The sequence below is a fragment of the Melopsittacus undulatus genome, chromosome 13 (genome assembly GCF_012275295.1).
Source record: "Melopsittacus undulatus isolate bMelUnd1 chromosome 13, bMelUnd1.mat.Z, whole genome shotgun sequence".
NCBI classification, from domain to species: Eukaryota; Metazoa; Chordata; class Aves; order Psittaciformes; family Psittaculidae; genus Melopsittacus; species Melopsittacus undulatus.
The window spans coordinates 8,106,089-8,211,681 of NC_047539.1; the positions used below are offsets into that span (position 1 = coordinate 8,106,089).

General features: G+C 41.2%; 5 protein-coding genes across 6 annotated transcripts; 2 read left to right on the forward strand and 3 right to left on the reverse strand.

The window, feature by feature from the left end:
* The first annotated feature begins 2,320 nt into the window (after positions 1–2,320).
* PITPNM3 (PITPNM family member 3) lies at positions 2,321–61,256 on the forward strand. Its single transcript, XM_034068672.1, has 19 exons — positions 2,321–2,411; positions 14,011–14,106; positions 16,809–16,916; positions 22,231–22,307; positions 24,432–24,667; positions 29,436–29,625; positions 31,745–31,864; positions 33,888–34,069; positions 36,501–36,670; positions 42,075–42,245; positions 45,906–46,100; positions 46,894–47,042; positions 48,099–48,215; positions 48,901–49,017; positions 50,910–51,058; positions 52,971–53,120; positions 53,949–54,132; positions 54,525–54,653; positions 55,042–61,256. The coding sequence occupies exons 1-19, from the start codon at positions 2,390–2,392 to the stop codon at positions 55,348–55,350; spliced, it is 2,871 nt and encodes a 956-aa protein (XP_033924563.1). The 5' UTR covers positions 2,321–2,389; the 3' UTR covers positions 55,351–61,256.
* Positions 61,006–68,051, reverse strand: PIMREG (PICALM interacting mitotic regulator). The gene is given in 6 exon segments (XM_005154478.4): positions 61,006–62,962; positions 62,965–63,008; positions 65,172–65,267; positions 66,077–66,402; positions 67,229–67,548; positions 67,937–68,051. Coding segments are annotated over 5 exon segments (849 nt in total). The 5' UTR covers positions 67,520–67,548; positions 67,937–68,051; the 3' UTR covers positions 61,006–62,870.
* On the forward strand, positions 67,606–69,219 carry FBXO39 (F-box protein 39). Its single transcript, XM_034068961.1, is given in 4 exon segments — positions 67,606–67,747; positions 68,341–69,048; positions 69,051–69,176; positions 69,179–69,219. Coding segments are annotated over 4 exon segments (1,017 nt in total).
* Positions 69,220–70,298: 1,079 nt separating this feature from the next.
* TEKT1 (tektin 1) lies at positions 70,299–75,766 on the reverse strand. 2 transcript variants are annotated; one of them, XM_005154393.4, is made up of 8 exons: positions 75,692–75,766; positions 74,689–74,895; positions 74,158–74,323; positions 73,757–73,885; positions 73,180–73,323; positions 71,716–71,938; positions 70,911–71,107; positions 70,299–70,665 (listed from the first exon to the last, which is right to left on the reverse strand). In XM_005154393.4, exons 2-8 carry the CDS (start codon positions 74,876–74,878, stop codon positions 70,506–70,508), a joined length of 1,209 nt encoding a protein of 402 aa, XP_005154450.3. In that variant the 5' UTR covers positions 74,879–74,895; positions 75,692–75,766; the 3' UTR covers positions 70,299–70,505. The 2 variants fall into 2 exon arrangements, with proteins under 2 accessions (XP_005154450.3, XP_030909536.2); XM_031053676.2 differs by lacking the exons at positions 73,180–73,323; positions 75,692–75,766 and having other exon boundaries at positions 74,689–74,993.
* A 2,738-nt stretch (positions 75,767–78,504) lies between these two features.
* Positions 78,505–93,658, reverse strand: LOC101880943 (smoothelin-like protein 2). The gene is made up of 9 exons (XM_031053732.2): positions 93,266–93,658; positions 88,647–88,731; positions 87,677–87,919; positions 86,936–86,989; positions 85,031–85,106; positions 82,849–83,019; positions 82,120–82,237; positions 80,654–80,805; positions 78,505–79,970 (listed from the first exon to the last, which is right to left on the reverse strand). The coding sequence occupies exons 1-9, from the start codon at positions 93,656–93,658 to the stop codon at positions 79,844–79,846; spliced, it is 1,419 nt and encodes a 472-aa protein (XP_030909592.2). The 3' UTR covers positions 78,505–79,843.
* Between the last annotated feature and the right edge of the window lie 11,935 nt (positions 93,659–105,593).

Consider the following 105,593-nt stretch of genomic DNA (forward strand, 5'->3'; position numbering starts at 1 on the left):
TTGTTCTTGGATCCTGGACAGCTTCTTTGGCTCTTTCACTAGCATGAGCAGCCACAAAGCAGGTGTATCTGCTGTCAGAGAATTTCTCAGTCCTTCCAAGTAAAGCAGCACAGTGCAACCCATTTCTGGTGGGTGGCTGACGTAGAACACTTGGCTGTGAGCTGCTCTATTGCTTGCTGTTTTCTCTGATTCAATGTGGTGTCTGCTCCTTAGGGCTGCCTCTCACATTCTGTGATGACTTCAAGGGGGATGTAGGAACTGAGCTTAAAGGGTTCTCCTGACCTTCACTGTACCCTCCTCATCAGCTGCTTTCCCCAAGTCCCACACTGGTGTATCACTGAAGTCCCATAATTGCTAATGGAACTGCATTGAGCATTACCCTTTCTTGAAATAAGCAATTATCTTCTGACTATGGACAAACAGCGTTGGCTCTATAAAACAGATTTCCCATTTCCCTTCCTTCCTCAGCAGTTTCCTGGTTTGTTTCCCAAGGCTGCTTAATCCAGATTGAACCTAGTGTCAGCAGGCATACCTGTATAGAAGCCAGGCCTGAATTCAATCCTGGAAACAGCAAACAACCAACTTTCAGCTTTGCCACCTAGGATCTGAAGTGTACAGCTTTCCCTGCCTGGTTTGAGCAGGGATGGATCATTAGGTAGGCAGATGTTTTCAGGGGGGCAGTAGTGTCAATTGGTAGCATTCTTCTCTGAGCTCCCGTCCTCAGGGGTCTCTGCATTGCCTCCAACACATGGCACTGTCTACTGCATTCATGTTTTTTCTGCATGAATTAGCATGCAAAACACATTTTGTACAATGTGTCATTTCTATAATTGGACATCTTCACCAAAAAACCTTCTAATCATGGGGAGCACCCTTTGACAGAGGCTTTGTCCTGAGTTTCTCTGCTCTGTTGTAAGGGGGACAACTTGGGTCACCAGCAAACCAGGTGTTCAGAATTAAGCATATGGAATGAGATTCTTTTCCCAACAGGTACTTGGATGTATAAATATATTGTAAAGCATTTGAGCTCAGGCCATTGCCTGGCATGCTGTATTTTTCTTACCTTGTCATTTGGCTGTTACCCTTGTAGCAGTTCTACCACTCCTGTGTAATGCATGCGAAAAAAAAAAGGAACCCCAACCCTACGTGCCTTTATGTAACAAAAGAATTTAGTGGCAATCACTGAATCTCTCTCAAGTCTTCAGGAGGAAGAAACTCGTGGAGGTTTATGTTGTCATGGCTGGTAGTTGTCTGCTTTCAGTGTTGAAGTCGATGTAAATGAATCTCTTCCCAGGGAGGGAGGTGGTTCATGCTGCCTTCAGAGGCTGCCATTAACTGCCTGCTCAGGCAGCCCTGCCAAGAGACAGTCACTGCATCTAGCCCAGTGCAAAAGAGTCATTAAGGATGAATGTATTTTGGAATGATTGTGGTGGTGTGTATGGATAACAAAAGAGCTTGTGCCTTTTTACAGCCAGAGCTGTTGTGCAAAGGTCTAAGTTTTTACTATCTCCTGGGGAAGGACAAAGCTGGGGATGGGAGGCAGCACATCTGCACTGACCCCTGGATGATAGAATCTGGAGCAGTGAAAATGAAAAAGCTGCTTTGTAAAGCGTATTATTCCAATACAGTTTGTTGATATGATTTCCTTAGAAACCTGTTGAGCAATAGGTGGGGCACCAGTTCATTTCCAAATTACAAACCAATCATATTAAACTGGTACCAAATGCTAATGCAGCATTTTCCAAGGGTTAGGCCAGAATCTGACCTTAAAGTGTGTTTTTAGAGAGACACTAATGTAACTTTGATTAAAGGCAAAGGTTGCTCTTACATGTTATTCAGGATCTGCTTTCTCTGAGCAAAAGAGAGCAGGGAAGAGACAGCTGAGCAGGCAGCAAAAAGCAGCGCCTGTCAAAACTGATCTGTGTGGTAGTGGTGTCTCCTGACCGAAGTTCAAGCCTTTCCTACCCCCCATTATATAAACACAGTATCCTGGGACGTCTCTTGAGGTGTGCCATTGCTGCCCGGTGTGAACGCTCCGGCGCGGATCCCGGCCGCTGAGGGGAGCTGGGGGCAGACCCGAACCGGGGCCGCTGGCTCCAGGCCGGTTGAGGAGCAGCCACCTGCCCGCCCTGGGCCCTGCCGACCCCCGCTGTCCGCGGAGCCGCTCGCTGCGCCTTTAACGACGGCGGCTGCGCCGCGGCGGGCGGGCTGCGCGGCGGGACCGAGCGGCGCAGCGGCGTCTCCCGCTCGCGTCTTCCAGCGCCGCAGCGAGTGGGTGGTGCGGGGCCTCCGCCGGGAGCAGATGGGGCGGCGGAGCGCGGGGCACCGGCGAGCCGGGAGGGCCCCGCGGGCGAGCACCTGAGGCGGCGGGGAGCGGACGGCCCCGACAATGGCGAAGGCTCCGCGCCCAGGTGAGCGCCGAGGTGAGGGAACGGTGACCGCGGGCTCTGCAGCAGCGGGGCCGCTCTGCCGCGGGCGCCCGCTTCGGCCGGGGCCGGGCTGCGCTGAGGGGGCACAGGCGCTGCTCTCCGGCCTCCTGCGCGCTCCTCGCGGTGTCTCCCGGCTCCGAAGCAGCTCTGCGGCTGCCGCCTTGTGGAGCCGATGCTCGCTGCCGCCTCCTCAGGAGGAACGGCCTGGGACGCCGGAGCCAAGCGCTCCTCTCCACACAGCAGAGGTGTGTTTTCTGGGGGTGAAGCCCCTCCTGCGCCGTGCGGGTTCGCGTGTTTCAGCTCGTGCTTCCCGCAGAGCCGGGGCAGTTCGGAGGCCGGAGGGCCTGGGGCTGTGCCCGGGCAGCGGCCGGCCGGCCCCGGGGGCATGTGCTGTGTGCAGGAACGCTCAGCTCAGCCAACAGAGCTGCCGGGGAACCTCTTGCTGTTGCAGAAGTGGTTTTCTTGTAGATTGCACACAGAGCCCTTTGCCTGTGAAGGTGAAGGCCTGACTGCTGTGACTGTCTGTGGGTCTGTAGGTGAGTTGCCTGGAGGTTGGTGCCACTTCTTGGCACAGATTTACCTCAGCATGGTAATATTAAGACTAAACCCAAAGTCTGCCTAGCAGTGTTTATTCTTGTATTTTTTTTTCCCAAAAATAGGCATGGATTGGTGGCAGCCCAGAGATGTAGCGCTCGGGAACATGAGAGCATCAGTCATTTCAGAAGATGCAAACACAGTATTGAACTAAACAGTTGTTCTCCATCTTTTGGAAGGTGAAGAAATAAATAGGGGAAAAGTCTCATTGTTTTTTTATTTGGCCTTAGCTTGCAGTCCTTTTAACTTTGATAGGAAAATAAGGCAGTATTGCGTTCATTGTCAGTAGTATGTGAGTAATGTAATCTGCATACATAGTTTGCATGTTCAAACCCAACTTTGCACAAGAACTTTAAAGGATGGTACTTCTCTTAATTGTGATTCCACTCACTTCAGTAGACAAAATACAACTTTTGATGCCATCTTTATGATGCCATTACTGTAAATAAAAGCTTAACTTGACCGTTCAAAAAGTTGCTCTAGCAGAGCGTGTCAGGGTTAGGAGCAGGAGAAGTGTCTGCTTTGTTAAATTGAGGCAGCTGAGTTTATCAATGTGAGCTGGAATAGGCACAAATAAAGAGATGTATATATCCTGCCTTGTAGCCCTTGTCAGTGCTGTAACCTTATCACAAATGCAAAGAAACACCATAATTCTAGGAGCCATGAAACATGCTGCTTAATCACTGGAGAATGATGTGCTTGTAAAGGCATGTGTCATTTCTGGAGGCAGTTGACTTATTTCAGTAGCCAGATCCCACCTAGTGACCTCCAGATCTTAAGGCTTGGAATGGTCTCTGCACAGAAATACTTGGACATTTGCGGGATTGTATACTGCAAAACCACATAGCAGCAACTGTAGATCACAACCTGACATGTCTGAGGGGGTGATGTGGTATCTGATCTTCATCTCCTACTTCATTTTTTAACAGACAGCAGTGACTCAAAAATGCCAGATCCTCCTCAGAAAGATAATATCTCTGCACTGTGAAAGTAGTCTTTCAGATGTGATGCAGGCAGTCCACCTACAGTCGTTGCAGGAAAAGGTTAGAGAATATTCATATCTGGTTTTGGGGAGTTAGTTTGGAGGAGGTGATGAAACTGCTGAGATGGGGGTGAAGTTAATTTCTGCTGTGGGGAAGCTGGCATTTGAAGCTTCGAAAAACAGCTCTAAGAGATGTACCACATTTACAGGAAAGCTTGATTTAGGATTTACAGCCTGGACAGCCTTGCTCTTCTCTCCCTCTGTCTTGCCAGTAAGCCCATAAGGGGCAAGACTGCAAATGTTGCTGGTACCTTAAAATAGGGGCTTAAGGGCCTGCATGACTTTGTTACTTGATTTGTTTCCTGTATTCACTAGCAAATATATGCCTGTCCTAACCATCTGCTGTTGAAGGATATACAGAGTAGGTAATCAGGGACTTGTCACTGCTGAATTACTGTGAGAGGAAAGACACTGTGAGAGGAATGGGAGAGAGGAGTTGGTTATATTAGGTACTTCTGACTACAGTGGTAGCTGGGCTGTTCCTTCAGGTAGCACTTCTACTTGACTGTCTTGACAAGAGAACCTGCATTTTGTGTGTACTTTGTTCTGCCTTTAACTATGTCTCTGGCTTTGTCAGCTGTGCTCTTTGCTCTCGTTTTGAATTTTATTTAGGGACTGATGCATCCAAAATGAGAATAAAGGGAGCTCCTGACCCTTTCCTGGTATCTGCTTAGTCTTGTTGACTGCCTTCAAGCTGCTTCCCCTCACCACTTCCTGGCCCAAGATGCTTTCTTTCCAAAACTGACCACTTTATTCTTCCCTAAATGCTTCCCTTCTCCCTTTCAGTTTTTCCTTTATACCTGTCAACCCTTTTTCCATCTCTTAGAAATCCTGTTTTGGTATGCTGCCGCTGTCAGTGCAGGACTGCTCTCAGGGAATATTGTAACATCTCTTCCCTGGGTTGCAGCTTCTCTAGTAAACCTAGTGACTTTGTTCATTCCAGGACCCTGCTTGCTTTATTGCACTTTCAGGATTATCTTCTCCTTTTCTCTCATTTAGAATCATAGAATTGTTTAGACTGGGAAAGACCTTTAAGATGAGACCTCCTGACTTTTTGCATTTCATCTTTTTCTTAAGTACTTGCTACTTAAGGATAAGTACCAGGAACTTTGTCCTAGTAATTGTCCTCAAAGTCCCTTTTGTGCTTTTCTGTACCTTTTAATTCTTCCTCTTCTCTTTCTGAAGTGCTAGCAGTGTTTCCAAGTCTGCAATTCACAAGACTGTAAGCATACAGAGATTTTAGCAGGGCAGGACTCACCCTGTACTTAGAGTACTGCAGATTCATGAATGGAAGGTATGGTTTGATGATCTGATGGCTTGCTGCCAACAGTACTAAAAACTGTGCGTTTCCACCTCTTTCCCATGCCAGCTCCCAAGCTGCCCCAGCTTTTTTGCAGTTGAGTTCTGGGAGCCAAACAGATCGAAAGCTCTTTGTTATCTGAAATTTGTAGAAAGTTTGTTTTTTGCTGCTTTTACAGTCTTTACAGCTCAGCTGCAGGTGGCTGTCCTCCCTGATGGGAAGATTGAAATAGGATCACATCCCTTTTAAGCAGCTACCAGTTAGGCTGGCTAGATGCCTCCTCCATTCTGCTGGCCTCCCACTCCTTGATTTGCCTCCCCTCTCTGGTTTCCTGTTTTCCTCCCCCTCAACCTGCCACTCAATTTCATCTCCCCATCTCCTTCCCTTCTGTGGCTCCCCATCTTCCTCTGGCATTGTGCGCTCTCCCCCTTGGCCTCCTGTTCCCCTCTGCCTCTCTGCCAGCCACCCCTGCCCTGGGGCCCGAGTTTTCACTTTGGAATAATTGGAGAGAGGGTCAGCATCTCCCTCTGTTTTGCCTGAGCTCCTGAGCCTGAGAGTGCCTCCAGTAGTTAAATTCACATCTTTTAAAAGTGCATCTTCTGTTTTACTATTGCTAAAGAAGAAATAAAACATAAACAGAAAATAGCAGTGGGTAATTTTGGCCTGCAGTAAGTCTTAGCTGCGTAGTCACTAGGTAACACTCTGGGTAGCTCAGTTAAATCACTTAATGGGTAGGCAGGAAGCATCAGGAACCTGCAGAACCAGAAAGAAGTATTATTATGCAACACCAATGAGTGGCAATAGCAAAGGTCATTCCTTCTGCCCAGTGTCTCTTTCAGATGGAAAAATGACTTGTGCTTTTTAGTTTTGTATGGAAAACTGTTCCTGAATTCAAAATGGTCACAGTTTTTAAACACATTTTAACAAGTGGAAATGTTTTAATTGTGTAACAGTCTGTTTTTGCTTAGTTTTTTATTGAGATTCAGTCTTCAATACTTTGTTATATAAAAGACTGAGTTTTCAGTAGCTATGAGAACGCTGTGTGTCATTTTGTCTTGGCCAAGTATGTTGGTGTGGTAGTAGTATTCTGGAGTGCTTTTTTTATGATTGCGTGTCTGTGGCATCTGTCTAGGCTTGATTGGCAAATTCTAATTATTACCAGGCAAAAGATGTGGCAAACTGCTGGGGATGCTGCAAAGCTTGAAATCTGTAGTATTGTAACAGGAACATGAATTGTATTGAATTAGTTTTAGAGGAAAGCTCACTGCTGTAAGTGCATCCAATGAAAGCTTCTGTTCTTATCCCAGGCTGCTTGAATGCCTCTTCTTGGAACGTCTGGTACAAGCAAACCTGAGCCTGGATAGTCTGTTGGACTAGTCTGCTACATTGGTGATACTGCCAGTGCACATGAAGGGCTGGTAGGGGCATTTGAATCAGCCTGATTCCTTTTGATTTGTCCTCTGCTTAACAACATAACCATTGATTTGTGCATTGTCAAGGAGTACGTGGCCTTTAGGAGATGCTGGAGTGATTCTTAAACTGAAGCTTGTGGACTGTGCCTACTGTTCTACTCTGCTCTCTCACTAATAAACTTCAGGTATAAATCATTGCTCTTCCATTCCTAAAGTGTTTGTGCTGATCCTGCTGGTGAAGTAAACAGTGATGAATCAAGTCATGGTTTACTTTTTCAGCAGCAGTAAGTGTATGTAAAAGTTGATTCAAGCTGAAGAGAAGGCAGAACCAGCGAAGAAAGGCAGCATGGCTGTGGTTTCACAGCAGGACTAGGTTTATTTCCCAGAGCACTTGTAAAATGAGTTTTCAACTCGTTAGATCTAATGGCAGAGGCCTGTGCCTTGATAAAGAGTGCTGTCCACTAGAGGACATCATTTCCGCAGGCAAACCTTCTGTTTTACAGAAGGTGTTGCTGTGCTCTGCACATCTCCACATGTATTACACCTAAAGACCTGGGCCTACCATGTATAGTATCATTTTATTCCAATTCAGAGGTAATGTTAGTAACTGGAATGGAACAAGTATATGACTTTTCTTTCCCCTGACTTGATGGGCATTTTAAATAAGATCTTTGCGTAGCAAGTAATACTGAAACAGCGTTTTTGATGCTGGTAGCAGAGTGTGTGGAATTACTGAGTGACAGTGGCGAGCTGTTCTGTCTTAGGATGCTTGTGGATGAATGAGTTTTAGACACTAGACCTTTCAGAATTCTATAGAAAAGTGGTTAAATTAAAGTAAGGAATAGCAGCATTTAGCTATTCAATTTTCAGAGGAAGTGCTTTTCAGAATCTGTTAGGCCTTACTTTCACTCTTGTCTGGTTTTCTGCTTCCATTTCCTTAGTTCTGACAATGTTAGCTACAGACCAGCAAGGTCATTTTAACTCCTCTTGGTTTTTGTTTGTTTTCCCCCTCCTTCCCCTTTTAGGAACACCCTTAAATAACATGGAATGAAGTGTGATCATCCATTGCTTGTTACATCATTGCCAGTTTTGGGTTTCTGCCTCCCAGCCAGGAGAAGCTAGATCTGATTCTTCTCTTACATGCACTTTTCAACTACTGTTGATTTCAGCAAGATGATTTGCTTATGCAAGTATGAGAAAATGAGCTCTGCTGGTGTGTGTGTGTGAAAGTGGGATTGGCATTTTCCATGGCTGCTCTGCTCCTTAGGTCTGTTTGTGAGACATATCAGAGATTGCATAATTATAGTGGGGGTTTTATTTCTTTGGATGGATGGCATTAGAAGCTGCTGATTGATACATGAGTGGGAACTATTTCTTCTGCAGTTTTCTGGAACTATAGACAATCACAAAATACCAAGGATGAAATTTGCCATGCATCTACATTTGGATGACGTCTACAGAGGTGCAGTCTGACTTGCCCTCAAACAGAAGTATGAAAGTCACATACAACTATTTCTGTAGCACTTCTTACTCAAGTAAGATCCTGGCTGTTCCTGGGAAGAAAATTTCTCTCTCTTCCTTTTTTTTTCTCTTTTTTTCCCTGGTGAATGAGGCTCAGAGCAGCTGAACATTCTCCAGGGATGAGTTTAGGTGCTCATTCAAATGCGGGGTCAGTCAGCTATTTTACAGCCTATCACAAAAGTATGCAACAGATTTTATCTGTTGTTTTCACCCTTATGGAAGCTACTGCTGTACAAGATATAGGTTTCAGTTGTGACCCTTATTCATACATAAGTCTTAGTGCTAAAGGAAATAAATATCTAACATGGGTGAATTGGCTAATAAGCATACTATAGATCTCACTTTAACTGATTCTTTTTTTGACAATATCCAGAAGTGACTTTGCTTTTAGTTAGCAATTTATATAATGACAGCTGCTGTGAGGTTGGGATGTATTGTGAGATTTGGTGAATCACAGACTGACATCTACTACCGATGTGGGAAATTGTTTTCTGTAGGTCCTGCAAGAGTTGTCTTCATGCAGATGTGTGATCATGTCAGCCAGAGGAAAATTAAAATGTGAAATGATGTAGTGCATGGAAAATCAAGAGAGTGCTTTTAAATGTTTCATTTTACTCACACATCACATCACCTCATCTCATGTCACCAGATCACAGGTGCAGTGAAGTACCAATGGAATTCCAGCTGGTTTTGTTGAAGAAAAAAGCAAGACTTCTTTTTACAGAAGAAAATCACTGATTGTAATCAATTATAGTTAATCTTAATTACAGTAAATTTCAATTAGTGCTAGCCTAGCTAGAGAATTCAGCTTCTGTGCATGGAGCAACAAGATGGCTTTGCTTTAGTCTTCTCCCCCCGCAGTTAATTGTGGCTGTGCACTCAGGGCAAGCCCCTAGTCATCTCCTTCTGTAACAGGTGAGTGTAGCAAGCTGCTTTGCCCCTTGGAAATGCTACCCTTGTACCTACTGTCATTCTGTCTGCCTCAGCAGCCTGTGGGAACTACTGCATGTGCTTCTGGTTCAACTACTGAGTGGCAAATTAGTGATGTAGTTAAAGTTTTTGTTAAAGGCATTGCAATTTTATATGGTTTTCCATTTTTTTAGAAACCGTGATTCTGAGGAGCTGAAATGAAATGTGAGTTGCTATTTTGCTTACAAAAAATTGCTGAAATCTGGCTGTAAGAATCAGTCAACAAACCTGGTAAAGAGAAAATCTGCAGACATAGAAGCATCAAGTGTTATTAGCCTGTATTTTGAAGCAGGGCTGGTCTTTTTGTCTATGAAACAAACTAATACAATAAAATATGCATCAGTTGACACTGTAAATCAAATCAGTGAGTCCAGGCAATGCCGGTGTCTAATGCAATCAGGAAGTATTAATAGAGTCCTGTTAAGGTGGCTAATGCTAATCTGTTGGCACAGAAGGAAGGAGACTCAGTAAGATGGATATATTAGGGTGATGCAATGCAGCACAGCCAGTGAATAAATGTAGATGTAAAGAGCTGCTGCAGTGATCTTATGCACACTTGTGCTGCTGACTGTGGCTATGTTTCAGCCGCTTCTAAATCTAGAAGCATTCCTAGTGCAATATAAAAAAAGCAGATGCTCCCAAGGCTTTTCTTGTAGCCAGAATTTATGCCTGAAAATTTGTGACACTCTTTCCTGCTCTCTATTCACATTCTGCATCAAACCCCAAGGTCCCTGGAAGCATGAGCTTTGTTGGTGGGGCCGTTTACTGATTTCCAGCCCAGCCAGTGACAGCTCTTCTCCAGGGAGCTGCTGTTTTCTTCAAAGTGCTTGTGAAGTCTTTAGAATTTTCTGTGTATACAGCCTTCCCACTCCCTGCCTGCCTGCTGCCTGCCTGCCTGCCTGCCTGCCGCTAGTGGCTGGAACAGAAAGCTTTCTATTCTGGGAAAAAAAACAACAATCCCTGCAAGGCTTCTCCTTCGGTCAGAAATTCGTACAACTCTATGTTATTCATCAGGAGATATTTAATCCCGATTCAGTGACACTAGAATGGTGTTGGTTAGGGAGGGGTCTTTTGAATTCAGGTTGAAAGCGTTAGTGCAACCACTGGCATTCTTTTCCTTGGTGGGAAGTGAATTTGTATTTACTTCTATTTTCCATGGGCAGCATGCCATGCTTGAGGTGAAGACCTTAAAGCTGTTGTGCCAGTATTTGCTCCATGTGCGAGGGAAATGGCAGTTTCCACCTTTGGACAGGGCCTTACTTTCACATATGAAACATTCCTGGAAGCCACTCCATGCAACACTAAAGAAGTACAAACCAGGGAAAGGAACAGCTTATCATGTTCTACTACTACTTGTAAGCATAAACTACCAGTGAAACTTAAAAGTGAATATATTTGAAGAGAAGATTTGAATATCTTGACACCTCCAGCAAATGACCTGACACACCTTACAGCTGTTTTATCTGTGGGTGATGCATCTTGCAGCACTACATTGCTGGCACTGAATTTCAGTACTGCTACATTTGTTTCTTCCCATGTTTTAGTGCTTTTAAATTTCGACCGCCTTTTTTTTTCCTTAAGTCTCTAGTGTGTGCTTTCATGAAAGCCTCTGTAGGCAGGTGTCAGGACCTCCAGGCCTTTGCTGTGCAGATGATAGTTCCCTTAAGACTCAGGAGCTTGACAATGTGTAACCAACAGCATGTGGGTTAACAGCATTGCCTCTACTGCATCTGTAGTAATGTTCTGTGCAAAGTGGTGTTGTGCTCTTTCTAAAGGAGTGTTTTCTTCATTTTCCTTGAGTGTCTCCAGTCATAGTGCCCCTTCATGCCTGTGACTTCCCAGACAACCATGCTGAAAATGCCTTTGTTATTATTGGATACAAATTAGTGAATCATCCAAATGCTAAAACTACCTAACTCTTCAGTGATTTTTGTAGTGGTTTTGATGTTATTTACTGTCTTTATCATAGAAATGTCTCAAAATCTATTAGGTAAGAACAGTAGTAGGCAGGTTCATCCTAGAAGAGCTGGCTGTTTTCAGCAGAGGCAGTGAATCAAAGTTGAGGTGAGGAGGCTTATACCATGAAATAGAAGGAACTGGCCCATGTGTTACAGGTGTAGGATTAATGCTGCAACTTTTAGTGTTTGTTATTTGAAGGTGGATTTTGCAAGGGAACTGGATATCTGGAAAAGCAAAGAAGAAAAAGAAGAATGAGGGGGTCCTTCTGGTCTTAAATCTTAAGCTTTTGCTGGAGAATTATGGAAGCCCAAGACCTCATTGAATGAGACTTCAGTCCATGGGAAATATAGCTGACTGACATAACAATAATTGGAAAATCTCTCAAATCATGATAAGACAAGTCCTGCAAATAACTATTTAAAAAAAAGCAAAATACTTCTTTCTGCTGGTTTGCTTTTGTTTGTTTTTTTCCCAGTGTTGCTGGCTTTGGATCCCTGCATTTGTGCCGGCTGACTAGAGACATGCAGTTATACAGCTTTAAAAAGTGAAGAGAAGCTAAGTTCTAAAAGCCAAGCCCCTAAATATCTCTCCAAAACAAAATTTCTGCTGCCTAAGAGGGTATTTTTTGTTGTGGTATTTTTGTTTCTGCAAATGTAGCCCACTGGCTTCTTGTGCACTGAATGCTCAAAATACAAGAAAATCAGACTCCTCAGTCTTTAGGCTTGGCAGAGCTATCATTAGGACAGGTATCTGGCTGGAAAGTCTGAGCAGAATTTTCTCAGTGTGAAATTTCTGTTCGGTATGGGAGTGTGTGCATCTGCAGAACCCCCAAAAAGCATTAAGTGTGTGTTACCAATGGAGTCTGTATACCTTAGTTTGGATATTCCAGTGGTTTCACAAATATCCATGGCACAGAAATGCAGCATCAGTTTTAAATACTTGTTTGACCAGAGCAGCTGAGTTTCCTTGCAGAGGAAAATCCTGAACACTCTTAAGATATTTGGGGCAGTCCTTTTCCTTCTCCCCATTCCCTGTCTCATTCTTGTTCTCCTATTCTGTGGACCTGTCTCTCATTTATAGGTTCTTCATAAATTTCCTAGTTTACTGCCTTCCTTCTGGGTGCTCATATATCAGAGAACCTGATATTCTGTGTATGGCTGAAAAAGAGTAATTTACTCAAGATTTTTTCTACTAATAGTATTATACTTTGGTTTTAAGATCTCAAAAGATGAGGCAGATTATTTCCTCCTTCCACTCTTTTCTGGTGTATGAGCTCCTATCCAAAGACTGAATTTTGTAAATCTTGCCTTTCCCATCTGTCACTGGCTTTTTTGAGGTACTTTACATTCTCGTTCTTTGAAATTTTGGAATTCTATCTGGTATTTGGAATAGTAGATATTTGAATGGTAGGAGAGCAAGATGATGTTTGGTAAGGAATAATTCGCTTTGCTGTTCTTTGTCGTTAGTAAAATGTTCCAGAAATCTGTAAGAGTGACAGTAATAACCTGTATGCATTCTCTGGCAGCTGCCAAATGTCACTGGACACATTCCCAACACTGTCTCCTTAATAATGTCTCCCAGCACTGACTCCTTGATAACCAATTGAATTGTTTTGGTGGTTGTTGTTTTTTTGTGGATTTGGTTGTTGTTTTTTTAAAAAGCTATTAAAATGCTATTAACTGGTTGTTATTTTTACTCTCATCTTGGCCAGCAAAAATTTGCTTCCTCCTATCATCTTTCTGTTATTTTTCTGATTAGTTCAGCTATAGGTGGAGTAAAAGTAGAGCAGAAGGCTATAACCTACTGGCTTGTTTTCCCCAGAATAGTGTAGAAGGATGTGTCCCCTGCTTGAGTTGCTCTTTTACAATTGAGAGAAGGATAATGCTTTTGGGGACAGGGCCTCAGGATATTGGATTTCAGATCTGACACCATCATTTGGGGAAATAAATAAAAGCAAAGACACTATTCTGGTTGAAAATGAGCGTCCTTTCTACAACAGCTGTAGTATTGTTATGGATATGGTGCATTTGATCCCTGGTTCCCTAGTGATTTGGGGGAGACTTTATTGTTGGTATAAGGAATGTATTTCACTACTACTTTCTAGTGTTGGGTTGCTGTAGATGTAAGAACTGATATAGTTAAGCAGGTCTGGTTTACGAATTACAAAGTAGTTTGAGTATGATAATCCATCGCAACCATCTAAGCTGTCATGACTGTTACTATACCTATTCTAACAAGGTTTTGCATTCAAATGGCAAGCTTCAAATAAAAGCCCCAGGCTCCAGCAAAACAAGCTGTCTGATGAAAACAGTCCAATGAGAATGCAGTAGTTTGCCTGTAAATCTGTGAGCCAAATAGGATGGCACTTCTTTTAGAAATGAAATTGAATTTAAATGGGAGCTAATGCCATGTCCTGGGGAAATGCTGCTTTGTGTCTTAGAAACAACCTCCCCATCTGAATGTTGGAAGCCAACAGCCAGGTGAATTCAACAGGGAAGAATTTCTGTTTTCAAGTCACCACATTGGCTAAAAGTGCTGCAGGTTTATCTTTAGCAAAAACTAATTTTAATCAGTTTTGTTAGGTGGAAGCAGACTTTTTGTGCCATCCTGAGAGCTCTGGCTGACTGTTGAGACTAAAGTACATGCGCTGACGATAGTGATCCTCCTGAGCATCTACACAAGTTGTTTATTAATGTTGGGTTTGGGTTTGATTTGGTTTTTGTCTCTAAGCCTTGAGCAGAGGTCAGCTCTCCCTTGGATTAATGGGACTCTCTGTATTTTCAGCTGCCCCGTGCCGCTTCAGTGGTGCCCAGTGGCACATGCAGAATGTTCTCAAAGACTCAGTGGAGAGCTCCGATGATGAATTCTTCGATGCACGAGGTCAGTGTACATTTTTGTCCTCTCCTCCCCATTATTTCCCCAATTTTGCAGCAAGTAACTAAGCTCCTTTTGGGGTGAACTGACACCATTGTCCTCAGACTGAGATCTGAAAAAGCCCCCATTAGATCTCTCAAAGATTTGTGAATAAGCCTAAGTTTACAGGAGGTGGATGAAATACTGGGGTGAATGAATGAGTGAGCTGCTGTAAGTTGGGTCTGGCATCAAAACCAGCTTCAAGGGGTCTCTTGGGCTCAGTTTTTTTGCAGGTCAGGTAGTACATAATGTTACAGTTGGAGTGCACTTGTCTGCAGTACCTGATGAAGGCCACCGGTGTCTGTGTTGCTGATGGCCAACTTTCAAAACCAATGGCCAGGTTTTCTACTCTGGCAAAACTTTCACTGAAGTGACTTGGACCTTTGCTTATTCAAGAAGTAGCAATATCCATATATTTGTGAATTTAATTAGGTGAATCCAGGATGCAATGCTCCCTACAACACCTGATGAGACCCCGAATCTTGGGATGCTCTTTAACATGCCAGGTTTTGTTCTGAAGCTGGAGTGACGTTTGTGTAGGTTGTGTGCATATACAACCTCTCCCTACAGTGGGAAATGGGGGCTCTGTTTGATTTTGGTTGCAATAAAAATTGGCTGCTGTGTATAGATTATGAATGGCACCTGTTACTGAGCTGTTAGTCCTCTAATAGACTTTTAGTGAGAGATAATAATTTAATGTGATAAACTGCTTATGTGGATCACAATGTGTATTTGAGACATCTAGGCATGAAGAGAATGAGAGATGGAGCTCTGTTCCCATTGCTTGTTCAGTTAGAACAGGATGGCTAAGTTGTTTAAGATGTGTTAAAACCTTAAGATTTATTGAGAGGAAAAGTTCGAAATAGAAAAGAAAAATAGCCTCTTTCCTGTTTGAGATTGTTGAGATTTCAGTTTTTCTGTTCATTATGCTGGGAGCAGGCATTGTCATGGCCTTGCTCTGAAGTTTAAATACATAATGAATTAAAAAAGAAACTAACAGAAGCTCGCTGGGTGATGAGGGAGCATGTGTCTTTGGTAGAGGAAAGCTTATGTGTGGGCTAAAGTAATTGGCATGATCACTGGATTAAACATAGCACCAGAGAAACTGCAGGAGTTTGTGCTGGAGTGAGGATAACCTGTACAGGAGAGAGACTGTAGTTTTCACCTTCTAGAAGTGAAGAAGCTTGATATCCTTATTCTGTAACCAGCATTAAATTTCCTGTAATATTTCTTACCTGTATTTCTGACCTTCTCATCTTCATTGTTGCTTGATATTCTTGCAGCTGAAAGGACTTTCTACACAGTGCAGCTGGAGTTGAGTAGTGTATTTCATAATTGGAGAATTTGGAAGCTATCCCAACCTCTACATCTACACATGTGTAATTTGCACTTCAGAGACAGCCTGAAATGGGAGGCAGAGGGCACATCAATGGGCACAACTAAAACCTAACATTAATGAGCTGCTTTTGTGTTCTGAAAAACATCTGGGATCAAACCCCAGTTCCTCAAACTAAGACATTTCTGGCTGACAGTCTTGTAAACAGAGAATCAAGCACCTGTGTTTGAGATGGAGCAGCTGTACATGTTCTGACTGTTGATTCATCTGCCCAGGCTAGCTACTTAATTTAGTGAAATCCATAGAGAAACAGAGAAGTAATGTTTTACTGTTATCTTTTGCCCAACTTTCATTTGTTTCTTGCTTTCCATGGGGCATACAGTAAGTTAGGTAGAGAATGCTCAGTTCATAGCAGGACTGACTTATGCTTCCATGGTGGAAATTTCAGACAGACTAGATTTTTTTTTGCCTTGGTGCTAGCAGATTTTCCTCACGTAAATGGTGGATCACTGAAAATATTGTATCAAATGTCCCACCAATGTAAACTCCCCTAGGTGTATGCGAACAAGGTAAGAAGCTTTTCTGAGTTTGATCAGGCAAGGGATGGAAGGAAAGATTCAGAGCCATCCCTTTTTTGCTGGCAAGGCACTGGAGGCAAGGAGAAACTGAATGGCTTTTCCAGGTTCAGGCAGGACCCCAGGTTCTGTGACAGCCACAGGGAGAGTCCAGGTCTTTGAGTAAGAGTCAGCTGCCTTTAGATGTGCTAGCACCCTCCCTGGGTGGGATCCCTTCTCTGTGCTGTGCACTTGGTGCCATTCCACTATGTCTCTGGGTCCCTGGATGAAAACTGAACCCTTTGTGTAGCACAGGTGGCTTTGACAAAAGGGGAAAAAGCATGCTTCAAAAGCCTTAAACTGGTGTGTGTGTCCATTTGTGCCTCTCCTTCGCTTTTGAGTGTTCTGAAGTAAAAGTAAAATAAAGAAAGTAAAAAAGGGGGAGAATTCTGACTGATTCTGTTGCTTGATATTCAACACTCCAAGTGATTTATTATCAACTTTATTTTTAAGTGACTGCTCAAAGTAAGAGCAAAAATTCAGGTAGTCTTCTCTTTTGCACGATTTTCCTATACACAATATATGAAACATATAGGTATGCTGTAGGGCATACCAGTAAGCAGGAAACTTTCCTGGAGAGTCCTGCATATGCTGACCTGTTACGTATTCCCTTTAGTAGGCATGATGAGTGTTTATTTCTCTCTCAGCTACTATGTCTCACACTGTCTTTTTTGTCTTGTTCATTACTGCAATTTAATCTGTTCTTTTTCTTCATACAGAAGAGATGGTGGAAGGAAAAAGTGCCATTCTTATAGGCATGAGCCAGTGGAACTCGAATGACCTTGTTGAGCAGATAGAAACAATTGGGAAGCTGGAAGAAAATCAAGGTAGTGTTTAGCTTACCTTACATATAAATTTAAAGTTAACAAGAAAATGTGACTACCAAAGCAATTACTTTTCTCTCACACATGCAAATTAAGTATGAGGGAATCCAGAAACATCTGAAATGGGTGAACAACCACAGGGAAATAAATGCTTGCCGTTGCAGTTGGAGGTTAGCTGTGATTCAGTCTCCATATACACACAGCAGACTTTATTGGTCTTCACCCCTCATTTTCTCACCACCTCCCCCCCACACACACACACACCTATCCCTCTTATTTTTCTGAAAAGTGAATGAAAAATGCAGCTGTCAAGGAGTGGGCAATGCAGTTCAGTGCCAATATATCTTGCTTTGCTAGCTGACCAGCATCACACATCCATGAACATGAACCACCTTTACTTACATTGAACAGAATTCCATCTTTAGTTGACCTTTGTAGTAGTGCAGAAAAATTTCACAATGGCCAAGGTGTTTGCGTATGATAGCACAAGTAGTTGAGCTGATCAATAAGGATATGCATCCTTTTCATGACCACAGTAATGTTCCTTTCACTGCAGGCTGTACTATTGCTGCTCTTTCTTGGTGCAGTGGAATACTCCAGCCAGGACTGACTGCTTGTGGCAGGATGGAAAAGGCAGCTGGGTTGAAATGGAGTGCTCTGTTCAGCATTTCATATTTACTGTTTGTTTTCTCCAAATTTTGTTCTGTTCAGACAGAAAGTTTGTGAAACTGCATCTGCAGTGTATTACAATATTCTTTATCATTTGTTAATAGAAACCATATGTTACAGCCTGCATGTGAACATATTTCTCATGATGGATTTGTCATTATAAATGGCTAGTAATAGCACAGCAGATGGCAAAACCCAGCATAATTTCTCATGGGAGTGTGTTAATGGAAATAACAATTTTCTTTGGGGACTGTCACCACCTTATGCTTTGCACCTAAAGCAAGATCTCTTGGGTTTTTTAACTCTAAATTCCTCCCTAATTAACATGGCAAAATATTAGGAATGTTTGAAATGTTCTGGAAAAAAATTAAAAAGAGGAGGACCTGGCTTGATTCTTAGTACAGGTTTGAACTGTACCTCATGTTCTCTTTTATTTCTCACTACCCTATTCTGATTTGATTGGTAATAAATTAAACTAATTTCCCTAAGTCAAGGCTCATTTACCCGTGGTGGTCATCAGTGAGTGATCTCCTTTTCCTTATCTTGACCCATGAGCCTTTTGTTATATTTTCTCTCCCCATCCAGCTGAGGAGAGGAGTGATAGAGCAACTTTGCTGGGCAAAAGGCATGCAGGTGGGTCAGCCCACCACACTTAGATACCATGAAAAATCATACATTGAAGCAAAAATCTGATCCAAACCTTACATCCTAGTCAGTAGTTTGTTCTTTTCCACTAGTCTGCCCCGAGGCAGGTAAACCCATTTTGTTTCTTTGTATCAGACTGCCTTTATGAGCATGGTAAAGTGCTGTGGCTTAAATCCATCATATGCCAAGCATTTATTTTCTCTCTGTCTTCAGTGGGATTTTGTTGCAAGATGGTTTGTGATTTAGCAAATTTTTTTTCTTTTGTTCTTTTTGGGTTTTTTACTTCTATTTTTTTCTATTGCCATACGATTGTACATTCAACACTTCTCTGGCAGGCAGATAGAGGGGAGTGGGAGGTGTAATATTTTTTGATAGGTGAGTTAGTTCCACATGTCTCATGGTAGCTCTGCAAAAGATGTTCCTGTTTGTGGAGGGGAGTTATTTACCCTTTTAGTGGGAGGTCACTGCACCTTAGAAGCAGAACAACTGGTTGTGACTGTTGCAGTCTCCCATGCTGCTGGGCTGAGAAAGCACCTGGGGAAAAAAGATACTAGGAATTTGCTTTCCGACTTGTAGCCTGAAGGAAACCAATGCAATGAGGCCAAGTTCATGAAATAGCATGAAGAATTTGCTCAGCTCAGTAATACGAGCCAGAGCTGTCTCAGCAGCTGTGTCTAGATTGAGGTTTTCAGTGGTTTGTTCCCAGAAAAGCATTCAAACAAAAGCTGGGTTTGTGAAAGCTCCTAGTGTGTTTGCAAACCTGGTTGCTTTCATAAACTTGCACATGAGAACAGCAGGTGGAACTGGCTGCTACTATCACCTTCCCATTACTGATCAGTTAGTCTGGGTACCTGCAGAGGAGCTGACCTCTAGGACTGAGATTTCAGCATGTTCTCCTATTCCTACGTCTCCTCTCCTTCTGCCAGATTTGGGAAGCCTGGTGGCCTCTGTAGCTGGTGCATCTGCAGGGTAACCAGGAAACAAGATAAAACAAATAAACAGGAAGTTTTTCATCTTATCCCTCCCTGACCTTCCCTGGCCGCATCACTAGCTGTTACAATGTAAATTACTACAACGCATTGGTTTCAGACTGGATGGGATTTGAGTACCTTGTTACTGTAATTTATATAATGATACATTTAGCAAAACTTGATATAATGATGGTATGAATCAGGACAGCTGGAAAAATCTGTAAAATGTTCATAATGTCCTCAGGGAGAGGCTGGGTCCAGCAAAACCATGCTATTACTTACTTCATTAAAACCTTTCCAGTAAATAGGAAACCACATAATTTCTCTGTAATCAGTTTCATTTCGGTGCCTGGTTAAATTTCTGTCATTTTCTCTAGGTCATGCTGTCCATTTCTGTCTCCTACAGAGCTTTAGCTTATCATGGCAGAGAAGACCCCCACTTATTTGACTCTCTGGTATTTAACCTAAACAATAAAGCTGAACCTATGCAGACCCAAAATCCGATTATCTTCCACAGTATACAGTCAGCAAATCTCTTGAAGTGCTGCACATGCCAGACAGCCCCCTGCATCCCCAGTGTGGGACTACTTTGACTTCAGGCAGGTTTTGTCTTTGGTCAGTGCAGTGCTGAAGGTCTCTGCACATCAGCAGAGAGCCATCTGGCCCTGGCTCTCCTTTGCCTCAGTCTTTCTGGTACCTCTGTGCTTCTGGGTGCACACTTTCAAAGCAGAGCAGTGTATACTCTAACATTACTGCAGCCTGGACTTCTGCCAGGGTAACAGGGCTCTGAAGAGAGATGAACTATGCACGTTTTTATGGCTGAAAGGAAAGCAGACCTTGTGTGCTGCCACTGCCTAAGCTGCCTGGCTGCGCTTCTCTCATCTCTAATACTGCAACTTGAGTTGTGTTTTTCTTTCTTTTTCTCAGCCAGAGTGAAAAGCAGTTTTGAAAGAAACCCAGTTTTATGATAGATGGCTACCTTAATAATAGAATAGAGATTGTGATTAAAACAATGCCTGGAATCCTAATGTCCATTAGGATCTACGGCATTTGTGTGTGTGCAAAGCAAGGAACTATCCTGCAACCTAGCATTTGATGCATTAGGGAAAAAGCAAACCACTCTTTCCACTTTCTAAAAGTGTATCTTTAGAACAAGATTTTCAAGGGAATGGTACACAAGTAATCTGATGATAACCAGAGGTATGGGAACACTGGTGAGGAGTTCTGGGTTTCTTGTTTCAGTATTCTATTGAAGAGAATTGTGCCTCACTATGAGGTGGGGTCTCGTGGCCCTGAATAATACTTTTTTGTGGCACAAAACTAATGTTTCTGTGGTACTGGTTCTCTTGTGAGCTTAGGTGTTAAAAAACTTTCACATGATGACTTTCAGAAGAGAGCCTTTCAAGCAGACCTTTGGAAACCGCATGAGAAGTGTGCTAATCAGAAGCAGTTTTAAATTGCAGAGATTTCTAGAAAACAATTACATTTGGTGAAAATTCAGGGTGTGTGTTGTTGATGTTGGGTTTGTTTCCTAGTGTTTTGGGTTTTGTTGTATTGTGTTGTTTTGTTTTATACAAGTATTGCATGACTAATCCTTTAAATCCGTACCTGCCAGAAAGGCAAGAATTACCCTAATTACCTCTCTTTTAAATACAGGGAAATGTAGCCACAGAAGTTAAATATATTTCTAGTGGCTACAAGAAATTATAGTGGTACAATCTGTGCTAGAATTAGCTCTCAATCCTAATGCAGAAGAGTAGAGAATGTCTGAAATGTGTTTTGGACTAAATTCAGTGCTTTTAGAATAACTTGGCCAGACCCTACTTAATCAGTGTTCTTGCTGAGATGAAAATCACAGTCTGCTGTTAGGGCCTGGCAAGCTGCCTATGAACATACGTCAAATGCAGTGGAACCACAAGCACAATGTGAACTCAGAATGCCCCTCTCTTTCCTCCCCCAAAGTAAACTGACTCATCTATAGCATTATGTGGTGCATTTATAGTCTTCTGACATGCTGGAAGAAACAGAGGAAAATGTGTTTAAATCCTGAAAGCTGTCAGTGAACTACTTTGGTATTACTGTTTAGTACAGTCTTCTCTCATTAACCCCTAAAACTTGCATCTGTGATGGAGGGTGGAAGGGCTCCCAGACACCTAACCCCTGTGAGATGAGTAGAATTTTAAGGCTGCAACACTGTAGTCAGCTAAAGTTTTAAATTACAGATTTCTGGTGCTGAGATTCAGAAGGGTTTCAAAGCCTTGAGAAAGAGGAGGAGGAGGTGTTACAGAGATAGAAGGATTTTCATCTTATCTGGAATTTCATCACTGTCTGTAGAGGGGAAGAGCACTTTTGCCCTCTCCGAAGAACTGCCCCCCATGACTTCAGATGAAGTAACTCCCCTTCAGTGGGTTATTGCAATGTTGTATTAGCAAAGCACGGTGTTTCTCAGCAATGTCACTTCCTATTTTTCAGGTCACAAGGTTTTCTGAGGAGAAACCGTCTTTTGCTCTGTGCTTTGTTACTCCTATTTAGCATCCTGATAATGGAGCACTGCAGTTTCCTCTGGAAGTTTTGCAGGTAGTCACAGAGGTTGTGGAAGAACTGGATCCTGAAAGACTTTGGAGAACTTTAAAGGCTTAATTCATTTGCCTGTGTATAGGTGCTTAGTGCCATTTAAGACATACCAGGCTATTTAAGATATCTGAATGGGATGAGCAGAGGTAATGCAGAAACTGAGGTGACTCCTTCTGCTGCTCTCCAGAAAGGTACAGGTGATCAATGGCAACCATACTGCTACTACACACCTCTGTATAGGGACCTGAATCTTGTTCTAAATGTTGCTGTTAAGAATAGAAGAGCCTCTAGTATGCAGGGCTGCAAGAAACCTCGTGTATTGTCCTGTTTATCCTTAGGATTTCCTGTGGAAACAGATCTTTCTGTCTTGAAACTAGAAATGTGCCTTTCCTCTATGATGTCTGCAAAAAGTGAGGCAGCCAAATATTTATGTGATCAATCATTTCTTTTCCTTTCAGGTGATTTATATAGAGCCTCTTTAAGAAAACAAAGGTTCCCAGCACAAGGCAGTATTGAAATACAAGAGGACAATGAGGTGAGGTTGTTTCCCCAAAACAAGCTGTGCTGATTTCCAAGAAATAGATATGCAGAAATATTCTCATATTGTATTACAGAATTATCAACCCATTTGGTGGCTTGGTGTGTCTGCCTCTTTTTCTGTAGGTGCACATGCAATCACTAAAAATCATTGCAAGCTTTTTAGACATTGCATAATTAATTTAGGTGGAAATATGACCCAGTTCTCTGAAGGTTTTATGAAGCAGATTCAGCAGCAGTCATGAACTGATAGTAACAGAATTCCTGTTCTTGTAGTATCAGCAGAGAATCTAAACAAGTTGTATTTCTTCCAGTTAACTGAGTAAGGTCCTCTGTCCATACATAGGACAGGCAACAGAAATGTCTACTTTTCCATTTTTTAGTAATTCCAATCCTAGAGCCCCCCAAAAATGATGCCAGTTTTGATTGACTTCAGATGTCCTTTTGATTAGCCCTTGAGCCCCTTGTCTCAGTCATGGATGAACTACTGCTGAGAGACATGAATTTCATTCCCTCTGAGTCGTCCTGTGAAGGGTACCAGTTAAATCTGTCCAAAAGATGTTTTATGACAGAGACTTGACTTCAGCAATGTAGACTCACATGGATTTTTCCCTCTGTTCCAAAGCTTTCAGTCCCACCAACCCACCAATAGTGCCACTTATTTACAAGCTGGCACTGGCTATGGAAGAAGCTACTGTTAGCTTTTAAAGGGAATTAAATTTCTCTTCTGAATAACTGGAATGGGACCTTGTGGAGAAGGGAACTGTAAACTGGAGCAAAGAAAAGTGGAACCTTAAAATTAACATAAAGATTAATCTTAAGCAGATAAAAGGCAGGTCAGTGAAATGCCTTCACAATAAATACTTCTACTGGATGCTAAAAATCATGGGCTGAACAGAGATAGTGGCTTTATGGAGCAACTTACAATTTTCTCATTTTCAACCATTTCTCTGTCACCATTATACAGGTGTTAAAGTTTCCAATTTCTTTCTTATTCATGCCAACACCATTTCCACCCCTACCTCTCACTTAACTCCAGCCTGAAATGCACGAATGAGTGTGTTTACTACCAGCCTTTCTGATTAATGTTATTCCTGTTAAACTTAGAGCAATTCTACTCCTTTTGTATTTACTGTTCAAGACTGTGGCTTTCGTTCCAGATGTTAAGAATAAAGAGTCTGGGACATTGCCTGATTCTCAGAAAATCACCCAATCCAGCAATTCACAATCCTTAGACAATGACAAGAAATGTTACTGTTATTTTTATATCTGTGTTCACATTTGGTGAGGAAATAAAATGATCCAAAACTAAGAAGAAAATGGCAGTCAAGATTTAAAACCAAAAGAATCTCCTGATCTTTTAATGTATTACTGAGTTCTTCTTTGAGTGCACATAAATTTCAAGGGGTAAAGAAGCAAAAAAAAAAAAGTGGAGTTGTGAGACATTCAAAATGTTTTTCCAGTCTCAAGTAGGTAACATCTTGTTTATTCTATGGAGCACACTGATTATTTTCTGTGTTATGCATATATTCTTATATTCATAAATGTATTTGTGAGCTTTATGGATATCAGCATTTAGACATCTTTTACTCTTTCAGTAAATGTCTGGGTAAGTTAGCCCCATTTTTCCTTTTAATTAGAAGTTGCTAATCTCAAAAGGTTGGGATAACTATATTATCTGCTTTTGCTGGATGTTTTCATTGGCAAAGAAATCTGTCTTTTTAGAATCTGTGATGATTTGAGTTAAAAGCTTTCCAGTAAATGCAGCAGCCTCATTCAGGATATACCTAGAAAGGTGTTTGCTTTGTCTGTGGATGTTGGAATTCTTCTCCAGTCTCAATGTATTTAAAATAGCTTTTGATGTACACAGAGCTGACCTGTAATCTTCATTGAAACCTATGTCTGTGTTGCAAGGTTTTTCTGGCAAAGCACAGTATGCTTTACCTGGTTAAGACATGCTTGAATTAAATGGAGCACAGTGCATACCCCATACACGCACATCCCTAGTGATGGCAAAGATCACAGTGTATGGGGGAAAAAATCACTGCTAATGTTGACACCAAGTATACCAACACTATCCATAAAAATGCTTCTTCCCATCTTATTCCCATTTTTTTCACAGGAAGGAGTCCAGCACCAGAACTGCAAAACCCATGTGCTAATTTTAATCCTACATGGGGGTAACATCTTAGACGCTGGAGGTGGAGACCACAGCAACAAGCTGGCAGACATTAACACCTTCAGTTCTGTGTTTGAGAAAGTGACCCGAGCCCATTTCCCTGCTGCTTTGGGCCACATTTTAATCAGGCTTGTTCCCTGCCCAGCGATCTGTTCAGCAGCTTTCTCTCTTGTTTCCAAGTAAGTTGATTTGCATCTCCTAATGTTTGGCTTTGCAGTATGGTTTTGAATGGCTTTCTGTGATCTGTCATTTTCATAATGAAATGTTGCAAATCCTTAATCCTTTGCTTACTGCAAGACTTGGAATGATCTTTTGTCCTGTTCTAAGTGAATGTATGTGTTTAAAAAAATAGAAAAACTGAAAAAACCAAAACACCAAACTAAACCACCACTTAGAAAAAAACAACTACAAAACCCTACCAAACTCCTTTGTGCACTGCAGACTGGTGTCCATGTGTGTCCAACAGAACAAAAATATCCAGAAGAAATCTGCACAGAAGGAACTGTGATAACTGTTAACTTTCCACACCCTCCCACTCCACCCCCAGCATGACCCCAAAAAATCAGTGGCTAATTTCTCTCTTATTTTAAAATTGAAACATAGCTAGATCTGCCTGTGGATGTGCCAGCTGACGTTTGTCTATCTTATTTCATCTGTTCATTAGTTGGCCATTATAGGGACAGGATGTTATAGAAGACCCTCCTGATAGTTTTAATGCTTTCTGGTTTAGAAACAAAACTGCCGTACTACTAACATTGGTTTAGGAATAAAGTGGAGATTGTGAAGCACTACTGAGAATCTTGGATCAATTTCAACAAATTCTGCTTTGCCCTGGAAACTGAGGACAGAAATAAATGTCTAAAACAAGACTGGTTTAAGGTGTGCTCTTGGTTAAAGAGCATCATACATCTATAAGAATGCCATATACAGAAGTGTCTTACATGTGCTACAAATGATGCATCTCTAGGAAACAAAGCTTTTGGCTAATGAAAGCTTCACAGTACAACTAGGGCTTGGTCACATGCATAGTGAGAGGGTCTGTTCACTTTGATGGAATTTTCTTTCTGAGCAGATCCATTTGATAACTGATGTTAATGGAGATGGCACTCACAAGATTGGCCTTAGTAACACAAGAGATGAGTGGTTTGTTTTAAGCAATTTGGTATTTCACTTACATAAAATTAGATAGATCCCATGTCAGAACTTCTAGGGAGCAACTGGGAAGGACCACTGTACATTACAGTAGATACTGGATCAGCTCTTTATTAATGAAGAGCACTAGGCAAGAATGCCTCAAACATCTTGTCATTGATAAAATGAGTACTTCTCAACTAGCATAACTCTGGAAATTTAAATGACACTGAGCTGTAATAGGGTTATGCTACATGATATTCACATTTACATTTCTAGCTGTCAGGTTCTGTTTCTGTCTGATATCAGATTATGCTAGGAAACACTTTCAGAAGACTGAAAAACAGCCAAGCTGAATGTTTGAATGTCCCATAGAGTAATTTCCAGTACTGACAGAAAATTGGTATTGCCTTGGTATGTTCTTGGGTGGAGCTGCATGTAATGTACCCACTTGGGGCTGACAAAATGAGAGATGATTCTCTTCTCTCACATTTTGGCAGCTTCATGCCAGCAGCTTTCATAGCTAAAACTCCAGGATGCAGTTGTGGAACACAGACCTGTGGTAAGCATTTCCTTTAGCAAACTTTGGGGAGGAAGTGGGGTTTTTATTTCCCATAATGTTTCATTGAGGGTGAGCCAGATGACAAAGCAGCAGTACAAGATTTTTTGCTTGGTTTGAATGTACCCTCTGTTTTCTGAATGTGCAGGCCTAGTGTGTGCCAAGGTTGTGCAGGCTTCTGTTTGAATTCTGCTGTGTTCATGTGCTGAGTTCTTTGCTTCGGAAGGGGACTCCACCAGACTTTTCATCCGAATCCATCTATGCCGTTCTCCTCCCTGCATTGCAAATAGTGGCTTAAAGGAAAGGGATCTTTCAGTGCAAAATCACTCCATCTCATAAATATTTCATATTGTTTAATCCAGTCTGCTCCCGTCTACTCCCATCACTTTCAGTTTCTTGTATCTCTCGTATCAATCAGAAAGACACTGTTCATGCAACCTGTGTAAATTTATAATGCTTGACTGATTTCCCTTCACACTTCTCTGTCTTCGCAGCTAAGGACAGAAAAGGGTTAAAACTGAGGCACATTCTCCTTCCAGCTAGATGACTTGAGAGCCATCTCCTTCCGTTTCAGGGAGAAAATATACCAGAGTGGATCAACTCTTTAGGCTTTTTATAGCTTTCATATAGTCTAAATCTGATTTGATGAGCATACATTGATTTACACCTCAGAGGAGAGCTCTTAAACTACAGTATTTTATTAGCCAAACAGGGAAACAGTAATTGCAAACTGGGGTGAGGGGAGAACAAGAGAGAGAAGGGAAAAAAGGCCAAAACGAAAGTTACATTTAGGAAGCAAGCACTGAAATAGGAAAGTAAGCATACGAATAACCAAATGAGATGAAAGAGTTGCTGGATGAGTTTTGGAATGCTCAGCCCCTGCCTGCTCCTTATGCAGTGGTGGGTCCTGCAATGGAAGCTCTTGGGGTTGCATTTTCCTAACCAATTTTTAAAATACTTCTATAATTTAATTAGAAAGAGCATGGAGAGATTCAGTCATTGTGATCTGTATATTTTCTGTTCCTTGTTTACCTTTTATCCTGAAAGTGGAAGTGGTAAATGCATATTCTGGCATTCAGAAACAGCTATAGTATGTTCCTGGGACTTTCAGTGTGGAATGTAGGTAGCTAAACCATAATGTCAGAAGCAGTTGTACGACAGTTATGCAAACAAATACTACCATAGGTGTTGATTTCCCCTCTGCTTTTTCTTCTCACCTCTGCCATGGTCAGGAACTTCTGGCCTGAGCAAGTTTTGAGGAGAGATCCTTGTTTTGTCTTGATCTGCATCTAGCTAGATTCTTTCTGCATTCAGAATATGCTTTTATTCCCTTGTTTCTCCTTTCCTGCCTCCTCCCCCCTGGATTGAATAACCCCTTCCCCCTCATCTCCATGGTGCGATCTCAGTTATCCCTGCTGGCAGATGCCACTCTTCCATCAATCACTTCTTCCCTGGGAGTCAGGTTTACTCTTACCCAGCGTGGATGACCAGTTCTGTCTTGCAGCTTGGTCATTTGCTGCCTTTTCTCAGGGAGGTGTTAGGTTCTAAAACTGGTGACTTTATCTGTTAGACTTACACTCAGTGATTTCAGCTCCTTCCTTCTGATTTCCCTTTCCATTTCCAGCCTTTCAAGTGTGGGTGTTTCCAAGCGTGTGCTTTAGGATGGGTCTCCCTCAGTGTCCTGCCAATACACCAAAATAAGACAGGCTTCTCAGCTCCAGCACTGGTATTTTACCTATTAGCTTCAGCACTAATCCTTACTATGTCCCCTAATATAAGCAACTTCATCTCTTCCATACAGTCTTTCAGTGGGCTGGAGCTTTCTTCCTTTTGTGTTGTGTCTACAGTAACAGCAGATGTCTATGTGGTTGCAACCTATGCAATAAAATATATTAAATACATTGGAATTGAAAAATGCAGACACTCATTTCTAAGCCAGTTAACCATGATGTATTGTCTAGACAATAATTGCTCATTTTGGTCTGTATTCATTTACCTACAAAAAATAAATAGCTGTTAGTATGGGTTTTTTCCCCATTGACTCTGTTTTGTGTTGTTGTGAATATTGTTTACATTTTACTTTTATTGTGAAAACATATGCATTCACTTAATTTTTTTCCTTTTATGTTTCTCCCTTTCCCTTTCTGAGGTGTTATCTGCCAGTTGTTATAGTAAATGAGGCCTTTTTATGTAGTTTTTTAAGGTTTATTTTTAATTTTTGAGAGCTAGTATTCATAACTACATCTCTGTGCACATCTGATCAGCTGGCAAAATGAAGCTGTGCTTATTGGTACATTGACATAGCTTGGCAGAGCACCTGAGCTCCAAGACATAGAAGCCGTTACATTGCTTTGGATGAAAAATGCCAAATCACTGGAGTGCTTCAGCAGGAGACAAATGTGGAAATGGTCCATGAGGCTCAGGACGTGAACACAGACCAGCTTCCATACATGAGCATTGCAAGTCTTCTGTTCTTCCATTACCCCAGAAATAGTCTCAAGGATGCAGGTTTTAGAAAACACATAGACTAATTCTGTTTCTGGCAGCTTGCTTTTTAATATTGTGATAGCTCACCAAGTTCCCAAAGCAAGTGAATACAAAATAGCATTGAAGTTGCCTGTCTGTACCTTTGGATAAACCTTTGATAAGCTGAATACTTTTTTGATAAGCTGATTTTCCTTTAATCTCTAAAGGACAGTCAACTTACTTTAGGAGATCCCTTTTGCAGAGTGTTACTATGCAAATGTGTACATATGACATACCTATGATATACAAACATGCATATGATTTTTATGCAGCTTTGTTCCATCTTTTTGAAAAGATGAGACACTGAGAAAAATGTTTTTATATGCTTTTGAAAAATAAATCTATTACACTTGTGTTCTAGGAAGCAATATTCCATTGTGATGATTGGATCCTGATCTTTGATGTTGTGAGTTGTTATATGGGGGGGAAAAAAAAGCTGAAATGGAATAATCTCTTTGCTCTTCTAAATTATGTCTACTTGTATGTGAGAAAAAGTGTACCAAGTATTCTTAACTACAGAAATGCCTTCTAGCATGATCTCAGTCACATAAAGCAGTAACTCCTTCATTTTTTTTAAGCAGTTGAATTCTGTGAGAAAATGATTCTTCCTGTATTCACTCATTGTGAACTGCAATAGCCCAACCCATTTCTGTTAATAAGCAATATGTTCATTCTCAAATGCTGTGTGCTGCCTCTTGCATTTTTCCTGATGAGAGCATGTCCTTCTCTAGCCTAAATCCCTACAGCTATGATGAGAGCTGTCTCAGCAGCAGTGAAGACCACATCCCACTGGCTGCCTTGCCATTGCTGGCTGTTTCATCCCCTCAATACCAGGATGCAGTTGCCATGGTGATCAGTAGAGCCAATCAAGTTTACAATGAATTTCTCAAATCTACAGATGGGGCTGGTTTTAATGGACAGGTAGGACTATTTTCTCTCACATCAAAGTAAAATTCCTTCAGAACAAGGCTGGGTTTTTTTAAGCCATTGTATTGAAGTCTTTGAGTTATGAGTATGGGACAATACTGCAAAACATGATGAATGAATGTTAGCATAGGATTATCTATGCAAAATGCCTTCTCTGTGTCCATCATGAGAAAGACACTTCTGGAATCCTGTGCAGTATCTAACCTGGGCTTACTCAGTTGGTAGAAGGTGCTATACCTTCTCCCACAATTAGTTTGACCCCTAAGCTCTTACCAAGTATTGCTATGAATTCTGGTAAATGTGTGAGAGCCTTAGTTGTGCAGTTAAGTGTGATATGCTAAGCAGTGAACAAATATGCCAGCCCAAGGCAAATAATAACCTGTTACAGAGTTTCTCATACATCTGCTGTAGCTATCAGCTAGTTGGACATCTCTGACTAAGAGCACAAGGAATCCAATATTTAGCTATTACTATTTCTTTTTTTGCCTCCACCACAGTAATAATAAAACAATTGACAGTAAAGAAGTTACAAAATAGTCTACTTGGTGTGTTTTACAAACCATGTAAATATTTTAAATGAAAAAGTCTGCACGACCCATGTATGCTCCACAGAATTTTCACCATCAGCAATTACCATCATTGTTAAAATGGAAGTGAATTCCCTGTGCTGTCTCAACTACCTCTGAATAAGTCCTGTACTTTCAAAATACATGCCATATAACCTGACCCTCACCCTGTGTAAATCTTTCCTTTCTTATTTTGGTCTCTTCTGACCATTATATTGCAAGTTCATGAGGTAAGAGATTGCCTTTCTGGTTTTATAATGTATCTGGAACAAGTTAACTGCATTACCTTAATGCCAATAATAATGAGGATTAGAAATGGAATGGCATATTGAAGGATATACTATTAATGCTACACGAAATATGCTGTTAATTTTATTAAGATTACTTGTATCATATAATTTTCAGTTATTTGTGGATGCTGTTATGGGGTGTACAAATCTGAAAATCTGAGAGTAAATCAGTGAGCTATTGAATTGTATGCAACTTTAGAATTGTCTTAGGAGAGAGATGTTACCTTAATCTTACCTTAGTATTTTGATATTTTATTTTTTAATAGATTTATCCCAAGAAAAGTACTCAAAAAATCACAGTATGTGGAGATGCACTAAGAGAACTTTGAGGTTTTTCCCTAAGTGCATCTTGAAGCACTCAGTTTCCTAACATGCATCACTTTGAAGAAATCATGCAAAGAATCCTGTAATCCAAAAATTGTAGTTTAGTGTTGTAGCCAAGCTGAATTAAGACTAGAAGCAAGTTAAGGATTGTAAGAAGAGGTGATGTCTTCTATTAAATTGATTGGACTTGGGAACAGTAGACTAGGCATTTATTTCAGTTTGGGAATAGGAGAGAGGGGGTTGGTGGAACCTTTAACCATGGGGGTTGTTATCAAGAAGAAAAGTAATACAGCTATTACTTATCCTCAGACACTGGCATGGGAACAGGGAGAAGGAATCGTCTTGTTCAGGATGGGGAGGTGTTCAGTGGAATTGGCTTGTGAGGTCATTCTACTGTGCCAGAAAATTACTATATTGAATTCCCAGTTTTACTACTCCATGTATTTTAATTCTCAGGTCCATACTTTGAAGGCAGCTTTTATGTTTATATTAAGTGTGAAGCAAGAGTGAATCTCTCAGCTTAACACCTCATTTAAAAGTTCCATTCCCTTGTCCTGACAGGGGAGTACCAATCTGGTTTTCATCTGCTGAGATTCTCTTCCCTGTATGACTCTGAAGGAAATAAATGTAAGTGGCTTGGAGGCTTTGTGAGACCGGTTGTGTGGTGAGCTGGACTTTTCAAGCTGAGATCTGGCTGCAAGCAGCCACTCCCAGCGGGTCAAAATAGTCCCTGGGACAGATATTCTTGGCATAGGTCTGGAGATAAAAGGAACTGGGGGAAAGTGGCTACGTTTTCAACTGCAGTAGGAACACAGGTGTAAAAAAAACAGCAACAGGGCTGCAAAGACAGCAACTCCTCTGCAGTGCTGTGATGCTTTTTGATTCTTCTAAAATACTTGCTACATGTCCCCAAAAATCTTTTTATTTCCTCAGGTGTGCCTCATTGGTGACTGCATTGGAGGAATTTTAGGCTTTGATGCCATCTGCTACAATTCTAATACAGCTGATGAGAGTCGGAACAATAGCAGGAGAGGAAGCATCAGCAGCATCCAGGTGAAAGTACACCCAGCTGAACCCCTATAGATTCATTCCCTGGAGGAAATCAGCTCCTTATAAACCAGAGAAAATCTAAGGATTTGGTAAATTGTCATGATAGCGTGGGATTTTGCTCATATATCAGAAAATTGCTGTCTGAAATTTAAGTCTGCAGCTTCAGTTTTATGATATACAGAAATCATTAGTGAAGGCTTTATATTTAAATCTTTAAAGTAGGGTTACCAAGTGCCCTTTATTGTATCCCTTCCTGTAGATGCAAACATATCCTCTCAGTAATCTCCAGCAGGTTCCTGGTTTTGCCAGGTTCTTTTATAATTCTTTTTATACATTTGGTTTTAATTTGTTCACAGAGGGTCTGGAATTCTTTATGCTACTGCCTGGGGGTAGTCTAACATTAACGTGTCCCCTGAGGATTTGTGAATAGATCACTGAGCAAACAGTGTCTATGGGAGAGCTACATTTGGAAGGAAGAGAGGATTAGTTCTAACTGTGATCTAGGAAAGACTTTTAATAGTGAAAGTACATTTTTTAAAAAGTAATGCTAGCATGCAAGCTTCAGTACTGTGTTCAACACTTAAAGAAAGTTGAAGTTCAGCTAATCTTACCTACTTAGTGGATATGGAAAGGGGGGATGCTGTGTTAGAGTTGACAATGAATGAGGTGCCCACACTCTGTTCTTATTGGGTATGTGACCCTGGCCAGATTGTTTCATCTCTTGATTCTTTTCTTCGTTTCTCCTCAAAAATGGGCTCAGTGATACAATCACTTGGTTCATTTGAGAGCTATGTGTGTATGAGAGCTATGTGGAGAATATGTGAGTACTGTCAAGCAAAGAGACACCTTCTAAATGTTTCCAGGAAGGAAGGAGAATGACTCACTGTTAATAACATGGCTCTGAGTTCTCAGCAGTCAGCCTTTGATAGCAGTGGCACTGACAACAGTGCATTGCAAGCAAAGTAGATGGAAAAATGGTCTTCCTGAATCCCAGTCCTATGGTGGGGTTGACTCTGTGAGTGCTACTGGTGAAACTGAGAGTGTAGATCTGGCTGGTCTTACAGTTTCCCTATTGAATGGCAGTAGTGTGTGAATGTGTAAAATGAATTTGTTCCCAAGTCAGTCTTCAGGGGACTATCACATGAACAGCTCCAGAACTGGCACTGACTATAGTTCCTGGGTTCCCTGTTCTTGGGAATAAGATTAATTATTCACTTGTCACAGAAGCCAGAAGGTCCTCTTGGTTATGGAAGACTATACAGATGGAACAGTGTGGGGAGGTTCATCTCGTAGATCATATGCTGCTTGTGTCTTACATTTTTCTGCAACTCACAGCATGATTGTGGAGAACAGGTTAGGTTCTTCAACATCTCTTCTTGACATGAAGTCTCACCCCATGTGCACAGGGCTGCTAATGTGCTCCAGTACTGCGTGAGGTTATGGGAAATACATGACCTATGAACTTGTTCTTTCTATAGATTCAAGAAAATAGATTCAATTAGCATGTTTTCCATAGTCTGTATGTGTGACTTTGGCCAAGTCTCTTGATCCATTGTGCCTCAGCCCTCATCTGTTAAGCCTTCCACTCTTTCTCGCATTCTCTGTGTTGTCTAGTTGGATTTTACAGTCTTTGCAAATTGCTTAAAAGTGCTGAGCATGATAAAGTCTGTTTTCACTTGGGCATTTGCTGTTACAAATTGTGAAGAGTGTTCCAAAGACACTTCAGTAGTGTAATACCTGACATAACATTGTGTCTGAGAATACAGATGTAGTGAGCAGTGGTAGAGAAAATGTAAAGGAGTGGGGGGAGAGTTGTACGCAACAAGGGAAAAAACAACTTTGAATCCTACTCTTAACAGGGAAATTTAGTCTTCAACTCTTTCCTTATATTCTGCTGGACTCTAACCCATTCAACCCTTTCTTGGATAAAGTGAGGCCAACTGTGTAAACGGAGCCATTTCATATAAGCTCTGTCATATTTTGGTCACTGTCTAAATCTTCCTTTTGCTCTGTTCATTCTCTGAAGGATAATCCCCTCTTAGCAGAGGACTCCAGTCTGGGTGACAGCAAACGCCTGAGCAAAAGCAATATTGACATCTCGGGAATCATGGAGGATGAGAAGCCAGGGCAGCCATTGCCTCGAAAACAGAGTGATTCATCCACCTATGACTGTGATCCTATAACACAGCATCATGCCTTCCTGTCTAGGTAACTTGTGTTTGACAACTGAGTGAAAGAAACAGGCTTGTCATTGGATGGAGCCTGGCAGCACCAGAGCAACAGAATAATTTTTATTGTTTGTGCTGTTTCTGGAGGTTTCCTTAAAATCCCTGTATACCTCTCAAAGAAAATCATAGATATAGTGGGCCTGGTATGAACTTACGCATGGAGAGATTTTTATTTAATCTTTATTCACTTGTGAGAGTTTTGAATATGCAAAATTATCACAACTGAACGTTGAATGAATGCAAGCACTTCCATTTCTTCAGTGCAACCCACAGAAATCAAGCTGGATGAATGCTTTATAATTCTGATTTTCTGTTGTGGTTTTCTTTCCAGAGATCCCTCAGACTCCACTTACAGGCTTTCTATTATTCTGTAAAGTGTGAGATATTTCCTTTAGGTGTTCCCAATGGTCTATGAGCTATTTGAATCAGCCTTAAAACAAACAGAAAATTTGCCTAGATATTTAGTTTAAATGAGGAGGAAGCTAGGGGAGGAAATCTAACTTAATTAGCTTTCCTGGATCCTTAGTAATGTTTAAAACACAGCTTTGATGGGAACATAAACATTCCCTCTGTCTCATTGTTTTTTTCCTGTACTAAACTATTTGATTTTTTACTTCTCAGAGTTCTTTGTTTTTTTCCCTCTATGCATCATCTTATTTCCTTTATTTCCTTGAGAGTGATGCAAAAGGAGAAGTCCTATTTTGTGATGAAGTTTCAGTTCTGCTACAGTTAAGCATAGTGCAGACTTAGTACTGTGCTTTCTGTCAAGTGTGGCAGTTCTGTTAGTAGCAGTTAAGGTAATTTTATTTTCTTGCTTTGACTGAATGTGCTTTGCTTTTGTTGACTATTCTGCTTTTATTTTCAAACCATTGGGTTTTTGGCATATCAATATGTTGCAGAGTGTCTTCTGTCTGAGGTTAAATGGTTGAGTTTTGCTTGTACATGACTCAACACCTGAAGATTTTTTTGGTCAGTCACTTTTAGGTTCTTGCATAGGGGTACTATTTTTATGTTTCTGTAGGTGTGTGTAAAGCACCTCAGACTTGGGGGATCACAGGATAATTGAAAGTCAAAGATAACAGGATTTTGTGGTTTGGGTTTTGGGTTTTTTTTCCCATTTCATGTGCATCTATAAATTTGAATGGAAAGTTTTACATGCAGCTGTATTTCAGCAAGCAGAAACGTGTTAGCTTCCATCCAAATTCTGGACTCTTAAAACTTTAGGCTGTTGCTAAGTTACTGAAGAATAGTTGAACAAACACAGGCTGTGTCACTGTGAGTAATGAAGTTACAGGAATGTCCTTGTCCTACACAGTGGTTGTGTTTCAGTATGTCAGCTTGTGCTTTTTGTCCAAGTGCTTTTAGCACAGAGAGGTTAACTATTAACTGCTGTGCCGATGATGGATTTGACTCTTGGCTTTCTTCATTTCTACCCTGAAGGGGCCCTAAGTTTTGTCCCCAGAGTTTCAGTTAGTAACATCAGGTTATACGGGAATGCCTCAGATAGGAACCTCAGATAGGATCTTAGATTGAGCCTGGTGTATTGGGACCAGTCTTCAGGATGTCTGGATTCTGATTCATACTTAGCCACTGATGCAGAGCGTAGTGTGCAGATAATTCGTAAGGGCTTCAGTTAGAGCACTGCTTGAAGACAGTATGGTCAGCATCTCTCAGTCAGGCTTTGCATGTACTGGAGGCATGTTATGCTCTGTCTCATAACTGGACAGCATGTGTATATACTATTTTTCTGGTTCTGAATGTAATTATTTCACCTCCAGCAAAACTAAATGAGGGACAAGTCTTTTCTCTGTCAGTGAGGAATAGGTGATCTGTATTTACCTGGTGCACGTATGGCATATAAAGTAAATTAAAGTGTTTACATCACTTAAGAGATTTTAAGATGTCTATAAACATAATTAATTTTAACTTGCAATAAATAGCTGAAAAGTAATGAAATTCTAGTTCAGAGTTCAAGCAATGGATTAGAACAATGCCTTTTAGGTACCCATATTACATACTTAATGACTGTAACCTTTTAATATTAATTGTCCTTATACAACTTGAGTAGGTTAGAATTTGTAGAGGTTTCAGAATCAGTTTACATGTATCTGTACTGCTGAAAAGGAGGGGAGGTAAGCTTCAATCTTCAGAGTCCTCGAGTAACTTACCATTAAGTAATCTGTAGAATAAGTGTAGAAAACTCTTGCATATTGAAGGTGGTAAATTTACTGAATCATGCACTGAAAATGATGGTAAGTGGCTGCTATACTGCAATACCTATCTACAGTTAGAGGTTTATTGCTTGGATCTAGATACAGGTGCTAGGTCTCTATAAGCATCCTGTTTTGGGAATGGAATTTTTCTCTGGATGCCCTCTTAATTATTGTTGAATTTGCATTTTCTTTGCCTAGCATCCACTCAAGTGTGTTGAAAGATGGCTCAGACTTTCCACCTGTGAATTCCGGTCTGTCAGAAGTAAACCTGGGACGATTTGAATTCGAGGTGTCTGATTTCTTCCTCTTTGGATCGCCGCTTGGTTTGGTGCTGGCCATGAGGAGTACTGTTCTGCCTGGCCTGGATGGTAAGGTCTTTCTGGGGTTAGAATACAGGCTGCTTAGTCACCTTAGTAAACAAAGAGAATCACGTGAAAGGAGGTAAATAAAGGAGCCTACTTAAAGACTCGGAGTGAGGTAAGTTTCTTCCTTTAAAATATCAGAATGTTAGTATAGGTAGGTACTGAGGTGGTGAATCTTATTCTGGGGATGTCACTGCTCATCCATTTACAGTAGCGTGTGTTTTGCTCTGCTGTTAATCATATATTCCATGTCATGTAACATGAAGTTTACACCTCACCAAGGGTCAGACCTTGCAAAAGGTACCAAAATAACATTAGTGCTTGTTTCAGCATTGCATCTTGTTCATGTCTGGCTTTGTGGCTAAATTTGGCCCCCAGGTGTGTTGGTTGTGAGACATTATTTCTCTTTCTGGTGACAGAGCCTAGTAATCAGAAACATACAGGATTTGTTTGCTTTATTTCTAAATACATCTAGATTTTTCTCTTTTTTTTTTGTTAAACTAAGAGCTTACTTTACTTTTCAAAATTCAGTGTGTATTTTTTCATTGTATGAGGTTTAGGTAGCCCAGTCTTTACAGTAAATTATAAGTTCACTTATCAGGTGAGGGGGAAAAAACACTTGCAATAGTGAGAAGATACAACAATTCAGGACTCCCAATTTTTTTCTTCTCCATTTATAGGCTTTTGAGTAATGTCATCTGATTGAGTTTTCAAAGTCACCTTTGATTGTGGGAATAAAGTGGAATGTCATATAAACTGAGAGTTATTTTACTTGCCATAATTAAAAACATGACCAAACCCATGTCTTCCCAAGCCTTTACAAATCTGGTAGGATTTTTTTAGCAAGTTGCGTGACTTTACAAGAGAGGATAATTAAACTCCCAGTTTGCATTTCATTCATCATATTTGCAGTCTTGTTCAAATAAACGAAAACCAAAGCTGAGCTAAAGAGAATGGAAATTCAGATATATTTTCCCACAAAGGCTTTTTGCTTCTGTGAAAGAGCTGTCAGAGAAGTAAACAAAAATGACATAGATGATAGCTGGCATTGAAAACTGCACTGCAATTTGCTTTTCTGTCTTGGGGATCTCTTTCCAAGAGATTAGCAACACTTTCCTCTGAAGATGGTGGGGGTTTTGGTGGGGGCTTGGAGCAGGGAGCTCAGTGTTTTTTTCCTAGGACTTCATGTGGAAAAATCTGTCAGTATTAATTTGTGTGCATGGATTCAAATTCCTTGAGCTAGAATTAGTATTTTTGCAAGAAGTTGTGGTTTCCTTTTAATGAATCAGAATGGACACATATACTCTGGAATCTCACATGAAATAGAGCATGCATCTGTTTCATTAGATACCTTTTTAGAGTCCTTAATGACAAATACTGATTAGCAGATGCCAGGTACTGTACAGTAAGTAGAGAGTACTGGCAGTGTTTGGTACAAGAGTACCTCAGTGGCAGACACACGTCTGTTTGAGTAGCCAGTGGTGTGGCTGTCAGCAGTTGACTGTGTTGATAAGCCCTCCCACCAGTCAGTCCTGATGGGCATAGATGAAATTCACATTTCACTTCAAGGGATTATACACATGTATTGAAAATGTGTGAAAAGTTAATGCGATTGTGGTTTTTTTTCGAGAGGGATTGCTCTGAAGTGATACAGGTTTTGTGTGTAATTCTCCAGGGCACTCCTCCCCTTGAATGCTGTGCTGCGTATGAAAGCATTTATGTATTCAAAAGTGTGACAATTACATTTAAAAGTAATTGTTGGCCATGTAAACATGCCTTTTAAAAGTAATGTTGGATTCATGGAGGTGAGTCGTTATGCTAGTAACTAGCTAAAACCAAATCTTCATTTATATTTATTTCTTTGCCAAATGTGTTTTAGTTCTCCTCTGTCAAATATTCTATTGGTCCCTTACTGCTTCCTTGACAGTTCTTCTTGATTACCCTCCAGCACTCTCTTCAGTGGGCCTCCCACTGTCTAGTCTCAGATCTTATTTTCCAAAGTACCGCTCATTTGTGTGTCTCTGCTAAATTCTTCCATTCTGTGTGCTGATTATCCTTGGAAGAGGTTTGGTACCCTATGAAACATCCAATGTTTTTTAGCATTCCAAATATATCATTAGCATTTAGTTACAGCCCAAAAGTGGCATTGTCCTACCTTAGGATGGTTGTAATGGTAGGGTGTTCTGCACTTGCTCTTACTAGGAACTACTACTGTTAAGTGCTGCAGTGGTAGGGAATAATCTCCTTTGGAGCATGATGTGCTATATTCCTTTGCCAATTTGAAGAGGGGTATGAAAACAACCGCTAACTCTGGGGACATGCACTCTTGTTGCCACTAAATATTATAATTTGCCCTATGCTGACAACTTTCATAACCCTGCTTGTTTGCATCCTTGGCTGTGTCTGCCTCCTGTGTGTATGCAGAAGGCAGACGTATACAGAAAAAGTTCCTGTACAAGAAGTATTAGAAGGTGCAATTAGGCAACTGATTTAATTACATTAAGCACTTCCTTTATGTTTGGCTCTGACAGTTAGTATTAGGCATGATGAGAAAGAAAGAATAAACCAATATACTACCCACTAAGGAAGGAAGCTGTGGTTCAGTAGAATAATAACCAGTTTTCTGCTCTACTTTGTAAGCACTAGATCCCTACATACATACATCAAGGGTATGGGCTTGCCAAAATATGATTTCAATTCTGACACAATGCAGTGTTTTCCTCACAGAATATATTCCACATTACTTAGGCTCTGCAAGAAAATTTTACTTTCCTTAAAAAGACCTTAATTTCTGCTGCACTTAAATGCTCTTACACAGGTAATCTGTTTCCATTTTTTTTCTGGCAAATACTAAGAACAAAATAGAGATTGAAGAAAGCAATCGAAAGTAGTCTCAGATCTTTGCAGTCTTGCTGGTGTTTTCCTTCTGCTTCTCTTGTGATGCAGTTAAGTGGAATACATGGGAGAATTTACTCAGTTTTAATAGCTCATTACACTGATGGGTGCACTTTGTACCCTACTTTGAGAATATGTTAAGAAAAAAGGGTACTTGATAATGGTTCCTGGAGAACCATGGAAAGATGCTTCACAGAAGAATCTCACAGGCCATAGTTTTTGCATATGACTGGCTTAATAGTGGGAAAGGGACAAAGGTGGCGTGAAGCTCCTGTTTATTTGGTAGTGGGAAAGGAAGAAGATTCTATGGTGTCCTCAATAAGTAGTCTTATTTCCCACTTTCTTTCCATCTGCTACCAGGTGTGCTGATTGATGCACAGAGTCATCCTTTCTAGAAAGAACAACATACAAGTGACATCAGAAGTAGGTCTTGGTTATCCTGCAGCTGGAAACTTGGTAATTGCCATGGAAAACAATCTTAAAACATTTTACAGAGAGAGCTGGGGGGGAGGGGGGGGGGCGGGAGGGATGACAACAACCCACAAAGCTTCAATAAATGTCCCCCAAAATACCTGCATGGTTCAAGTTGATTGGCAAAAATCCTCACAAATTAAAGAGATATTACACTGTCCTCAGAGTGATGCAGTGAATGCCAAATACAGTATACAGTGCATGTCCAAAGAAGAAAAAAGTTAATGGCTTGTCAGAACTGGATTGTATATAGGTATATCCTTACTGGAAGATTTGTCCCAAAGCCTTTCTTGAGAGGCTATGGGTATTGACATCTTCATGACATGAAGTCTCCCAGACAGTTTAGCACAGAACACATGTGATGAAGTGGTCCTGGTAGATGTGATTCATCATCAAGCATCTTGAGACAGTTTTTGCTATGATCAATAAAAGGTTCATTTCTTACTAGTTTGAGAGGAAACCTGATGTGCTTTTGTAGAACAAACATTCATATAGAAGGCAACAAAACAAAATATTGGTCATACTATTGCTCAGTATGGCAATGCTGCTATTACAACAAAAAATACCAATCTTTTAAGCTTAGAACTTGGTAACACTGACATAATCTATATCAAGATTTGTCTCTATATGCCCTTAATAGCAGCAAGCACCATAACATGAATTTTTAAAAGTAATTCCAGCAACATGGAAAGCACTTGGAAGAAAAACTGTAAGAATGTAGCGTTTTCTGATGTAGCTCTTAGTCTTAGTGACTGTCTGTGACTGCAGCAGAGGAAGATGTACAGCATCAAGTTTGCTCAGTGTAGTTTTGCTTATGTACAAATAGCTTGACTGTAACTCTTAAAAATGGGAAAGAACCTAAGTAGTGTGTTTTGATTTTTTATCATTTTTAAATTCCATGGTGGGTGCTCTGGTGAGAGATGCCACTTAACATAGACTCCATTAGATCTAATATTCCATGACACCTTATATTAAAACTCTAACATCTTTCTTCATGCTTTTTAGGTAAGCATGCGTTTGGCTTCTGCATGGGAACAATGCTGTACCAAACATTCTTTCTACGGAAAAACTTACATGTTACTAGGTTTTTGTTACCACCACAAGGAAAGTGGATTTATTGTAGTGTATAACAGATTTGAAAACATGTCTTGCTTGCATGGAGTTAATGGGGAGCAGACACGATATTCCCAAACATATTTTATAAATACTTTAGTCATTCCTTTATTCTTGTAGTTAATAAACTACCTGTTGTAACATGTAATACACTATTATACAAATGGTACTAAGTTTAATGAGCCTGTAATTAATGGATTTGCTCAAAGTCCACGATTCAGTATATTTGGTCTGTGATGTGGTGACAAGTGACTACACTGACCATTTTACAGACCTTGTCAGTCTCGTGCGATCACACATCTAATAGCAGTTATGCTTCAGTGCTGTGTATTTAGTCAAAAGAATACCTTACTAGCCAAGTAAGTAATGTTCAGATTTGTAGTTACAGTTGCAGCTCAAAAACCTCAGCAGCTGCACACCGTCAGCAAGAATCACGAACATTGCTTTACTATTATAGTATGACCAACCTCATTTCTGTACATTATCTTCCATAAGGTGACTTTCAGAAACTCCAGTGCTTTCTGTCATCTGCTCCTGATGTCACCTAGATTCAAATCCTCTGGATGTAACAGGCCCATCAAACCATTTTGCTTGTAAATACTTGAAGTGCTGAGCATCATAACTGTAATGCTTAATAACATATTCACAAGACTTTTAAACTTCTTTTTCCATCCTTCTGTCTATGTCTCTGGCTGGTCTCCACATCTGCTGTATGCCTGCATCTCAGATCATGATGTGTCTGTAAACTCCTTTACAGTGAAGTGTTCTTTACATATGAAATAGGAAACAATTTGGATAAATTTCCTGTGGCCAGATGTGTGGTAGTCTGTAGTTTGAAGAAGACAATATTAATCACGTTTCTGTATAGACCCTTTGAAAATTGTAGAGGGGCAATATTGAACTCCCTTTCTCTGTCTCATTCTCATCCAAGTATGCCAGGTCCGCCCAGCCTGCAGCCAAGTGTACAGTTTCTTTCATTCTGCTGACCCCTCTGCCTGCAGACTTGAACCATTGCTGGAGAAAAGATTCCATCTCCTGCCTCCATTCAGTATCCCACGGTACCAGAGATACCCTCTAGGGGATGGAAGATCTCACCAGTTAGGTACAGTGCCTATTTTCATAGCTCTCTTTACCTTTTATTCTCTTAAGTATTCTCTCCTCATACAGCTCAAGAGGATTTGAAATATCAATGTTCTAACATACTAAAAACAAGTCATCTGGGGCTGAACAGTACAGGCATTTTTAGTAAGTGTGGGACCAAAGAAGACTACCAAGAAAAATGGTTCTTACATATGAGCTTTGTGATACTAGTTATGTTAAAGAGGGGTTGGAAGGCGATATTGCAGCTTTAGTTGAAGTGTCACTTGCAAAATTCCATGTCTTTGACTATTATTTTAAACAATTTATTTTTGCAATTAGTTGAACTTTATCTCTGATAAAATCATATAGACATGATTCATATAGGCACCCTGCTGGTGCCTCTGTGGAAAAAAAAAACATCCTGATCTGGAAGCTGCATGAAAAAACCTTACTACTAGAAAAGAATTTTACCATATGAGTCATAGGAACAGCTCAGCAATAACACAGGCTATGGAGAACATGACAAAAACTGGGGAATGGGGCAGTACTTCTATAGCTGTTGGTCAGTTCTTGCCAATCAAATGAAGCTATTGGAGCCAGCTGCTCTGTGCATAGGGTTTGTCTGATATACAGACAAGTGAAAGTAAAAGGAAGTGCATTGATGGGACTGCCAGGCATCCAGAGCAGGTGGAGAAAACAGCTTCATAAACCCTTCATCTGTGATGACTGCTGACAGGAGACACAGCAGTAGATAATGGTTCAGACAAAAATGCAATTTATTAGTTGTTTGGTTTGGTTGTTTTTTTACTCTGAGGGCAAGGCACAAAGTTCAGGCAATGTTACAGCCCTGAGAAAGCCATGTTGCCGTGACCTGTTAAACAATAGCTTTCTCAGCTGCTGCCTAGTTGACATTACATAATCAAAGTACTTTTATAGCTATTATAAGTGAGCCTTAGCTTTGTGACAGGTCTCTGACCTACCACCAGTCATGTGTCTTGACACTAACATGTGGGATTTAATTCCTTTTTTTGCTGTGCTACTGATGATGTGATGCATTATATCTACTTCAGGATTAAAAATAGGATTATTCTGCATTAGTTCAAAACACCTGTTTTTTTTAGGAAAAAAACATTATTATATGCATTTTATTTATCTCACAATCAGTCCTCTCTGTTCTTTATGATGTAACAAAGACCTGATCTACAGAGTTACAGGCAGGCTGCCCTGCCTGTTTAAAAATAAAGATAATTTAGGAAACTGCCAATTATTTCTTCCATTTTATTGATTTGATCTTTTCATAAGAAAAGGGTTACTGATCTTAGAATAGCAATACTAAACAATAAACAACAGGTTTCATGGCACCAGACTTACCAAGCTGGTCTGAAGCTAGTCAATATAGAAAACGCAAACAGATATGCTGGCTGACAACATGTTTTCCATTCTATGAAAAATTACTTTTTTTACTCCTCTCCCCATCTCCATTTTAGTGAGAATGAAAAACCAAAACTCTTACAATATTATAATGGGGCAGGAAGGATTAGACTGGGGTAAATTTATGATGGTTTCAGCAAAGCAGCTACAATTCAGGAGCAGGAAATGTATTTTAAAAGCACAACCCAACTCAGTGACTCTTCTGATAGGGGAAGCAGAAAGTATGCGTCAGAACACTGCCAATCATGAGCACTAGATATATACACAAGATATAGCACCTTCTTCTGTGGAATTTCCTATTGGTTGATGTTTGGGCCAGGTTTCTGATTCAGATAGACACCTAATGGGGTGTGATTTGGAAGCTTCCCTGTTTCTTACTGCTTATGTCCATGGATTCTGCTACTCTATTCAGTGAACTGATTTGCTGTGGATTTTAGGCCACAGGATTTGAGATTTGTTGTCAGAAGGACGAGGCACCTCGCTGTTCAATATTTAGTATTTCAGACCATTTACTTCTTTGTGCTGCTTATTTCACTACAAAGAGTATATAATAATTCCTTGTCTTGTGAGGTAAGTAACAGGAAAGCAGTGTTGTGTTTTCAGTTGTCGGTGTTGGAGTCTATATAGTGTGCTTGAGACAAGGGAAGCAATGAATTGTCCTTTCATTCTTTTCACTTCCATAAAGCTTTCCTGTAGCCACATGTAATTTTCCTTCCTGTATAGCATCAACAAGAATGCTTTGAAAGAACAGTATATTGCAGTTTTTCTAATGAAAAGACATATGTTCCCATGGAAACTACAACTGAACATAATCTGTCCAAACGACACACCCACCACGAAGTGTTAGAATTTTAGTGTTTCTCTGATTCAGTTGCAGGGCAGTTCCTTGTGTTATCAGATGCAGTTGAGATAGTCATGCTTATTTGAAACAAGTCAGAATCTTCCTAGCCGTATCTGCTTTTTGGAAGGGAGGAGATTGCTGCTATTTCTTTTCTTTTAGTGGTGACATGTTTTACCAGTTCTGATAATCTATAGGCACTTAGCCTTCCAGTGTGTTATTTAAGAAAGGGTGTGCTTGAAAGCAACAATTTGTTGTGTTCTGTGTGCACCATTGAGGTATTCATTGCACCGAGAGTTGGTAGTACTTGGAAAGTTGACAAGAAACTTATTCCAGGCCTTTGCTACGTAAAGAATTACATGACATAGTGCCCTACCCAAGGCCATGTGAGATAAGCACAGCATGATTACAGTTATTTGTCTGACTGGGGCTGAAATATGCTCAGAAAAAGAGCAATAAGTCACCAAGGGCCGTCTGCTTTCTTCTGTAGGAAGTGCATTGAACTCTCTCCTTTTTCTTTTGTTCACTGTTTTAATCAATTCAGGAGGTTTGTTCTCTGAAAAAAAAAACAACATTGAGGGGTCAGCTGCTTTTGCTATGCACTTTTCTATATGTCCTGTATCTCTCAGTTGAGGTTCTGCTATTCCTAGGTACAGGAAAGTTGTGCAGGCTGCTTCAAGCAAATTTATCAGTAGTGCTTTTATTTAAATGAACATCTGTTCTTACATAGAAACATAGAATGGTTTGTGTTGGAAGGAACCTTAAAGCTCATCCAGTTCCAAACCCCTTCCATGGGCAGGGACACCTCCCACTAGACTAGGTTGCTCAAAGCCCCTGTGTCCAACCTGGTCTTGTTTCAGAACACCTTGGAAGGAAGGCTGTGTTTGGCTTCATTCAGTAGAGGTGTTAGCCATGGCCCATAGTTTGTCAGACTGGAATGAATAAAAAAGAATTCTTTTCCATTTGGGAACACACAAACCAGTAGATAGTCTTGCTAAAGGTTCTCTTTCTAAAATCATTTTGCTTATGTCAGAAAGAGGGCAAGAGAAGTATCACAGACTCCTGGGGCTGTGTAGCTCTTCTCAGAGAATGCTTTTAAAATGGGTAGGGTTGAGTGTGAAGTAAAATAGCCTCCCAGCATCATTACCCAGTTTAGAAAATCTTGGCCAAAAGCACTCAGCCACCACTGCATTTTGATGGCAGTAGAGTGGGCTTTCCCCATGCTGTCCTCCTCTGAGGAAGTTTCATCCAAGGTCATTAAATCTGGTATATATGCTCATTAGCTCTGTATTTAACACCACCACTCTCAGTTTCAAAGCCATGTTCTTAATCCCATTGTATTGTTGTTGTCATTATTATTGTTATTAATATTATTGTTGTTGCCATTGTTATTTTCATTTCTGTAACCTACAGGCGATGCTGTTCACAATCACAGTGCTCTGTTCCTTGAGAACAGCTCTTTGAACATACCTTTCTCTCAGGAGAGTCCTGGATCTCCAAATGCATCTGATCAACTGCAGGGAAAAACAAGAAAGTTGAGCTTGGCCAGCACAAACAGTGAAAACTCAGGGTCAACAGAAAGCTTGCCATCAGCATACCTCACCAACAGTGAGTGAAGCCTGGTGCTATGTGATGTCTGATACAGCAGCAAAGCTTCCTTCCCTTCACATCCTTTCGGTGGAAGTTTATTGCAAAAAGGAAAATTACCTGCTTGGAAATTTGGGGAGAATGAGAACAGCTGAAGTTGCTACCATTTTGTATAATGTATAAGTTTCCTCTTCTGTTTAGAATTAAGTAGATATGGTAATAGAAGTGAAGTGAGTTTAATATTAAGGTGCCACTCATAAATAGTCATTAAGGGTTTCATATAACAGGGGTTTAGAATCATGTTCCAGGCATGAAGAAATATAGATATATCAGATTTGTTACCCATAGATAAAATGGCTATAAATCATTATACAGTATTGTTATGGACTGTTGGAATATTGGAATATGGATATATGACTGGAATGGATATATGACTATCCAATCACATATCGGTATTCCTTTCACTATTTGGGAAGCATTTGCAATTCTTACTCTGTAATGTGATCATAAAAGTGCTGGTCTTTCGCTGCACATTTGCCATGGAAGCAATTGAAATCATTCTGAAGTGATTTCTGCTTCCTAAAAACTTTGACCCAATAGAACTATTTAGATTGCAGACAGATAACTGATGATGCACTCAGTGAAAACAGTTACTTTCGTGTTTTGTAGATACCTTTAACAGACTCTAAATGTCAAGATTAAAAAAGCAGGAGACTTCATTCAATTATCTAGCTTAAATATAATGACAGCAAAGGATTTATTGAGAAGATATCGTATAGAAATATGATGCTAATTTGTTTGTTTTGTTTTGTAGTTACTGCAAAGTGGTGGGGAACAAAACGAATAGATTATGCCTTGTATTGTCCAGATGTGCTGACAGCCTTTCCAACTGTGGCCCTGCCTCATCTCTTCCATGCCAGCTACTGGGAATCAACAGATGTTGTGGCCTTCATTTTAAGACAGGTCATTGATCTTTTTTTTTTGTCTGTGGAATGAATAACCTTGTAATTGTTACTTGCATCTGCCAAGGGTGACTAGTCTTTTAATCTTCAGCTCAGTTAGATGGCTAACTCTGGCTGCATCATATCCAATGAACACATACAATGGGATATAGGAATGACAGAAGTGGATTTACTGGACAGGTGAAAGGGACAGCGAACCCATCGTTAGCACTACTGGCTATGACACTGGGAACAAAGCACTGTCATGCATACGTTACTCACCCCTCCCATGCTCCAGATCAGTATAACATTGTATTATGTATTTATTTCCTCCCATTTTTGAAGGAATAGGCTATCTCCACCCTTATTTATATATTTTGCTAGTACATCTCAAACTGTTAGCATACATTTGATAATAAACCAGAAGTTTGAAAGTACTGCTCCTGTAATAAAGGCAAGTCTCTCATATAACTATACTGGAGTATTTCAAGGCATTGTGTGCATTGTCTCCTCAGAATTTATTTTTGAGTCATATGGTGGATCTCTTATTCCTACTGTGTTAGAAATTAGACAGCAGCTTTCAGTGACTTAGGAATAATACAGTGCTCCAGAGAAAGTGGTGAGACTGAGAAATCTCATCTGGGGTGAAAAGAAAACCAGGAAAAGATGTGAAAGATAGTGAAAGTCAGGAATCTGAGCTCTGCCCCATAAAGGACATTAAAAATACTTCTATGATCTTAAGCCCTTTTACTGACTTTGCAGACTATGAGCAGACAATGTGCCTGTTACTTATACAATCCTAATGTTTTCAGCATTTTCTCTGGAAGAATGTGCAAGCTCTGTTGTGAGTGGAAAAGTTGTTCAATAAGTACTTGAGAGTAAGTGTTGGCCAACAGGGTGAAAGCAGTTTGTCTGTACGATTAATGTGAACATATGACCTGTACCTCTTTCTGCTTTCATTGTGCTTTGGGCTCTGCAGTGTCATTAGCTGGGAAGGCAGTGTACTTTTCCTTTCTTTGCCAAGTAGTATGACTTCCCAGGCCACACACTTTGTATTAAAATATTTATATATTTTCAGGTGATGAGGTATGAAAATGTAATTTTCAAGGAAAATGACAACCTGGATCCAGCAACACTAAGTCTGTCCAATCCACGAGAAAAATGGCTACGCAAAAGGACACATGTCAAATTGAGAGTAAGTGTAAATCTGAATATATATCGCAGGTGTAGAACTTGAGTTTGGCAGCAATTTAAATGGAGTTTGCTCTCCTGAAGCATGAGTTTATGTAACTGAATTACTAAAGAGGTGGAAACTGCTGCTGTAATCCAGAGGCAAAGAAATTAACAGAAAATAGAAACAATTTATTCTTGGTTTATCACTGCATGTTGGGAGAAAGTATATTTCTTTCTATATATAACAGTGGGACCTTAAGTTTCAGTTAAGCGAAGAAGTTGCTTCTTGTGTTTTCTTAAATTCTAGATGAATTCATAAACTCAAGAAAAAATATTTCCTTCATTTTTCATATGCTACTTCAGTTAGAAATGTCAATTAAGATGCATGTGTTTTATACATAATCATGGGAATCTATGGCCCAATTGGAATGGAAGATACTTGGGATTCCCTTAAATGTTCTCTCTTATTTGGTTATCTTGAACACTCTCACTAGAAAGTCTATTCAGGAACCCACCATTACTGGAAATCTGTCTCCAGCTGAAGTAGTAATGTAGTTTAGCCAGGTGCTATACCGTGCACTGCGATATACCTCAGACACACTGTACAGGACTGTGTTTCTGTGTGACTCTTCGTAATAACATAATAGATCCAGTAGCCTCACTACAAAAGCAAACATCACCCTTCCTACCTTCTGCTCTTGTTTCAGAATGTGACTGCTAATCACCGAGCTAATGACGTCATTGCAGCAGAAGATGGTCCTCAGGTACTTGTTGGGCGCTTTATGTACGGCCCTCTGGATATGGTGGCTTTAACAGGAGAAAAGGTAAAGTCTCAGTAATCAATTTCCTTGTTTTTCTGAACCAGCTTTTGTGCAAAACAGTTGCTGAATGTAGCACAGACATGTAGTACCAGAGAAAGCCTTACAGGATGAGATGTCAGTAGCCCCCACCACTTCGGCAAAAATGTTTTCCTCTGTAAATAGATTATTGTGTACTTGAAGTCATATTCCCATTTCAGAAGGATAGAAATGAACAATAAGCTGTGTTTCCACAGTGGGAAAACAGATTCATGTTATGCTTGGGTATTGAATAGAATCCTGTTATTAAAATCTCTTGAAAGAAATTGCTAATTAAAAATGTTAAGATTATTACTAATGACTGCACTGAGGAGAATTCCATACTCAGTAATGAATTACTGATAGTTTTCACTCTAATTTTGGGGGGGTTCAAAACTAATAGAAATACTGTCTGTATTTGTTTTTACACTTCTTTGTTGTCTCTCCAAGGATCTCAAGTAACTTGACATAAAAAGGCTATATTTTGTAATCATAATACGGAGAAGGAAAAGTGAGCCAGAATAGTTCAGTGGCCACAGTCGTCAGAATGCTGTTCTAGTAGCTCTCACATTGCTACTGATAAAAAGAAAATGTTGATCAGAAAGGACCACAGCTGTGTAGCTTTCTCAGAATGCCCTGTACAAATTTAACAGTTGTTTTTCTGAAGCACACATACACACACACCCCCTGCCCCCATCCTTATTGGCTTGACTTAAGGAAATGTATTAAAGAGGAGAAGTAGAAGATCAGAACAGAATGGCTGAATAAAACAAAGTTAGAAGTACAATTCTCAAAAGAAAATATTTCTGTTCCTGGTTAGTTCATATATTCCCTTGTTCGTTGGAAGGAAGTTGGACTTTTCCCTAGCCAATCACGATAATGTTTGCCTTGGCCCTTTCACCGCTAGTGATGCATTTGGAAGATGGAAATTAAGAATCAGGGTACAAAGTAAAGCTTTCTCCTACTTATACCATCCAAAGTGGCAGTTGGTATCCATCTGTATGCAAACTGTGAATTCACTTTGCAGTCAGGAAGAAGAAGAAATTAGTAGACCTGTTGTTTAATCTTGATAACAGCTCTGATTCAACAGTACCTGTCATTTTTCCCCTTGTACTGAATCTTATGCCTTGGAAGAATTCAGTTCTGAATTTCATAAGTTCAGGATAAATTTAGTATTATTCATAGTTATATCCCAATGTTATATAACATCATAATGTCTAAGAAGACAGAGTTTTGTCAAGGAAATCCCCAGCATGATCTTGTAAGCCACTGGTGAATTTTGTAGAGTATTTGGCAGCATGTTGAGCACTGAAGTCCACATAAAACTTGTATGCCTAAGTTCTGTAAAGACTGAGTACAGGAGAGCTTGGCAAATAACTCCCTCATATTTACTGATGTACGTATTGGGAAAAAGTGCCAGTCCAAGTCTGACAAAGTATTAATACAATTTATGTTAATTTTGATTAAATATTTCAGTTAAGAAAATCATATTGATGAAACCTTTTGGAAAAAAAACAATCCCAATAGTTTGCAGGGGTTAGGTTTTGCATTTGTAGGCAAGGTTGTGATTTGAGAAAGATTCCATTTTGCTAATAACAAAATTAAATTTTCTGAGTTCTGTATCTTTGATACCTGCAGTGCTAAGCTGAGTGCTTTAAATGATGAAGGCAATAAACTCTTGTGTGTTAGGAAGCAGTTCTAATTGAGAGAATCTCCTGTGAAGAACTTACTGAGTTTTGAGTTCCTTCAAACTTCCTTGTAAGCTTTTAGTATAAGCCATAGTTGGAGATAATAACATAATCTAGGCTTGGTGAGTCTTGTAAATAGAGGGCATGTGTTCCCTTCTATCACACTAGATGACTGGTTTGTTGGCTTTGCAGGTTGATATCTTCATAATGACGGAGCCGTCTTCGGGTAGGTGGGTGTACTTTGACACAGAGATATCCAACAGCAGTGGCCGGATATCCTACAGCATACCCAAACAGAAGAGACTAAGAGTTGGTGTGTATCCCATCAAAATGGTGGTCAGGTAATGGCTCCAAACTGGAACTACAGCTGTGATGCGTTGTTGTAATCAGGGAGACACTGAGTTATGTAAGACTAAAGGGGATGTGGAGAGAGATTTTGGTCAGTTATCTTTTCTTGGACTTGTCACTGTGTTGTCAGCTGAGATTTGAAACAGTGATCATCTGTTTACTAGCCAGCTTGGAGGCATCCAGACCAATGGGTTTATTCCTATTGCAACACAAATCCTCAGAGCAATTCAATTTAGGAGCACTTGGTCTTGCAAAATATGGGACTGGATGACTGTAATTAGTCTTCTTATGGCAAGAATGTATGACTTGGCATATTTTGCAGCCTGTTCACTGGGGAAAAGACTGCTATAGGGTATTGCTATGTGTTCTTCAGGCTGAAAAGAAGCTTTTTCTACTGAAATAAATAGTAGAGGATATACTGCCTTCTTCTCAGACATCATCTGTTTATCTGTTGATGTCAGGCCTATCAAAAGAGTTACCTTCATTTAAATTGGGAAAAAGAAAAAAAAATTAGTCAAAACAGCACCTGAAAACAGTTCACTGCCTTCCAATGTCAGCTCTCCTCTCTCCAGCATTTCTTAAAATCTCTAGGCTAAGTCAAGCATGAAGAATGAAGACATGTGAAATAAACTTTGTTACCCTAGGTGCAGGACTAGGGTATGTGTGCTTCTAAAAATCCCTCATGGTTAATAAAAGTCCAGTTTCATTTAATCCAGAGTTTTAGCTTAATATTGCACTTAGAATAAAATCTCCTAGCCACTTTGGGAGTAGCTGTACAGTTTCCTTTGAACTTTGGAGGCTAAGTCAGTAGGACGAATTTAGCCAAAACAGAGGGTGTTGTGACCAGCCAGTTAACCAAATCTAAAGTCAACTGAAAATCTTATGCAGAGGTAATTGAGGAGAAATAGATGTTTTACCTCAGTGTAATAAAACAGACAATCAGTTCAAGAAGAAAGACTTACTTAAAAATGAATTAAGGTGTATTCAGAAGCCAGGCTCCCATGGGCTTTTAAGCTGCAGGAGTAAGTTTTAATCAGAAATTGTTCTTTGCTCACTAAGCTGGGCACACATACTGTAAGAATATTCATCACCAGGTATACATTTCTAGATCATGCAATAATCATATTTCTAAAGGAAAGAAGATACTGTCTTGAGGCTACATTTGTTAGGAAACATGAGGTCATGGGATGGTAAGAGCTTTTGAATGCTTTGTGCTTTATTAATGTCTTAATGTCCAGACCTCTTGAGGAAAATACATCATGAGGAGAAGATTGCATTTCACATGTGTTTTCATGAGAAAAGCTATCTCTGATTGCATTTCTCTGGATTGGCATTTCCATTGTAATTTGCAAGAATAGAGGGATGGGTAATGCTAGTACTACTGTTTATTTAATGGAGAAAAGCTGATTTGTGTAAGTACATGCACCCAAAAGGTGCATATCAATTCTTCCTTTAAATTTCTAATAATTCGCCAGTAACTTCAGACTGCCTGAAAAAAAAAATGTAGCCAGTTTCTGTGTGCTGTGTATGTATGGGGGTTTATGTGTGCATATATACAGCATTCATGTCTTATATGTGTACATGTATGGAAATATGTACATAGACAGCATGTTTGAGTAGCAATTTGAGTACTTCAGGCTGTCTGTGGGTGGTTTTCCTAGTTCTTTTAGGAAAATACAAGGGCTATTTATACACATCTGATTTCTTACTAAGGTCAGTTTCCAAATTTCTCTTTGGAAAGCTATTCCTAAAAGTGTAAGTTTTAATTGCCCCCCAGAGGACTGAAATCAGAAGCCCTGTTTGAGAGTGATTTTTGAAGCTGTAGATCCAGACAGATATAATTTCAGGTCTGGAACATGCAGAAAATATGTCCTTGTGTCTATATTTATTGCTTTGACTCTCCAGAGGGGACCAGAGCAGTGCTGCAAGTTACCTGACTGTGCTTCCCCGAGGAATGGAATGTGTTGTGTTCAGCATTGATGGTTCGTTTGCAGCAAGTGTTTCAATAATGGGAAGTGACCCCAAAGTCCGAGCTGGGGCTGTTGATGTTGTCAGGTAAGTGAGGTTTGCACACTTCATGCCTTAAATCTCTGGCTTTCCTCTTAGAACACAATAGGAAGGAAGAGGGCAGAATAAGATTTAAAGGCCAGTATTCTTTGCAGATGTATTCGTATATTTGCTTGGACATCAGATCTGCCTGATTTTCAGAGGAATTTTAGAATACTATGGTTTACTTGGAAATTTGTAGTTTAAGTTGCGTAAAATTGGAAGTTGTCTCTTGGGAATATGGCCTTAATTGCGTGAGTTACTGTGATTAAATGAGAGTGTGCTTTGTGTTTCACTATCTTCAAATAAGGACATACTTCTGCTTCAAAAATAGCAAATACCATGAATGCAAAAGCATTTTTGGGAAGAAAAATAAAAACATCTTTTAATTAATTTCTGCAGGATTGTTAGTGTTGCACTGGATGGGGAAATACAGCTCTCATTCTGGAACTTGCACGAGAATGGAGGCATGTCAGTTTTCAAGGGTTTTCACTCTTTCCAGCTAAAATGGCAGGAATCTTGTTAGAGGTTTCAAAGGCAGCAAGCCTTGATGTGAAGCAAGGCCTATTCTACATGAATTTTAAAATAGTTCTCATAATTTATACATTCATGTATTGAATAAAAATCTCTCTTGCTCCCCTCCCTCTTCTTCAGGATGTAGATATTGTTAATTAATTTGTTGATAGGAGCAGAGACTTAGACATGCTGCTTTCCACTTGTTGAAGGTTAAAGTCTGACTTCTAACGGGGTCTGTGCTAATCAAAGAAATGCTGACCTGACTTAACGGGCATTGTTTCTCTTTCTGCACCTACATCATTCACCTGCTGTTTCTGACAGGCATTGGCAGGACCTGGGATATCTGATTATCTATATTACTGGCCGTCCTGATATGCAAAAACAGCGTGTGGTTTCATGGTTGTCTCAACACAACTTCCCACAAGGAATGATCTTCTTCTCAGATGGACTTGTTCATGACCCACTGCGACAAAAGACCATTTTTCTCCGGAATCTCATGCAAGAGGTACTAGAAACCTGTTTGTAACCTTAAACTCTTTTTTTTCAGATATTCAGTAAAGTTAGAGATCTCCCTTCCTTTTGAACAGTAAGTCTCACTGGTCATAAGAAAGTCTTTTTGCCATTCCTCATTTCTCACTTTTTAAAAAGCAAGGAACACTGATAAAACATCCAAAGGGGCATCCTGGCATGACAAATGAACGAACCGCCTGTTCTTTCCTATGTGCTTATCTATAGCTCTTGATAGCATGCAGGCAGAGACAGATTTAGCTTTCTGTGGTTTACAAAATGAGGTTGTTAACAGTGAACTCACCTGCTACTTCATTACAAAGCAAGTGCCATCCTTGCAGTGCATGGTGTTCAGTACAGTGTTCACTTTGGAAGTAATATTTGTTTCAGTGCCACATCAAAATCTGTGCTGCATATGGTTCCATGAAGGACATTTCTGTGTACAATGTCTTGGCTCTGTCGCCATCCCAGATCTACATAGTTGGACGATCAACAAAGAAATACCAGGCACAGTGTCAAGTAAGTAACTCTTGCTACTCAGTCAGAAAGTCCAAGGGGAACAAGGAAATATATGCATGTGAATGCATGTGCAAACACACACCTACTCAACAAAAAGCAGAGATGGTGTTTCAGAGAATGAAGGGCAGTTTTGCTTTCAGATGAGGCATTTTCTGGCAAGATGGACAGTAAAGAGAATTGAGTGGTCATAGGTTGTATCTGCAAGCATATGTATAGCATATTACTGAATGACAAAATAGAACAGGTCACTGAAAAAAAGAAGCATGGGGAGTATTAGTGCTATGGAGGCATTTAACTGGGATGGCAAACATGGAACTTAATTCCTCATAGAGCTCATAGTTTGAGGCAGTAATAATTTGTCATTTCCTTTCTTTCTTTCCTATTTCAGTTCCTCAGTGAAGGTTATGCAGCCCACTTGGCCTCGCTGGAGTTCAGTCTCCATTCACGATCCAAAAAGAACAACTCTCGGATGATCTTGAGAAAAGGCAGCTTTGGCCTCCACTCTCAACCCGAGTTTTTGCGCAAGAGAAACCATCTCCGCAGGACTATGTCTGTACAGCAACCTGACCCACCTTCTTCAACCCCCAAGCCAGAGCGTGCCCAGAGCCAGCCTGAATCAGACAAAGATCATGACAGGCATTTGCCCTCCATTGCTTGGGTTCGAGGTGGAGTTCATAAATTTGAATCTGTCCCCTAGGAAGCTTGAGTGCACCCCATTAAACCTGTAGACATGCCTCAAAGATTTATTTAGGCAGCTTCAAACTAAAGATGTAAAGGGGAACCTGTACCTCGGAGTCTTCCCTGCTCTGGAATCTGCCTTCTTACACTAACTGGGGAACTTCCAGTCTGTTCCTCTTAACATGTTTATTGGGAAATTTTAAACCAATCTAAAACAATCTCAAGTGCTTATAACATCAAAGGAACAGGAAATATCTGTGGGGTTTTTTTTACAACTGATATAATAAAATGTGCAATAAGAGAAAAGGCTGTAACAGGCTAATTTTACTCAGAAGGACTGTGGTATCAGATTAACTAGCAGCACCCAAAATAGTATAAACAGTAGGTCCATAGGTTACAGAGAAGGTTTACGCTTTCAACATTAAATAGTTTTATGTTTCCACTTCACTTTTGATAAAGTGATATACTTTCAAGGGAAGCAGTAATGGGAGCTACAATAATGGGTGGTCAGGATTTGTATAGAAAGATGCTTTTTGGGTGCCTTAAACCCAAGATTTCCTTTCAACTTACAGTGTGGGTCAACAGACCCCAGTATGGCACTCATGTTCATGTGAGGTGCTGGACATCACATAAATGGGAGGACTGCACTTACGAACCAAACCATAAAATCTTCATGTTAGAAATAAATGTGTCCACCACAGTTTGAAGTGATTAGTGTTGCTGTATACAAAGTAATGCACAAGTGTACAATGATCACATTGTTTTGTGGAAGACAGAAAAAGTGATGGAATTCCCATGGGAAATTGTTTACCTTCTCACTCTTTATATAGCAGCTGTTGTGTTACAACAATCTGTAGCATTCAGATTTACAGCATTTGACCTTCAAGGAATGGACATGCCAAATTACAGATGCCAAATAGATGTTTTCCTACTAATTTAAATTTCTCTCACATCTCTCAATGAACTTACTAGAAGTAAAATGTGTGAAATTTTCCCTGAATGGTAAGATTTCTAAAGTGTTGTTAGTTTAACCTAGCAGCAGTTTGCAGATTCTTCGTGCAGATACTTCCACTGCAGTCATGACTGAAACGTTTTAAAATTTGCAATGAAGTTACAAGTGCACATAAACCAGCTTTTCTTTGGAAGTTAAAACCAGACTGCTGACACTGAGAAAGCTTGAAGTCAGGAGGAGATTTTTTCAGGTTTGTTTCCTTGTTTTTATCAGGGAGTTGGGGCAGAGGGTGTTGTGCCTCCCTCTTGTCTCCTCCTCACCTTACTGTCACGTTTTCCTAGTCCATAGCTAAACCAGAAACAGTCTCATAAAGCCTGTTGGTTAATGATTTTGAATGTTTACATGTAAACCAAACAAGAAATGTGATGGAAAACTATTAAGACAGTGCAGAAGTAAACCTAAGTCTGTACTCCCTATTCACCCAGAGTTTCAGTGTGCTTTTTGAAGGGCATAGTAATGTGGCTTTTGCCTTAATAGGCAACAAAGTAGCTTGTAAATTGAGATCTTTATTTTTTTAGACATTATTTGACAAGATTGTCAGTTACCTATTTTAAATTTCCTGAAAGGCACATCAGTAATTTGCTTTTTATAATGCTTGCTTTAAGCGAAGGGGTAATCTTTGCTGAAGATATAAGAAAGATACCAGAAGTTCAGTAGCTCATGCTAATTGGGAGCAGGTAGCTAATTATGTTACAGGGTTTTTATGCTCTGTTGCCAAGTCAGCCAACTACGAAACCTAAATGAAAGATATCCACAAACTGCATTTGAAATAGTGTTCTGGTTTACAAATGCTTTCCCAGTAGTATTGCAGTTCTTTAACCCATAAACTTGAAATTATTGTGTGTTCTGTCTTGGCCCACTGTGTGTAGTAATTCTAATCACATAGTCCATTTCTTCTCTTGTGCAATGCAGCTAGGAAGAGATTGCACAGGTAGACTCCATCTCCTACCAGTCAGTTCACTGTTAGCATGTTAATTTTAAAACAGCATGGGAATCCAAAGCTTCCAAGAGAGAATTTTAAATGTATGGAGGAGACCTGAAAGCAACATTGGTCACAAAGTTCTTTTTAAGCGTTGTGTAGCGTGACTCTTGACAGTAATCACTGTTCCTGCTGCAAAGTTCAAAGTTAATGTTGCTTTAGCCATCTACCTCTGTCATCCAAGAGATGTCAAAATCTATTTTTCATTTTAAGTTGCTGTAGTAGAAAGGCCTCCTTCCTTTCAAGAAAGGTGTGTGTTACTCTGTGACTGTATTAAAAGAACTAGTATCTGAGCACATGGTTGGAAAAATCTCCTAGGTTGTTAAGGTTTGTCTTTTACTCTTGCAGACACAATGTCGTTTTGCCAGGTAAAACTCTGATTTTGTGTATTTCTATTTACAACTGGTTCACCTTTACAGTAGTCACTGTGCTGGCTTCTCCTAAGAATATTATGAGCTAATAGTAGTAAAACAAATGCTAGTGTGCGTATATGTGTGTGCATGATTTAGAATGGCAGTAACAATTTCAAAGGTTATATACACATGGTATTAAAATCAAGCTGCAAGTATTTTCCTTAACCTCATTTCCTACAATATGTAAGAGCTTATGTGGCCTTTGTATAATTCCAACACTACTTATTGCTCAGGGATAGAATGGTTTCTCTCCTGAACTCATGCCTTCAGCTGAGCACTTTGGCAAACAGTGATACAGGCTTTAGCTTGGAGGTCAAGGCTTCATGTTAATTAGGAGCTGATCTTGTGAAACATCAGATGCCAGATGGAGTTGTTTTGAAAGCACTAACCAGTTGGCAATGGTAAAACTGCTTCTGGTGGAGCTGAGTGTGAACAAGATGGATGTGGCTGTAAGCATCTCGCAACTGGGCTGGCAGCTCAACAGACACTGCGGCAGTAGCTAGACCTTTTGCATGCTGAACCACTACCTTTTTTTGGGTTTTTATCCTCCCAGCTGTCCCTGGGCCGATCTCTGAGGTTTGCCTCGTGAATCACTGATGAAAAACTAGAACTAGTTTTATATATAATTTTTCAGTCATGTTTTCCCTTAAAAAATTTCCTTCTGGTCAGAATTTTAGTTATACGCTCAGTACACATGAAACTGCATGCAGCTGTTTATGGGCATTTAGTTTGCAATTGGATTTGTTTTGCTTCTGTTTTCATGGAAGGATAATCAGTACTCCTAAGCAGGCCATTTCCTGAGGATAAGCTTGGTGCTAGTCATCTTACTCTCTGATTGCAAGTCCTCATTGCTGCAGTCTTTGTGCAGTCAGTACTTACATTAACTTTATACTCTTAACATGTACACAGAAGGGAAAAGGACAGAGAAGTCAGGCAGGAGTGGAGCGTGCCCAAGCAAGACGCATCAATAGTTTCAGCACCTTTAGTGCCTCCAGTCTGCTACAGAAAAGCACATTTTTTTCAACCTGTTGAATGGAAGAAGCATAAGTGAAACTGTAAAACACAACTGTTATTCCAGTGGGTGCAAAGTCAGCAGTACAAGTCTATATAAAATAGGCCACAATTGAATGTGTTTACTTTGTCCTGTTGATATGGATCCAGTTTTAAATTACTGTAAAAAAAATGGCTGTGTTTAATAACAGTGGTAGGTTTATCTGAGATATTGTGAAAATACACCTTCACAACTGTGGTGTTTTGTGTGTGTGTGTGTGTGTGTGTGTGAAGACATCTTAAGTGGAGTTTTGATTCTGCTTTCACAGCAAATTTGTAACCAATATACTTCAAAACCAGAACAATAAAAAATGGCTGTTTATTCAATGTTGTCTAGTTAGGCAAGTTTGAAAAAAAGATGTCATTGTATAAAGAATGCAGAATATTCCACAGACCTGAATAGCGTTGTTGAGCTAAAACTGCTTATTTTCAATAACTTCTCTTTTTAAGTGTTTGCATACACTAGTGCTCTTGGAACAGATTCTTGCTTGACCAAAGTACTCCTATTCAGTTTTGTGGCATGGCTTATATCCAGCATAAAATTTTGTTAGGTGTAAAAATGACATGGCATTGATAAGTCTTCTTATTCATTGGGGTTCATGAGAGCTGCCATTCTGATTTGTTTTCATGAAAATAGTGTTAATTCTTACAGGTTACTTCACCTGCTCCTCTAGTACCTAGGGAATTCACTTCTAAATAGCTAAAACTTTCACTGGTTATGTAGAGGTGACTCTACAGTAAACTATCAGTAGAGGAAAAAATGGCACACCCTAACCTACTAAATTAGTTCATTCGATTGTCTAGTGGATAGTGTCCCTGCTTGTGGCAGGGGTGTTGGAATCAGGTGATATTCAAGGTCTTTTTCAACCTAAACCATTCTATGATACTATTGAAATAAGCAGAACAATTACCCTTTACCTGGAAGTTCCACCATTCTGCAACATAGCTTTTTTTCCCATTATTAGTGCACAGTTGTCCCTTTTATACACTGAAGTCTTTAGGCCAGGGCACTGCTAATGTGTGCATTTAAGCAAATATAAAATACTTAGAACTGTAGTGTTGTCATGTACTTCACAGAATAAATTTAGAAGGATAAAAGAAAATTATTTCCTTCTTATATTGTTTCTTGTCTTAAATCTGTTAAAATATAAGCGTTTTTAACAATACATGAAACCAATAAGTATTTCCATTTTTTTTTAATTTGTAAGTTACTGAACAAATAGGATTTTCCCCAGGTTTTTTATTCCCTCTCTTGCATTTAAGCCACAAAAAGGTGAGTACACTAAAAAAGTACTAGATGCCTGGAGTAAGGACACCTTTTAATAAGCCTAATAACGGAGAGGAGATTGTACACTGCATAATTTTTGTGATTAGAGCTTAAAATGTGGGATCTGAACTCAAGATTTTTGCATTGAATTGTTCATTTCAGGCATGCAGGGGAGAAAGTGGCTCTTTCCATCCTCATCTGGAGCTGGTGCAGGATAGAATTACCATAAACACGTAGCTTTCCAACTTACTTCCTCAGCTTCTCTAAGAGCAATGATTCCTCATGGTCCGTGTCCATAGCTTCAGCAGAAATTGTGGGTTTAACAAGGTAATTTGACTTCCATGATCTTCAATCGCCAAAGTGTAAATATAGGTTCCTACAGATGATCCTGAATTCGGTCCCCCATAAATATGGAGGTAATAACATATTTTTCTGGATGAAAAGAGCTCTTTTTTTCAGAAATAAGAAATGGCCTGGAGCAGCTAGAATCCTGTGCCATGGACTCTGGAATTGAAGTCAGGTGTTGGTATTTCCTCTTTCCCTCATTTTAGTTCAAGCCTAAGGTAAGGGATTACAGTTTACTCTCTATTTGTATTTATCTCAATAAGCTACCTTTAAAACCAGATGTAACTGTGGGAGACGGGAAACATGAAACAAATTTGACAGTTCATTTCGCATTTGTAAGGATGTACAGAATTTACAGTGGGGAAGAGAGAGAGAGGCAGGTTTACTGGAGTGTACTAGATAGTACACTAGAGATTACAATGTTGAAATGTAACTTACAGATTTCAAGCTTTACAGAAAAGGTAATTCTGGAAGGACTGGTGTAGGGCCCATAATGGCAGTCCTCTCACAGAAAGCCAAGCTTCCTGCATAACTTATTTTTCTGTCTGTGGCAAAGGGGCAGTCCATGTACAACTGAATTCATACAAGGAAACTTGAAATTGTATGTGTTCTTTCAGTCTATATAGTTTTATTAGGTGCATACTTTTAAATATTGTTTGTCAGTGAAAAGGTTCTATCTGGTGACAAGTGTCTATATTTCTTACGGCTGCCTTGTAAAGATTCAAAAATGTACAGTAATGAATTTCTTAACATGGAATAAGGAGTAAGATTTCTACAACTGGTAAAGATTTTGATGTGAGCTGGTTTTTAAAATCTTATAACAGATTAGTCACTTAAATAAAACCTTCCTTGTCTTTAAGCAGTGTCACTGATTTTTCTTACCAGTGATGTGAGAAGTATTGTATCATCATTTTACATGTCCTAGTAGCCAAGGGAAACATTATAAATAGAGGCAATTTAATACATCTGCCTATCTGAAATAATAGTTAGATTGGAGCTTGACATTCCAAGAGGAACAAGGGTTGGAGCTTTATGAAGTCACATGAGAAAATATTTCAGTAATGAGACACCATCTCTGTGAAGGCTATGTAGTACTTTCAGTATATGCAAATAACAACTTCATGCTACTATTCCATATAAAAAGGGGTGTAAAAACAACACAACACAAAACACATGCATGAAAATTACCTCAAGAAATACCAGAAACTAAAGCTTTCAGTCACCTGAAAACCTGAAAGTTGGAGTTGGTTCTGTGCTTCTTTAATTGAAATATTCTTTCAATATTTTGAAGTACACTAGTTTGACAATAAAGAAGAAAAATCAGGAGCAAATTTAAAATCAATACTTACTCATAACTCAGAATTGAAAACGACTGCTTCCAATGTTTATACTTAATACACTTTTAGTAGTTCCCGTTAAAACTGTGCAACTCAAATAGTATCAAATAGAGTAGTTTCCAAAATCAATCTTTTTTTTTAAGGTTCATCTAAAGAGTGAATGTAATCTGAGAAACTAAAGCTGCTACCATGGGAAACAGCCCTGGGGAGGAATTTTAGAAGCTTGAGAAATCTTTGCTTTTGTTTGAAAGACTAAACTTTATTAAACTGAATCACCTATGAAAAAAGGCTTGTCCAGTGAATGTTACTTTAAAAAAAAAGCTATTAGAAGCAAAATACAGGTATCAAATGCTTAGTAGACTTCATCACATAAAATACATGCACTCTGATATTAGCCAATAACAGCTGTTGTAAGAGGTTACATTAATTATAGTAATTGATCTCTAAATATAACTAAGACAGATGGTATAGTACAAAAGCAATGGTTAACTGTTTTGATGCTATCTAAAACAGCAGCAAGAAAGTTGCTCTGCTTTGTCTGGAACCCAACCACGTAAAATGGGATTAGTTAGGTTTATCTAATAACAATCCTTAAAGCCATGAATTAAGAGTCCTAATGTGGCTCCTCTCCTGAGGAGTGAGTGACTCCACAGAAACCTGTTGCCTTGGAGTGGGAGTTGTGGTCACAGCTCAAGCCACTATTGTTTCATTTTGGTTTTGGTTTGTTCATATACAGAAAAAAATGTTAGGCTTTCAAAATAACAGACCAATACTTTCAGTATGCAAAGTATTAAAAACTGTAACTCATGGCAGTTGGATACCAGTCTACTACTATTACCTGTGGTCACCCTTCATTAGTTTGTGGCTCTTGCTCTGGCCGTTCCTACTGGTCAGTTCAAAGTAAGTTTGAAAGTATTTACTGCCTTATGAAAGTCACATTCAAGATGGTATCTCATCTCAGCAGGAGAAGTACATGGTTGTACAATTCTGATTCTCCTGTTCACTTGGAAAGAGAAACCAATGGAAATCCTGACCTGCCTTGTCAGGAAAGATTATAAAATGTAATGGCTTGTTCAGTGCATAGAATGCACCCTTTCAAGTCCTATACAGAGCTCTCCTTTGAATGTGCTCATAAACTAACAGTAGTTACATCTGTAGATACCAAGTGTGGCATGGTGTTTCTTTGTTTGCCTTCTGATAGCATGAGAAAGTCTTTGAGGTCGATGCGCAAACTTTGTGCCATTAGACTGTAGTAGGTTGATACTGCACGTTGCCTGCAGAAGAATAAGACTGCCATTAGCAGTCTGAAATCAGTAAAGTTAGTTAACTGGTTGTCACACAAATTGCTGGAAAACTGTTAGATGGAAGTGAGGAAGAGGTCTGGGACCTGTATGCATTCACTGTGTAAGAGTTCTAAACACACCTGCAGTGAGCATAAATGGCAGTACACAAATGACGTACTGCAATACTTTAGTAACAGGAGCATTTCTTATGATATCCAGTTCATTAAAATGAAAAATATTAGAACAATATGTGGAGCTGGCAACAATAAAAATTCAAAACCAAAAGTTTGTTTCCTCATGGAAAAGACGAAAAGGAACCTGTAACACCAAAACCCACAGCAACTGATACCAGCACAGAAAGTCAAAAGTCCAAAAAATTATTCCAGTAGACAATCTACAAACCAGCAGGGAAAGAGCACACTGCATGCACCTACACATGCAGTAGAACTGGACCAAACTGCCTAGTGGGCACACTACACATCCCTGCTTAAAGCTTCAGTCAAGCATTTGAAACTGCTGTAATTTTCCCTGAAAAGTTACAACCATCAACATTGTACAACAATCAATACTGTACACCTATCTTTGTTGCTAAAATAGGACATAGTGTTCAGAATTTAACTTTTAACAAAAGGAATACTTCCAATGTAATGGGTGAAGATACTCATGTCACAATACAGATCTCAGTGAAGATAATAGGCATTTACCTGGTTCAGTGGATTGACACTTAAAAGTGATGTTTAGAAACTTACTTCCCATCCATTTAGGTACAATTGCTCTGTTTAAAAATCCTAGCAGCGCAGGTATCAATTGCTCTTACTGTGATAGCTAGTCTTAACTGCTAAGACAATGCTAGGGATGGAAAAGAAAGACTGTAAAATTAGACAGCTGAGCATAATTGTTCTGTCATGCTTTGTGATCTTCATTAGTAATCAGTGACTACTGAGGTTGAGTAACAAAGACATTAGTACCAGTAGTTTTCTGATCTGGGTGAGAAAAGCTGCTGTTTGAACAGAAGCCCAACTTCTATGCAAACACACAAGGTTTCACTAATCCATAATGTAGAGGTGAAATTTTACAACTGTACAATGATCTGCTCTGGCAGAGACAGCCACAGTGAATCTAAGGGAAGAACCACATGGTTCTGCATAATACTTTAAAGAAGCATGAGTAAATAAGGGTTTCTCTCTCCAAACAGCAGGTTTTCTCCCCACAGATGCATGCAGGTGTAGACAAGGTAAATGAATAACTACTTTACCTGGTTGATATTATCTTCAGTTACGAATGAGAGAAACTGTCATATCACTAACAGATGGGAGATATTAGGAGTGAGATTTAGTGAACTTTCAATGAATATGATCATTAACTTAATACAAGATTTAACCTATTTAGAAATGGTCCCGTTGGTAAAAATCAAACTTTGAATTATGAAGGATTTTAAGCCCTTGCCTCTTTGTAAATAAAAGTACTTGATGCTAACCCTCTCTAGGGGATTTTAGGCACTTGACATTTAACTACTGACATCAAGCATTCTAGGGAGAGGAAGTAATTTAGGGAATTGCCCTGTGACAAGACTTCTGACCTTTGGTTTTTACTGCATTAATATGTCTAATTCAGAATGATATAACCTTTACAAACAGAGCAGCCTACCACCTCATGGTAGTTGTGTGTACCACCAAGGTGTTTAAGAAGCTTCTGCAGCCTCTAAATTTTTGAGTTAATGGGCACATAGACTTATCCATTAATATAATGCTACACAGTAAAGGGATTTTCTTATAAATATGCAAGCACCAATGACAGTGTCAGTGCAATGGAATTCCCTCTCCCCCTCCTCAGCCTGGACTGGCACCTCTTTTAGACAAAGGCAGGGAGGTACTCTTCTCACACAGGGTCAATGGTAGGCTCTTGCTGGGAAAAATCTGACTTCCACAGCAAGAAAACTGAAGACAAGAGGAGTTTTTGACAGGTTTTAGAAGCTGCAAGTCCAGCTGCATATTTAATCTGCACAGGTGTCTTGAAGAAAGAAGGGCTCTGCTACTTTAGGGCTGAGAAAGTTCTACAACTGTTTCTCATCCTGTGTTACAAAGACCACATAGCCTACAACTGGTGATGTCTGAGTGGGAGATAACCTATTGCTAGTTGAGGGCCAGTATTTACCTCTCCTCCTGCACAATGGCATCATCAAATGCCTGGGAGATACGCTGCAACTGGCAAATCCCTGAGGAGATCAGCTCCAACTCGCAGTCAAGCTCTCTGCAAACAGAATGGTCATTACTAAAGATGAGACAGGACAGGCTGACACTACCCAAGCCTCTATCCCTAAAGTAACAACTCTCATTGCCTCCAGACTTAATCTGGAAAAGTTTAGGGCTGCAGAAAGCTTGCTTTTGATTCCACTGACCAACCGCTTCACATCTGCATTCATCCCCAAGAAAGCTATCTTCCAATTCAGATATTGGGTTCAGATTCACAAGGCTTGGACTCAGCTTCTAGCTCTGACATTTCTTATGTGACTTTGACCAAAACAAAAACATGTGTTGCACATTATGAAGTACTTCCCTAGCTCACAGCCTTTTATCTAAATTGGGTTACATCTCTGAGGCAAGAAGAATCTCTCTACACTCTATAAAGAGCTCAGTATAAGTGCAGCTATTTCATGTATCTTTCCAATACAAATAGCAACTTTGGAAAAGTTAGAGCTAAGTAGGAGTGAGTTGCATTGAGAGCATTTTTCTTTACCCAAAAGTCATTAGCAAAGAACATGGGTCTGTCTCTAGTGCCTGATGGGGACTGGTGCTGAATAGCACAATGTAAACTTATCCAGTGGGAAAGGGATTTAAAAAAATTCTTGCCACAGCACAAAGTTTCATATTTCAGCTTTATGCAGTGCTCAGTCACTGTCTGTGCAGGATCTGTGACTACTTTCCTAATTATTCAAACACCACAGTATTTCAGGGGAACAGGACAGCAACCTTCATCTTCTGCCCTACACAGCGCTCTAACCACAGGTATAAAAAAGAAAAAAGGAAAAAAAAAGAGGTTTACAAAAGAATGTGACTCACATCTTTCTGCTGTCAGACGCAGGTGATGAATAAGGACTCTTCAGTGCTGCTGCTCTTCTTGATCTCCGGAGAGAGACAGCATCTTTACCAAACCAGGACGAAACCCCCCTCCGTTCTCTATGTTCTGACACCCGTGCTGGCCCAAGCAAGGCTCTTTTATTGGATCTTGTGCTGCCTTTGGAATTGGCTGCTGGAATAACACTCTTCTTATGGCAAGGGCTTCGAGGTGTAGTGCTTCTTTTCTTGGTAGAACAACTTCTGCTGATAGATTCAACTGGAAAGGTCACCATTGAGTCTACTGGACTTCGGCAAGACTTCTGTATTTTCTGAAAGCAGCATTAGACATGTTATGCTAAACAATCTCAGTTAGCCTGGAGTTTAGAACTAGAATAGCAAGGAACAGTTGAGCTGAATCCCTAGCTTTTATTCTCAAATCAGGTTTAATCTAGCATAAATGGTCTCAACCCTCTGTACCCATTTGCATTGGAAGAGTTATTTGCTCCTAAAGTCCTTGGAACTTGTCAAGGACTTCAGATGGCACTGGAGCAGAGCTCCTGCTGCTCTTATGCAGGAAAGAGGCAGGTGCCCTAGCATATAATTGAGGCACTTAAAAAAAAAGAGGTCTCCACCAAAGGAAAGTGCAAGCTCAAGCTTACAACCCTGCTACTATCTAGCAGGTTTTGCCAGTCCAGATTTAGATTGACTAGAATGAAGAACATGCTAATAAAGAGCATGGGTATGGGAAAAGGAGTAAAGAAAAATAAATAAATCCAAAGCGCTACACATTCCTCAGAAACAATTCTTTGCAAGCAATGGCAGTCTCTACCCACCTTCCTCCTGTGAAGGCTGCTCGGCCATACATAATGCCATACAGGAGGGGAAAAGTATTAATTAGTCATAAATGTTTTGATGAAATGCATCTCATATGTTTTTTAACTTCCTCCTTGGTCTGCCAGATGCATAATTTGCTTGTCTGTACTTTAGCAACAGTATTAAAGAGTTTAGTGGTTAGTAGCTATGAGTAGCTACAGTGTGCATGTGTGTGGGACAGTCTCTGGAATACAGCATTCTGTACAGAGTCTAGAAATCTTAGTACTGAAGTTGAAGCAAAACCTAAACTGTTATCTACACCCCAGTGCAAAGGCAGAGTACCTGGGACACTGTTCCAAAAGCATTTTTTGCTGTTCTTTTAATATTCTGAAGAGATTGGCACTTCTGTCTTGCTCTCGGACTTTTCCAAGTAGAGGTCTTAGGAAAATTCAGCTGTACCTGCTTTAATGGTACTCGCTTCCGTAAAGACATGCAGATGGAATTGAGAGAAGTGAAGGACGCCCTTCTCTTGAATTTGTCAGGTACAGGGCTGTCATTCTCATCAAAGTCAGCTAGGAGCTGGTGTTTTCGCCAGGCCATCGTTGCCTTTACATTTTGGAGCACGGATGTCATCTTGTTCCAGTTCTTGCTCAGCCCTATTTCTAAAATAATCAGAATGACACCAACAGCATAGTACAGAGCAGTGTTAAAAAGGAGAAATGGCAATTGTTGAAAAATATATTCAGTTACATTTTCCTGAAACAACAACTTCAAAGCTGAGCAGACTTTTACTTGGAGGCTTGAAGGAGATCAGCACTGATGTCCACAGCACATCCATGACAAAGACTGCTGCGAGCTGCGGTACGGCCGCACCGCCCAGGAGGGCGCAGCGCGGAGCTCCCGCGGCTAACACTGCCCACCGCGCCCTGCCCTGGCCCGCAGCCCCATTCCCCGCAGGACCCGAGCTTTACTCGCCGGGGCCGGTTACGCAACCGGCGTCGGTTACGCAACCGGCGTCCGCCATCCCAGCACTGCTCGGGGAGTACTCACAGACACGGCCGCCACAGACACCGACACCACCGCCGCCGCCGCCCGTTTGAACGGCGCCCCGCCCACCGCGGGCTGGCGCCCATTGGCTGTGACCCGCACGCGCAGAGGCCGTAACGTCGCTCACGCCTGCGCCGTGGGCGGGAGGAGCGTGACGTCACAAAGTGGGCCGGGCGCCTCAGCGCTCTGGGGATGCGGAGGCGCGATAGGCGCTGGCCCTGAGGGGAGCTGGTAACTTGCTGGTTTGTGGTGGGTTACTTCTGTCCGTTACCACTACCCAGTTGTCTTCTGACCTGCTAGCACTGTCCCTTGGAACCCAATGACTGGATGCCCTGCTTGAACCAATGGATGGAACACTTTATGTGGCTTATTACTTTCAACAGGGACTGTGCCTTAATCTGTGGAAGGCAGGGCACTGCCTCAGAGATCCACCTTCTATGGCTGTCAGTCAAGGGCACGGACACTGGAGTTTCGAAGTGCGCTGTGGTATGTCAAGAAATTTGGCAAGTATTTGAAGCAGCTTGAGATGAAATTATCAAATCCTTCCAATACTGCCTTTACCCAGAAATTTCAAGTGACTATGAGAGGTGTTCTTTCACATCTGGATAAGTGTAACCGTCGCCTAGTGTCCCTGAGCATCAAGTACCTGGAATTAGACCACTTGATCTGGAAAAATACCATCAGGGCCCAGTTTATCAAGAACTTAGCTACCTTCCTGAAAAGAATGAGCAAACAGCTTGATTATCTCAACTTAAAAGGAGCAAGAGTAACTTTGGAAGAAGGCTGTGACCTTCTAAATTCTCTGAGCTGCATGACAAATAAAAGCTTTGTATCTGAGATCAGTATTGAGGATTACTTCAGTCACCACCTTCCTGTCTACAGCAGCACCTTGTTCCACCAGACTATGTCCAAGTTCCACAGCCTGGTCATCCTGACTTTCAATTATAACTCTGTCTCCTATGAGCTTCTGGATATCCTGCAAGAGCACAGCACTCATTCCCTGTGCACCTTGAATATCAAATGTCATATCCGTGACCCACATGGGCAAGTAGTCTCAGGAATGTCGTGGGCAAACTTGGCTAAGAGAGCCCCAAAACTGCACGTGAACATCTTCTTTGAAGAGTGATGAAGCGTGATCACCTAGCCAGGATCCTGCTAGAGGAAATTCCAGTAAGGAGCATCAGTCTACGGAGCTGCAATTTCAGTAACCCAGACTGGACAATGAGACCTACCCTCACCAACTTCCTCCAGCCTATTGGTGTGTTCTGCAGGTAAGAAAACAATAATGACACCTTACTGCAGAATCACAAAGCTGAGCAAAGTGATCACATAGGCTTTCTGCATGACAGCAGTCATCAATAGGAATTCCTGACCTCCTCCGGTTTTTTTCAGAGGGTAATTTTCGTAAGTGAATAATTCTGGTGCTCCAGCTATAGTCTAGTTCAGGTAGTCATCCTTGTCCAGTTACAACCCGCATTATGCTAGTCTTTGCTGTCAGGCTGATGTCAGGTTGCCCTCATAAAAAGCTAAACCACAAGAAGTGCAGGTGGTTGTAGTATCAGCTGTGAGCAAAAAAGAACTTTTCAAGCAGGAAAATGTCATTCTTGTAAGAGCTTTAGGCTTATTCTGGTTAGATACCTTCATGTTTGGTAACTGATAAGTTCATAATCATTTTCCTATTTTTCTGAATCCCACCCTTTTGCAGGGACATCTGCACATGAGGAAAATAGTCTATACACCTTGTTTGCTTGCAGTGCTGTCACCTGCATCGACATACACTGATGGCTTTGCTCCATTTTGGCAGTGCACAAATGTCTTACACATTCACTGGTGTCCCTACTTTGTTTTTCCTTGCCAGAACCAAAGGAAGCAGTGAGCCCTTTTTCACCCTTACGGGCATCTCAAGTGAACATAAGGCCATTCTCATTTTTTCAGTAGTTCTCATTGCAGAGCATCAAACACCTTACCAATGAAGCCCATTTCATTGTTTCTATTTTACAAATAGGGAAACTGAGAAATGGGTTGGGGAAGTGATTAGTCCAAACTCAGCCTTGGCTTGATCTTGACTCAGGTGTAGTCAGATGCACTATCCAGTGTATCACTAGTCTCTACAACTTGTTAAGTTTGATATACAGCCTGTGCCTCCTTAACAGCAGATATTAAGAACAAAACATACTCATGGCTACAAAACTCCATGGCTACTCATCCCTCCCACTAACCCAGCTTCCAACAAGCGACTTATGAGGAGACTCCTGTTCTAGCTTCCACAGTTTCTACACTTTTCAATGGCAAAAGATACCACTGGTTGCACACATGATACATAACATGGCAGAAGGGATATTTCTTCTGATTCTGGGATTTTATTACTAAGTGGGAGATTTCATCAGGTGTTCTAGAGCATAGATAGATAGCTGTAAAACAGAGAGCTGTAAGTACTAGATGTGTTTTAATGATCTTGCACAACTAGAACCAGGACAGCATTGAGCCAAACCAATAAATCTGGATGTTTGTCAATAAAATTTCAGCAGGAAATGACTCTCTGGAGAGCACACAGTCTCCCAGTGTGATGGCTTCAGAAGCTGTTAATATTAACAGACTCCCTCATTTGCATGCAGAGCACTTCATCGATGTACAATGTATTCTCCTTCACCTGGATCTCCTCCTCCAAGGAAAGCTGTTGTCGGCTCAGAGCTTTCAGCTCTGTCTCAGCCTCTGCTAGTGCATCCTTTAACCTAACAGGGAAAACAAGACAGACATTACTTGAAAACACAATGATAGGTTTTGTTCATATGAGATAAGAATTCTAAGGAATTGAAAAAAAAAGATGGAAGAGGCTTCACAGAGAGACATGCAGCTTCCTTTAAAGTGTCCTGCCCTTTCCAGCCTTTCAGGGAGAGTAGCTGGGATCCAATTTACTTTGACTCATTAACATAGTAATCTATACCTTAGATTTTCTCTTTTGCCCATTTCCACTTGCCTTTGAATATTTCTTTTAATTTCTTCAACTTCACTTCTCAGCCTGGATTCCACTGTGTCATAACATAATTCCATATTGGGGCGATGGTTTCTTGCTTCCAAGCGGGTTTGAGCCACTTTAACAGGTCCTTCTTTATCAGCAATTGCTTGCTTTAAGGCTGCAATGTTCTTCTCTTGTGAGGCAATCTCATCCATCACCTTAACAAATCCAACAGAAGGAAGTGCTGCACACTGGCTCTTACAATGGTTAAAGTTGTCAACATCTTTAATAGTTAGTTATAGTAATAAAATTATAATACTCATTACGTTAAAATGTTATTTCGTCAAAGGATATTTTACAAAGGTCAGAAAGGATTATGATTCCTTCATTTGAGAGCAGGTGACACTCCTCTGAGTGAAACTGGAGATCTATGCTCAGCAATTATTTTTTGATATTAACACTCAGTTTTCATGTATCAAATATCAAGCACATTGACCTTGATTTTATAAGTTATTATGCTCTTATATTACAATCCTGAAAATTCTGTAGGATCCCCATGTACTAAAAATCACAAGAGAAATCCCGACTTTACTGATGTCTATAGCAACACCTACATCATGTGACTCCAGAAATTCATCTCTCTAGTGGTGTGCACAGAGCTGAGAAAATGTAAGACAACATTTCTGGGGGTATGTGAAGTGGCAGGGGCTACCAGGATTGCGAAGGTAAAATTCTCAAAGCAAAGTAGCTCAGGCAAATGGATTGAGAAAACTGGCAGATAATCCAAGCCCATGGCCTCTATCACTAACTGTCCCCCACCACTTACCATTGCAAGGAGTGTCTCTAGCTTGTGCTTGGCATCCTTGACTTCCTTCACCCTTTTTCTAAACGCAGCATTCACCATCTCACATTGCTTGCATATGTCATTCGCTGTCTGTGAAAGGATGCCATCAATAAGCACCCTTAATGCCAAAGAATTGTTTCGCTGCTTGTCAGCCTTTTCAACATTTATATTTGAGAAATCTATCCAGTCTTCAGGGCTAACAAATCTGAAAGAGATTCAAAATAAAAGGTCATTGAACAGCACCATCAAACCCTCTGCAACTTCATAAATCTATAGTTACTCCACAAAACTGAGAACAAAGCAATTCTGTTAACTGTATGTCCCAGTTAGTGCTAGTTGTGCTGGGAATTCTACAGATACAAATGTTGCAAGCAACTTGGAATGAAGTAGACAAGGGTAGAATGGAAATTAATTTGCTAAAATCACACTCCAGCTTTGTACGTTTCCCTGGTAAAGTAATATGTTGTTGTGAGGGAAACATAGATTATAAACAATATTTCTTAGAGCAACTTGCATTAAGCAAGCTGTTGTTAATAATATTATTCAGATGTTACTATTAATCAAAGGTAACTATTGACACAGAACATTCACTTATTCTCTCACACTGTTCACTGCCTGTAAGACAGTCACTTCTAATACCTGGTTGGAGCAATAGTTGGGAAGCCAACCCCCAGCTGTATCCCAAGATTAGAGGGTCATACTTGTGCACCAGTGTGTCAGGTGTCTGGAAAGTTCTTCAGAGGGTTCCTTGTTTTATTGGGTGGATATATAAAGCTGTAATTGTAATGTGCATATAACAGCCAAGACCATTCTGCCTGTAGCCTGAGTTATCCAACCTGTTACTGATGCACGCTAACACACCAGCAGCAAGAGCAGTCAGTCTCCTTGTGTTCTGAGTTTGTCTGTTCTTGTAGAGGCTGTAGTGTCCTTGTAAGACTGTCTCTTGCACACTGCCTTCTCAGTATGTTTCCTCTTCTCAGCCAATTTTTCTGTGGTAGCTATTTCTCTATTTAAACCATTCACACTAACTAGCCCATACAGAAGGGGCGCATTTGACAGGTTAGTGACGGAGTCAGAAACTGACTCTACATCCTGGGTGTCCCAGTCCAGCATTCTCCCCATTAGGACACCCTGGGAGAGGAGAGGAAGCTGGATGAGGAAATATATTCTGGGTTTAAGTAATGTGTGAATTTTCCTTAGCTGTGAGCCACAAAAACTGTTAGTGAACATGGGAACATGGGAACATGATTATTATGGCTTATTTCAGACATGTTACACAGATAGATACTAAAGTGATGGACAGAAGTATAAAAAAAACCCCAATCTACAACAGACAGATGATGGACAGATATAGTCTGTTTTACACAAATAATCTTGCTATTTACAGAGACAGCTCATTCTGGCTGTATAGTTACCTTTTGTTAGTTGAACTAAATAACCACTTACTTTCCTTCTATTCTCAATGCATTATCAGTGTATCTGGTATCAGGAGTGTTGTTTGTCAAGCTACTACAGTAATCATCAATCATCAAAGCTGTGAACTTGTCCTTCAGATCCATTTCCAGGTTGTATTTTGCTGAACGGTTTAGTCTAGAAGGAGAAACAACCAGACTCTAAGCCAACGTGTAGGCACTTACAGATTTCCATAACACGCATGCATATATGCGTTAAGTAATACAAATGCTGTTATGGAATTCTTAATGTACAAAGAGTTAGTTGCAAAGTCCCAAAATCAAGAGTGTGAGGCTGCCTCTATGTACATTGATGGTACAATTCCAATCGGAATTAAAAGCACAGGACTGGATCAGAAGAAGACCAGGTGTCCTGTGCAAGTACTTTTGAGTTCTAACAAATAGAACTTCTCAACATTACTGATTGAATGGTATGAATTAGGACTGACCTCCTTGTAACTGTTTAGCACTGAAGGTAACTTTGGACCTGTGCTCAGTCTGACCCAACAACTTCTCAGGAATATGTCTGTCCCACTTTTCAGCTTATCAGTGTTCAGTTACACACTTTGTACCTGATCTGCTCATCAGTTTGTTCCAACATACGTCCAAGCAAAGCAATAACCCCCTGTAGGATTTCAACTTCTTTTACCAGTTCCTGTTCCACTTCATCACGCACCAAGTCAATCCCAACTCTCCTCTGCCTAAACAAAAAGAGGAAAACCCATCAGCCCCATTGTTGAAATGCCTGCAGCTAACAAAAAATTATGAAGCCCAGCTTTCCAAACTGAAGACTCTTTCTTGCCACATAGAAGTTTTTCCTTTATGACCTGGGTTCCCCAGTGTTATAACACCTCTATCAGACTGTTACTCCACTGTCCTTAATTTACAGCCTTTTCTATTATTTGTTAAAGGCTGACTACCTAGATTATTTTTTCTTCTCTCCCTGAATGCTTTTTCTCTGATTTCATCTCACCTGTTCAGGAGACATTTTTGGGCAATGACAAGTGGCTCTTTGCAGCTCTGCAATGATTTCTCCAGGCGAGTCTTGAATGTTAACAGTAACTCTGTCTCATTAACAACTTCTTCATGTTTGTTACTTAATTCTTGCTTCCAGAATTTTATTTCTTCCAGTCTCTGCTCTGCAGAATGAAAATTGTAAACAGGTTTTAATACAAGCCCATCTCTACATGTGAGACCACTGTGGGTGGTCTAAAAATAGACTTATTTTATAGTGGAGTGCATGTAATGCTGTAGGCTGATGTGTGGACAGTCTTGCAACACTGTGTCAGGAAGTTTGGTTGGAATAGCTTTCTGTGTGATTTATCTATGTGTTACAAAATAAAGAGTCTGCCTCAAAATATTTCATAACATATTTTTAGTTTTCCCATGAAATCAAAGAGCATGACATTGACATATGCTCCTATTCACTAGCAACTGATTTTCTAAGTCTTCCTGAAACATATAGCTCAAGGTATCTTGACATTTGCAGAATACATGGGATTACCTAGTTTCTTGTTGACATCACTTTGGGTTTTCTGAGTTGTCTTTTCTACTTCAGCCAGCAGCCTCTGACTCTCAGCTGTCATGCGCTCTGATCTTGATTTCAGAGACTCTGTACTGGCACACTGCATCCTGGCTGCAATGTCCCATTCTGAGGGATGAAATTTGGGTGGAGCTTGCAACAGTCTGGCCATTGTTTTGTAGAAAGTTTCTGGAAATAACACAGGTCAGTACGCAACTATTTGTACAAGAGAGCAATACTTCCATGGACTGTCTCTTGATTTGTACATTCTGCCTGCCGTTGGTCCAGATAACACTTCCCCCTCTCTTTCTCCCCAGTGAGTATTTTTAATTATTAATATACTAAAATAAGTTGCTGAAAGCAGTAATTTTTGGCACACTAACAGCTGGAGCAGGAAGTGCAGCCATTTCCGTGATAACTTAAAGATCTCTAATGACTTGAGTAGATCTGAACTTGGAGCTAGTTTGAACCAAGGTTTACTTTGGCTACCATGAGTCACAGAGTATGTATCAGGCTGCATTATTAGTTTGTCTTCCACAAAGTTTTAATACCTGTATGTACTCTCAGCAACATTCCAAAGCTTTAAAAGCAATATGAGCAAATTAAAGGCAGGTGACAGAATGATTCATAATAAACTGAAAATGATGAGCAGTGGTTGGCGGTGGTAGAAAACAATGAACATTTTGTTTCTGAAAACGTTCTGAAAGCTGAGCAATCCCCAGTGTCATTCCTATGAGACCCACAGACCTGCATGCAGCTTCAGTTCTGAAAACCCAGTATCTGGTGTTGTCCTGACCCTCACTGTGGGCGATACCATCATAAAGTAATTCATTTGTAGTTACCAACCCTAAAGCAATTCCTCATTGTTAGCTTACCATTAAAAAAAATAAAATTCCTTTTAAAGTGTTAATACCAAATTTACACCTGGATTTTACAACTGATCCTTCAACATGAGTCATACAACATACCAAAGTTTTATGCTTACCTCAAATGGTTTTCAGGGGCTAAATCATTGCAGCCTTCCTGCGGCTGACTGCAGCGCTGGTCGCCAGGGAACAGGGGCAATCCGGAGACAAATGACACCAGAACCGCCCGGCGGCAGGCACCGGCCCCGGGCCCCGCCCCGCCCCAGCCGCCCGAAGCCGTTCAGCGGCCGCCGCACGGGGTGAGCAGGGCCTGGGGCTGCGGAGCTGCGGCCGTTACCGGTGGGAGGCGGCTGAAGCCCTGAGTCTGCAGAAACGGTTCATGTTTTCTGCAGAGGGGTCTGATGAACCAGCATTAATGAGACTGGAACCTAAATGCGTCACCATGGCCCGTATTAGATACACTAAAATCATCACAGATAGTCTCATTCTTCAGAGGATTAAACGGTCATCCAAACGGCTGTGACAGCGGGTTGAAGTGGGAGAGCTGATACTGCAGCATCAACTGCCCGCTTTCAATGTTCCTGAAATTGTAAAGCAGACTGCGTAACAGGTCTGAATTCCAGTGTTCACTGGGGTCTGGAATAATCCTTTATGAAGACAGACTGAGAGAGCCAGGCTTGTTGAGCCTGGAGAAGACTCTGGGGAGACCTTAGGGCAGCTCCCAGTACTTAAAAAAAGGGGTGTATAAGACAAAGACAAACTTGACAGCAGGACCTGTTGTGATGGGACAAGGGGTAATAGTTTTAAGAGGGCAGATTGAGACTAGATAAAAGGAAGAATTTTTTTTTACAAGGGTGGTGAAACATTGGCACAGGTTGCCCAGAGAGGTGGTAAATGCCACATCCCTGGAGACACTCCAGGCCAAGCTGCCTGTACTTCTGAGTAACTTGATCTAGTTCAAGATGTCCCTGCTCATTGCAGGGGGCTGGACTAGATGGCCTTTCCTCTAGTTGGAAGGGACTAGAGGTCCCCTCAAACCTAAACTATCTGTGATTCTGTGTCAATGCCCCTGAGGCTTTATCTAGACCCAGAGCTTATTTTAGCAGAACTAAAAGTGACTTTTAACTGCACCTTACATAAAGCAATGCCAACTTTTATTTTGGACACTTTAAAACTATCTCTGCAAACCAGGCCAGGTTTAAATTAATGACAGGTTGAACCATGTGGGCTATCTTTATACCTAATTACACATATCCAAGAGTTTTGCAATGGTTCAAGCATACACCTCATTGGAAATGTCACACAAAGGGAAACGTGTTGAAAGGCATCCATACAATTACTGTACTTCCAAGGAGGACTTCCCTGCTGTGGGAAGCTGTACACAAACATCATTTTAAAAAGTGGGTGCCCTGGTGTCCTTTATGTCTCTGCTGCGATTACTTTGAAAATCTTGTACAGAACGAACTGATCTGGCCTTTAAAAGTTGGATCAAGTTGCAGTAAATCACCTTAGTACTGAATTTTGATACAGTGCAGAAACAGTAGAAAAGCCAGGAAACAGTCCATCTATGTAAAACATATACTATACCGACTTAACATGTTGTTCACTCTATCACTCATGCTGAACACATTTGCTGTCATATATACACACACTCTCTTGGCACTTTTTTTTTTCCTCTTAAATGCAGAATAATCCAGCAGGGGCAAACATTGCATACTTTAATGTCCATATAATCATACAATCTCATAGTCAAGGTTAAAATTATGTCATAGCACCATCTCCCTCGTCTTCTTGCATGCAAACCACCAGCAGTTAAACTCAGCTTACAGTCTTCTGCTACCCTGCATTAGTTTGCTGGCAAGCACCAGGTATCTTTACCATCACCTCTCTGAAGTGGAAAGACTTAAAAAACCCAACTTGTAAAATAGCTTCTGGTTAGCTGTGACAGCAAATTAAGTCATAGAAAAGATCTAACACACACCCCTGCCCCCCTGGTGAATTGGCAATAATGTCATTGTTTGTAATATGCTAGTAGGCCTGAACTGGCCAACCATTTATATGTGTCTTTAACATTCACATGACAGGAAAATCACCCATGACCTGGGACTCTGAAGGAATGTGATGTATAAAGCCAGTATTTCTCCTCTTATAGCTATGATGGAACTTGGCTCTGCTAGTCAACTGAAAGTATTCTGCTGGAAGAATGCAAATATGTGTATTGCATGTGCCACCTGTGGATAGATTTTTGATCATGCTTACTTTAATCACCTCTCCAAAACACAAGTACAGTGTGTTTATACTCAAGGTGCATTTCATGGAGCAACAGGAGCACACTTCCTTCTCAGAATTATGGTCATTCAAGACAAAGCCAAACCCTTAAGTCATATGACAAATATGAACAGCCCACTCAACCTCTGTCCACTTGGACTAAAGATGTAAGATCAACGATACCAAGGATCCTGTTAGTTTGACCTAGTATCTTTCAGATACTAAGTCTTTCAAACTGTTTCCATAGTGTCATAGCAACAGCTTAGCTACCCTTCAAACAGAACTTGATGATCCAGACCTTCACATTAAGTTATACTTTACCTTTGCAAATTTTTGGAGTTTGGGGTTTGTTTTTTTTTCCTCTCCTGAGACTGCTGACGAAAGTGGTTACTTCAGTCAGGGTTTCTTAAGTAAACTTCACTAGAAAGGGAGACTGAACTAAAATCCTATTCTAAATGGAATTAAATTTATGTACTTTTAAAACTGAAATTCAGAGCACACAGCATCATGACTGATGAGCTTCTGAGGAAAAGCTCTAGTTTTTTTCACCAAGTTTACTTTGTTACCTGTCATTCTAAAGACAAATTACAAACCCTTCATGCTGAAGAGAAGCAGCAAATCTGGAGAGCATTTGACATTTTATTACAAATGGTCATCAATACACAGCCAAATGAATCTTTATAAATATCTACAAAAAGCACAAATGCAGGTTAATAAACATTTTCTACCATGAGCAGAGGCCTCATGGCTTTCAGTGTTTACTTTCTATGAGCCTGCTCTTAGGGTAGAAATACTTGTAAAAAGCTTCTTTTTTGTTCTGAAGTATCCCTTTTTAGTGGTTTTATTTTTAACATTCACTATGAAAACAAAATTGTTGATTTATCAAAGAAAAAAACCAAAAAGGGTGACACATGACCTTTTTGTTCAGTATATCTGGGATAATCCTAAGGCACTGTGGTTTTAACACCGGTTTAACTGAAAAGGGAAATTAGTCTAAGGCATTTCAAACCTCCCACCTTTCATACTTTCTAGGCATGTTGCCTGTCCACCTCTGAGTCAGCATGAGGACTGAGCAAGTCATCAAGACTTAATTCCTGTGCACACTGAAGAGTTGCTTTCCCCCAGAGTCTAGGTCAAAGCACATCACAGTCTTGCTTTTACTATGAGTGTTCAGAGGATTTTGTACTTTGTTACTCCCCCCCCTCCCCATTATTCTATATCATGCAAACACACTCTTATACACAGGAGAGCCCAGCTGTTGCTGTTCTTCATAATCAGGAAATAAATCCAGTACTGCAAGCAGAGGTTTCAGCAAGCCTTTAAGCAAATCACTTTAGATTTGACCATTACAGACAAATGTTGTTCTGCAACATGGTAGTTATATGTCACCCCAGTCAGCAGGTAAGAGGCTATGTTCTTGTTCAGCTTTAAGAGAACAGAACAATGCCTGTTTGATGTATACATGTAATTATGCTACAGTGGGGGTTAGGGTTGGAGGAGAGGCAATAATGGCCTAGCAGTTGAGTACTCTTGGAATTTTCCTCATCCATTTGCTATTTATTTTGTGCCATGCTTAACAGAGAAGTGGAATTGAAGATGCTATTTTCTGGATTTTTACCTGAATTTTAAGAGGGAACACGTTCATAGCAGAGTTACTGTCACTGCATAAGACTGTGTCCCTAGCCTAACAGAGACAGGAACAGCAATTTAGCTTCCTGTGACCTTTAAATTAAAGAAGATTAAAAATCCAACCCGCTACTAGCACCATAGTTACTTTTCCCTATGTTTTTTGCCTCTTTAAAATGTATTTCTTTATTACTGACAAATAATACTGATGTGATGCAACACTTCAGGGCATTGCTCAGCAACACTTCAATCAGCCACACAGCTGAATGTAAGCAAGGGGACAGTAAAAAGCAAGAAATAACAGTGTTCCATTTGCAAAACGCCACTCTTTCCATTAGCAGTGTACTTAACCCTTCAGTCCAGAGGTGTCGATGGGTTTATTCAAAGTGTCGTAGATGATTGTATAGAGACTGGACATATGTGAAGACACACATGGGATCTGGCTTGTGACCCATCAGCATCATGTCATCCACTTCTATCAGACGATCGCAGTGAGCCATTTTCCTGTGGTAATGATAAAACAGATACAGTAGATCTAGAGTTAAATCTTGAAGCCTGTAACCAGTGCCAAGATGCATTTGCTGCTCTGATTTGAGCATCACTGAAGCATTTAAGTAATCCTGAGGTTTATCAGCAGCATTTCATTTTACTATGAAATGGTCAAACTCAGGTTAGAGATTGTTGTTTTTGTGACCATGGAATATTCCGGTTCTTTCCCTCTTCTGTACTGGGATCTGATCCAAAGTCCTGTAGGGCCTTTTGTTTTTCATTGGCTGCCATTCACATCCCTGATATCTGTAGCATATAGCCCAATCTCACATTCAGCTGTCCAATTCTCAGTAAGCAGGGTCATGCAAGTTTGCAAATTTTGAGTTTTTCTGGTTATTATATACGAAGTTCCAAAAGAACAGGGAAACATGAGAAGAGATGAAATGTGCCAATGAAGGCCCATGTAGCTGTGGATTGTTCCCAGTGAGTAATTCTGTGCCTGGTAAAACTACCTCTGACTCCAGACTGCTGAGGCTCATGTCCTATGCATTCTCTAGGCAAGGCTTTATCATCTTTTTTTGGCATGACACATGTAAGCTAGTGATATAGTATCTATAAGAATGATTAAACTCTTCACTGCTGCCAAGATGCATTAGACTTGAACTGGAAGCACTTCAGAGATCTAATGTGATACTCACTCAGCCATGGTGAAGGCCAGCTCAAAGTTCTGCTTGCGATTAGCTGGGTCCAGCTTATTATAATCAAAAGCCTCAGGAAAGAAAGAATGCACAAGAGCACAAAATGCCATCCCATCATTCCAGCTTGAGGAGAAATTCTGGAGATCAATGTGCTGTCATAACGAAAAAATCATGCATGTTAATGTAGTATGGGTGAAGAGGGAAGTGCAACTGCTTTTGCTTACTGAAATTTTCTGTCCTCTCCCACTAACCAAGGCAACAGAGCACAGGCTTCATGGTTTGTCTTTCCCTTTTAGTATATCCATTACACTATTCGTATTCTGAGAAAAAAACAGCACACACATAAATGACTTTTGCCTGCAATGCCCAGATGCAAAGCAGACACAGAGCCAAGGTGCCTGATCCAAACTCCAGTGAAAATACTGGGAAGACTGTGAGCTCTGGAGCAGGCCCAATGCATCAGCTGAGTATCTGTGAAAACTAAGGATGCTGCTTATCCCTGTAAAGCATTTATAATTGAAGAACAGTTCATTTTGTGGCTGTGAATAGCACTAAAGATTATACTTGCTTTCTTTGCATTCAGTAAGGCCCAATTCAATGTCTGTTTACACACAGATAGGTAGAAATGCAGGAAGCATTACACCTCTTGCAAAACCTGAGTTTTAGAACAAATGTTTATTGTTACTTTCCACTGCCACGGTGAAATGAAACATATGTGGGCTCCTGCCTCATGCTACTTTGCCACCATATAAAATTCAAGCCCTAGCTTTTCTGGTAAGCAACTAACAGTAATTTTCACTAGTTCTGCTTGCATATACTATAATCTAGAGTTCAGCAATAATAATGCAGATTTGACAATAAGTCTGAAAAACATATTACACACACAAATAATTTTCTTTCTCATGGAAATTACTTTGGCAATTTCAGTGTAAGGCCAGGAAAAATTCCTAAAATCTTGACTGCTGAATTCTTTTAGCTATACTGATGTTACCTCACAGAAATGAGCTCTCTACCACTGTGTGATACAGCCTCAACTATTTACTACAAATTCACATGTCCAATACCAGCAGAGGGTACTTTGGTCTGCTGTGTAGCAAAAGGGCCATAGGCTCCACATACTGGCAAAATGTCATTCAGGTCTTGCCATATACAATGAGAATGCAAAAGCCTGTAACTAAGAAAAAAATGCAAGTGTATACTGAAGTCTTTATCCAGAAGCAGAAAAATGTAGGCTTTCAGATAAACACTAATGCATTGCTTTGACAGACATACAGAATCTCACTCATGCAGTCCCTGTCTGGAAGTGTTGCCCATGCAAACCATGATGTTTGTGTTACCCACACTGAACTTGATGGCCTTGTGCAAGTTAACTCATTGTTTAGTATGTTTTACATGCACTTTTTGAGTACACTTTTTGGCAAACTCTACCAAGACAGAAAGAGCTGAAAGTGCCAGTGTGTCTTCACCTTGTATCCTATGGTTTTTGAGCGACACCAGTCTAACAGAATTTGTTTAATGCTGCTAGCGCTGGCAACCGCAAAACTCTGCGACCTCTTCAGCTTAGCTCTGGATTCACCTTTTCCTCTGGAAAATTAGCAGAGACCAGATTAAATTACATTCTAGAAAAATTTAAACCTACTTGTAAGCACCATCTACACAACCTTGCCCAGGTCAGCCCCTGTCTGGGTGATATTTGAGAACCATCTTGCTGAAACCTCAGTTTTTTGGTCCTGCAAGAAAAACTAATTTCCATTTCCCTAACACCAGGACTGATTCCAAGTCTCTTATATTTAAATTATACCCCCAACATGGTACATAGAGAACAGTCCATGCTTTCAGTCCTTAATGAATGACAACACAAAATCACTCTATTCCTAGTCTCTTTTAATAACAGAGAAGGCATCTTCCACAGCACTCTCTCCTGATAAAAGGCACTTGCTGAACACCTTCAAAGCCAGGAGAATGTACAGATGTGAATTCCCAGCATTCAGTCTGTGAAGTCAGGGAAGCTACACATGACCTCATATTGTCCCTTAGCTCAAAATCCTACATTGAGAGACATCGGATGATAGGAGAGGACCTTAAGATCATCCATTTCCAAACCCCAAGTCCTCTCACCCAGCTGCCCTCTGCTGGTAATCGACAAATTATTTTCCCATTAACAAACCCATGCTGGAGATGAGGCTTCAACAAACCTTCCAGCTCCATGTTCAGACTTCTCGAAAAGCGCTTTCCTGGCATGTGTTCCTATAACCCGGGGGAGCGTTTGAGACCGCACCAGTTCTCGCCTCCTTTCAACTTGGCGCTGTACAGGGGGAGGAGAGGAGTGAGAGCTGGGGTTCACATCACAGTAACTGTCAGTGGCACTGGAGAAACATAACATGGAAAGTATATTGTTAAACAAAATGCTTGGTGCTGCTAGAAGTCAGCATAAAGATCCAGCTGTTGCCTACTCTAAACCTCACAAAAGAGCTGTTTCAAGGGGACCTGAATGAGTGAAAAGCAATTTAAGTAAAAATCAAAGGTAGTTTTACAAATAAGACATAGCTGGACAAGTCACAAATGCCAAGAACAACAATCCAACATCTCTGAGAAAGGAAAGACAGAAAAAAAATCCCAAACAAACAAACAAAAATCAAACAAAGCAAACACAACAGCAAAAAAAAAACCAAACCAAAACCCCACAAAACCAAAAAGACAAAACCAGCCCCACTGCAGCTCCAGAGCAGCACTAACTTTGGAGTTCCTGAGAGGGTAAATTACATTTTAAATTTGGAACTTGATGAGTAATTCAGAAAGTACTTTTCAACTTTTTAGTTAGAGTACACAGAATTCTGAGCTTGGGTCAGTGTTGCTTTGCTGACCACACGCTGGTCATTTGACCGAGAAATATAGGATTATATTCTAATTTGTGTTTGAGCCGTAAACCACTTCACCAGCAACAGGTCACACACATTTGGAAATGTTCCACATTTGCCACTGAGGCAAAGAGCATTGAATCAGTGTCACACATTAATTTCTGATACAGATGGAGGTCAGATCTGACAGCAAGTTCTCTAGGGTGCTCAGTGTATCATGACTCAAATATGAAAGTGTGGATGTTGGAACTAACTCAGAAGAAATGTAATGACAAATTTGGCATAATTTTCAAGGCAGATGCAAGCCCAATTTAAGAAATTTAAATTAGCTGCACTCCCATTTTTTATGATGGATATTTTGCATGCTGAGAATACCTGGATATGCCAGCAGTAATTGTGATATCATGTAATCCTATACTAAGCAACTGTGACTCCAACTTAATCAAGAATGTGCAGCAGTCCTCAGCAATGCTTTTACACACAAACTAAACTCTAGGCTAGCCAAACTAATGACATTTGATGGCAGTTATGCTCTGGTTTCCAAAAACAAGCCCAATGTACAAATTTCAACATAGATGAGTATTTTAACAAGTATTTTCAAAGGGCCTGACAACTTGCTCCTCCTAACAAAAATCCACTGCTGACACTGAGAGTTTTACTGACTAACTCCGTAACAGTGCTGGAATCCACAATTAGGGCTGCTTAAAATCGCCCTACAGAATATTTGTATCCATTCCCATCTCTGCTCCATTTAGCCCTCAGGAAAGCTCACAAACTTTAATGGGCTTAAATACAGCATCTGGAACTCACCTGTTCCTTGGTGCACTGGAGTGGCAGCCTGAAGAAGCCTCCCAAAACCAAGGGAACCAAAAGTGCTAAGGCTATCCAATGCTTCAATCATGGGTGAGATGTTGATACATAGCCTACCAGATGTGTCATGCAAAGAAAGCTGTGAGGATCAGCTGAGATATGGCACTAACACAGGAACCAGAGGCACAAAAGGGCAGTCATGCGAGGGTTTTAGAGAGTCCTGAAGCTAGACATATAGGATCTTATATAGGGCATATTGCTGATTTCACATGAGAAGTGCAATCAGTAGATAACTTGATACACCAGCTACAGGTATGGCTAGAAATAAGGAACTGTTTAACCTGAGACAATTCAGGTTATGATTCAAGCACTGCCATGTTGAACAAAACCTACTACTATACAGTACATCACTAGGATGGTTTTAGTACAGGTAGTGTGATTATTCCAGTAGTCATTGATGGGTTATTCCCTGAAAGCAGAAATGTTGTTAAGAGGAGTATGCCCATTTACATGTTGATGGACACAGTACACACAGAGAATGTATTAACTAGGTTAATGTAATGGGGCAAGTAGGTTAACATACAATTATACATTCAACACTTAAAATACAGCATCTGGGACCCACCTGTCCTCCACACCAGCAAAACACCTGTCCCTTGAGACTATACTGACCACAATGGCCTAACAAAATGTGAAGTAAAATGCATACCTCTCATCAGTTTTGGTTCCACTACTTGTCCCATAGCTCACAGTTGAGTCAGATTTAGTGACAGAAGCACTATTCTCTGTATAAAAGCAGGAAAGACAAAAATACATTAGGGCAGAAACTTGTTTTATCTCCTTTCCTTGTACAGTTCCAAGCCATTTTCTGAGATAGCCACACAGTCACCACAGCAAACAGCTACAGGCCTGTTTGACTTCTAGTTTGACCTAATAAACTGGGAAGGGATCTTCCCAAGGGGTTTAATCTCCCTGCAAAATCAGTCCCCTGCAGCAAGGATGGTATAAACATGCCAGAAAGGGCTGTGAGAAGATGCTTTTGATAAAACTGCACTGACCTCATAGCAGCCTTCCAGTGTCTGAAGGGGGGCTACAGGGATGCTGGTGAGGGACTATTCATTAGGGACTGTAGTGATAGGACAAGGGGTTAACGGGTTGAAACTTAAACAGCAGAGGTTTAGATTGGATATAAGGAAGAAATTCTTTACTGTGAGGGTGCTGAGGCACTGGAATGGGTTGCCGAGGGAGCTTGTGAATGCTCCATCCCTGGCAGTGTTCAAGGCCAGGTTGGATGAAGCCTTGGGTGATATGGTTTAGTGTGAGGTGTCCCTGCCCATGGCAGGGGGGTTGGAACTACATGATCCTAAGGTCCTTTCCAACCCTAACTGTTCTATGATTCTGTGATCATTTCTGCCCCTTGTGCAGACCTCAAGAGGAGGGTACGCTACCATGGACAACATTCCAGTGAATAGAAGAAACAGCTCATCTTGCAGTAGTCATTCTGGTAGACATAAGTAGCCCTAGGAAGTCTGCCATAACTGAGAGCATAATTTAAACTACCTCATTTTCACCAGGAAATGTTTTAAAGTTGAACAGACTGCAAGGGTTGCAAAGATGGCTTCAGACCATCACATCCTCCAGAGGTTCTACTTTTTGTGCTTTGCCTCTTATAGGCCAGCTATGCTCTGTAAATGCACAGCAACAGAGTGACTTGCCCATTTTTAATGCACTAAAGCCAGAACTTGTTGCATAAGCCAGCAACTCATTTACTGAAGGCTCCTTCTATGTATGAAGAAAGACTGCATCTTAGAAGCAATCCAATCTGATTACTGTCAACAAGACTCTCTGAAAATGCGAACTCTCCCCACTACTTAAGAAGGAATAAAGATCAATTAAATTTCTCATGTAAAATGCCCTAGTAAATGCCAACACACATGTGACAAATTTGGGACCACAAACAAATGCCAGAAAGTTATGCAAATCTCAGGTGACCCCCATTCTAGCTGAGCTACATCTTTGCTAAACTGACATTGAGACCACTGTGAAATGCCAGGATATGGTATAGACAGTGACATCAATTGAAAATACTTTTAGATAGAGCTCAACTCATCTATTTTAAATGAAATTGAAAATTCTTAAGGCATTTTGTCCTTTGACACATAGATACATGAAGAAGACTACTTACTACTATTCTGCTCAAGGAATTTGCTTCACCATCCGTAAGGTGGGCTCACCACTTTCCAACTGCCATTACCTTGATTTCAGGCACAGTTTTCACTTGGTCAGCTGAAATCTTCACTGCTCAGAATGTGTTCTGCCACACTTTCCTGGCACCTATTGTTTCCACTGCAGAGATTACCTGACAGTACACATGCACACTTCTGTGCAAACAAGGACAAGTATCCCTTGCTTTGAATGGATTGAGAATCTGATAGTGGAACAACTTTCCATAATACCTGGGAAACTGAACCTGCATTCAGTCTTGTTAGCAATTTTAATATTACCATGTACCTATTAATTGGAACTATATGCTCAGATCTGAATTTCCCAGACATGGAACATGGAATCCCCCTCAATTTGTGTTGCATATGGACATGCTGATAAGAACACTCACCTCCAGTAGCAGATGAACCCACTGTTGTCACCATACTTGAATTCCAGGCCTTCACTGAAACAGCAGAAAAAAAAGATAAAGAGAGGCTTTGCTTTAATAAAATACAAGTTGAAAGAACAATGTGCAAATAATCCCTCTCTCTTGCTGGCAATTCAATCTAATGTCTCTCCAATTTCTGACCAATACTTATATTCTGGTCTGTAAATGTCACCATCACTAAGTGTACATGAAATACAGTTACTTCAATATGAATGAGCTTTATTTAAAACACATCAAAATTAACTAAATTAAGATGTAAGTACAATTCTGAAATCACTTTGACTTGTGTGTATGTGTCAGTCTGCTGTTGATCATTCCTCCCTCCAAATACTGAGCCCATTAGCTAAATACCTGCCTAACTCTCAGAGGCCCTCAGGTCTCACAGTACTAAAAATTCCCGTGAATTTCATTAAAATAGCATTGAAGAGATACTTATTCAGTAACTGAGCTAGAAGATAGCCTGTACTATGAACTCAACTATATCAGGCAGCAAAAATTTTCAGCATATATGACATTACAGCCTAAAGCTGAATCTAGGACCCACAATTTTCTAAGTCAGGGTGTCCCACCATGGGATATGTGGCGTAGAAGTGAAGTTTCATAAGTACCACTAAGTCATAGGACAAGTCCTGTAGCACCAGTTGCTTCAAGTAAAGAAATGGGTCACAGCTTCATCAAACAAATTATTTTTGTCTCTCTTACCTGACTGGTTGGAAGTTTTCGTTGCCATTGCATTTTTGCTCTTGCTCTGTCCCAGCAGGCCAGCAGACACATTAGTTACTCCTGTTGAACAAACAGTCTCTCCTGAAAATTTCTCTGGTATCCTGGTTACTGCAGTAACAGGAAGGTGGGGCATCTGTAAGGTGACTGCAGGGGCATGGGCTTCAGGGGCTGTCTCTGACATGTCAAAAGATGTCAGTTCATGGGAGACTTTTGCCTGACCTACTGGGTAAGAAGGAGAGAGGAAGTAAATTTATTTGCAGATTTGTAACAAAGTTAAAAAAACAATTTGCATGCAACAACTTTATTTTACAAGTTATTGTAATTATTGCACCTACTTCTCCCTGTGGGATGTTAATACCATTTACATCATGCTGTAGAAACAACCCTAGTGTAAGTGATCCTTGCAGCAATCATACCTGTCCTACATGAATCTCAACTTCTCCAGATTATTAACCCTCCAGCAGCTGCATTTGCTAAATTCCTCCTTTCCTCTGTGCATCTCCCACCCCCAGTCACCTGCTGTGGGTTATGAGTTAGTATTATTGCTCTTTTCATGGTTTTATGAAATGCTGTGTGCCTGTTTTCTCTAAAATGGAGACAGCAAGTTCTTCCTCCACCTAAGGGTAATGGATGTGGGCAGGTGATTTGCAAAATATTTTGGGATGCAAGGCTACAATGGCACCCAGGATAGCAGGCCTTATAATCATTAGTGCCCCAAGATAATGTGACAGTAGTCACCTCTAATTCATGAAACACCATAGAGCACACTTAACAATAAAGTTTAAAAGTTAAACTCCTAATTAGGAAATAAATTGTATCAGTGCTACAGTACAATACCCATGCTGAAACCATAGCAGAATCTAATGCTTCCAGCATCTGAGGGCTGCTGTATGACTGCCAGGATCAAGTTATTTTACAAGTGTTGCTATTTCATTTCATGCCCTGTTACCTGAAGACTGATGACCATTTTCAGTGATGGAAGAACTAAAAACTCTTCTGAACTCAGGTTTGTGGCACTCATCCAGATCTACACTCTGTCAGAACAGACAAGAGACATGACAGCTAAATTTCAAACAGCAGCAAAAGTTAGAAGAATATCCAGAAACACACACCAAGAAGTGGGTATCCAGAAACACACACCAAGAAGTGACGACAGCACAAGAAGGGAACAACTATCTAACTCCAGGAGCCAAACCTACAAACTATGCACTGGCAATGCAGGACTTGTATCAGTTTTCACATGCTTGTCCTCAAAGACCCCATGCACTTAGGAAGAGCCTTCCACTTTTGTTAGATATCAGAATCCACTGTGAAGGCAATACACAGAAGAGACTGCATAATAGAGGAGACACTGAGATTACGTAAAACACTTGATGCTCTGCAGGTTTTTTCTGTTTGTTGCAGAAAAACCCCACCATTCTGATAATGTACTATAAAAGCACTACATAAACTAAATGTAATCCTAGAACTTTACAGCTGCATTAAAATTTGCAGCTTCTGTATGGATAGCATTTCTGGGAAAACCATCATATTTTTCCCTATGATTGCCAATACAATTCCAGAAAATCAGCCACGAATTTTTCTTCCCCCCTTGGTTCTTGAGTGTGTGTGCAAAAAATCGTAAGATTTATCCAGTTTCATGGGAACCTAAGAAAGTGCTTTACAGACACACAGTTACTTCAGTTAAAAAATGGAGTTTCCAAAAAGCAGCACATGCAAGCTGCAGAGTGAAATTCCGCAACAGAAAGTCCATTCAGAATTTCAACTTATTATAGACATATATTTAACTACCAGATGGGCAAAAAGATTTTATGAATAAATAAATAAGTAAATCTGTAATGTGCTTTTATAAACATAATCAACAATTCTTTTAAACTCAATCCAAACAAATTTTGTTTTTAAAGACAGACGAAAAGACTTAAGATAGATTACTGAAAAAGATTTTATACTATAGGTAATTATGAAACCAACAGAACATAACAGAAATGGAAAGAAGTGGGGTGTTTACATGTAAAAACTTAATTTGTATCTGCTTTTCATACACAGGAAATACAGAGAAAAAGAGTAGTTTTAGTTATTTATTACATAGTTTCATCACAAATGGTTTATTTATTTATAGGCTGGAAAACTATATCCCATATAAAATACAGACACCATCATGATCAATCCAAGATAAATCAAGAAAAGCAAGTTTCACGGACCTTGTCTACTGTTTACACTTACTCAAAACTAGCTAAGGACACTACGCAAGGCTAACACAACTTCGTGATTATTTAAAAGCACTTTTTCGTGTTAGATGCTGCAGAGTGCACAGACTGTTAATATCCATTATTTGAGATACTAGAACTTTCACTGCCTCAAGTACAAATCCCAGACAAATCCTGGTAACTATGGTCTGAGATCTTGCTAAGAATTTGTTTACTAGCAGTAGATTACAGTAAGGCAGCCTAAACAGAGCTTTTGTCAGAGTATACAGTTGCAGGCTTAGATTCTGAACTAGCCTAGATACAGAAGTGTCAAGCTCCAACTGGTTTCATTGAAACACAGGTGCACATAGCAGGATTTGAGCTAAATGCTTACAGTAGTCAAGTCAAGGAAAATCCTTCTCTTGACTTAAAGGTTGGGCCTATGTTCCCAGATGCGCTTATGTGCTCCACTAGATAAAGCGTGGAGGTTGAATGATGAACCAAGACATTCCTGAGTCTAAAACACTGAAACATAAGACTTCTTTTTTTTTTCCTTTTTTAAACAACCACCATCACCACTCAGATACTCAGTAACACAACACCATGGTTTAGCACAAGGTGCTTATAGCCCCAGTAACAAGACTGACAGATTTCCACCGACTTCCAAAGAAAGCTTCAGATGCACCTAAGATAGCTGGAAATTCGAATGTCCATTTCACAACCATGTTAGCTTCCCTTAAGATACACTACAAGTTCTACAAATCAAATCCATAATGAAGTTCAGTATATCATCTCATACTAGAACTTCTGCTTCCTTTTAATTTTCTTCTTATTTAAAAAGAAAGGAGAATAAACTAGATTTGGAAGTTGAAATGTTCAAAGCATCCAGAACTTTCTCACAAGCAAAAACACAATTCTGTTATCTAAGCTCCACTGATTTTTGTAGCATCTCTCCCATTTTGAGGCTTCATTACAGTCAGGTTTTCAGAAGAGCCCACATCCAACAAAACTGCATTCTTTAGTTCCTCAGTATAGTCCCAAAAGGAATGGTAAGTTCTTCTGCAAAGCTAATCCTCAAACTTTATCACAACACATCACCATAACAACAGCTTCTTTAAAATAACATTTCTCTCTCCTAATAATAAAAAAATACTTCCCATTTTTATAGCATCTGCTGTTCTCACAGAGAATGCTTCCATATGCACAGTCTAACTTACTGCTGCTAAACTGGATCTGTCATTGTTTTCAGAACTTTTAATCTGTGAAAATCAAATGATTTTGAAACTTTCATATTTGTCAGAAGGTTCTATGCATGAGAAAATTCAGGAGCTGAATTTACAAGTAATTCAATACAATTCCAGTATTTTGCTAGAAATGTTGAGGGCAACAGAACACAGCCTTTTGTTGGGATAAACACTGCCATCAACCACACAGTAAAAAGGAACTCGGCCAATAAATCTCTTCAGGAACAAAAGAGAACATCTTTATTTGCTATTATGTCCATGTCAGCACTATCTGTTCCTGGTATCTCATACTTATAGAAGCATTTACTAAGGCTAGAATCATCACCAGTTTTTATCATGAGTACTCATTTATCTGAAAACATACACAGTGTCATTTACGGTACTCTGCTTCAAGTCATGTCGCCATATAAACCACAGATTGCAAGCACCTGAGGGAACACTTTCTTCATTACAGAGAATCTGGGTGACCAGCACAGAAACCAAGGCTTGCTCTTTACCCATGTGGGCACAGCCACATCAGAGCCTTACCCACAAAATCGTGTTTTCACTGCATGTGTTTGGTGTGTGTAGCCCTAGCCACACCTCCCATGGTTCTCAGTACTGAAATTCCTTCTCGGTCAGCTATGCTAACCTGGGAACTTGTCCAACCTTCCAGGGAAAATTGCTGTGAGGGCACTGAATTACTATCAGTACCTAAGTGATCTTCCCTGAACCCTCAAACCAAAGTGAGAAGGTTCCAATTCCAAAAGCTCATTCTGTGCTTTAATGCAGACCAATACCTAAACCTGAATATTGCCATAACCTTGATGCAAGACTTCTCTGTGTGAGAAGTCACTGTGTGAAGTACACACTACAATGGGCACAGAGGCAATGAGGCTGGTGAAATGGCGTGAGGAACCACATCCCTTTGTCCCTTCCCTGTTGCTCAGCTCACTTCTGTTCCTTGCAATACAAACGAGTGTGGATGGCTTCATGGAACAAGAGGGAACAGATCTACAAGTTGGGTGTATGCTACTTACATGTCACACAGGGAAAAGGGCAGCAGTTGCCACAACCATGTTGAAATAACACATCAAGCAACAGCTTTACCCTTCCACTTACCCAGCTGTGGGAAGCCCTAAGTGCCCATCCTTGAGTCAGTAGGCACAAAAAAGGCTAGACCACAATAGACTTCACGCTCATTTCCACCAATGAGTTCATTTCTAAGTTTTTAATTTCCATCCCCAAAGCCTGGAGAGATCACAGACCTGCTTTTCACACAGCCTTGAAGACCCCTCAAGACATGGCTTAATCAAGATTATACAAAATAGGCTGTCATCCGTGAAAGCTGGGTTTCTATTATCGGACCATTTTGTGTGACTGAATCATGATGTACTGTCTGGCTGCCACCTCCTGGTGTCAAACATTGCACAGGAGCTTTCAATTCTTTCCATACGGCCTGACACATAGAAAAAGTATTACACAAAACATCTCAGCACCAGATGATTTTCCTACTAACTAGGACTTCCATGTACCAAGTTACAAGGCTCCACTACGCTGCAAAGAGAGTTTTATCACTGGGAGGAATGTGTCTGTACTAGTTTAGGTCGTGGAGACCATAACAGCTTGCTTGAGGCCTCCTCTCATGGACCAGCTGCAGCAGTGCAGGACAGTGGTCATGCAGCAAAACCACCTCACTGCAGGATGCAAAGTCAGTATCTTAGGAAAACATATTACTGCCTGCTCTGTGCTAAGCTGTTCTCCTTTGTGAGCTTGTCAACTGGCAAACAGCACTGCTGGCGCACAGACCCCCCTTAACCAAGCCCAGAAAGATGCACAGATGTCCCTGTACATATATGCATTGACAGCTGAGACTGCCTCAGCTTCTCTTCTTACTTCTAACCACGCTGACAGGTTGCTCCCACACTAACCAGGATCCCAGTGTGAGCAAGCAGTGCCGTAATCAAGAACACCTCCGGGTGCATCAAGACCAAAACCATTTCTCAGAGCACCTCCTAAAAGCCCCTTGACTCTGCACTGCCAAAGAGCCCCATGCCCCTGACGCTCCCCTGCGCCAGCGCAAAGCCCAACAACACCCGCGAGGCATCTGCTCACGCAGCCTCTCGTCCTCTCAGTCCCCGGCCGCCGCCAGCACTTACTTGGCTCCGGCCGGTCACAGCCAACTTGGCATGGCTGGAGAACCTGCCGTGTCCCGGAGAGGCAGCTCCCCCGGCCTGGGGCCTCCGCACCGCCTCGTCCTCCCACTCCTGCGGCAGCCCCGCCGACCGGCCGAGGGCCTCCACCTGCCGGGACAGCCGCTCCAGCTGCGCCCGCAAGCGCCGGTTCTCCTGCTGCAGCTCGGCCACGGTGTGCGCCAGGGGGCTGGCGAGGCGCAGCACCTCCTCCACCTGCCGCTCCACGCCCTGCTTGAACACCTGCATGTCCACGTGCACCTCGCGCACTGCGCCCCGCAGTGTCTCCTCGTAGCGCCCCAGGGCCTCGCACACGTTCTGCGCCTCTCGGCTGCTCGGGTCCTCCGGCTCCCCGGCCATGGTGCCCGGTGACCGCAGCCTGCGCGGCCGGTGCCACGGGTTAGGTCGGGGCCGCTGTCGGCAGCCTCCCCTCTCGCCTTCGCTTTTCTTGACCTCTCTTCGGAGGGCGCGGGCCGCCCTAAGCCCGGTCCCCGCCGGCGCCGAGCTCCGCCGAGCCCGCGCTGCTCCGCGTGTGCTCCGTCAGACGGGGAGATGCAATTTCAGATGCGCGGTGGAAGGGGGAGGGAGAAGAGGCGGGGGCAGCGGCTGGTACAGCTGCCGGGGCTGTGGAGGCCCGAGGGGGCCGGGCGAGGTGTGCTGCGGGGAAGGAAGGATGGGGTTCGGTGAGGAGTTGTTAAGAGGCAGAGCGGGGAGAGGAAGGGTGAGTGTTTGGTTTTTCCCAGGTTGTTTGGATGATGATACCAAGGTGCACACATTTTATCTTTTCCTGGAGGGGGAGCAGCGAGGTAAGGAAGAGGAGAGCTGTCTCTGGGGGAACAGAGACAGGAATGCACCTTTAGACACACATGCTGATGCGTCCCGTGTCTGGACGCAGCTATTACCAGTTCCCTGATGCAGGACAATGGTATACACATATGTGGCCCCCTGTTATACAACCTGATACATGGCTTCTCATAAGGTAGGACCCAGAAATGCTTGAGCTGTCTGCCCTTTCTGCAAGGGGCTCTATGCATACAGATGCTGCCGTACCTCCATGGAGCTTCCCCGGAGAAGTCCAACTAGTTCCAAAGGTCTGATCCAGATCCTGTGTATCTCTGGTGTAAATCTAGACTAATTCTATGTGTTCAGAGGAATTAAGGTTGTATAAACTGAATGAGAAGAAAATCAGCATGTAGATATCAAAGATGATGGCCAGATGTCCCCTTCAGGATTCTGCTATTTCAGTGGTTGGGAATATCACCTCCAGCTTTTCATCAATCACGTGCAACAAACTGGCAAACTCAAGCACGAAAGAAGTATTTCTGCTACCTAAAAGAGATATTCCACCATTATACTTCAGTCCTATGTGAAGAAAGGAGGTCTGCTCATGGCTTGAGAATATGACTTGGAGTCAGGACTAGTCCTCTCTGGCACATGTTCCGTGCATGGCTTTGAGGAAGTAATTTTACCTCATGTTTCATTTCCCCCTCCTGTTAACTTAGATTATTTACACCACTTTGGCATTTACCAATACTTGTGAGTGTTCCTTAATTAACGGTACAAAAGAGGAATCATAGAATCATGTAGGTTGTAAAGGATCTCTAAGACCATCAAGTCCAACCATTAACCTCGCACTGCCAAGGGAACCATTAAACCATGTCTCTAAACATCACAACTACATGTCTTTTAAATAACTTCAGGGATGGCCACTCCACCACTTCCCTGGGCAGCCTGTTCCAGTGCTTGAGTGATGCTTCAGTGATGAAATTTTTCCTAATATCCAATCTAAATTTTCTCTGGCACAACTTGAGGCCATTTCCTCTTCCCCTGTTGCTTGTTACTTGGTAAAAGTAACTGACACCTTACTACAACCTCATTTCAGGAAACACGCATTTACACCAGCATATTAACCAGTGGCATACAAATAATGATTTTTTGGGGATATATTTTGCTGTGAATTATATCAGAGTGATGATTTAGTCATGGGCTCCATAACTTAATTCTGTAGCACAGTAAAGATAACGGCTTATTCCGCAGTTGGTTTACACAGAGACACTTCTGATAGTGATCAGTGTCTTAGAAAAACCCAAATGCGATAAACTGTAACACAAGGAAGCTACTCAGTAAAATTCAAGCCAAATATAGTTTCTACCTTTCTGAAATATTTTGAGTGGAAAGAAAGAAGTGGAGGGCTGTCATACTACCTTCCTGTGGGTCACTGCAATTACTTCTCACCTGGACAGCTTCATCTTAAGGTCTATAATGCTTGAGAGATTAAATGTATTACTAGTGTCAAAGTGGAAAGATACCCAGGGACAGTGTGACCTGGATTCCATCTCTCAGTTCTTAGAAATTTTGCTAAGTTACTAATGTAAGTTAGCAGTATCATTTTCCTAAATTGAAATATTTACACAACACCTAGCATTAATGTAGTTATATCACCACTCATGTTACTCATAAGGGTCAAGCTTATTCCTTTTACCAACCAGGATTTCATTCCTAAGGCAGAAGCACCATTTAGAGGCCCTTCCTTTTTCCACTAAAACCCAAGACAGTCAATTCACTCCTCTCAGAACCCCAACAGAAGCCATGCCTGGATTTGTCTTTGCTAACACTGTTGCCATGAACAGGTGATACCTTAATAAGAGCAGGTTGCCACATACACAGAACGCTTAAAGTTAGTCTGTCCTGCAGGCAGAATTCTACAAGATTCCTAAAGCAAACTGATCTCTCAATGGAATTTTTACAGAACCCCCTGCTGTACTTCCCTGCATCAGAAAATGCTTGGCAGCCACCTGAAATCTGCACTCCTGTAGAATATATAAATATATGATATAGATGCTTTGGTGTAGTAGTGAAAGCTTCTTATCTTCCCTCCCAAAGCTAAAAAAAATATTAACACTGAAATATGCAAGGCCAAATCCCACAAGGTGCTTAATACAGCTTGAAACATGCTGGAATATCCAACCTGCTATACTCAAGACAACACATTTGGCCCCCCCTCTTCTTAATATTACTGTTTACTTATTTGTATGATGAGAGCACAAGAGAAAATCTATCACAGGCCAGAACTCCATTGTGTTAGCTAAACAAACAGTCAGCAATAGGTTATTCTCTGTGTTATATGACAACAGACAAATGGAGTGCCCTGTGACCTCAATACCGCCAAATTTTGTCACAAAACCACTATCATATACAATATGAAGAGCAGAGTCATTCACCCAGATGCACATGGTCTACATAGAGGCAGTAAAGTGTCCACTGCTGTCACAGATGTATGACACCACCTCCAGGCACCCCCACTGCACTGGAGATGTTCCTCTGCCTTTCACTCCTCCAAGCAGCTTGTCAGGGTGGCATTGTTTTCTACTGGCTTTGGTAGGGCCTACCAATAAATGACAGTAGCAGTTGCTAGGAGGCTCAGCTCACCCAAAGTTCAGGATAACTGAGCAGAGCTTCTTGTCAGGCACATTAAACATTCTTTCCAGGCCAGCTCAGTTCATGGGAGATAGCATCCTACGAGCTGCCACAGTATCCTTATGCTCAGAACTTTCGGTTATTTCCAGTACAGAAGAAGCCACTTCCTCGAACAAATGATAGAAAGCTCTGCATTCCTGCACACTGAGCACATAAATATCTGCATGTGTGGCTCTTTCTGGATTTCTGAAGTGTCTATTTTGCAAATGGTATAGCATGTTTCAAAAGTCCCACTGGCACACAAGGTCCTGATGCTGGCTTTGAAAGAACAGTCCCCAAAGTAATTTTACCAGTCTGTGTCAACTGGGTCCTGAAGTGAGACCCAAAAGGACAAGAGGACATGCTACTGCTTTTCCATATTAGATTTTTGTTTTTTGAAAGCAATGCTCTAAACAATCAGCCAGTCTTCCTTACAGGACAGAATTTATTCCTTGCATTTTCAGTGAAGCATGGAATGGAAATGCTACATCTTGAATGCGCCTTAATCAGAAAAAGTTTGAACTGGAAGAATGCCCTCACTGTGTTATGTAAGACTTTTCTGTCTTTATATTTTTTCACTCCTACAGTACGCTCCTCCTCTCAGAACTGCTTTATGCTTTGGAGTGAAGTATAGCAATATTTCTGCTGCCTTTTTTTGTTCAAATGGCAGCCTCAGAGCATGCCATATGCCACTACATAAAAAATAGTGTAACTTTTTAAGGTAGGAAAGCCAAAGCCTGCCAATGTCAAGGCTATCCTCTTCATTCTGTAGCTGGTATGTGGATAGAAGACCCATGTGTCTGAAACTGGTAACTAGACACCCTTCCCCAGCCTCAAATATACAACAAAGCTTTAAAAACCCCCTGTCAAGGCAAATCTTTCCAAATCTAGACTTGCAACTAGACTACTGGGCCCAAAACGAGTATTTCTAAGCTTCAGTTTCCTTCCTCAAGTAGGCTTAGAAAGACCTTGTAAGCAAAAGGATAGAGCTGCCATTATAGAACTGGCTTCAATCAGGTATTAGTACAGGAAGCAATTGCTAGGGCTTTATCAAGGCATACAGTTACAGTCAGATATTCCAGCTTCTAGGGTTTTATAGCGAGTTCTTTGTCATTTTATTGATAAGGCTCAAATCACTGCAGACAAGACAATGACAACTAAGTACTTACAGTACTGTGACACTCTGCATTTTACAACTTATTTTACAGTATAGGAGAGATTAATTACTAAAACAGTGAGGTTATTAGCTTTGACAGAATTGAAAACCCTGCAAATGTAGAGTAAGTCAGTTGAACCATGGGCAGAACAGCCCTCTTCATTATTATATACATCAGCACCTTAAGGACAGTAAAGTTTTCCAGGGGAGACAGAAACCAGACTGCCAATGTTGTTGGCTGTATTACATCACATCCCTGTAGTATTGTCATTCCCCAGGAAACAACCACATTATTTATTCACCTGTCACCAGCAAGCCATGACTCTGCCTGACATCAGCATGCTGTTCACCATGTCCTAGACAGATGGGTAGCTGCCGCTGTTTTGGTGACTAAAGCTTGCTTTCATCTGCGCCTTTGCTGCAGATGGATGGGTAAACTGAAGTAAAAATAACATAAGGATAAATATGCTTGTAATGAAGTACATAAATTAACACAGTGTTTTGGAATGATGCAGATTTGTATCAGACAAACGTTTGGCATATGGGCCACATAACAAGCAGGGATAGGGCATTGCTGTGCATTGTAAGTTCCCTGTGCCAGCAAGTGGTGTCTGGCATCTTCTGTAGCTTATCCCTGCTTGCTGTCATCTGCAGTCCAAAATTAATCCTCTAATGAATGAAGAGATGAACTCAGAGAACAAGATTCAAGGTTCTAGGTTGCTGCCAACAAGACAACTTGAATCAATCAGCATGCATGTTTAAAACTTACTATAATGAGTGGCAGTGTCAAAGCAGAGCCTGCAAATACTGTTTGCTTTTAGCACTGGCTTAGGCTGCAGCTTCACAGCACCAGTCAAAGCAGTGGGAATGACCACATCACTGAAGTACATATGAGTCCACTTGAGCTCTGATTCAAAGATGTGCATGCCTGCATCCAAATTTGCATCTGATAGGCTTTGCTCTCTTAAAGACATATACTCCTGAGTGTTCTGCTGTACTTCAAGGAACATACACAAGAAATGTGGATGTGCAGTGCCAAAGCAAGAGGAAACCATATCAAGAGACTTGCAGAAGGCCAGAGCCATTTATTGGTCTTTTTCACTTACTGTGTGAAACATGATTATTACCAGAAGGCAAGTACACATGCAAAAAGATTGGTAGTGCACTTGATGTGATGGGCCAGTGTGTCACATGCCAAGCAACACAGCACATTGCAGTCCAGAGGCCTTAAAATCAGTTGTGCACTACAGCCGCAGATGGCAAGTGCTTCACTGTCAGATTTTCTTACTTCAGATTTGTTCCTCTTCAGACATAAGTTTTAAGTTTGCTTTATTTTATGAACTGTTGTAGTTCAAGTGTCATTTCATTCACTTTAGCAGACCAGTGAGAGCAGAGAATAGTAACTGGACTCCAGTCTTTCCTCTGCCACAGGCTCTCCAGCAGTCATTGGGCAAGCTATTGAATCTCTGGGACTACTGAGGCTTAAAGCCCTTAATACTCTTCTGCCAAAACTGGGATGACAGGAAGTGAATGTGGCTTTAGTTTGCTATGAGGTTTCTTAAAAAAGCCTCATATAAAGAAGTAGGTTCCTACTCCACAGTAGCTGGGATATGTTACTGGGTTCTGTGGTCGTCCTGGATAGCACTTTGATGACTTTTGCATCTGAAATAACAAGCATTGCAGAAAACAACACAACTTCTTCCAGAAGTGTCTTAACATCAAGTTAGAGGTTTGGGGGAGTGAGCAGGTGTGAGAGCTTGGCAGGTAAAAAAAGAAAGCTAAATTACATCACCTGAGAGCGATGGAATAAACAGAATGATATGGCAAGTTTAGTCAATATTCACTAGATCTTACAGACTGACAGGAGAGTGCACATGTCTTTGTGTGACCAGTACTGTTTGCCCATATAACATGCACAGGTGTGCCCATGAGCATTTGTGAGCTGAAGCATGAGCTGGGAAATCCTCATCTGAAAATAAGTTTTTTCTAGATTCATCTCAACTCATACCAATTTCAGACCTTGAGAAAACACAATCTAATAAAGGGACTAATCTAAAAGCAATGTAAGCCACCAGAACGTATGAAACAAGGATTTAAAGAAGTGCCTTAGGTGCAGATAGATTTTTTATAGTTAAAACAACAAATGCAAATTCTAAAATGGGATGAGTGAACGTGAATAATCTCTGCTCAGATGAAGTGTCACAGCCTAACGGCATTTAAAATTACAGTATTTTAGCCACTAAAGGAGCATAAAAATTCTAAATATTAAAATCTAGTTATGTTCTTAGTGACTTACCTTGGACATTAGCTCTAATTTGCAAAGCTTATTTGAAAACAGCTGAAGATAATGACTATGTGTGGGCTAATAGCCAAGAGCCTGGAGTTGTTCGACATAACTGCTGGGCAACCTTTTTGTGTCCTTCTTGCTTGGCACCTGGAATTATCACAACACTGAAATGACTGTGGCAGAAAGTAATAGCACATGTGTGCAGATTTATGTGCAATCACATGTATCCATATGCAGCAAAACAAGCAGCCATTCCCCAGTTTCTGCAAGGTCTTTCAGTTCCTTCAGCCCTGTTCACTGGCCACAAGACAGACTGACAGTCTCTATTACTGTTCAGGGTGCCAAGCCCTGTAAAGGGCGACATTTAAGAGACAGCAGTCGCTGCCATGGCTGCAAGTTTTGTTTTCTCTATACTGATCTCAGATAACACTGAGGTCTGGTCATCCTCTCCTCAGCAAACCACTATTCGATCGTGTGTCTTACAGCATTCCATGGGCAGTTCCAATTCTTTCCAGATCAGACTTCTAGCTTTTCATGCTGGAGTGCAACCTGATACTCTGGCCTAGCTCCAGATTGCATGGGACTATCAACCAAGGGGAAGCATTGGCAATGGGTCATTTTTTGTCAGCACCTGTCTCAAGGCGCTCCATTACAGAAGAAGTGGAAAAAATCTAGTCACTTCACCAAAACCAGTCCCCTAATCTAATCTTCTTAGCATCTTGCACAGCATCTTACAACATGGCTTATTACTAGTCATTATTTTCCACAGCACTCAGCTTACCCAGTCTGGGGTACCAGGGGGAGCACTGCTGGGAATTCTGAAACTGGGCAGAGGTGAGCAAAAGGAAAAGCTAACCATGAGCCTTCAGGGCTTCTGTTGTGCTGTGAGAGTGACCCTGATAAGAGGCCTCAAAAGCAAATCCCTGGGAGGAAGGATGAAAACTTGCAGCTGTAGTAACTGACCTCTGAATTTTGCATTTGAAAAGAGAAGGGTCACCCAAAACTACAGGAAGGTGTCAGCCCTCATCCACAGACAGCTCACATCCTTCAGGGATGTGTCCTGTGGGTCGGTATGACTGGAATACACCTGCTCAGGAGTCTAAAAACAGTTGTGAGCAACTCCCCTGCCTCTGAATTGGTTGTCATGAACACTGCTGGGTTCAAAAGGTTGGTCACTTTCAATTCTACATCCTCTTGTTCTAAAAGCACAGCCTGGTATTTTAACGGCCTGCCTGGGGAAATCCAATGACTGCTTTTCAGCTCCAGAATGGTTGTTAGCACGTGAGGTTCAAAAACTGCCAGTTTTGTCCAAAAACATTCGATACATTTTTTCCTACTAGAAGGTCCTGCTCCGGCTGTTCATGTGACTGACAGGCGTCCCAGCCAATCGCGGGTGCCTGCAGAGCTGCAGCTGCACAGTGCGGTTTCCGTACCTGCAGTACGTGTTCTGGCCACAGGAGGGAAGCAGTGAGCAATGCCCTGAGCCGCGCCTTGCTCCCCCCACCACCTCCACCACCTGTAGTACCGGCGCTTGGACACGTGATGGCAGCACACGCTGCAGAGGCAACGGGCTGAGAGCAACGGCCGCTACCTTCCCAGGTTTAGAACTAGGCATAAATGAGTTAGAAACAGCCAGAAAAGGGTTAAACAGAGGTATTTTTATACAGAAAGACACGCTGCAGATGCCTCATCTGTATCTATATACAAAGCTAACCCCAAATGTCTCAGATGCTTCTGGGTAATACACGATGGTAACTTGGAAGTAAAGCACTTTGGCAGGCTGCGTACCACGTACAAAAGCACACAGATACTACTCACCGGCGGATGATGGAGTTCCTTGTATGCAGGGAGAAGACGGAAGACATCCCAGCAGTCTTCCCGGGATGTCCCCTGATCTTGCTCTGGATGATCGCGCACAGACGACAGCGGCAACGAGGCTGAGGGAAAACAAAGGAGAATTGACAACATCAGCCCAGCAAAAGCATGACTGCAGGGCTCTGAGCCTATCGGCTCATACAACCCAGAACATCACAGCTCTTCGAAACAGTGGGGAAGTGCCAAAAAGAAGCAACCACTTTGGGGAAGGGGCTGGAACCCTGGAAAATGGCTTTAGACTTCTCTGTTTCTCCCTCTTTTCCTCCCTCTTTTCCTTTGAGTCCTTTACTTACTGCCCGTGCAGGACCGGTGTCACCCACACACTCTGTTCCCTGCGGCACAGAATGGCCCATGCCTGTGGAGTTGACTCAAACCTGAGGCCGAGGAGGACTCTTTGGTGCTTACAGGTGGAAGTTGCCTTCCAGAGGAACAGAGAGGAGGATAAATAAAACCGGGGAACTGGGAAGCGCAGGGAAGGAGGGGAAAATTATTGTTCCTCCTGGTTTACAGGTAGGGAAACTGAGGCACAGATGGCTGAAATCTGTCCGGAGAAGCTGTCGCTGGCCATCCCCTACCCAGGCTTGCTCGGCATACTGGTGGCACCGCTCTGGGTGCCTCCGTGTGTAGGGGATGCCCAGCACCAGCTTTCCGTTAGCGGCTCCCCAGCTGTGGGAGCTGGGCTGGATGCTCGTGCTCCGTGTGCTGTGACTGAGGAGTATAATAAAACTATAATAATATAATATAAATATAACGGCCCCGAAAAGAAAGCCTTACAGAGACACTTGTTAATGCACTCACTGGGAAGCCTTGAGAGGTCCTGATGCTCCGCACTCAGCTGATTCCATTACGGCAAACATCCCAGCACAACAGCACAAAATACCACAAGACTCCAAAGCTACAAGCACAAAGCACAGCCCAGAGAACTCAACCCGCTGAAGCCCGAGTGCTGAATGAGCTCCTCCCGGCAACACTGCGCCTTTATACCCCAGGCAGCAGCCACAACCCCTCCCTCAATGATCTGGGGCAAAGAAGCACCTGGGGTAAAAGAGGTAGGATGAGCAGTGCTTTCCATTTTGGCTGATGGCTGCAGCCTAGGATTGGGTCCAGGGAGAAAAGGGCTCTTCAACAGAGCAAACCCCAGCGAGAACAGCCCCATCTCTTAGAGAGAGGTCCAGAGATCGGGCACCGGAGAGGCCGTGTGCAGAGCTCCCTCTCAATTTTAGGTGGCCAAGCGAGGGCAGGAGCTCTGTGTGTGCAGGTGATGCCTGCGGCGTTTGCAAAACCAAGAGCACCGCTCCGAGGAGCATTCCACGGAGGACTGAAGCCGGGAGCGGAGCAGCAGCTCCGGAGCCCGTGTCCCCTGCGGCACCGAAAAAGGGAGCGTGTGCTGCCACCGTGTGTCCGAACGGCGGTACTGCAGGTGGTGGAGGTGGGGGGGGCGGAGCGGCTCCGAAAGCCGCTCGCTGCTGCCGTCATGTGTCGGTGCTGACGGGAGGAGGGGGCCGCTCTGTCGAAAATTCAGCATTGAAATGGGGGGCGACGGGGGAGAAAGCGGCTGGGGGTGACTGTCCGGTACTGCCGTGTGTCCTTCGGGCGGCAATCCGCGGCAAACCGGGTCGGGAAAGCGGAGGTGCGGCGCCGAGAGACGACTGGTGCTGCCATCATGTGGCCAATGTTCGGTACTGCACACGGTGAAGAAAGGCGGCTGCACGGGGGGCGCCTCAGCCAATCAGAGGAGTGGGGGGGCGATACCGGAGCCGGGCGGGACTAAGAGTGACTGACAGGCGTCTCAGCCAGTCGGGGTGTGGGGGGGGTGCCGCCGAACCGGGGCGGGACCGTACCGAGCCGAGGCGAATCATGAGGGGTAACGGGACTCGGCGGAGGCAAACGGGGGGGCAATGGCAGCTGTCGGCTCCTCTGGGACCCCATGGAAGCCACTCCGGTCCCCCCGGGCGGCACTGTCCCCTTCGGGCGGCTTCGGCTCCGCCCCCTTCGGGCGGCTCCGCCCTCTTGGGGTGCAGTTCGTAGTTTTGGCCACAGGAGGGCAGCAGCTGCCATTGCTCTGAGCCAGTCCTTTGCTTCCCCTCCCGCATCTCCAGCACCTGCAGTACCGAGCTTTGGACACAGGATGGCAGCAGCGAGCAGTGCACCGAGCTACGCCGTGCCCCCCCCACGTCCACCACCTGCAGTACCGACGCTTGGCCACGAGGTGGCAGCACACGCTGCAGAAGCAACGGGCTGAGAGCAACGGCCGCTCCCCTCCCTTTGACAGCCTCCGGGGACCCCAGCTGCTGAGTGGGACCAGTTTGCTATATTGGGGCTGGGGCAAAGTTGCTCAGGGAACTTTTATTCGAGATTCTTTCAGGCTTTTATCGCTTTGTGTTTGCTTTGTAGGGATTTATAATCACATTCTTCTCTTTTGCTTTTTCTTTTCTTTACGCGTTTTATTTATTTCCTTTTTCATTCATGTTTTTTTCAGCTGTCCTTGTTTTTTAGTCTCTTTCAGTAACTTTTTTTAGGCGTCCCTTACCTAAAATGAGATAAGAAATGGGCAAACATGGGTTAGAAAATGAAAAAAATGGTTCAAAACACCTTACAAATGGTCCAAAATGGAACACAAGTGGCCCAAAATGGATTAAAACAAGCAAGAAATGGGTAAAAATGGGTTAGAAGTGGGCAAAAATGGCTTACAATGCGGGAGAAGTGGATAAATATGGGTCAGAAATAGCCCCAAAAACAGCTTTAAAGGGGTTAGAAATGGGAAAGATGGGTTAGAAATTGCCAAAAATGGCTTAAAACTGGTAAGAAATGGGCAAAACTGGGATAGAAATGGCCATGAATTGTTTAGAAATTGACTAGAATGGCTGAAAATAGGGTAGAAATGGGGGAAAATGGGTTAGAAACAGGAGAAAAATGGCTTAAACCAGGTTCAGAAATGGGCAAAAATGTGTTTGAAGTGGCAAAAAATTTGTTAGAAGGAAAAATAGTTTAGAAATGGACAAAATGGCTTAAACCAGGTTAGAATTGGACATATAAGGGTTGCAAATGGCTAAAAATGGGTTTAAATCTAGTTAGAAGTGGCCAAAATTGTGTTAGAAATGGTCAAAAATGGCTTAAAGCTGCTGACAAATGGGAAAAAATGGGTTAGAAAAATAAAAAAGTGGCTTAAACAGAGTGAGAAAAGGGCCAAAAAATATGGAAATTTTAAAAAATGGCTTTAAAAGGGTTAGAAGTGACCAAACACGGGTTAGAAATGGCAGAAAGAATTTAGAAATAGCAAATAAAACAGTTTAGAAGTGGGCATAAATGAGTTAGAAACAGCCATGTTACGGCATCTTCTTGGAATCAGGGGCTAAGTACACACCTCTGTCCCTGCGAGTGCTGCCCGGGGCTGCCAGGAAAGCCCATCTGTGCAATAGGCTGTGTGTGTTCTGGTCTGTGAGCCCCCATCAGCTACGGTACAGGTGAAGTCTTGTCACTGGAAAATGTTGAGCAGATAATACCCTTTAGTGAGCCAGAAA

What these genes read in the sequence shown, in the direction of transcription:
- TEKT1 (XM_005154393.4), bottom strand. Translation starts at nt 74,878, where the DNA reads ATGGCCAGACTGTTGCAAGCTCCACCCAAATTTCATCCCTCAGAATGG. An exon ending in CAAAAATGTCTCCTGAACAG is followed by an intron (nt 73,886 to 74,157) that starts GTGAGATGAAAT and finishes CTTTTTGTTTAG; the next exon opens with GCAGAGGAGAGTTGGGATTG. An exon ending in TAGAGACACTCCTTGCAATG is followed by an intron (nt 71,108 to 71,715) that starts GTAAGTGGTGGG and finishes GGATTTGTTAAG; the next exon opens with GTGATGGATGAGATTGCCTC.
- PITPNM3 (XM_034068672.1), top strand. Translation starts at nt 2,390, where the DNA reads ATGGCGAAGGCTCCGCGCCCAG. An exon ending in CATCATGCCTTCCTGTCTAG is followed by an intron (nt 34,070 to 36,500) that starts GTAACTTGTGTT and finishes TTCTTTGCCTAG; the next exon opens with CATCCACTCAAGTGTGTTGA. An exon ending in TGGAAGATCTCACCAGTTAG is followed by an intron (nt 42,246 to 45,905) that starts GTACAGTGCCTA and finishes TGTAACCTACAG; the next exon opens with GCGATGCTGTTCACAATCAC.
- LOC101880943 (XM_031053732.2), bottom strand. Translation starts at nt 93,658, where the DNA reads ATGGCCGGGGAGCCGGAGGACCCGAGCAGCCGAGAGGCGCAGAACGTG. An exon ending in CTGTGACCGGCCGGAGCCAA is followed by an intron (nt 88,732 to 93,265) that starts GTAAGTGCTGGC and finishes CTGTTCTGACAG; the next exon opens with AGTGTAGATCTGGATGAGTG. An exon ending in CTGGCCTTCACCATGGCTGA is followed by an intron (nt 79,971 to 80,653) that starts GTGAGTATCACA and finishes TCATTACCACAG; the next exon opens with GAAAATGGCTCACTGCGATC.